General features: G+C 36.4%; 1 protein-coding gene across 9 annotated transcripts; it reads right to left on the bottom strand.

Annotated features, from left to right (window-relative positions):
- Nucleotides 1–33,820: 33,820 nt before the first annotated feature.
- RBM26 (RNA binding motif protein 26) lies at nt 33,821–110,779 on the bottom strand. 9 transcript variants are annotated; one of them, XM_082859767.1, is made up of 22 exons: nt 110,278–110,779; nt 83,595–83,713; nt 82,842–82,978; nt 79,092–79,180; nt 78,207–78,421; nt 76,056–76,316; nt 75,119–75,358; nt 74,532–74,702; nt 74,028–74,183; nt 70,173–70,284; nt 68,729–68,888; nt 66,088–66,252; nt 65,129–65,260; nt 63,832–63,903; nt 55,132–55,257; nt 54,706–54,780; nt 53,092–53,259; nt 51,113–51,217; nt 46,773–46,973; nt 43,985–44,071; nt 36,249–36,362; nt 33,821–34,627 (listed from the first exon to the last, which is right to left on the bottom strand). In XM_082859767.1, exons 1-22 carry the CDS (start codon nt 110,346–110,348, stop codon nt 34,538–34,540), a joined length of 3,066 nt encoding a protein of 1,021 aa, XP_082715893.1. In that variant the 5' UTR covers nt 110,349–110,779; the 3' UTR covers nt 33,821–34,537. The 9 variants fall into 9 exon arrangements, with proteins under 9 accessions (XP_082715893.1, XP_082715897.1, XP_082715896.1 ...); XM_082859771.1 differs by having other exon boundaries at nt 74,028–74,168; nt 74,532–74,672; nt 78,207–78,424; XM_082859770.1 differs by having other exon boundaries at nt 65,129–65,251; nt 74,532–74,672; nt 78,207–78,424.
- Nucleotides 110,780–144,179: the final 33,400 nt, after the last annotated feature.

A 144,179-nucleotide genomic window follows, 5' to 3' on the forward strand; every position in this document is an offset into this window, starting at 1 on the left:
TGGTGGGCCTCCCTCCATACTGTGTACAATCATTTTATTATTCTGAAGTGGTTTAATTACTGGCAGGTCCTTTATTACTGAGCTCAAGTGCTAATCTGAGCCCTGAATGCATCTGCTTTCTACCTCTTTGCTTTGTATGTTCTGCGCTCTCCGAAGCAAATGCATACATGGCCACAATTCTGGCTTGTCACATAAATTTCAAGGATAACAAATGATGCTTAAGCTCGAACAGAGGGAATGGAGATCATCTGGGAATCAGAGCGCTCAACAGCACAAGTGGTACGGATTTGAAAGCTGAAGCTGCGTCAATACATACACTTTAGGACATAAAGAGATGTAATAGAAATTTACCTAAAAGGGAAAAAAAAAATTTCAAAGTGGGAGGTGATAAAGGAAGGACTCAAGTTTTTGCAAATTATTTTCCAATTACTTGACTGTCCCACTTGTGATGTATGCCTTTTGTAAAACTGACATTTAAACACAATAAGCATATGCTCTTCATGGAAATTAAAGTCACAAGCATTTTAAGACTGTATAATAGATGGTTTTAGTGTTCTCTTGTAATCAGAGTTCTTCTCTATTACTTAGCTTGGAGGGGACACAAACTTGATTAGTACTTAACTGGAGTGTAATGGCTGATAAATTGGCCTTAATGTTTCAAAACTAGACAACTATGCTAAGGTTGCCTGGAATTTATTTCTTGACTACACAGATACATTCATTTTTCTCACTTAGTCACAGGAATCAACAATTTAAGAATTCATTGGCTCTCTTGAAGTGTATTTCTTATTTATCTTGGATTACTTAGAGGAAAGATTTAGCTGTTACCTCTAGCAAACCTGCAAACTAAAGAGAGGTAAGGACTGATGAATTAAGAATAAAGTCATGGTCGGCAGAGGCAAAACGGACTAGAAAAGCTTTCTGCTTTAGAATCTGGTTTGAAAAATGCAAGGTATTTTTTTAGTCACTCAGCAAATATTATTGAGCACCTACTAAGAGCCCAGACCTGTGTCAGGTGTTGGAAAGACAAAGTTAACTAACATCTCCTGTCCTCAGTGACAGAGCTAGTGAAGAAGATAGCCCTGTAAGCCTGTAATTCTACTTGATAAGGGGAATGATAGAAACATAAACTAAGAGTTTGGGAGCTCAAATAATCACTAAAGAAATGTTCCTGCCTCTCAAAATTGTATTTGTTCCAATGCTTACAGTCTAAATTACACTTGCTTTCATTGCATTCACGTGGGGAAAAAAAACACCAACAACTCCATTCTGCTGTTAATGTTAATGGAAACAATATTCACATATCTTAAATATGTACACTGTTACCTTCACTGTGAAACAGGTAAAACTCCGCATCACAGAAGAGCTTCTAAAAAGCTGGGTTTACACAGAATTAAATAAATATTCATTTCTAATAGCCCATTTAAGGAATATTTACTCTTAAAGAGCACCCTGCAATTAATCCTTTATTTAAGCAAAGAATCTTTTTGCAGTTTGAGCAATCCCCATATTTATTTGCAGTATAAGCCTGGATTTTCATATATTAGGTTTGAATCACAAAAATCTTAGTGATGGGTCCCCAGGCAACATATTGTATTATCTTCTTAGCCATGACACTGCCTGTGCTTGCAGTGAATAGAGCAAAAGGCATTAAAAGCACTGATCTCTTGCCCTCAGGATAAAGTCCAAATTCTTTAACCTTTCATGGATGGTCCCTGCTTAATCCTCCAGACTCCCATTGAGTGACATAAGCTAGTGGACCTAGGTTCCTGAGTGACTACCTGGAAAAGAGACACCTCCACACCCCCGACTGTCCCTTCCTGTCATGTTGGGTATATAATGTGAACCATAAATAAATAAGCCATTTTTCTTACACTCCTGAATTCAGGGCTTGTTTGTTACAGCAGCATAGCCTTTCCTGACCCTCAGCCCTCCTGCAGCCATACTAGTGTGGCCTAGAGCAATATTTTCAACACTTAAGCACTCAAGTGCTATCTTCACATTTTTTTTGCAAACCTAAATACTATTTTTCATTTAAATCAATTTAATTTTATCTACCTAAAAACATTTACTTTAAAATAAAACTATATATTCTTATTGTTTAGTAAGTAGAAAATTAACTGTAAAACCCTTAACTCTTCAAATAAGCTGCTTATTTTTGTACCACATTAAAATCTCTGATTTACCACCAGTATAGATCTAACACACCTTTAGAAATACTAGTAAAGAAGGGCATAGGCCTTGATGTCCAAGAAAATTCCATGTGAATCCCAGCTTTACCACCTACTGTGTATCCTCAGGTAAGTTACCTGACCTCCCTGAGCCATGGATATTTTATAATGTGGACAACTATTAAATAAGATTAATTTGGAGATTAAATAAGAAATGTATGTGAAATGCCTAGCACATATTTTTAAGTGCAAATTCAATGGTTTTTGGTATACTGGTGCATTTTTAATGCTCAGAGATATTGTTGTTATTATTATTGTTATCATTGATGTCACATACTCCCTAGTTGTGAGCTCCCTAAGCTATGTTTATCTGAATCTTCATCACCCCTAGTACTGTCCTTTGCACATCAGAAGTGCTAAATAAATGAAGTGATCTGCATAATCAAAGATTTCTCACCTTATCTGTGATGTTTGTTTTTCATGTATGTGTAGAATCAACTAATCAGTCAAATTACTTCTCAAGGTTTGCATGTAAATCATTTTGACTAGGCTTTGACTGATTTCCATCCATAGGTTAATCAAGGGTTCTCATTTTGTCAAACTGTTATAATTCTTCAAAATAATCTGTATCACGTCTTTTAGTTCAAAGATTTAGTTACTAATTAGTAGCAGAAAGGATCTCAAGTTTGAAATTCTGATGAATGTAATTATAGTAGAAGAAAAGGCTGGGTTTTATATTCAGACAACACAGGATTCAGGACATTCAGACATCAGTGTCAATTGCTGTGCACCTTTCACGCACACATCTGGAAGCACAAAGAACCTAAAAACAGACATATTGGGTTTGAACATTGAATTTGCCATGGAGAAGTTCCCAGACCTCTCTGTCCTTAGTTTTATTATTTGTAATATGGCCCTATTAATAAAAGTCTCCTCTTAGGATTGTCATGAGGGTTAAATGAGAGAATGTACAGAGCTTAGATGGGTTTAGAACAGGTCTTGGCATACAGAAAGAGCTTATTAAATGTTAGCTCTTATTACTACCCTGTTTATACCTATTGTTATAAAATTTTACATTCTAAGTATAAGGATTTATACTTGGAACCACTATAAACATTTCAGGTAAGTGAAGGGAGACCTGTAGGCATTCTGTAACTTGCCTTTTTTATACTTTTCAATTCAGTCATTTTATTTATCAGAATAAGCTAGATTAAGCTGCGGTTTAAAAAAAAAAAAAAGTTCAACAAAAGTTTCTCTCTCTCTCACTCTCCCAGACAACAGACAACAGACAGCACTCTGGGGCAGCTTACCTTCACATGTTGGCTTCATTATCACCTGCTTGAGTCTTACAGCATCTTCACATCAACATGCATGTCCGTGATCAATCACAATGGGAAGGACAAGCAGGTTGAAGAGTTGAGTCATTACTAACACATAGTACTTCCACTCACACGCCCTGGGAAAAGCAAATTGCATGCATACCTATCTTCAGGACAGCAGGGTGGGGAAAAGCTGCCCACCCATCTGCCTTCCCAAAGGTGAAGGAAAACCAGACATTGAAGAGGAGTGGTAATGCCTGCTGTGGTTGTGAATGATCACAATAATCACTTACTGTAGTCACTCACTACAATCACTTACTGTAGTCACTCACTACAGTGACTGGGTCTTGGCAGTTATAATTTCTCAAAGCTTTTAATAAAAAGCTATTATTATCTTACAACCCCAATAAAACATTTAACAAAATTCTAAAGCAGATATCAAAGGTCGTGAAAAAAGAATCCTACTAAAACATTTTTAATTCACACACAATTTCAGGAATTTATGGTAGTTTCCCACTCTGAACTCTGATCTTACCTCTTGCTACAAGAAAGGGAGTTCCCTTTCTTTGCTGTCCCCAGAGCAGCAAAAAAAAGGAACCTAATTCTTGAATCTAATCCAGTGTGGGATTTGGACTTTTATTGATATTGTTTACCTAAAACAGACTGCCAGTTACTTCTCCAGCAAAAATGGATTTATTCAGGATCAGCAAAGAATTGCAATTCGTGGTCTACAACCATTGTGAGCCGTGTACAAGTCCCCACTTTACAAGAGAAGGAAAACTCTATTATAGAGGGGAAAAGGAAGTTGAGAGGACTCTAGTAAACAAAGAGTCCAATGGCTTTTCATTGGTTGAGTTGTTACCAGGAAAGAAGAGGAATCATTCTTCTTCTGTTGGGCTCCAGTATCATTACAGAAGAGCCCCTCCACTTCTCTCTCGTTTCCCCAATCTATTTTAATTGAGGTTTATGTTTATTAATTTTTTACAATATGATCATGTGATTTGCTTTGGGCAGAGAAAGAGGTGTCCCTACTTTACTGGTCCCTCCCAATTTTCCTCCCTTTTCCTGAAAAATAATAACTTTCTTATAATTCTCCTACTTGCTCAAGCTATCTCTCTAGCTTTTCTTTCACTGTCAAAGTCCTGAAACAAGTTATATCCCCTGACTCTAGTTTATCATTTTTCATTTCCTCCTTCCATGTAACTTTCATATTTGATCTCCACACCTGCACTTCCAATCTCAATCACCACAACTACCTATACACGACATCACTTAAATATTTTACTTTATAAATCTAGAATCACACTCAGAACTTCCCCCCAAAGCCAGCTAGCTCTGTTTCATTAGTTAATATTCTGCCCGAGTTTGAAACATCAATGAACTTTGATTTCTTTATCTTTCTGAGCTCCAAATTTTATCTGGTCTCAAGACCTATTAATTCTTTTTATGAAACCTTCATTTTATGTGCTCTTCCGTTTCCATGTTTCACCACCTTTATACTTAGTACCTCGTACCTGGACCACTGAAATCATCTTCAAACTGGTCTCTTTTTCTCCAGGCTTTTCTCTGTCCCTTAATTTCAGCACACCACCTGCACAATCATCCTAAACCAAATATTACTTTCATTAGGTTAATCTCCAGGGGGGAGGGGAGGGGGAGGCATCCCCTTCTGCAATTTGCCCCTGCACACAGTATAAACATCAACTCCTTTTCACCACTGGAGCTTTTGTCTTGGGCATGAATTTCCTCTCAAATAAAATCAAAGCATTCACTCATCTTAGGAAAGATCATCTACTTTTTCTTTCTCTGCCTTTCCCCTTCCATCACTTCTACCTAGCATATGGCCTCCTATTTTCAAGTCCCACTTGTCATTTAAAGCTTAAAACCAATGTCTTCATAAACTCTTCCTGAACCATGGCTGGTTCTGTAAACATAATTTGCATGCAAGTAGTTAGAAAGCAGCATCCCACAGAATGTCACACAGATGTATTTTGTTTCGTCAACATGGTGTTGTTGTTGTTGCTACTGATTAAATTTTAATACTTTCAGGGACCACATACACTCTTCAGTTCCCATACTGCTGAAGTTTGAAAATCCTGGTCTACGCATGTCATGCTGGTGTTATTTCCTAATCTTTATCTGTGATTTTTAAAAATGTTTTGTTTATATTTCTAACCATCTTGTAAGTTTTCTAAGGTCAGGGAAATGTTTTTATACAATTAAAAATTTAAATAGGCCAAGATGAGTGGAAAGCACTTTGTAAATATAATTAGCCCAAGAGCTGTTGAGTCTCTTTTATCTCAAGTTCTGCTAGCTCCAAGACCAGGAGGATATATTAGAGCCATTCAGGAACCAACATGGTTTCACTCACTGGGGAAGAGAAGTGATTTCATAAAAGTCTTCTCTCCTCTTTTCTGCTTTCCCCACCCAAATGACAGCTTATATTTTCATATTAACTCATGGATTCCTTCAGTATTTTATCCCAATATAAGCTTAGTATTCAATAAAAAAAATTCTATATACTCTTCAAATCCCAAACAAGAGTAGTCATTGAAGCAGGTGAGTCTAATATGGAGAAATGAGTAAAGATGATTTCAAAGAAAAAAATACCAAAATTCAGCAGAGAGAATAAAGAATCTCAGCATTTGCAACGGTTTGGAAATGGGAGAGGAAAAATATTTCCAGGAAATATTCTGAGAAAAGAGCAAGAGTAGGAACATAGTAGTAATTGAAAGAGTAAATTAACTAATATTTATTGAGTGCCTAAAGCCAGCCAAGATTTCACATGCCTTAAATCACAATAACCAAACAAGTTTGGTATGGTTGCTCTTATCTTAAATGAGGAATTGAAGTTGACAGATTTCGCCTGAGGTTACCCAGCTTGGTAAATAATAACATCAGGATTTAAACCCGGATCTGTCTGACTTGAAGCCTGTATTCTTGGAACTAGGCTGTGCAGTTTCCTAATACAAAAAAAAAAAAATTTTAATGGTAGACTTAGTAGGCAATTGATTCAATGGTTTATTTTAACTAATAAAAACTTTTAACTTTATTCAAGAAGCCACAGAAGAATAATTCTAATGGTGCCAAAAGACAGACAATGGTTAAGAAGAATTATTCTAATGTGAAATGAATAAGGGGTAACTATGCAGTAGTTTCGAGCTGGGATGCGACTTTGAGGGGATGAACACACCAAAGCAGGAAATGCAAGCAAGACCAACACTAGTGAGGGCAGAGATTGCGGTTGACATTGTAAAGTGGTTCAACTTCTTAGATGACAATTTTGCAATATAGTTCAATATTCATAAAGAGTTCATGCCATATGAAACAGGAATCTCACTCTGGAAACTTAGCTCAGAGGAATAATACAAAAGGTGGGGGTAGTAGGGTAGGGGGCTTGAATGAACAGAGATACAGATAACAGTGTTTATTTATAAAAGTAAGAGGACTAGTAATAATATGAACATCCACTTGTTGGGGAAATATTGGGTAAACTATGGAATATTATATAAAACCATTAAAATACTAAACATGATTGCTCAGAAACCTTTAAAAGGTATTTAAAATAGGTCAAAGGCAAAAGTAAAGCATTAATTTTGTATGCACTACAATAATAGCTACTACTTTTGAGCACTTACTATGTGCCAAATTATAATCTAAAAGTATCACATGCATTAAGTCATTTAAACCTAATAACTAATCTGTGAGGATGGTGTTATTATCACCTCCAGTATGTCAAAGAGAAATCTGGAGATAACAGTGAGTTTCTCCCAAGGTCATACAGTTACTGAGAGCATGAGACAGGACTCCAACCCATGCCTGGTTCTAAAACCCAAATTATTAACCACAGTGTTAATGCTACCTCCATAATTAAATGATCCATAATTAAACTAATGCAAAATGAAAATATATGTGGATAAAGGAAAAATATTACTGAAGAGGAATCAGAACAACACGGAAGTAGAATGAAGGTAGACCATGGTTTAGACTTATTAATTTATTTTGTTTCTACTCTGTAAAAGGTCCTGTGCTAAATGCTATAATAAGAGAGTTCTCTGGTAAGAGTTTCATTCAACCCTTCCTAGAGTGTTAAATTAATTTTTGTGGTCTTTTCCAGATGTTTGGTTTACAGATATTAAAATATCTTATAATCAATATTGTTCATATGTGACTAGCCATATCTAGTTGAAATTTATACATCAGGGTCATAGAGACTTTCATCCACACAGTAAGAAATTACGATGACATAAAAATAGTGAAGTATAAACAAAATATAATAGGGATGAAATTATTCCTCTAGCTGTTAAAAAAAAAATTTAAGTTTATCATGTATGTGTTAAAGTGGTGAGCATTTCATACCATAATTTAACTCCTTTGAACTAAAATGGGATTAAACATTGTAAAGAGATTAGTGTGCATTCAAATTTTCACGTTAGATTTAACCACTCAGCATTTTAGGGGGTTGTAGCAAAAAGAAAGACCTTCTTTTCTTTAGGATAAGACTGTATAAAATTATACCATTCAAATATTTCTTTAATCCATTTCATATGACCTACTAAAAATAAATCCCAAAGGAATACTGCAATAAATGATGTTACATCCAACTTTTGCAAACCACAAACTGTCACTGTAATGTCACATTTCATTTTAACCCAATTTCAAGAATATAACCCTCCAATTCTTCAAGGTAATTTAAGCTGTATTCAACCCTAAAGGGTTTCAACTTTAGTTAATGCCATCTTCTTTGTTGCTTGAACATCACATACCTAAAATATTAGAAACAAATTAATGCAGTAAAGCAATGAGAGGTATTGTTATAAATGAAAGAGACATTTTCTCGTGCGACTCCTGGAAAACAAGGTTTTTGACTTTATAGAGATACCATTATGTATTGTTTTAATGAGCATCAAGAAATTACCAACTTAATGCCTGTAAAAACAAGTTAAAGCCTCTTTATAACAAATATTGAACGAGACTGTACATAGTACACATACAAATTTTCAAAACACTCATACTACCTACCATTTAAACAGCTCATGTGATTGAGTATTGTGAGCAAAGGAATTTTATCCATTGTTTCTAATACAATTTCAAATGGAATCATTTGAAACCTTGATTAAAAATGTATACTGGTATGGCAGGTAAAGTATTACGGAACAGAAATACGCTTTTTAAGACCCATTATACAAGTTTTGTTATTTGAGGAACAGAAAGGAGCAAAATAACACATAGGTTTTAAAATAACATAAAGGTTTCTACAACACCCATTCTTAATTTTCTCCTACCAAAAGCTTATATAAAGAAATAAAATTATCAAATGGAAGAACACACAGAGGCATCCATCAGCATTGTAAAAATCAATTTAAGAAGTGCAACTGCAGTTGTCTTTCCTGAGTTTTTAATTATGTGTTTGTTTGCCATGGTGGCCTAATTTAGTCAAGAAGATGAGCCAACATTAAAAGCTGGTAGGAGAGGTAAGTAATCCCCAGGGTGGGCTGCTTGTGCTCAAGAGTTTAAAAGCTACATGTACAGAGGCAGAAGCCAAGGCACATTTGAGAAGGGGGTCCACATGACAAACAGTGAAAGGCAAGCAAATCAAATTTTTCACAATTAGTTGAACAACAACTGTGACAGGTTTAGCGCTTAGCATTTTCATTTGTGTGCTCAAATTTGGTTATCTGTCCTCTTTTATGCAAATGCGATGTGACAGGAGAAGCTGGGAGCGCTGGAGCAGGCCAATCACTCACAACAGGGGCTAGGGCAGCTCGGCTGAGAGGCCGGGATTAAATGGACTGGATGCTGATGGATGAATGACAGGAAGCGCGCTGAAAGCCTCATGAACTGATTTAAAACTTCTAAGGGACGATGCCAAGAATATAATAATGCTTTATGCCCCAGCCTAAACTGTCAAAAATAAAAAGATAAAAGAAGAATATAAATTGTACCAAATGAATATTATCAGCTTTCATAATTTAACTAAACCCAACATGTTTATCCTACATTGGAAAATAGATAAGATTGGAAAGCTGTGTTCTTGTACCACAGGCTTTAGGACTGAAGCAAAGTTTAAAATTTTTAAAGCGAAGCACAATGGAAAGAAATCCGAGACATCGCAGCTTTTCTCTTAACAGGCTTCCATCTCCAAGGTAGAGGTCCTCTCTGTAGTTAATGTAGTCAGTTCATCTTCAAGTGTGTCTCTGCAAAGAGGTTCAGGTTCAGGGTGGCACCTCCTTTGTGCTCAGGACCTTGGAGAACAATCACCAGCAACCAGGAGATTCTGAGGGACAATTTCCATGAATGTGAGGGTGTTTGACCTCTGTCCCAACCAGCACAAACAGTCTATGATTCTATGAAGCCAGAAGGGTTAAAAAACACTAGAGCTTGTTACCTAGTTTGCTTCGCTGAGGCTTTATAATTCTGTAGTCTCTAAAAGTTCTCAATAAAATGCTTTACAACACCAAATTTCTCAGAGGGTAGTGTCTGCTGTCTGAAAACAGGAATATGAACTATTATCCTCAGCTCCTTTTAATATCTGATTTTACAATTTCTCTAATTATCACTACACACACACACACACACACACCTTTCTGGGAAGACATCACTGATTTTAGACAAAAAGACAGAAAATGGAGGACCTCCCTGGTGCCACAGTGGTTAAGAATCCGCCTGCAGGGGACATGGGTTCGATCCCTGGTCTGGGAAGATCCCACATGCCACAGAGCAACTAAGCCTGTGCACCACAACTACTGAGCCTGCACTCTAGAGCCCACATGCTGCAACTACTGAGCCAGCATGCCGCAACTACTGAAGCCCAGGTGCCTAGAGCCCATCCTCCACAACAAGACAAGCCACTGCAATGAGAAGCCTGCACACCACAATGAAGAGTAGCCCCCACTCGCCACAACTAGAGAAAGCCCGCGCACAGCAACGAAGACCCAATGCAGCCAAAACAAAAAAAAAGACAGAAAACACCCACACATATGTACTTTATGGCTAAATATATATATATATATATATATTTATTAAAATATATATATATAGGGGCAATGTAATCTTAAATCTTTTTATAAAAAGGGAGGATACCAAACAATACTTTATGAAGAGATGCAGAAAGTAAAGATAGTAACAAAGGCAAACCATGTTTAAATGAATTACATAGCATGAGTTACATAGACAAAGGATTAATCTCCAAAATTTACAAGCAGCACATGCAGCTCAGTATCATAAAAACAAGCAACCCAATCCAAAAATGGGCAGAAGACCTAAATAGACATTTATCCAAAGAAGATACACAGATTGCCAACAAACAAATGAAAGGATGCTCAACATCACTAATCAGAGTGATTAGAGAATTGCAAATCAAAACTACAATGACGTATTGCCTCACACCAGTCAGAATGGCCATCATCAAAAAATCTACAAACAATAAATGCTGGAGTGAGCATTTATTTGCACTGTTGGTGAGAATGTAAATTGATACAGCCACTATGGAGAGCAGTATGGAGGTTCCTTAAAAAACTCAAAATAGAACTACCATATGATCCAGCAATCCCTCTACTGGACATATACCCTGAGAAAACCATAATTCAAAAGGAGACATGAACCACAATGTTCACTGCAGCTCTCTTTGCAATAGCCAGGACATGGAAGCAACCTAAGTGTCCATCAGATGAATGGATAATGAAGATGTGGCACATATATAAAATGGGATATTACTCAGCCATAAAAACAAACAAAATTGAGTTATTTGTAGTGAGGTGGATGGACCTAGAGACTGTCATACGGAGTGAAGTAAGTCAGAAAGAGAAAAACAAACACCGTATGCTAACACGTAAATAGGGAACCTAAAAAAAAAAGTGGTTCTGAAGAACCTAGGGGCAGGACAGGAATAAAGACGCAGCCTTGAGGACATGGGGACAGGGAAGGGGAAGCTGGGACGAAGTGAGGGACTGGCATGGACATATATACATGACCAAATGTAAAATAGATAGCTAGTGGGAAGCAGCCGCATAGCACAGGGAGATCAGCTTGGTGCTTTGTGACCACCTAGAGGGGTGGGATAGGGAGGGTGGGAAGGAGACACAAGAGGGAGGAGATATGGGGATATATGTATATGTATAGCTGATTCACTTTGTTACAAAGCAGAAACACACCATTGTAAAGCAATTATACTCCAATAAAGATGTTTAAAAAAAAACGCCCACATGTATGTACTTTATGGATATATATATATAGGGGCTATATATATATATATATATATATATAAAGAGGCAATGTAATCTTAAATTCTTTTTATAAAAAGGGAGGATACCAAACAATACAATACTTTATGAAGAGATGCAGAAAGTAAAGATAGTAACAAAGGCAAACCATGTTTAAATGAGTTACATAGTACTCATATTCAAGTAAATAAATACACAAATGTTAAAATATACTTTGTTACAGGCAACTGATACTATTAGCTAATAGACATCTTTGGCTCTGCAAGAAACTTTGACATAATTTGCTACCTTAGTCCATCTCTTAAAATCATCATTGCTTACCGCAGGATTAACTACTACAGAGAATGTCATAAAATTCAGAAAATACTAACTGGTACACACATGTATTTAATGAAAAATAAAAATAAAAATACTGATTCCTGTGCAAAATACTTGAGCCTACTATGCTAATGAGAAAGAAATCTTTAAACCTAACTTTACAAGGCTAGAATATTACAAATGTAAATGCTTGTTACTAAAACCCGTTTAAATTTTTTATAGAAGTAAAAATACATATACAGAAAAGTGCACAAATCATAAGTGTATATATCAATGACATTTAACAAAGTAAACACACCTGTGTAACCACCATTCAGATTAAAAAAAAAATGCAGCATTAACAATGCCGCATAAGCCCCCGATATGCCTCTTCTCAGTGATTAACCCCTTCAAATATAACCACTCTTCCGAATTTCGTCAGCATAGCTCGGTTTTGCCTGTTTTTGAAACTCATATAAATTGAATCTTACAAAGTCTACTTTTTGTGGTCTGGCTTCTTTTTTGGGGAGGTGGGAGTGCCTGACTACTTTACTCAATATTGTTTGTGGCATTTATCTGTGTTGTGTAACAGTAGTTTATACTTTCTCACTGCATAGTATTCTGTTGTATGCACAGCATATTCTTACCGTTGGATTGCTGCTGGGAACATTCTTGTACATTTGCTTTGGTGCACATGTATTTTAATTTCTATGGAGTCTAATACCTAGAAGCAGGATTCCTGGGTCACTGGGTGTACACATATATTTGAATACGACTCTTCAGCTTTAGTAGATCCTGCCTAACAGTCTTCTAAAGCAGAACAAAGCCCTTTTTATATAGTAAGGAAATTTCACTATGTCCTACGAAATTTTCTTTTAGGTTACCAAAAAAAAAAAAAAAAACCCAAGAAAAAGAAATTGACTAAAATTAAATACACATGCCACACATGTAATTCTCAGCCAGAAAATAACGTGCCTGAGTTGAAATCTGAATGTTAATATTTGCTAACCCTGCCAATATCGTATATGACTTGCTGTGAAAAGAAAGAGTGGCAGTCCAAGCTGCAACTCTGATGCCGTCTGCTTAAGGAGTTCATTAAATGGACTGGAAAATGATCAGTTTGTTGAGTGACTTCCCAAAAGTGTGCTACGCAACTAAAGTTAGATATAGCTGCCCACAAATCCCAATTCTATGCTGCAGACACAGGACCCACTTTATTTCATTCAGAACATGAGCTACATTTTTTTGTTTTTATTTTTGGCTGCACTGGGTCTTAGGTGCTGTGTGCGGGCTTTCTCTAGTTGCAGCGAGCGGGGGCGACTCTTCGTTGCTGTGGGTGGGCTTCTCATTGCAGTGGCTTCTCTTGTTGCGGAACACGGGCTCCAGGTGCACAGGCTCAGTAGTTGTAGCTCGAGGGATCTAGAGTGCAGGCTCAGTAGTTGTGGCGCACGGGCTTAGTTGCTCTGCGGCATGTGGGATCTTCCCGGACCAGGGATCGAACCCGTGTCCCTTGCACTGGCAGGTGGATTCTTAACCACTGCGCCACCAGGGAAGTCCATGAGCCACATTTTTATTCATCTAACACATCTGATTTTATCCTTTTAAAACAACAAAAGACCTGTTGCACTTTCAATCTATAAATGTGCTTTTTTAGCGGGTAAATGGACAGAGTCCTCACAGTTCAGTGTCACAGCTCGTCTTGCACAGGAGAGGGCCTGGATAATACTATTAGCCAATCATTGCATGAGTAAGGCTCATCTGCTGCCCAAATGCGTACATGCAGCTTAAAAAGCAAATCCAATTGCTAACTCTACTTACCAGGCGTGCCAACACATAGTCACAACTCAGAGCATCAGCAACCAAACCCTCTGAGCAACATTTAAGTCTATTTCGGGGAAATTTACAGTCTGGTCCACTTTCACTTTTCCCCAACAGTTTTCAATAGCTCCAAGAGAGAGGGAGCTGAGATCTCGAACTACTCCCTCTAAGGAAGCACCTGGTCTGAGAATTTCCCCACTTTACCCTGGAAACCATCACAGTCTACAGAGTAAATTTTTTCTATCGTTTTTTGCAAGTATTAAAAATGAAGGCTTTGGGCTTCCCTGGTGGCGCAGTGGTTGAGAGTACGCCTGCCAGTGGACAGGGGACATGAGTTCGTGCCCCGGTCCGGGAAGATCCAAAATGCCGCGGAGCGGCTGGACCCGTAAGCCATGGCCGCTGAGCCTGTGCGTCCGGAGCCTGTGCTCTGCAACGGGAGAGGCCACAGCAGTGAGGGGCCCGCGTACCGCAAAAAAAATAAAATAAAATAAAAAATGAAGGCTTCACCCACTAATACACAGTCAGCATGTCCCTCCATGGGTTCTACATAACCTTTCTTCTGGTGACTGAGTTCTCTTGTTCACCTGACTTTTGATGGTCATTCTCATAACTTAATACTTTATTTCACTGTCATATTCCAGCATGAGATATTGCTTCCATCTCTGTATTCCTGGAGATGCTAAGTCCTTTCCTGGGAGGCCCTTGGTTTAGGACAATCCCTTTCCAAATCCTTACACAAATTCTCTGATGAACCCCTCCAACCCCCAAGCCCCTTCTCATCCAGTGTGCCCTCTACCCTTCTCTCTGAGTCTCCAGTTTTGATCAGAATGGTTCTGTCATCTCTCCTTCCAAATTGTTCCCTGCGGTTGTCATCCAGAGATATTTAAACTTCCACCTAAATGCTTCATCCCTACTCTCCCAGGCAGCCCAAATTGCATTTCCAGGCCTACATGATTTGACAATATTTTCTTAAACAAGCAAGAATAATCACTAACAATTACAGTTCAATTTTCTAGACTCTAACTTAACCAAAAAAACCCCCCAAAATACAAATAATTTGTAGGAAGGAATTCTTTTTCAACAGTGCCAAAATACCTAAGCTACCCTGCTCCACCAGACAGATTTTTATTCGCCCTTTAACATTCAGCTCAGATGTCATCTTCTGTGTGGAACCTGCAGGAACTCCTTCAGAAAAAGTTGGTCATTTCATTTTTTAAGCTTCACAAAACCATTATAGCATTTAACATATTGTATTGGAATTACCTGCTAGGATGTCTGCCTTCCCCACTGGGCCATGAACTCTACAAGAGCAAAGGCTGCGTCTATTCATCTTTCTATCCCCCAATTCAATTCAATTCAGCAAATATTCAACACCCACACTATGACAATTTCAAAGTTGGTACTTAATATTTCATGCGATAATGAAAGCGTGAAGGGAGATAAGTTTACATTATTTTAAAACGCTTTCAAAAAAGTTCTGGCAGAAACTTCCTTTTTTTTTTTTTTTTTTTTTCTGTTTTTTGGGTTTTTTTTGTGGTATGCAGGCCTCTCACTGTTGTGGCCTCTCCCGTTGCGGAGCACAGGCTCCGGACGCGCAGGCTCCGCGGCCATGGCTCACGGGCCCAGCCGCTCCGCGGCATGTGGGATCTTCCTGGACCGGGGCACGAACCTGCGTCCCCTGCATCGGCAGGCGGACTCCCAACCACTGCGCCACCAGGGAACCCAGAAACTTCCTTTTTTATTTCTACTTCCAAAAGGAAAAATTGTGTTTTTCCAAAATCCATGTTTAGGTCAGGAAACCTCAAGATTTGTTTTTCCAGTTTGCTTTATGTTTGTAAATTAAATTTAAATGATGAATAACTTGAATTATATGGCATAGCACAAGTGGCCTTGGAGGTAAGTTAGTCTAGGGAGACAGCTAGTATCTGGCACTTACATTGCCGCTCTCCATATCCTGCACTCACAGCAGACAGCACTAATCGATCGTGGCACTCCTCATTAAGCCCAGACTCAGCCTTAGAATTTTCAACTCAGCTCTTAACGGGCTACTTTCTGGAGTTGGTGGTCAGGATGTATCCTGCTTATTCCTAGTCTGATTCATTTTCTTTTATCACAGATAAGCAAAGTCAGGTCCAGAGAGGTTAAATGACTGCCTAGGTCACAGAGTTAATTAGTAGTAGAGCCTGAACTGGAATGGAACCCTGGTCACCAAAGGCTCTTTCCACTAGAATACACGTTTTATTGTTATAGTCAGTTAATAAAAATGAACACTTCATAGAACATGTTAGTTTTGCTCATTTTATGCACATGTGCATGTTATGTATGATACGTACTAGTTTAGAACCTTCACTTATTACTTCTTAGCCGATGGTGTTATTAGCAAACCAATGTATCATAAAGACTTCCTTGGGATGTTATATCAAGACAGTCTTCCCTTAAAGCCATAGAGGCATAATTTTTCAAAAACTGACTGCAGCTAGGTCTAGCTCTCTGAGACAAATATTCCATTTTTTAAGTCAAAAAGTGAGGTACCTCTAAAAGTTTCCATAAAAAGTTATAAAGCACAAAATGATGCAATGAAAAAGAAGCACTCATCAGTTTAACTGTTTGGTATCCTTCTTATAGCTTCTTAGCATATCAAAGATGTATTTGAAAAAAATAGCTATGAAAATTAGAATATAAGCAAGACTTGTCATCTATAGTTCATTTAGTAATTTTCATTAACTTTCTCTGTATATTCACATTATCCTCTTCCATCCTGGTGTCACTGCCACCAGTACAAGCAGGTATCAGGTAGGATCCCAGAACTGTCTTAACAGTATTTTTAAACCGCTCAAATGCTGTGGTTATCCATCTTTATCACACACAAATGCTTATGTGTAAATGAATGTATGTAAAAGAAAACAAGAAATATATTAAGAAGTATGTGCAAGCCTCTGTTTTCGTTTCCAGAGCATAAGCTTAAAATTCTCCAAAGGCATAGATTTGTTTCTTCCCAGTGGGTCAGGAGGGGTATAACAAAGAAACAAAGAAAGTTGAAATGAATTAAAATCTCAGATTCCTTAGCCTCTTTTTCTTTGAGTACCATACTGAAAAATCCTCTCAAAGAATGAACACCCAGGATACCTCATTACCAGAAATAGAGAGGCAAATGAGAAAGGGTGTAAAGAAAAAGCAAACCCACAGCCTGAGAATAGATAAAAGGCGGCCAGCAAAGTTCTTGGACATGGAATCACACAAAGGTTAGCCATTTGAGGATCAGAAATGAAATGAACTATTACCAAAAACAATGATAGCCTTTGGGAAAAAGTGTCTGATTTTTGTAGACCAAAAAAAAGTAGTTGTAACTGACCTGTGGTTGATATTTGGGCAAAAAGTGTCCGTTTATTTCAATGCATGACTTACAAGCGCTTGCAAACATATGACAGTGGCCCTGTGGACATGCCTCTTCAAAGATCTGAGGTGTCAAAGCAAGGCATTAGCAATCCTATTTTTCCAACAATCCCTGGGAGAAATGGTGATGGCAGCTATGCTGTTATTTACCTACTGCCTCTCAGACTCAATCCAACCCCTCTATACTTGGCTTTGTAACGCTGGGTGTCTGCGAGCTACATTTCCCAGACTAACTGCCAATGGGAGGCACTACTGGGAGACTACCAGGGAAAGAAAGGAAGAAAAGAAGCTCCCACTTCCACCTCTTGTGTGTATCCTTCCAGCATCTTTTATCACTTTCAGAATCAGCCGTGTATGAACTCCTCAGAAGTCCAAGCAGCCCCTGTGAGCCAGCCCCTCTTCCATGACAGTTAACTGTCCCCTTCTATTCTTCACTCTTGAGACAGCAAAGACCCTCTCCGCCATTTTAAAACTGCTGTAACTAGCACTTCATTACCCATTTTTGTAAACTGTTTCATGAGTCTATCACTGGGAGACAAGAAGGCAACACAACTACATGCTAATATACTGTGATAACTGATTTTTGAATCATGGCATTTGGGGACTGGCACTATTTAAGTAAACTGTGGTAACGGAAATTTGTCCACATCTTTTAACCTTGAATAATTTTGGAATTCCTCACCAAACTCTCAAGCCAGTTTCCCCCAAGACACAGAGCTCACAGGGAGTACCTGAAGCAGCCTTAACTCCTTGCAATACAAAAAGCTCAGCTATCACTATTCCACAGGCTCCATGCCCCTTTAATTTAGGGCTCCAGAGTATTTACAAGCAGCTGGAGTAAAGAAGGGGAAATACCGAGACTTTTCCCAGGATTCCCTACAACTAAACCAGAGCAGATGAGAAGGTAAATCCAATTCACCTTCCCAGATGAGGCACTGGGAGTGGATGATGGAACTATCCTGCATCCATTTTCATTGACCTTCCTCTGGGCCTTCCTTTCCCCCAGACAGGGAGCTCATAGGCGGTGTTTTCCAACCCCCAAGTCTTTATAAACAATTACTAATCCATTGAGTCATTGCTATGCCCCAAATAAATCCTTACTTTTTGCGGTTTCATCAGATTTTCTCAATAGTTCAGTGAGAAAGGTGCTGTTTTTAGCTCCACTTTCCATATGAGGAGACAGATCTTTACTCCAATCATTTGCTGGAGGTCACACAATTACTAAACCCAGGTGCTTCCTCTCTCTACTTACCTTACATTACTCATTTCTAGGAAGCAGTAGCAGGAGCCAAAGTTAACAACTCTTGCCCTGGGAAGATTTTCATTACTCCAGGCATCAAGACACAGCTTGAAAGAAAGAAACAGTTCAGAGTTAAAAAAAAAAAAAAAGAAAGAAAGAAAGAAAGAAAGAAAAGGAAAGAAAAACCCAAAATTTTCTTTTATTCCTGGAAAGCATAGACAAACACATTTTTCTTACACAGGGTCTTTTTAATTCTGGTGCCAGGCTTTGTTATTTCATCTTTCTTCCCTTGGTATTTTCCCTCTCCTCACTACCCCTTCCTACACGTTTATTATTAATAATTTCCCTTCTCTCTTTTCCAGAAAAGTCCAGAGCAGCCTAATCCATTTGGATGCTTATTATGAGCAAAGTACTTACATTTTGTAATGGACAATTACAATATTCCAGTTGTGTTTAGATTTGTGGGGATTGGTTGCAAATGACAACCAGCATCCCCCAGCACCTGACACCTGCCTCAGTAATGACCAAAAGCACTATCAAAACTGATTTAAAATACAGAATTTGGCTAGTTCCATGCATTTCTCTCTGCCACATTCCACTTGGGCCTTGGCGACCACATTCTAGCATACTCTCATCATTCTTCTCACAACTGCTCTGTCATCCCTTTCCACGGTGTACCCTGAAACACCTTATCAATTATAAACAAATTCCCTTACATTCTTAACCTCTTCCTTCCATTGACTCTTTTCCTTCAGTCTATAAAATGAGCTCATGTTTCTGCCATTCTAAAAAGAATCAACCACCACCTTTCCTTTACCCAGCAAGCTACCACACTGAATTTTGCCTTCCACTTTGAGTTTCCTACATTGTCTCCACCTAGCATCCCAGTTACTCTTCGTTCCACATCAGCATGTCTTTTCCTTCCATTAAGCTGCGTACAGACTTATGAATTGTCAATCTATCTTGACCTTACTTGACTTATTTGATTAAGCCCCCATTTGTGAAGTTCTCTCCTTCACTGGCTTTTGTGACATCACTTCAGTTTGGTCTTCTTCTAGCAACTTTTTTCATCTACTTCATGGTTACCTCCTCCTCCAGTCCTTGCAAATAATGGAGTTCACCATCCTGTCTTCCCTCTTTGAATGCTATGTGTCCTTCACTGGGAAATCTCATTCTTATATATGGTTCCCAGCCCTGTATCTGCATCCCAGACTTCTCTCCTGGGCTTCAGATAGCAGACATCTGCCCACAGGTTATTTCCATTTTGATATGCTACAGGCCCTGAAGCTCAACATGTCAGAAATGAATTCAACTTCTTTCCTTTTTTACAAGCCAGTTCCCAATCCCACAACCAGTCAGCTTTACTGCTCAGCCCAGAAACCTGGGGTTTCTCTGCCCTTGTTATGCTCACTGTCCTCCCTGCCTCCAATTCACCCTCCTTACCACTGCAAAAATGATCTTTCAAAACTGCAAATATAATCATTTAACACTACCCTGCCCTCATCCCTGTCTTCCTTTCATTCCATCACCTTCTTTCTTATAAACTTTCAAACCTTTCAGTGGCAACACCACAGTATGAAGTTCAAAGTTCTTACCATGCTCTAAACCTTGTTTCTTTTCAGACTCCTTCTATCCTTCTATTTTCCTTAAAACCCTTTACATTCTAATTACTTCATGCTTTTGCCACTCCTCTGACCGCTTATTTTCATTAATTGATATTTATGAAAACTACTTTTTCGCCTAAATATAAAAAAAGAGAGTAGAAAGGGCAAAAAAAGGATTCTGAGATAGCAAGATGTTTGTTTACCCACTGGCATGAGAGGTTTAGGGCAGGAAATAGAAGAGCTGTGTTCAAGAGAGACAGGCTCTGAGCAGATGCTATACACTGGATCCCAGGAACAAAGACTGACAGAGTTGGAGAAGGGTCATTGACTTTCTCACAGCTCAGTGCAGCTCTGGTGTCCTGGGTAGGGGAGAAGGACACTATGAGGGTTACCAGTAAAGCAGTGTTTTAACAGAGGCCACATAGTGATAGAGGCCTTCGTGAAGCGTCCAGATGATTCTGGTAAGGAAGAATGTGAGGGGACTAGTTAAGACTAGATATTTAGGAGATTCTCAGGTATAACTGAGAAAGATGGTAAAAGGGGGATGCTATACAGCAGTTACACAGGTGAGGGCTATGTAGCAAATGATATTCCTACTTGTAAAGAAAACTGAAGTCATTTGATGGGAACTCCTTTAATTCCATTACCAAACCTAAAATCATAATGAAATTTTCTTTCTCTCCTTGTCTCCAGTTAGTCCTCCAGTGGACGACTTGTGTGTATTACTACCTAGGAGCAGTCCTTCTAATTGTGCTTTGGATCTTTTCTCATCCCATCTTTTGGGCACCGTAAACTATCATTACTGTCTACTCTGTCTTCTAATTGGGACTCCTTTCTGCAGTGATTTAAACATGATTAGGCCTCTGGCCTCCCTTTATCTCATCTGCCTTGCAAACTACTAATCTCTCTTCTACCCTTAAAAATCTTCTCAAAAAACTTGTCTATACTCTGTCTCCATATCCTTACCCTCATTTCACTCCTTAGCCTATACATTTGTCTCCGATATCCATCATTAAAAAGCAAATAAGCAAAACAAAAAAAGACAAAAACACATTCCAGGGTTATCAATGACTTCCTTATCCTAAAATCCAATGGACATTTTCACATTTCATCTTACTTTACCTTGCAACATTTAAAACTGTTGATCATTTCCTTATAAAGCAAAGTGGGCTTTTTTTATTTTGGCCTCTATAACTCCCATTCCTGGGTTTTTTTCTACCTCTGTCATTGCCCCTTCTAATTTTCCTTTGCAGAATCTGTCCACATTATCTGGATTAAATGTAGAGTTCCTCACTCTATACTTGACCGACCTCTAGGAATTTCATGCTGACAGATTAAGATTTCTGTAATAAGTAATTCTCAAATTGTGTATCTCTGCCTTGTAGCCACACTGGGTTTCTCTCATTCTTCAAATGCACATCTGGTCCCTCTATAGTATTTCTGTACAAAACTGTTCACTCCCTCAAGAATATGCTCCCCCATAGTAGACTGCTTAGCTCTCATCTCAAATGAAAGATCACTTGTTACGGGAAGCCTTTCCTAAGTCAGATCCATTTGCTTTATACTTTCATGAAACTCTGTTCCTTCAGAGCATTTAAAATTTTGCTTTTGTTCTGTTTCCTTCCCCTTTTGGATGATTTCAACCCTCCTGAACTATAGTAAAGGGCAGGAAGAGTGAGATAAGAATCAATTGTTTTACTCCTCACCCACCTTTTCATAGGTAGGTGAGCTGTGCCATTTCTCAGTCTGAAGTCCCTTTCAGGCAGCAATGCTGATGGGAAGAATTAACACGCAACATATATATAGAACTACTTCATTTACTGGCACTGGCTGTGGTGTAACCAGTGAGAGAAATAAGTCTGCAGTAATTCCAAAAGTTCTCAAGTGTGCAAACTCAATTCATTGCTTTTATACACCTCAAATACTTGTTCTCAAGACCTTTTTCTTTTCTTTTGGCTGCGCCACACGGCATGCGGGATCTTAGTTCCCCGACCAGGGGACCTGTGCCCCCTGCAATGAAGTGCGAAGTCCTAACCATTGGACCACCAGGGAATTCCCAAAACCTCATTCTTTATGGGGGGCACACATCCAAGGCATTTCCCTAGATTGCACCCTAAAATGGGACTAGTTAGATGTTATTCTGCCTTTACTGTTTTTAAAATTAAACTTTTGATTTCGAGATAATTAAAATTCACATGCAGCTGTAAGAAATAACACAGAGGTCCCATTACCCTTTACCAAATTTCTGCTAATCCAATGGCAGTATCTTGCAAAACTATAGTACAATTATCACAACCAGTATGCTTACATTGATAGATGAGAACAGTTTCCATCACCATAAGGATCCCTCGTTTCCCTTTCACAGCCACATCTGCTTTCCTCCTACCGCCACCACCTCCATAATCCCTGGCAACTACTAGTCTGTTCATCTCTATAATTTTGTCATTTCAAGAATACTATATAAATGGAATTCACACAGTAGCTTTTTGGGGCTGGCTTATTTCATTCAGTGTAATCTCTGGAGATTCATCCTGGAGTGGCATGTATCAATAGTTTTTTTTTTTTTTTTACTGCTGAGTAGTATTTTCATGGAACGGATGTTATCAGTAACCATTCACCCATTGAATGCTGTGGATTATTTCCAGTTTTTTACTATTATGAATAAAGCTTCTATGAGAATGTGTACAGGTATTTGCGTGAAAATAAGTTAAATGCCCAGGAGTATAACTTCTAGTTCATATGATAGTTGTATGTTGGGCTATTTAAGAAACTGCCACAGTTTTCCAGAGTTGCTATCCAATTCTCACCAGCAATGTACTGAGTATTTGTGATCCAGTTTCTCTGCATCCTTGACAGCATTTAGTGTTGTCACTGTTTTACTTTGGCCATTCTGATAGGTATGTAGTGATGTCACATTGTGGTTTTAATTTTCTCATTTCCCTAATGGCAAAGAATGTTGAATATCTTTTCACAAGCTTATTTGTCATCTGAATGTCATCTTTGAGGAAATGTCTCTATGTCTTTTGCCTATATTCTAATTGGATTGCTGGCTTTTTTATTGTTTTGCTTTGAGTTAATGATACAATCTAGATACCAATCCTGACACATACTAGAAATGTGGTTTGCAAGTACTTTCTTCCACTTTGTAGCTTATCTCTTTGTCCTTTTAACAGATTCTTTCACAGAGCAGAAGTTTTAAATTTTGATGAAGTTCAATCTATCATACTTCTATGGATTAAGCTTTTGGTATCTAGTCTTAAGAACTTTTTTGCCTAGCCCTAGGTTCCAAAGATTTTTCCGGATGCTTTGTTCTTCCTAAAAGTTATAGCTTTATATTTAAGTCCATGATCCATTTTGAGTTGAGTAAGGTGTGAGATTTAGGTCAGGGTTCATTTTGTTTTTGCCGAGGGATGACCAATCGTTCCAGGATTGTTTGTTGAAAAGGCAATTATTTCCTCCATTCAACTGTTTTTGCACCTTGTTAAAAATCAGTTGGGCACACTCATGTGGGTCTACTTCTGTGATCTCTATATGTCTATCCCTCCCATCAAGAACACAGTCCTGATTACTATAGTTATAAGTCTTGAAATTGGATAATTTCACCCACTTGATTCTTCTTTTAAAAAAATCATTTTAGTTATTCTAGTTCTTTTTGGCCTTTCCATATAAATTCTTGTATGATCTTGTATCTACCAAAAAGAAAATTACTTATGTCAAACCTGTGTATCAGTCTGGGGAGAAGTGACACACTTACTACATTGGGTTCTCCGACCCATGAGTCTCTCCATTTACTTAGGTCTCCTTTTCTTTTTTTTTTAATCAGCATTTTGTAGTTTTCAGCATACAAGTCCTGTACACAGTTTTTTAGATTTACACACAAGTATGTCACTTTTTCGCTTATTATAATTGGCACTGTATTTTTAATTTCAGCCTCCAGGTGTTCAGAGCTAGTATATAGAAATGCAATTGATTTTTCTAAGTTTATAGTTTGCAGTATGCCATAGTTGGGACTGCACACAGGAAGGCCCTAATTGTTCACATTTGGAATGTTCCCAGGTCCAAGTGGGTAAGGGCAGTCACAGGTAGGTTACATACATAGCACAGTAAAAATCTTGGGACATTGAGTCTGGACATTAGGTCTGAGTGGCATGGCTTATGGCTTTATGTGATAAGTTGTGCTGAGGTGCTCTTGTGGCAGATAAGAGGGAGTTATTGGGGTGGGGGGCAATGTAACTCGCTCAGGTTGCTATCATCATCCCTTCCTTAAGTGGATCCCCATGAGAAACACAAGCAGGACCTTGAATAGATGTGCCCTGGATACATGTTTTTCTATGAAATTTTCATGTCTTTTGATGCTCCATAAAGCTTATCAGTCGAGGAGAAAAATAAAAAGTACTACTTGCTTCCAGGCTGCTTCAGTCAGAATTTTCACAAATGCAGGACTAAATCTATAATCCATCCTCCTCTTCCCATCCTTGGCACCTTATATGGCTCTATTCTTTTGTGAGCACTCCCAATCTGGGGATTCTCTCTTTTTTCACTGGAAACCTTGACAAAACAAAATTTTAACGACCTACTCCTTTTAGGTTGACCAAAAAATGGTTGGTTAGGATTATATTACATTAGTATATGCAGTTTTCATCCATTTAATATTATAAATATGATGTATGTGAGGGCTGTCATGACTAATAATCAGCTCAGTATTCAATATTTTTGTCAAAGAGTTACCTGTTTGGTTTCTATGTAAATTCTTACCTCATTCAGACATGACAATTGTTAAATGCCAGAGATCTTCCTTTTTATCATCATTCTTTAATTTCTGTTAACTCTGAATATCAACTTGATAAGAAAAAAAATATGAAGTTGGCATATTATCCAGTTATTTATCCCCCAAAAAACCCTAAACAACAACAAATACTGCATTAAACTTAGTACAAATTTGAAAGCTATCCAACTCCAAACTTGCAGACGGCTATAACTTCTAAGTATTTCTTCCTAACACTGACTTCTAATAAAAAATACAGGATTGTCTACGAAGTTTTAAATCACAGATGTTATTTTTTTTAAATAATGGGTTGGTAATGTCCCTGAAAATTCTGATTTAAATGAGATCTTAGGGACAAATGTCATTTTAAGATTAAAACACGGTTCAAAATGTGAAAGACTTTAAAGGCTTACATTTTTGTGTGTAATTTGTACTATATATAGGTATATATCTATATATATAATTCTTTTTAATAATTTTACCAAGTATCATTATTTATTAACCAAAGTCCTCTATTTTAAGCCAGAGACTTCTACTATTTCATAACCAGATCTCTTTAACTAGATTTTTATCAAAACTTATATACTGAGATGATAATGTATTTTCTTGTAGAAGCAGTGGAAGACAGGTTATTACCAAACTTATTTAACCCAAGTTATAGATGATGGAAGGGATATCTGCAATGAAAAACAAACACAAAAACAAATATTGCAATATTTATCATTCAATAAAAATAAATATGAAATGAACATGCTGAATGCTGGAAAAGTATATCAAATTAGATCAGGAGAAGAAATGTTCAGATGAAAACTGAAAATTATGGAGGGAAGTTCCAAAAACTTTCATTGGCCTTGGAAGTTGACAGTATAAGCACTTTATGTTTCTACTTGTGCAGTGCCCAAGGGCTGCAAGTTTTCCTTTCTATTCTATGTTACTATAATTGATGCAAAATGCAAGACAATTTTAAAAAGTTAACAACTGCTTTTAGTAAGACTATTTTATTTTAAAATTTTTCAAAATATAAAAATAATAAACATTATGGATATTTAACAAACAAAACATAATTCAACTATAAATAATAAAAATGTTGACAACCTCACATAAACACGTAATACTATAAACATTCTAAGCATACAAGAGTAGTTTTCTAGTTCAAGTTTTACCATTTTCAGTTCAAGTTTTATTATCACTTTAAAAAATAAACAAAAAAAGCTGCTACAGCTTAACCAATTACTTTCGCTCCACTCAAAGAGCAGGGAATTTTTCCCCCATGCCAACACACATTCGTGAAATGGGATACTTATGGGCACAGGTATTAAAAACTGGAACAATCCAGTCTCCAGACAAGAAAGAACTCCTTTGGTGTTTTTCGGTTCAACAATCCACAGAAATTGAGTTAGACTAAACCACTATTAAAGGAAATCTTGTGCCAGACATGTTGTGAAGTAACATCATACCCAAAACAGGTTCAGGATTCTGAGAATCAAAAGTAAACATCTATGAATGCTTTGCTGATACTTAAAAATTGTATCTTAAGAACATTCACTAAGGTGCTGGAATGAAGTCTTGCAGATGTAGAAAACAATCTGCACATCAACACAAAACTTGTACAATGTAAATAATACATCTCTTTAGAACTTATCAAATGTTCTATAAATATTTAAGAATTACCCTGCCTCCTGTTGAGTAAAAGACAGATGGGAATTTAAAGCAGAACAGGATTACACCATATTTTAGGACTAGAAAAGTTTTCCATTTGAAATGTGGGAAAACTGAGCCATGCTGAATGTATCATTTTCTTTATTCTAGTCATATTAACACACCACTCCTTTTATCAAAAGAGCTAATGAAAAACTGAAGAAACTATTTTCTTTTGGGGAAGCTGGACACAAATTAGTATAATGTCATTCTCCATCTTATCTTTAAATTATGGGATGTTTCTAATTGGCTGGGCTCTTTACCCGACTCACCGCAGACCACTTTTATAATTATGCTGCTAGATTAGATTAAGTTATAAGCAATCATAGATTTAAGCCTAGCAAAGTCTAGATAACAGGTTGAAAATGATATTGAAAGGTTTTGTAGCACCAATGACTTTTTCCTAAGACACTTGAGGGGCTGCATCACTTTAAAGTATTATTTATCTTGTAAACAAGACCAAAAATATTCAATTGATCTGTATTTTGAGCACAAATATTTATAAACTCTATTAAAAAAAAACAAATATAGCATGACTAGGGCAGCTGATAGTGTAAAATCTAAGTATATTGAAAAATATAAAGATATATAAAAGGCTTCCATAATGCAATCATGCAGAGGTAAACTGCTTCACTCAATTACACAAAAGTGATTCTGTACAGTTATCTACACATAGCTCCGTAAGAATCCTCTTCAGGAAAATGAAATAATGAAAATCCCTATTTTTAATTAATAAACATATGGGAACTCAAATATGTACCTGACCTACCAGATCTCACAGCAATTTTCGGAAAGTACAATGATCTCAATGAGAATTAAATCATCTCGACTTCTGATTCCCAATGGCATGTTCAATTTAGTTTGTTTTTAATTTAAAAGCAAGGGGGGGGGAGGAAGATGACAAAATAAAATTGAGAGCGGTGGGATATGATCCACATCTATTAACCAACCAAAACTGTTAACAGCAAGTATGGTCCCTTCAGAGAATGTTTTTTGGGTTTTTAGCCCAGCAGGTTAGAACTATTCTATTACACAGGCAGAGAATCTTTCCTTAAAAAGAAAAAACTACTGAACTAATCTGGGAAAATATTTGTGAACTCCCAGCAACTACATGTTTGTTCATAAATGTGAACTAAAAGAGAAGTCCAATTTTTAAAATGCCCTGTAGGCTATAAGGTCATAATTATGTTAACAAGACCTTCCTTTAAACCAAGCCTACATTAACCATGCTGTCTCCAACTAACGTGGATCAAAATAGATAACTTACATTACGTCTGACGGGTTCATTCTTTTTTTCATGAAGACAAATGCAATGCATACTCAAGAAAAAGTGCTTGCAGAATAGTTAACTTTGCACAAAAAGGTGAAAATATGAGCATGGCTGAATGAAACTAAAAAAAAACACAAAAAACAAGGGAGAAAAGAATCAAGTATAATTTGGACTTTTCTAAAGGAGTTGCTATCAAGTGTAACTTCCGACTTCTCAAATGCTAATGAGAATCTATGAAGGAATACTAAGAAATTAGTTTTCTGAAAACTTTATGGTGCCCATTATAAAGAGGGTATTTTGGGTGAATATTTAGAATAAAATTTAATCACACTCTTTATAAATAATTCCAAGCCATATTGCTTATAAATAAATGATACGGACATACACCTTTTAAGGCAGGGAAACTATAGTTTTAACAGTGCTAGACACACAACACTATTTCCCCTTGCTTTTAAAATTGTCTTTGATATCTTGGTTGCAACTGAGGAAAATAAGGAAAAACTGTGTAAATTAGACATTTAATAGATATTTCTCAATATCTACAATCCACAGATCATTTTATACTACTTTAAAAGAAAGAAAATTATTTTCCTTGTTTACTTTGAAGAGTTAAGAGTTTTTTAAAAATTATTTGGGTAAGTGGCCTTGGCAGTGACTTCAATAAGTATATTTAGAAGAAACAGGCAAGTTATCACCATGTGAAAAAAGTATTTTACTAATTGTTCAAAATTGTTTTAAGTGACTATCCTAACTCCAGAAATGTATCCTAAAAACCCAGGAAAATTAAAGCCAAACCAAGGTTTAACTTTTTAATCATTTTCATCATTCTAAGTTGTTCATGCTAATGAACATAGTATCATGGCTTTACAGACTTCCTAGACACAATTTCAATTTGGCTGAGACTGAAAACTTATCTCAGGTTAGGAAAACCAAGAGGATTTTCTTTTTTTTCCTTCTTAGACTGTTTAAAAATAAATGGCTATAAAGGGGAGAAAACATTTAAGAATAAGGTCAGACAAAGCACACAATCAGATTTACTTCTGGACTCAGATGTACCCTAAAAGAACTGTAAAGATAAAATGCTAATTATGGTACATGTAAACATCTATTCAAAATGATAAAGGGCAAACATAAAACGATAGTATCATATTATTATAACAGTCGTCTCCAGACAGGAACAGGTCTTGCTGTTGTAGTCACAAAGCTAAATTCAGGCAATGATGATCTCTCTCTGCTGGAAAAAGAGAAGACTATTAAAAAAAACTGTGAAAACAGTAAATAAATCTAAAAACTGAATCATACCATACACTGAACTCTAATTTTTTTTAACATTAAATAAAATCTGAGAAAGGAATCAAAATGAAAGTTCCAGACAAATTTCACAAAGATCAGCCTTGGGTTAAAATGATTTAACAAAACTTCTCTGCATCATGCTTCACTGAAACATTAAGCTGCAAAGATCACAGCTCTGCAACATGGTTACGATCTAAAATTTTTGACTAGGAAATGTCATAACTGACCACATAGTAAATTTTTATCAGTGTGGGTTGGCAAAGTAGTAATTTTAAGAAATCACGAACAAATTCCAAAATATTGATATAAAATAAAAGCAAGAACAATTGTCTTAAGTTTCCCAAGGACTTCATTTCCTTAAACTCCATGTGATAACCATTTCATTCTTCAATCACACTATATGACATAAAATACTATACTAAGCATAATGATTAACAACAAAAGTAAATAAAAAGGAACATATCAAAATGAGACACTGCTTCGTATACAAAGGAAGACTAACTTGGATGATTGGGAAGATGAGAGGATGGATGAAGTAAAGTGACAGGGAGGGAGGGATGAGGAAGAAGCAAATATAATAAATTGATACAAAAAAGTAAAATAAAAATGCTTTTAATTATACTAAGTAATGAGTACATAATACTGATAAACTGTAAGAAAGTTATTAACCAAATTAGGAATTTTTCTACTGAACAAGTATGAAATTTTTCTTTGAACAAGTTTTCATTAGAAATTACTGAGTATGTCAGTCATGTTCACCAAGGTTTCTTCCTTTCTTAGGTCTTTTAGATAGCTATTTTGGAAGATAATCTGCTGTCATCTGATAGGTATACAATGATCAGAGAGAAAAAATCTACTCTTCTCTAAAAGCCTGTATGCTGTATACATACCTCGGAGCAACTAGCCAGTTCAAGAAGTTAACAAGAACAAGGTAGTTCCTGAGATCTGGGAAAAGGAAATTTTCTTTCTGCCTTACAGATACTGTATGCTGACAATTTATTCCTAGATTACATTTCTGCTTTAATTATATGGTTTTGGAAGAATGAGAAAAGCCCTGCAAAAGACCAAAAGGTGAACTAACCTAATAAGCCAGAATTTTATGCAGGACATTTTTGTTTTAAAAGGCTAAAAGACTTCTTGTAAGGGAAGAAAAAAGAAAATCTTACAAATATTTACATAAATTCTGGAAGGATTAAAACTGATTTTCTATAATTAGTTCACACTATAGGTAAGGGGAAAAAAGAAAGAAAATATAGACTGATAAAGTTTGTATAATATTCTACAATAGCCATTGATATTTCAACATACCAAACAAGCAACTGTTTGCCTTCTTTTTGTAACCCTTAGAGCCAGTGATTAGTGTTCCAAGTAAGACTGAAAATACAGTCCCCATAAAACAGTTCTAGTAACAAGAAATTTCCTTCAATTAAGCTCAGCCATACTTTCTACAGGCAATCAGCTAAAACAGTGAAGTCTTATCTTTATAGTAAACTACTGCTTGATACATTTGATTATATTACAAAATAAAACAAGAGCTATGGAATACTCTCCCATTCATGCAACATGATTTCATTAAATGCTTGAGTACTGGTTAAATACTAAAATTAATTTTTAAATGTTACAATTATCCAATAACAGTTAAAGCAACACTGCTTACGTAGAGACATAAAATATTGAGTGAAGTATGTAAAATGACAACTCAACCATCCCTTGAGGTAATCCTAATCAATCTTTTAAACCAATGATACATAATTTCCTTCAATTTTTTCCTGGAAAAAGTCGCTACCTACGTCTCAATCCCTTTTTCACTCCCACCTCAGCCCAGATCTATACTACAGCAAAGAACTTGTTAGAACTGCAAAATTTAAAAGCGTGTATCAAGTTTTAGGTAGCATACTGTAATAAGAAAGAGTTTTAAACTTTAAGTTTGGAAGTGAAAGGAAAGTTACAAGCAAGAAGAAAAAGTGTGAATACAGAAGTTAATCTACACTTCCCAGGTTAAAAGGAATTTGGGTAGCAAAGGCAAACATTTGGGAACACTATATACAAAACTGTACCACGACACACTGTATGAATTATCATAACGAAATCTAAGTTGTTTCCACTGATAAGATGATAGAAACAGCAACAGCAACAACAGGTAGGGAGAATTGATATAGATATGTTAAATTGCTTTAGATCAAACACTAATATACTACCAGGGAAACTAAAGACGTGGAACGGACCTCAGAGATCATCTAGTCCAACCCCTTTCATTTTACAGACAAGGAAACAACCCTGGATAAGTTAAGAGACTTGTCTAAGGCCAGAGAGTCAAATCACAGAGCTAGGGACCAAAAGCTAAATCTCTTAATCCTTGTCCAGTACTCTACACTAGCTCATCTTTGGATATAAAAAATTAACCGGGATGGACTAGATTAGTGGCTCTTGACATTTCTATTCTTACACACTGATAGAAACCAAAAGGCGATTTTACTCCTGAATGGACAACATTTAAAACTCCAAAATTTTAATAGCCTACTAATTGTTATGGAAATTCCACTAAGACTACTTGTATATTCCTCCATCAGTATTTGTAACCCCCACTGGTGCAATACTTAACAGTATCAATTGTTTACTAAGACGGTCCCAATGACTGAGAAGACCTTCAAGAGAGATTTTTAGAAAATTGATAAGAATTAACAAGGGAGGTAATTGTCACTCCATTGTTGGAGATTTAAATATGCATTCATCCATTAATTCATCCAACAAACAACTGAATGCCCTCTATGAGCCAGGCTTTATGATAATCACTAGAGATAAAAAGATGAATAAGACATGGTCCCCTTCCTAGAGGAGCTTGTAAATCTAGTGGGGAAGACAGACATATAAACCAGATAAATTATATTACAACATAAGTACTGTAACAGAGATATGAACAAAGTGCTGTGTTAAAAGGGATGGTTAAGGTATGAACTGGCTAATGACCAAGAAGTCTACTAATTTTGTGTAACAACTACCACATTTATTGTGAACACAATCTCATGCCCAATCAATAATTAGGAAGGAGGTAGCAATGTAGAGGTTTAAAAAAAAGTTGGCACTGAAATCAGAATGCCTGCAATTCAAATTTAGTCCTTCTACTTACTAGCTGTCACTTTGGGCAAGTCATTTCATCTCTATTAGCCTAAGTTTCCTTATCTGTAAAATGGGAATTAACAACTACTTCAAAGGGATATTTTAAGTTTTAAATGAGAACACATGAAAGTACATGTAGAGTACTAGTATTTATAAACATATGCATTAATTTGAAAAAAATCCAATAGCAATTTCATACTACGTAATATTTATAATTAAAATCATATTAATGATAATAAAAATATAATTACGGACCTAATGATTGTTGCTAATATTTAATCCCCATACTGCAGGACCCTATCAAAACATACTTGTCTTCTGATTCATTCAAAGCAACATGGTGTAAAACCTTTTAATTTTAGGTTACTACAGAATTTAAGATTAGGGAAAGTGATTAGCTATTTATGGGTTTAAGTAAATAGTATGTGATTTCAGTTACATTATAAGGGAATTTTACAATAATTGCAAAACATCATGCTAAAATTTACTAATCATATTATAAAGCCAAAAATCAGCATGGAGATTTAACTGGCCTTTGCAAGATTTTCTTTCTTTATAATACCTGTTTGGTGTAAAGAGAAGAAACGTGAGCCTCTGCCAATTTGGCATCTTTCACGACTACTAAAAAGAAAAGAAAACAAACTTACCTAATGAATCAGAATAGCACATAGTCAACATACAAGAGACTACATCAAAATATATCACAGCTCTAAGTAGAGTAAAGAAGTTTCAAGTAAAGTCACTATTTTGACAAAAGAAATCTGATAGTGAAATTTTAAATATAAACATGTGCATCAACTGCAAGCCAAAACATTCCTATGAAATATAATACCATCAAGAATATATATACAACTTTAACCCTAAGTGTGGGAAGAAAAGGAAAAGAGGAACAGCATCCACTAGCTATCCACTGGCAAAAGACCATGGTGGTGAAATTACAGTCTGTGATTGTGAGGACCCCAGTATGGGAAGAAAGTAATTTTTTTTTATGTGACTTTTAATATAATCACTATATTCTCAGGAGGGGTAGAAACACTTGCAACCAAAAGGATAAACTGTAAAAGATAAATATGTAATCTTCCACCCTCCATTCTACAAAGAATGCATTTATTTCCTGGAAACTGCTGTATCAACTTTCAATGATCATGTTCACTTGTCAGAGAAAGCCACTTAAAAATCACAATATTGTTGCAAATGTCAAAGATTTTTTATACAAGTATAGGAAATGCACACTTAAAATATCAGACTGGAACACTTACCAAACAGTGTTTTCCTAAAGTAGTATCTATAGTACATTTCTTTATTCATACATCTTCAAATGGTCAAGTTTTCTTTCATACATCCAAAATGTAATGTGATGTTTTCTTATTCACCAAATGTTAGCTCTACTTGAAGTCTGGTTCCAAACTAATCAGCCTGCTTTTAATTTAAGACATCTGTTGAAAGTTTATAGGATCAAACCAAACTGAAGTGGTATAAATTTTAAACAATGGATTGAACATTATTGTAAAGGTACTGGTAACCATTATTATTATTATTAAGAATAAGTTAGTGATTATAGCTCCTTTTGTGATAATTGGGGGGAAGGGTAGATCACCATCTGGAATGGTCTATTTATTTTAACTTTTTTTTCTTTTTTTTTTTTCTTTTTTTAAATCAAGGAACATTGTCTTTTTTTTTTGTCATTGCTTTTTTCTTTTCGTTTCTTTTCAAGAGACCATTCCACTTTATTTTTAACATCTGAATGCATAAGGACTCAAATGCAAAGCAGTCATACACCGTTATCATTAAAACCCATATTGTAAAATACATACACAAGTCCAACAAAAGGCTAATACATAGTAAAGCCTAAGCATACTACTATGTAATATTATGAATACATAACTTGGAGACTTTAGTTAGAGTACTATGTTACCTACTCATTTTTGAAAACATTCATTAAGATCTTAAATGCAAATGCATTCCTTATTTGGAGTAAAACAAAATCCTCTAAGTTATAACAAGTATTGGTCATTAAGTCTTCAGACCTATTCATTAAATTACAAAGAACCCAAAGAATTCTGTAATGTTCAGTAGAAGTATGTAATAAAAACATTGCATATGTTTCTAGTGTGATGTCTTTACCAATTGTTTACTGAAATAAAACTCAAACATCAATCTTTCAAAATACGGGATTCAGAAGGTAGTTTTCTTCTCTTTTGTCTATTTGTGAAATCCATCTTCAGCACATTTTACCAAAAATTGTTTTTACAAATATGTAAAAGTACATTAGATAATACTAATGAAACACAGGTAGAGTTCTATCATATGCAGATCAATGATCAGTCAAATCATCTTCTCCAAGAGCGAGATTCATTGTCCTCTTCTTCTTCATCATCATCTTGAAGTAATGAGTCATCCACCAAAGACTCTTCCTGAAACTTTAGGTTAAAATGCATTTAGGAATTTACCCAAAAAAAAAAAAAAAGAAAAGAAAAAAGGTGACACTTTTAAACACTGATTACTCTCAACAGAGTTGAATACAAAAGGTATTTCTATAGCTAGAACATTCAAGAAACAAAGAAAAGCAATCTTTACTCAATGGTTTCTCAATACTATCTATTCTATTGCTTGCATCAAATAGACACTAAAAAAATATCAAAGTAAGCCTTTGTACATGCCGTTTCTCCTGCCTCTCTTTATCAAATTATGCCATCTTCTATACCTACAAAACATTGCTCCACACCTTTTTTTTGTTTTAAAGAAAACATCAATAAGTCTTCTCTGACACTAAATCAACCAACAACTTGAATAAAGTTTATCAATATTTATATTTCTTTTCTGCTATATGTAACAAACATTTTCTTTTATAGCATTCTTTTCTTTTCCCCATTCCCTTCATAAAAGCTTCTCAGTCTACTTTTCAAACTTTTCAAAATACCTAATACCAGGAGCTCTCCTGCTTTTCTCCCCATTCAATTCAAACTCATGGAAGGACAAAGGTATAATCTAAAATATAAAATGACAAATCATGTATATGAGTTTCAAAATACACATTTTATTCTTGCATTTGACTATGGATATGTATAACAGCCTTGAATGCTCTTCAAACAAAATGAAGTGCCATTATGAAAATCTAACCAATGTAAAACATGGAACCATTTAGTTTCCCCACCTTACCTTTCATTCCTTAACTTCCTCAACTTTTTCCTACAGCTTATTTCATGATTAAACAAAACAGAGTTGCTTATCTTTAGGTTTTTGGTTTCAAAGGGCTCTCCACTTCACTGTTCTTCATGCTCTCACCTCTCAGCCATCAGACTACCTGCTGTTACCCAAGAAAAAATATACTCTTCCACACCTATACTTCTGCCATTTAAAATGCCTCTCTCAACTATACTCCCAGTCCCAGCTCTTGGTTATGAAAAGTTTTTTTATCACTCAGGGTTCAGCTCCACTGCCACCACCTCCTTCAAGATTCTTCTGGAAAGAAACAATCACTCCTTCCTCTGGGTTCCCACAGCATATTGTTCAAATCTTTATTTACCATATCAGTCTGCCTTTTATTATAATTAGTTTCTTATGTGTCTGTCACCACCCCCTCTTCCATATTATAAGCTCCTTGATAACAGGGACCGTGTCTTATTCATTTTTGTGCCTATCACAGTATCTACCATATAGCAGGCATTCATTCTAATGAACTAAAATGGTATGAATTAAAATGAAACCTGAAATGTTAATAAAGCAACTGAATAGAGTATATACTCTAAAACTTAAAATATCACAAGATTTCCTGTGGATAAAAATCTAATGAATAATTAATGTTTTCTAAGAGTAAATGAAAACTGAGTATATATATGATTTTCATATATTCTTTTTGGATTAGCAATCCACAGTTCTCATTAATACATAAAATTTAAAGTTGTCTGCATTTATCTGATATCCCCTGCCTGGAAGATGGCTCAGGAATAAAAGTTTTATGTTAAAATCACAGCCATAAAATCACATTTTATATAAAAACGTAAACATTTAAGGGTAAAAACAAGTGGAAAAAAAACATACTTCCTCTTCATCAGGTTCAACTTCTTCTGCTTCAACAGCTGAAATATTAGTTATTGGTTTATTCCAAGCCAGTTTTAGATCCTGCCCTTTGAAACGAGCTCCATGAACTGCAGCCTAAAACAATTAAGAACATTGGAATATAGAATATTAATAATTTGTGAAGAAAAAAATGAAATGTTATAGTACCTAATATTTAAACTAAATTAGCTAAACACAAGTGAAAGACAGTTGTGTATTTTTGCTTTGTGGTTTACTTCTTTATTTACTATTTATTATTGCAATTTATAATGTACTTTATACTGTTATTTACTTCTAAAATCAGCCTAGTGATTGTAAATTCCTTTATAAAAAGAAAACAGGAACAATTTCTCATAATCGAGTAGAGCTATTTCACTACTGGCCAATATCTGACTAGAAGAACTATGTCTCCATGTCTACAGTAAAAGGATAACTGCTACTCAAGGCAACAATCTCAAAGCACTTCAAGATTCTGGCTGTAGATCTTAATTCTTGTTAATTCACAAATGGCTCATATAATAACTAGAAACTAGAAACCTTTAACAAATATAAGAATAATTTTGCATGTGTATTTATTTTTAAATTACATCAAAAAAATCAAAAAATACCATAAAATGTCTGACGTATCACTATTACAAAATATAAATATCTCAATGAAGAAGAAAAAAACAAACAAACAAAAACCCTGAACTTTTCTATTGAAAACTAAAGCACTTCCCTACAAAGCTTTCAGACCTGCATATGGTAAAACTGAGTAAACAGTCAAGTCTAAGTACTTGTTACATTAAATGGCTGGTTTAGAAAGAATGCTTTCAAATTAAAGTAATGTGAACTAACATAAATCAATGTTAGCAACATACCAAAATAACTCATAGTCACAAAAGATTTATAGCACAATCTCAAAGTACAGCATAATGTGATATGTAGAAACAATTACATGTTCAATGACATCTGACTATGAATTGTGTGATATTAAAGTCCCCAGGTATAAATTTTAAACCTGCACATGTAAATTTATGATAAATTTAAAATATTTCATGCCTATTAAAATGCAGCTCAGGAGTTTTTAGTCCATGACCCCATCATGTCATATAACTAAAAATTTTTAAATACTTATATATAATATTTAAGGCCAGAAACAAACTGTAATCTTTTTGAAGCTATAACTATTACATAAAAATATATTCCTGTAAGGAATTCCAATTGTCTCATGCAAAATGGCTACTCATAAAACTCATGTTTTCATCCAGCTAAAAAAGGCAAAAAATGTTAAGTGATGTTTTTTTATAGTAAGTTCTTCAAAAATTTCTTATGGGAACTTCCCTGGTGGTGCAGTGGTTAAGAATCCGCCTGACAATGCAGGGGACACAGGTTCGAGCCCTGGTCCAGGAAGAACCGACATGCCGCGGAGCAACGAACCCCATGCGCCACAACTACTGAGCCTGTGCTCTAGAGCCCACGAGCCACAGCTACTGAAGCCTGCGCACCTAGAGCCATGCTCTGCAACAAGAGAAGCCACCATAATGATAAGCCTGTGCACCACAACAAAGAGTAGCCCCTGCTCGCCGCAACTAGAGAAAGCCCGCGTACAGCAACAAAGACCCAACACAGCCATACATACATAAATTTATTTAATTTATTAAAAATTTCTTATGACCTAATTTTGTAAATCTCTATATTTAGTACATACTTCAAATTTGTAAGGTGAATCTACAACTCTCTAAAGTTTTAATTTTAAAATTATTTACTGGATGCTATCATCCAGGCTCTGTTGTTCCGTTTACAGAGCACAGGCAGAGTAGATTTAGCATAAATCTAAGGGTCCTAGGATTTTCAGAATGCTAAATGAGCTCTGGTTTCAACTTCAAGTCATCTGCTACATTAGCTCCTCACAAGAGAATCAGCCTGACCTTTGAAGCTTTGAAACCAGGCATTGACTTCTCCTCTCTAGCTATGAATGTCCTAGATGGCACCTTCTTCCAATATAAGGCTGTTTCATCTACACTGAAAATCTGTTGTTTACAGTAGCCACCTTCATTATCTTAGCAAGATCTTCTGGATAACGCACTGCAGCTTCTATATCGGCACTTCCATTTTTATATTATGGTGACAGCTTCTTTCCTTAAACCTCATGAACCAACCTCTGCTAGCTTCAAACTTTTCCTCTGAAGCTTCCTCATCTCTCTCAGCCTTCACAAAATTGAAGAGAGTTAAGGCTCTGCTCTGGATTAGACTTTGGCTTAAGGGGATGTTGTGGTTGGTTTGATATTCTATCCAGACCACTAAAATTTTCTCCATATCAGCAATAAGGCTATTTCATATTCTTATCATTCATGTGTTCACTGGAGTAGCACTTTCAATTTCCTTCAAGAACTTTTCCTTTGCATTCACAACTTGAATAACTGGTGCAAGAGGCCTAGCTTTCATCCTATCTTGGCTTTTGACATGCATTCCTCACTAAGCTTAATCATTTCTAGCTTTTGATTTAAAGTGAGAGATGTGTGACTCTTCCTTTCACTTGAACGCTTAGAGGCCACTGCAGGGTTATCAACTGGCCTCATTTCAATGTTGTTTTGTCTCAGGGAATAAGGAGGCCTGAGGAGAGGGAGAGAGATGGGGAATGACTGGTCAGTGGGAGCAGTCAGAACACACATTTATTGATTAAATTTGCTGTCTTACATGGGCATGGTTTGATGGTGCCCCTAAATAACCACAGATCACCAGAACAAATATAATGAAGAAGCAAGTTTGGAATACTGCAAAAATTACCAAAATGTGATACATACAGTGAGCAAATGCTATTGGAAAAATGGCGCTGACAGACTTGCATAATGCAGGGCTGCCACAAACCTTCAATTTGTTAAAACAAACAAACAATATCTGCAAATTGCAGTAAAGCAAAGCACAATAAAACAAGGTATACCTGTATACATGTGTGTATAAAAACTATATAGTACAGAATTAAATGGGAAATATCAGTAGGATATGTATGTATATGTACACGTGTCTATATGAACATATGCATTTTTTTCCCCACTCCCAGCTCTTACCACTGAAAAAGATTAGTTATAGTAACAAACTCAGTAGTAATGAGCATCCCTAGTACTCAGATTGTGGTCTTTAAATACCTTTCCCAGTAAAAAGAATCAGAGCTCCTTAGAGAAATGGCCAGTTCCTAGTCTGGAAGAGAAAATTTATAAGATGAACCTAGAACACCTTTTCATACCAGAAAGCAAAGAAAGTATCATAACCCACTAGAGTCCTGTCAAAAGAACTCAGGAACAAACCTATATACTAGCCACTAGCCAAAGATGGGACATCAATAACTGAGGACAATGGATCAATGCCCATGAAATGTTTAAATCTATGAATTTATAATTCCACAATACCAATCAAGTTAAATCAAAATATGAATCTTATTCTGAATCCTTAAAGGAAGTAAGTAAAATATTTATAAGCAAACCAGAGAAATGTAAACGCTGGTATTTGGTAATACTTAAGAAATATTAATCATTTTTAGGTACGATAATAGTATTGTTTTATTTTTTTAAGGCTCTAATATCAAGAGAACAGGTTCAGTATAAACACTGAAAGGTTTACAGCTGAAATGATATGATGACTGGGAATGGTTCCAAAATAAGGAGGCAGAGGGTTGTTAGTGGGTGGAATACAGACAAAATAAGATTGGCCATAAGTAGATAATTGCTAAAGCTTGATGATGAGTGTGTAGAAGTTCATTTTACAATTTTCTCTCATTTCTATGCTTTGAAGTGTAAATAAAAAGTATGTTTAAAAGCTGAAGCATTTTATTCATAGGCTTGCTTTAGACATTTGCCTATTTAGTCTTGCATAGTCATTCAAAGTTTGCACCATATTAGGACGTAAGGAAAGCAGGCACACCCAGTGACAGAAGAAAAAATTTTTAAAAAGGCTTTGAAGACCTGACAAATGAAGGAAGAAAAAAAAGTATGAAAAGTAGTTATGACGTAGGTTCCATATCTTACATGGAAAATGATTCTGGAAACAATTAACATCTGGAAAAGGCTGGATTAAGCAAAATTAAACAGGTGTGTTTGCCTTTTCAAGTCATTGAGATTATAATTCTAAATTGAATATACAAAATGCAGCTCTTCACAAATTTACTGACAAGAGAATCCTTTGCTAGAGGAGCTCCTATAGAACCAATGTTCTGTAAAAACAATGTGGGGAAATCTGACCTAAGGCCAGAAGAGCTAAAGCTGCAAGCCTAGTGTACCTAACTTTTTTTTAGTAACCATATCGATAAAGCTATCTATAAAAGAAGGTTAAAACCAAGCTTATTAATGTTTGTAATAACCACAGTATACAATGTTTAGGCAGAAGTTACATTAAAGGACCACAAAAACATGTAAATTCTGATTTTTAGAATTTATAGGGAAAGACTACATGGCTACTGTCTCACAAGCTTCAGACTTAGATTTACTAATTCTCATAGCACAGTGCCCATCACATAGCAACACTTAATAACTATTGAGTAAATCAGCAAGAACACACACACAAAGACTGTGAGATACATGATTTGATTTCTCTTGAATGAATCCACTTATACATTTACTTCTTGCTATAAATTTACTATTTACTCAGTCAGCCCCATCAACTTCTACTCTTCATGCTGCACTATCCTCTATGAATCCAATTTTGTGCTTCTATCTTCAGGTCTAAAGAATGAGAGTTTTGAAATCACTCTATCTTGTTTGTATTCAGTTTCACTGATTTACCAATCAATTCTCATTCTTAAACATACACACACACACAAATATTAAAAATAGCTAACATTAAGAGGGTTTACTATGTTCCAGGCACTGTTCTAAGTATACCTTACAAGTTCTGAGTCAGTGAATCCACACAACTACTGGGAATTGAGGCATGGGTGTCAAAAACGCACCAGTAGAACAAGATTCTCTTTCTTTGTGATATAAAAAGCTATATACCTTCTTTGAGTTTGGGACTGTAGAGTTTCATCTTTGGGACTGATTCTTATAAAACAGGAACTTAACTATTCCTATTCTAAAACTGGATCCTGGTTTCTTACAAAAGTATAGGAACAATTCAGAGTAGGAAAACTAACATTCTAACCAGTCATGGGAAGAGGTTACTTTTTTCTGTCCTGTTTGGGTACTTATGCACCTTTAGTACATTAGGGGTGGTGACAGACAAATTGGAAAACAGAAAATAAAGCAGTAGGATCCATCTTCTAACTAACCAGAATCAAACCTTAGCCATCTTAACCTAAAGCTAAAATGGTTCTGTTTATATTATTACTCCTTAAAATACTTCAATCTCTTTTCTGAGGAAAATTTCTTACTTTTCAGTCATATTTGAATGTCTTGATTATCTTATTCCTGTACTTTCCTTTGAAATATTATGCATCTATTGACTTAAGGAAATAGACATACATTCAGCCATCTAATACAATGATTCAGAAATTATGAACAATGAAATATTTGGAAATAAACATTAGCAAAGGTTTACAATTTTCTTTTCTTGGGAAGGACTATCCTTTACCTTGAGTTTATATACACCTACATTTGGTATTAAATTTTTCTTTATTTTATATAATGATGGTACAATTTTTTTTGTACTTTTTAAGCATTCTTCCTTGACAAAATTAAACACTGGAAACCTAATGTCAAACACACTAGTTTTTAAATTCCTAAACCTCACTGTTCCCTAAAATCCAGAAGTTTGAAAAACACTATTTTAGCCTATATTCTGCTTGTATAAGATTAGCTTCAACTTAATTTTCTATCCTCTTCTAAAATAGAATGTTACAAAATTTTAAGAAATTTTTTTGGCTTAAGGAAATGTTTAACAACTTCTATAACCTAATTCCAAATGTTTATCATAGCAATGGTAGATGTTCCTTTTAGTCTGTTACGTAAATCCAACTAAAATGGTATTTACCCTGAAAAACTAACTCTCATCAGATCTAACTTAAGCTAAGTTATTCTGCCACTTATTCAACCTTCATATAATTCACTGTTAAAATCTTTCTTTATACATTAATCCCAGGTCTTTGAAATAACTGCTATTCATTTGGAAGATATATACATAGTATAAAAATATATATTAGAATTTATATCTGAGATAGAAAAAAGCAAAACCCAAGAAGATATATGTCAACAGGTCCTACTTACCAAAAGCAAAACATCCAAAAATTATTTAAGAGGCAGGAGCGTTTTTGTATTTTTTTTCTCAGCCACATAAGTAAACAGGGACAAGTAGTAATATATATTTTTAAAGTAGTTACTAAATTCACAAACTTGGTAATACTGTAACCATTTGAACATAACAATTACCATTGTTTTATAATAAGACTACTTCCTAGAAAGTAAATAGAACATAAAAAGATGGTACTCAAGCAACGTATCCAACATTACACTGAAAACTGTCACTGAAGCTGTCATTTAAAGGAGGCTCATTCTTAACTTATATTCAATAATACCTCTCAGAGAAAACTTGATCAAAAATCTACTTTTTCAATATAACACATATACATATAAGCTTATAAGAAAGTTTTAAACTCTCATCAATTATAAATTACCTTTTATTTTCACAAAAGACCTTTAAATAGAAGATTTCTTAAAACTTAATAAAACTCTAGGATGAGGAATTCCTATTCTATAAAACTATCCACTACCCCACCCGCCTAACCCTGAAACTATGTTATTCTAGGGCCCAGTTAAACACTTTTCTGAGACTTATCAGACCAACAGTCTTTTTTATAGGCTGCAATGTGCCAAGAGCAACTCCTACCAGGTAAGTTCCCAGCAATGTACCAGCAGGGAGTATTCACTACAAAGAGAATAAATCAATTTAGAAGATTTTCAAAACTTATTTAGACCACAATCATCTTAAAACTTCTGAAAACCATCCTACTCTTTCATTCACATTAGGTTAACTGTTTGGAACGCTTAACGCGTTTTTCCAAGGTCAAAATGGTACATCTATTTCTCTACAACCTTGAACAAAGAATACATAGGGCTAAAAATGTTCCGATGAACCCGTTACACCTCGCACTCATTTTCCTTTTTTAAATCTTTTAAACCCAGAAGAAAGACAAGGCTGCATATACTTCTGGTCATTCTTTAGAAAGATAATTCAAGATATACATTTTAAGACAACTATACTAAAAGAACCCTAAAAGCTAGCGCTATATATTCCTGTCTTGGGCAAAAAGTTGTAGCGGCCTAGTTGTGGGTATGCTGAGCTACGGACACTGTAGGGTTCAGCCAACTGGGACTAGGAAGTAGCAGATGAGGGATGGTTAAGAAGAGCAGCCATCAGGATTCTATCTCCGCTTGTATCTTACCCCTCACCACTCATTCTGCCAAAGCAGACTTGTTCTGGGCCAGCTGAGAAAGGGATAATGGAAAGTGGAGTGGCCCTATCTCCTGTGAAAGAGAATGGAAGAATTCCTGATGTCTCAAGAGAGTACAACTTGACATTCAACTTGGTGATTAACTATATATTCTAAATATTCATGTTATATATAAAACTGCCTAACTGCTTTAGGACATTCTTTGTAGCCATGAATTCCACTTCCTATGGTCTATCTACTGTCACAGTGTAGTTCTTTAGTAAGTCAAAAAAAATTCATTTATATTAAAACTTAGAGGCAATATTTATAGAACATTTAAATCTGAATTTTAATAAATTAGAATATTTATAACACTTACTGCTTCAGCTTCTGCTCGTGTCTTGAATGTAATTACTGCATGAAGTGAAGAGTCATCAATCTGACAATCTTCAATTTCACCATATTGCTTTAAATTAAAAAAAAGTATTTCCTCCAAATAAATATTTTGAAACATCCAAAATCCTAATGGTTTTTAAAATATTAAGACACCAATAAATATAACCCAGAATGCATAACAATTCAGGGTGATTAGCAGAAAGAAATTATGAATAATTCATTTTAGGACGTAATATTGTATGATAAAGGGTGTTCCTATTTTCCAATATTATTTACAATTCTATACTTTCTAGAACCAGGGTAACTTACACTTGATTGAACTATTCTTTAAATAGGGAAACAATGGTGAAAGATTGAGCTTCCTTATTGCCATTCCTTCTATACTCATTATTCCAATTCCAGAGTATGTTAAATTCTTTCTAAAGCAGAATATTTAATCCTCAGAATATTGTGTGAGTTTTTTGTATCATTCCCAATTTAAAGATGGGGGGGAGGTTCAGAGAATTTAAGTAATTTTTCCAAAGTAACTAAGTTAATTACCAGGATGAGAGTCCAGTTTTTCATTCAAAAGTTTTCGATTCAAAACTTTAATTGACCCTGCTTTTACTCTTACTTTACCCTCCTCTAGACCACACTCTTTTAGGACATTTAAAAGCTAAACATATTAAATTATGCTTGTTTTGGGTGTGCTGGATTTTATTTTTCCCTGTGTAGGAAGATTTTTCTGCAAACAGCAGAAAACAGCACCTTTATCACATAAAACTTTAGTCCTTTATATATCATTACTAATACCTCCTTATTTCTTACCCCCAAATAAAATTATAACCACAATCTCATTAAATACACACACTCCACACAGAAAAATTCTGTAGGGCATAGTAAAGAAAACGACCACAGAATCAGTCAGATCCCAGCTCTGTTAGTACTAGCTGTGTAAACTTGAACAAGTTACTTAATCTCTTCATGCTTCATTTTCCCGATCTCTAAAATAAGAATAAAGGTACCTACCTCATAGAGTTGTCAAAATAACTCATAATATGGTGAGTTATATAAAAAGCATTCAGAAAAATACCTGCCACAAAATAAGTGCTCTGTAAGTTTTAGCTGTAATGTTTATTACTGCTACTGGTTCCAATGGATAAATTAAAGAAAGCATTTTGTTAATCACAATTTGTAACCGTCAATGATCCTTTAGTAATGTAGATTTTTTTTCTCTGATACCTGTCATATGTTCAAATCACGGGTTGAGATAGAGAAGCTATCTTATTTAAAGACTGGCAATTTTTTAAATGTGCATTACCACTACTAACTTTGAGAAGAGTTCGAATCTCCAAATACATCCAAGAATATCCATTTAGAGGCTCTGACTGTTTCTAAAACCAAAACCATTTCAGTCTCATCAAAACACATTCCTAAACTCACCTTGTTTGTCTGGATTATTTGAGCATATCCTTTGATAATTTCCTGATTAGCTGTATAACGATATGTAGTACACCTAAGTTATCTGGATCTTCTTCCCCTTGGGAAGGTGCAGAAACAGGGTGTGTAGTAGGGAAGAATCGAGCTACAGTTATTTCCAAGCTAGAAAGCTGATTCCTTATTTTCTCCCTTTGAAGCCATAAAGCAGAAGACTTTCCAGACTCACCATCCTTAAATATTAATCATTTTAGTTATTTCTTAAACATATACTATTTCTTTCAATACCTCTCTATGTCCTGAAAAAGTACAGTTTTACATTTGTAACTGCAGTTAACAGTCTGGAATATAACTGTCAAATATTTAAATCTGAATATTCAAAACGTTAAATTATTTGTGTACCTATCTATAAGCTTACCTATCCCTCAAGACCCAAGCTCCAGCTTTACTACCTCTTGAAACTTTCCTCTACTGTTCTTTCACCATCATATGTCTGTGTGAAAAATACTTCTCTAAGTTACTGAAGTATTTATAGTTTTTAATAAATTTAACTTGATTTTAAATTATTTGTAGTTTAACTGGTTTGTGTTAAACCATTATATGTAAAATCCTTGAGGGTAAAGAACTGGTTATTTACTTTTTATCTCCAGAGCAATTACTCTAATGCTGCAGGCAAGACCAATGGTTAGTAACTAACCTTTGGGATACCACTAAGAATCATAACATTTAAGTTGAAAGGGCTTTAGGCAGATATGATCTCCATTCTGCACATGAACCCAACAGATCCCAGGAAATCCAAGTAAAATAATGGATTAGCAGGGACTAGAATCTTATTCTCCTTCCTCATAGAAGGAAGTCCATTGCAATTAGACTGACTCCCTTTAATTATACCCTGGCACCAAATAAGGCAATGTCAAGATCGTATTCCAGAATTGTGTCTTGTGTCATTTCTAGGTTGGCTAGGTCAAGAATACAGTATTAACAAATAAAATTCCATCTTAATTTTTAAAAATCTGGATGGCCCATGCAATATGCTAAATTTTTCCTAAAAGTAAATATCAAATGAAACTAAACGATAGGACTTCCCTCTCTGAAACAATAAGGTCTAAATCATTCCTTTCATAAGCTGAAGGCTTACTAAGTGTAAGAATAGTAACATTTCTTCCAGACAATGATTAAACAAAAAACCACTAGAGCTTGTTTTTTAAGTAATTAACAAAGGATTATTATAGATTAATCAAAACCTTTGGTGAGATTAATGGGCTTATTCATTTCATTTTCATACTTTCCCTTTAATATCCATTATCCCCAACAATGATTATCAGTATTTGTTTTGTTGGACAGTAAGAAAGTACCGCAAAATGAGGAAGAAGATCTTCTCTATCACTCTCTGTAAATGCAGAAATCTCCAATGCCCTGGGACGGTGATCCACCACAGCATGACCAGGCACACCTCGACCTCGACCTCGACCCCTGCCTCGGCCGTGAGCTGCCCCTCGACCTCTTGAATGAATTCCTCTACCACGACCAGATGAGAGAATCCCCCGTTTCGCAGCCTAGAAGAGATTAGACAAATAGGTTAAACATCACAATTACTAACACGAGCCAAGTGTTATACTCAGTCAGATGAGTCATACAATCTGACATGAGTTATACAATTTGATACATATTTACATATTCAAATAATGTCCTACAAAAGGATTTCATAATTTAAGTTAGGGTTTTAGTTTCTAAAGTGAAAAAAAATTTAGACAGCTAATGAATTTAGAAAACAAAGTAACATTAATTTAAGCAATGTTTTGAAATTAATAAATGTGCCTTATCTACTAAGACATCAAACTATATCACAAAAAGACCAGCAATTCTTGAGTTCCAAATAAGGCCCAGAGCTGAATGTTACTTCAAAAGTTAGTATAGGGACTTCCCTGGTGGTGCAGTGGTTAAGAAACCTCCTGCTAATGCAGGGGACACAGGTGTGATCCCTGGTCCGGGAAGATCCTACATGCCACGGAGCAACTAAGCCCGTGCACCACAACTACTGAGCCTGCACTCTAGAGCCCGCGAGCAACAACTACTGAGCCCGTGTGCCAAAACTACTGAAGCCCACGTGCCTACAGCCTGTGCTCCACAACAAGAGAAGCCACCGCAATGAGAAGCCTGTGCACCACAACAAAGAGTAGCCCCTGCTCGCCGCAACTAGAGAAAGCCCGGGCGCAGCAACAAAGACCCAACGCAGCCAAAAATAAACAAATAAATAAATCTATTTTAAAAAAAGAAGTTAGCATAATGTAGACATACAAGATACCTATATATATAAGTGTATTTTTTCTAGTTATGGCTTTCAAATACAGTGTTTCCATTTGTTTGCCTGTTGACTTCAATATGTACAGTTATTTCAAATTCATCATTTTGATCATTTACACTAACACCATCATACAACCAAAGTAGCACAGTAACACATTCCACTTTATCGCTCTATATGAATAGCACACCATTCCTTCATTCCACAAATATTTAATGAGCACTTCCTGTGGTCTAGTCTTTACCCTCATGCAGCTCAAATCCTAGAAGGGTAGAGACATTAAGCAATCTAGTTATTTGATTATATTAATGAGAAGTGATTCAAAAAATGAGGAAATGCTCTACTTAAAGATTTGAATAGAATATTAAAGATCTGCAATGAATAAACTACTAGAATAAAAGTTCCATGAGGAATATTTTTCCTTGTTTTACTCTCTACTTTATCCCCAGCACCTAAAATAGCAGCTAGCAGATTGTAGAAACTTAATTATTTGTTCAATGCATCAAAGAAGGTACAAAGAACAAGCAAGGCAAGGGTGAGGGGTGGGGATTAGAGCATGAACAAAGGAACCAAGGCTGAAAGGAACTTGGTACTTCTAAGAAGGAATAAAATCCAGTACAGCTGGACCACATGTGATGAAGAGATGAGGCTAGAGAGACAGGCAGAGCCAGATAATGAACAACTTTAAGAACCACGTTAAAGATTTTGATTTTATCCCAAGAGCCATGAAAATCAATTAAAACATCTAAAGTTCAGATGTAGGGTGATGTAATCAAATCAGTGTTTAAAATATTATTCTGGTAAAAGGAAAAGAGAACAAGCTGGGAAACCAGTCAGGCTACTACAATAGTGCCAACAACTGAAGATAGAAGCTTAGTCTACAATGGTGGCCATGGAGATAGAGAGAAGTAAAATAAACACTTTTAAGACATACTGAGGAGGCTTCCCTGGTGGCGCAGTGGTTAAGAATCCACCTGCCAGTGCAGGGGACATGGGTTCAAGCCCTGGTCTGGGAAGAATCCACATGCCGCGGAGCAACTAAGCCCGTGTACCACAGCTACTGAGCCTGTGCTCTAGAGCCTGTGAGGCACAACTAATCAGCCTACGAGCCACAACTACTGAAGCCCGCGTGCCTAGAGCCCGTGCTCTGCAACAAGAGCCCGTGCTCTGCAACAAGAGAAGCCACTGAAATGAGAAGCCCACACACTGCAATGAAGAGTAGCCCCTGGTCACCGCAATTAGAGAAAGCCCGCGCATAGCAACGAAGACCCAACGCAGCCAAAAATTAATTAATTGATTAACTAAGGAAAAAAAGATACACTGGGGAGTAATATGTATAAAACTTGGTAATTAAATGTGTATGAATACTGAAGGAAAGGGAGAAATTAATGATGACTCCCAGATTTCTGGTTTGGGTAATTGTGTAGATGAGTTTAGGGACAAAATAAGCACAATTTTGAACATGTTGAGCCTGAGGATGTGAGACATCCAAGTGAAAATGTCAAGCAGGCACCACTGCCAAAATCTCTGCAAGTATAAATATTTTAGTTTATTCATCTCAAGACAGTTAATTTTAACATTAGCTAAAGTAATCATCTAAAATCCAAATAACAAACTTCAAAGGTCAAGGATTAATGTCAATAACAGCACAGCATATACAAAAGTATACTCTTAGGAACTTCAAAATGCTCCTTAAAAAAGGGGTCCCTGGACAAGTAAGTTTGAGCAATACTGAGTATTTAAACATGTGTTTCTGGAGATTCACAGATTACAAGCCTCTAGAAAACCATATACAAAACACATGTTTATACATACACTGCCAAATGTAAAATAGATAGCTAGTGGGAAGCAGCTGCATAGCACAGGGAGATCAGCTCGGTGCTTTGTGTCCACCTAGAGGGGTGGGATAGGGAGGGTAGGAGGGAGACGCAAGAGGGAGGAGATATGGGGATGTATGTATACGTATAGCTGATTCACTTCGTTATACAGCAGAAACTAACACACCACTGTAAAGCAATTATACTCCAATAAAGATGTTAAAAAAAATAAAAAATAGAATGTGGGGAAAAAAAAACACACGTTTACTATAACCTCTTCCAAACTTATTTGGCCTCAAAAGCTTTTTTCACTAATACCTATTAACAAAATATGGAATTGATGTGGTGAATGAACACACTCTGGCAAACACTGCATTACTGCATATACTAATATTAATTGCAAACTAAAGTTTGGCCATCATAAAAGAAAAACAGAAGATGTCATTCAGTGTTTAGCTATATCATGATAAGAATGAAAACATGGACCAATAATATAAAGGATATTAGTAATACTATTATTTATTTGCTAAAATTATGGGCCAAAATTTTAAAAATGATAATGTATTTTTTTAAAGTCGCATGAACACAGACACGAAATCTCCAGAATGGTGAAAACACAATTTCTATATTAACATAAAAGGAACCTATCTTTTCCAAAACTTGTTATCTTAGGCAAGACACGCAGACAACCATATCAGTTTTCCAGAGAACGCAAAATATATGCAGGTTTAATATACCATCCTATGGCTTCCTATGACAGACAAGAGCCTTAAGACAAGAACAATGGCTGCTAAATGTTAAAGTCTTTAATAGCCGGATACCAGTACTCAATACAGATTTCTACTATGTTGGAAAAAGAAAATCAAGTTGCTAACGAATTTGGAAAAAAAGCATTATTTTCAGATTAAGCAAAAGGAATAAGCTAAAATACAAAAAATTAAATTGTGGCAACGATAAATATAGGCAAGTACCGACTACACTAATGACATAAATGTCCCTGTACTTCAAAATGTAATTCTGATTCTTAAACATCTTTTTGCTAAATGTTAAAAATTCTCATGTATAGAGATCAATTTTACTAGATTTTTCTTATATAATCATATAACTAAATTATAAGAAGTTAGTTTTTTTTCTCTTTAACATCCACAGCACCATCTATAGGCAAAACTTAAGTAAGCATGTTCTTCAATATAATTCTACCACTAAAAGTCTGATCCTTATAGGAACTCAACGTAACATGCCTATACATGCACAGAATATCTCCCTAAGAATAAATGAAAAGCCTTTAATAGATTTTGGTCCTAAGAAGAAAAACAAACCGAAAATAGAAAAGGAACAAAATTCACTAGAAGTAGAGGGACTTGTGTACAAAAGTAGAATGGCTATCACCCCTCATTAAATACTAAGAGATTTTCTATTAGCTCTGAAAGATTTGCTAACCTCTTCCCTCTTTTCTACATCAACTCCCAACATGCCAACGACTGCTGACCAGAATGAGAGGAATGTATTTTCAAATAAACCATCAAGACTGTAACTACTCCTCTTTAGCGTACTGTGTGGCTATCATGAAACATACCTCCAGCTGTAATTCGGTATACTTTCTCCTAAGTTCAGTGACTTCTTCTCCAGCTTGCATCTTCTTATATAAATCCAGTTCTGTGTCAAGTAATTCTTTCTGCATCTAGAAAATAGTAATAAATATTTTAGGTGATGACAATCAATATCCTGCATTTATACCAAACTTCTTACAAAGAATTTTTTACACATTCTCATTTAATCCGTACATTTCTTCTCTATCTCCAGTCCTACCATCCTAGTTCAAGCCACCAGTCACCTCTGGTCTACACTACTGCAACAGCTTTCTAACTTGTTCCTACTTCCACTGATTTCCCTATAATTCATTTTCCAGACAGAAGCCAGAGTGAGATTTCTACGGACTGATATGGAGTAATTTTCAGGAAATAACTGAAAAGAAAAGCAAAACACCAAGGTGTTAATGAGGAATATACAGTACGCTTTTATGTAAGAAAGAATACATACACACACACCAAGAGGGAGGGAAGAGTGGGGAACAGAGTGTCAGGGCTCAAAGGGGAATGGTTGTTTATATAAACCTTTTTATATAGTATAACTTTTGAATCATGTTAATGTTTTACTTATTCAAAAAATAAAATTAAATCAGCAAGAATGACAGGGAGAGCGATCCAAAACTGAATACAGAGAGAAATAAACCTAACTTTATCAAATTAATAACATAACCACACGAACGGAAAAACACATGATCCTACACCACGGGTCTGACTCTATACTCTTAGTGGAGTATATTATGAGGTTGTAAAGAATGCAAACAAATTCTTAATTTTATATTTAGTTAGTTGTTGGAAGTGGTATTGTTTTAGCAATTCTGGAACTATTCGAATGGATTACAGGACTGTGCAAACGCATACTATATTGATGTTAGTGGGAACCAAGTTGTCATCATGGGAACAGGGAGATAGGGCATAAGAGAAAGAAAAGAAGAACGCTGTGGTATTAGATTAGAATGAGAAATATCAATATAAACTCATAATTTTATATATATACATATATATATACACACACACATATATACATACACACACACACAACAAATACACACATACACACACACTAAGTGTAAGTATTGTATAACTCCACGGTTTTTTTTTAAATCACTTATTGTCATCTGAAATTAACTTGCTCACTTTTTTGTATCTAATCAGTTAATCTACCTGAATTTTCTCCCTTTCAATCGTTCATTCTGGAGACTTCACTGGTGGCACAGTGGTTAAAGAATCTGCCTGCCAATGCAGGGGACATGGGTTCGGGACATGGTCCGGGAAGATCCCACATGCCGCATAGCAATGAAGCCCATGTGCCACAACTACTGAGCCTGTGCTCTAGAGCCCACGAGCCACAACTACTGAGCCCGTGTGCCACAACTACTGAAGCCTGTGCACCTAGAGCCCGTGCTCTGCAACAAGAGAAGCCACTGCAACGAGAAGCTCGCACACCACAACGAAGAGTATCTCCCGCTCGCCGCAACTAGAGAAAGCCCGTGTGCAGCAATGAAGACCCAATGCAGCCAAAAAATAAAAATAAATAAATAAATTTATTAAAAGAAAATATCATTCTGTACAGTGACATCAGATTGGTACTTCTCTGTTCATTAATATTTTATACCACCAATTACTTACAAAATAAATCTCAAACTCCTCAGTCAAGCATTCCAGTACCTATATTGTTTTGTCCTCTAGCTACCTTTTTAAGATTATCCATAACTATTTGTCTAATTACTGACTTTCTAACTAAAATTGACGTTCTAACTACAATGTGCAGGGTTCAAAAGATGAGTAGAGTTTGCTTGTTTGTGTTTATTTACTTATTAATTACTAGAGAAGGAGAAGAATGGTAGTATATAATGATCAAATTTTGAGCAAAGAATATTAGCTAAAGGAAAACTGAATCTTAAATAATGTAGTGTTTTAATGTTCTTTTAACAAGTAGTAATATGAATAACAATACAAATTGAAATACCTGAGTCTTGGTTTTTATACTTTTTGGAAGACAGCGTCCAGGAGAAGCAGCTTTGACCTCATCTTTCAACTTGGTAATATTTTTTGTCAAAATCTCTAAAGTTTTCATTATTTCTGCTTTATCTTCAGACTTCATTGCTTTGTTTTTCTCCAGTTTCGAAATTAACATCTGGCAAATTTTTAAAAACAAATATATGATACATTCCTACTATTATTTAAAAAGCAAACATGGCAAAGTAAATATAAATAACTGCTACTTTTAGTTTATGTATTCATGACAAGGCTTACAATCACTGAGATAGCAGAAGAGCAGATTGGTGATGCTAACTATCTCAATTCAAGTCTTAATCTTGGTTTACGTTGTGAAGAACTATATTACTACTTAAGTCTCTTAGAACATAAGTTCAAAGCATACAACCACAAGAAATTTAATTCAATCCCTGAAAAGTTGTCATTTTGAAATAGCAACAATCTTACTTTCTAATCCACTTGCTGATATTACTGATCCTAAGTATTCCCACTCCAAACATAGTCCGTAACCCAGAAAGAATCAGAGGAAAAGTTTTACGGTTTCCCTCCATATAAGATATTAGAAAAATGGCATATTTAGTTACCTACTTTCTTTGTCAGAGGGAACAGTAACTGGCTAGGCTAAGAACAATATGCCCAACATAGATAGGAAGTAAGAAGATAAACATGGTAATATGGAGAAGACATCACAAAGTATTATAGGTTCTCTGAGTCAAGATGGTTTCAGTTTTGGGTGTAAAGCATTGTGATGTCTCTTTATCAAGTACATACAAATTTAAATTAGAAAAGACATACATTTTAAACCAAAAGGTAAAAAGTTTGTGTATTTTCAATATTTTCAAGTGTCATAACTTTTATTACCAGACATAATCAAGAACTGACACTAATTAAATGCCATAACTAGAGCAACACTGTACAAAAGAAATACTGCAAGCCACATAATTTTTAATTTTCTAGCAGCCACCTTACAAAGATAAAAGAGATACATTAAAATTAATTAAATACATATTCTATTTAACTCATTTTATCAAAAGTAACATTTCAACAAAAACTACTGGGATGTTTTACCATTTTTCTTCATACTACGTGCTTGAAATCTGGTATGTATTTTACACTTACAGCACATCTCAATTTGGATTAGACACATTTCAAGTACCTGATAGTCAGATGTGGCTCTTAGCTGCTGTACCAGACAACATAGGACTAGAGGATCACAAGCCAATTAAAGAAAGGTACATATGTCAACAATGAGAAAAAGGTTCCATTTACTATCTATTGAACTACTGTGCAGCAACATACCTGGATAAATATTCCTTATTTTCATTTCAAGTTGATAGTCATAGCTCCATTTAAACTAATCCATTTCCCAGTCCGCTGTGCAATGTATATTACACAATGTAATACACTTCATCACCAACATTTTATCAATTAATATATACATTACTATTGATAAATATTTCAGTTTTACCATTATCAATTACAGTAAATATGTTTCTCAGGACTATCTATAGAGTGTAAGATTAAATTCACTAAAAATTATGACACTTATAAATATATTTTGCCAAATCTAACTTTAATATTTTACCTTCTGTGTTTCAATGTGCTTTTCTAAAATTTCTTGTTTTCTTTTCCTTACATCCTGCTGAAGTTTCAGTGCCTCCTAGAGAAGGGATCAAAAATATTATTAGAATATTTACCATGTACCTTTCCAATAAATGAAATTACCCAAGAAGACAGAACTGGTTGTAATTGAAGAAGCTTGGCAACAAAAATGAAATGCAAAGTTTTCCTATGTAAAGCTTAAATAAGTACACAAGTTTCAAAAATCAATCAGGAGAGCCTTTCATTCCAAGATGAAAATTAATATTTACTAATATACTAGGGAAAATAAAAGTTCAGTGGCAGCCAACATATACCTTTCTTTTAGCTCTATTTTATGATAAGCACTGAAAAAACACATACATGCAGAAAAGCTTCCCGACCTGCAAATTCTGTACACTACTATACTTACCTGTTTTTTTTTCTGTGCTTCATTATTATCAACTGCAGAGGTGGAAACAAGTAAGGTTTTTTGTGCAGCCTTCAAAGCAGCTGGATTATACACCGTTTTTGTTAGGCCAGTAGATGTAGACAACACCTACCAATACAAATTCAATTTCTCAAAAAATGTATCAAGCATTCATGATTTCCTGAGTACTATTTCCTTCAAAACTCTAAAGCACTCCTGTCAAAATCTACCACACTGAACTAAAAGTATTATATATTTGTAATAACTAAGTCACATTAGTGATTTGAAAGAAAGGGTATGAGTGAGGGATAAACTATAAAGTAAAAAAATTTTTAATTAACACCATATACCTTTAGAAGAAAAGCAAAAAGCAAACATACAGAAACTTCAAATCAATAAAAAACACTGCCATTACTGTATCACTGAGAAAATATTAGTTGTTGAATACATTACTAGTATTCCTAGTGACTAAAGCAAAAACTGTACACAAGAACACAGCACAGGAGGAAATCAGACACTGTCCTGCAAACAATTTAAAATGATCATTTGTAATTTACATTTCTGAAATTAACCTTATTGCTTTCTATTTCCATTCCTTTGCTAGCACTGCTCCTACTTTAAGTGACCTTATTCCCTTAAACTCAGCTCAGGTTCAGCACAACCACTCCAGACCTCCACAAAGCTCTAATCATTTATTTCTTCTACCTAGGTCCTTTGATGAAATATTATTCCTATTAAAATATTTAGTAAAAATGACCTGATGACATATTAATTTATTTTATATCTCTCTCCCTATCTTCACTGTAAGAGCCCTGAAACAAAAATAACATGTCTTTCTCCTCTTTGTGCTTCTTCTAGTACCTAAACCTTACTACCAACTAATTATGAGACAATGGGTAAATTCAGGTACCTTCTTGGGCCTCAGTTTGCTCATTAAATAAGAAGTTCAACCTGATGGTGCCTAATGTCCTCACAAACCCAAAAATTCATTCCATGAGGGTAGGGATTTTTTTGCTTGGTTCACTGCTTTACCTTCAGGGCCTAGAACAGCACCGGGGCACACAGCAAATACTCAATAAACACTTTTGCACCAAGTTAAAATGAAATGATGGTAGATCAGAGTGGATAATATTTTCCACACAAAGGTCAATTTAAGAAAATTAAAGTGTATAGGCTGCCTTTTTTATCCTCCGAAAGCAGAAAGTTGTAGGTTCCAAAGAGTGGTTTGTTACTGGTTCTTGGAAAGGAGTTTAGAGATCCCTTCAAAGAGAGCTATGAATGCTATAAAATCTAAACATGAAACCATGTGTGTGAAGAGTGTAACTTCCCAGAGGAAAAAACATAGTTTCCAAAGTCTTAAAGGAGTTCATGACCTAAAAGAGGTTAGAAGAACTACATAAATAGAAGAGTATCAATGAGAAAAAGAGCCCTACTTTCTCGGTACTAAAATGTAAATAACTGGGTATATCAGAGAAGTAGCAATCTGGACAATACTTTCTAATCTTTTATCATGAAATTAGATTAGGGAACATCACAAAGCTTAGGCAACTCATCACTATTCTAAGTATCCAAGAATGTCTTAGCCTCTAAATGAAATAAAAACCTAGAATACTGTAATTACACTAGTTCCATATAGCACAGCTGACGTTTAAAAATAAAGGTTCTTTACAACAGTTGATGTGTATCAAACTTTGATAATTTTCTTCAATAATGAAAATACTTAAGATATCACTAACAAGTATGAAATGGTTGCATTCAGTAAAATATAAAGTAGACACAGATTTAGTTCATAGTCTAACTTGTCACATTCTCTGTAACTCTAGAGGAAAAGTTATTCCATGCTACCTTACCACACCATACAATGTCAAACTGTATGATTATATAGGGTGAGATAATAACTTTATAAAGGGAGAAACGTAAGATAATCTGCATAAGAAAGTGACTGAGTGTTTATAAACTGTTTTCGTCATGATGGTTCCATAACAAGTTGAACAGTTGTGACCAAAACAGGATTTCTATACTCAAATAAAGTTGGAAACAATATCATAACCCTACTTTCTAGTTTCAAAATGTATATTATCGTAAGAGCTGTGAGAAAGCCAGAAGTAAAGAAACCTATATAATTTGTTTAATTCAGCATTTCTCCAATTTCAGTGAGTAGGGAACACTCCCTTTCCAAGTACTGTTATTAACACCAGATATCACACTAAGGATTGCTGTTGCAAGGTGAATAAAAGTATATGATAGGGCTTCCCTGGTGGCGCAGTGGTTGAGAGTCCGCCTGCCGATGCAGGGGACACGGGTTCGTGCCCCGGTCCAGGAAGATCCCACGTGCCGCGGGGTGGCTAGGCCCGTGAGCCATGGCCGCTAGGCCTGCGCGTCCGGAGCCTGTGCTCCGCAATGGGAAGGGCCACGGCGGTGAGAGGCCCACATACCACGCAAAAAAAAAAAAAAAAAAAAGTATATGATAACAGTAAGAAGACTCCTTTATTGCTACAAGCATCTTACTTCCTTGTTTTTTCCAGGAACTTCCTTCTGTAAAAACAGAACATCAGCTAATATATTTCACTGAGCTTAAGATATCACTGCCTAGGAGACACACTGTCATTTAATATAACCCTACTAAAGGAAAAGGCTGCCAATTATAATCATAAATACCAACAACTATAAGATGTAGCCCAATTTCAGAGGTGTAAAAATGTGAAAATAAAATTTCTTAGAAACAGTGAACTATATGATTACAAATATTGCTCACTATCTGAATCTATTAGGTTCCAGAGTTTAGACAGTAAGAGTTTGAATAACAAGAAATATCTGTATTTTTCGAAAGATGAGGATAGAGTTGTCACAAAAGAGAATAATGTAATGAACCCAAAAGAAAAGATGATGCTACGATTCTAAGAATATAATAAAAACATAGTGGTCTTTCTAAACAACCACACCTCTGTTTTCCAAAATGGTTTCTGCATGTGCTGTATTTTTACATATTGACCTTATTTCCAGTGACCTTACTGTATTCACTTATTAATTCCAATCGCCTGTGAATTCTTTTGGATTTTCTACATATACAATCATATATCATCTGTGAGTAAACACAGTTCTGTTTCTCCCTTTCCAATGTTTATGCCATTTATTTTATTTTATTTCCTTATTGTAGTGGTTAGGCCCTATACTACTGGAAAAAAGTGACAAGAGTGGACATCATTTGCTGTTCCTGATCTCAGGGGGAAAGTATTCAATATTTCACCATTGAATATGTTAACTGTAGGGGTTTGTTATTTTGCAAATATACTTTGTCAAAATTAAGGAAGTTTTTTTCTATTCCTAGTTTGCAGAATGCTTAATGTGACTAAATAATTTTACCACATTTCTTTTCTACTGAGATAATCACATGGGGTCCTTCTCCCTCCCTCCAACATCTACCACATACCTCCTCCCAACCCTTTATTTTGTTAATATGGTGAAATAAATGATTTTCAAATGTTAAATCAACCTTGCATTTCTGGAATAAACTCTACCTGGTCAGGATGTATTATCTTTCTCATATCACTGTACATTTGCTAACATTTTACTTAGGATTTTTGCGTTTATGTTCATGAGATATTGGCTTGTAATTTTCATTTCTTGTAGTACACTTGTCAGGTCGGGTATCAAAGCTCTCTTCAATTCGTAAGATGAGCTGAAAAGTATCACACGCTTTGTTGTGAAAATATGCATCACTAATACCTCTTACTTCCCAAGATAAAAGCCAATTCTCCAATAAAATAGAGGTTATAATCCATTAACACCTCCTTATCTTACTTCCTATATAAAATATTACAAGCCATGACTATTATTAGTACTTGTAAAAAAAAAAGAAAAATAGATGTTTCTCACGGATAAAAACGGAATAAAAGAAGTATTTTGTAAAAATTACCTACTGCAAAAGAAGGTTATTACAAATTAAGTCATCCAAGTATCATTTTTTAATAACCAGTGCCCAAGTTAAAATCAAATACAAAAGAAACATAGTTAGGATGCCCCAAAGCAACACTCCCAATAAGCTAGTTCTCACAGGTGTCTAAAGCAGAAGTGCCTTGCTTAAATGCAATAAAAAGACAGTATTCTGGCTTCCCTGGTGGCGCAGTGGTTGAGAGTCCGCCTGCCGATGCAGGGGACTCAGGTTCGTGCCCTGGTCCGGGAAGATTCCACATGCCGCGGAGTGGCTAGGCCCGTGAGCCGTGGCCACTGAGCCTGCGCGTCCGGAGCCTGTGCTCCGCAACGGGAGAGGCCACAACAGTGAGAGGCCCACGTACCACAAAAAAAAAGGCAGTATTCTGAGGAGTTATGTGTAGGAAACTTATTAATATATAATTACCATATAGTCAACTTTTATATTAAGTAAATAATCAGCCTTTCAATAAATCTCAATGTTCACTTATGACATTCCCTTAAAGCAGCATACAGATGTGTTTTCTGTAGCAAAACTTAACTGGGAATTCCAGTGAGGACGACAGGAGTTTACTTTAAAATTAAGTTTATCAAATATTTTCAGGAATTAACGATTTTATTTCTTACAAGAATACCAAGTAGCTTAAAAGAGACAAAGGGATTGAAGATCTTGCAGAGAAATATCTTAACATCAAAGAAAAACATGTTTAAGTCAGTAATCAATTTTTGCTACAACAGCTCGGTTCCCAGAAAATTCAGCATAGCAAATAATTTTATATAAATCATATTTCTCTGTAAGAAAAATAATCCTGGTAATAATACTGACTGAGTAATCCACAGAATAATCCTGACAGAGGCCAATCCATTTTTTAAAATTAAAATTAGTCAATAACAGTTATGAAAAGAAATGATCATACATTTCCTTAATCTTTATAATAACATAGCAAAATTACACAACAAATACAAATTTTAAAAATCAAAGGGTTACTTAAATGACTGTATTTTATCGTTAAGGAAACAGAAAGTAAGACTTATCCAGGATCATCCAGAATGTCAGCTGCTAAAACCTAACAGCCAAATTCTCTATATGACATGCAATGTTCCTTCAATTATGCCACACAATTTCCCTTTTAAAAGTTCCATGGTACAGATGTCAGCTTATCATCATGCAAGGGGACCAGGATATATTTTTAGATTACCAAAAAAAAACCCTGCTAAGGAACAATAACATCCTGTACCATAAGTATGATATACCTAAAACTGATATAAGAACATTAAATATTCAACTGATTAGTCAGTTTACCTTCTTAGAATTTAGAAGAGCTTTACGGGGATAATTTGGACAGTCTAAACCTTTTTTAAAAAACTAACCAGGATGGACTTCCCTGGTGGTGCAGTGGTTAAGAATCTGCCTGCCAATGCAGGGGACACGGGTTCGATCCCTGGTCTGGGAAGATCCCACATGCTGCAGAGCAACTAAGCCCGTGCGCCGCAATACTCTGAGCCTGTGCTCTAGAGCCTGCAAGTCACAACTATTGAGCTTGCATGCCACAACTACTGAAGCCTGTGCGCCTAAAGCCCATGCTCCACAACAAGAGAAGCCACCGCAATGAGAAGCCCGTGCACCACAATGAGAGTAGCCCCCGCTGGCCACAACTAGAGAAAGCCCGCGTGCAGCAAGAAAGACCCAATGCAGCCAAAAATAAATAAATAAATAAATTTATTTTTTGAAAAAACAAAACTAACCAGGATGGTATATGCAGGTGCCACCTTTATTCTTCATAAATCTCTCTAGAGTAAGCTGAGGCACTCAAACATCATTTTACTGATCACTCTACTCAAACAATACCTATTTAATAGCTATTACAGTATCTTAATATTTAGCAGTAAAAATTAGGTTTTAAGTTTCCTCTTTCTTAGCCCTCTCACATGCAATCTTAGAATAACAAAGAATCACTAGAGAGTTTAGTGGGTGCTATTTACAGGAAGGGGATAAAATTTTACATTTGTGTACTTGTTTGCTTTAACAATGACAAAAGGGCTTCCCCGGTGGCACAGTGGTTGAGAGTCCCCCTGCCGATGCAGGGGACACGGGTTCGCGCCCCAGTCCAGGAAGATCCCACATGCCACGGAGCGGCTGCGCCCGTAAGCCATGGCCGCTGAGCCTGCGCGTCCGGAGCCTGTGCTCCGCAACGGGAGAGGCCACAACAGTGAGAGGCCCGCGTACCGCAAAAACAATGACAAAAGGTATTGTTTGGATGCAAGGTTTGAGTTTTTCCCAGCCTTCAATTTAAAAAAAAATTGAAATAACATTTGATGATGGGGAACATTCTCCTACTCTTCCTAAGACTTCTCTGAATCACTGAGCTCTAAGGATTATGCAGTAAAAACCCCTATGGACTAGGGGAACAGAAATAACCAAGAATAAGCAAAAACAAAATGCTATTCTGTAAACACGTTCACTGAAGATGACAGGAAGTTACATACTTGTAAATAATTGCTTTCCTTAGAAGATTCTTTACAATATTTACTGAGTAGGTTTTTTTTCATAAATAGCCCACTACCATTAGTGATTTTTCACAAATATACTTAATGCTAACTATATTAGCAAATTTATACTATCAATTCCAAATTTGGACACTTTTCATCTAAAGCTATATAAAACACGTTAAAAAACAATAATGAGAACAAGTAGCAAAACACGCTAGAAAAGTTTTGTAAAAGCTATAATTAGTACACTTCAATTTCAGAATCCAAATCTTGACATAAACAGATCCTACACATAATCAGGGTTGTAGACCTCACCAGAATTGCTCAGCACTATACTAAGTAACAGCCCTTATATTGTTATTTTATTCCTTAGTTACTTATTATCAAGGAGGATAAAAATAATCAAAGTAAATATTTAGATGCTGCTAAATTTAGTGGCATAGACTAAGCCACACAAATTCGGGAGGGGGGCATATATGGAAAACTCTGGAGGTTTCATAGTAGAGGTTAGAGAGATTTTCAATCTTTAAAAGAATGACTAGAAATCTGTTAGGCAGAAGGAAATTACTCCAGAAAAACCACCATCAAAAAAAAAAAAAAAAGAGGCAGGAAATAGCAAGAGACAATGAACAGAAAAGGGCTCATTAGGGTAGAAAGGAACAACTAAAGCAGAGGTAACAGAACCACAATAATTGAGGTATGATGAGTTATGAATCAAGCAAATTCAGCTCAGGAAATGAAAGTTTCTGTACGAAGTTAACATTAAAATAAGTCTGGGGCTTCCCTGGTGGCGCAGTGGTTGAGAGTCCGCCTGCTGATGCAGGGGACGTGGGTTCTGTGCCCCGGTGTGGGAAGATCCCACATGCCGCGGAGCGGCTGGGCCTGTGAGCCATGGCCGCGAAGCCTGCGTGTCCAGAGCCTGTGCTCCGCAGCGGTAGAGGCCACGACAGTGAGGGGCCCACGTACCGCAAAAAAAAAAAAAAAAAAGTCTGAGAGTAGAATGGTGGCAGTGTAAACTAGAGGAGGGGGATGCCAGTCCAGAGGCCAGGGAACTGAAGGAGACAAATGGACTACAAACACAAGTGAATGACTCTAAGGCTTCTAGACTGTACAACAAGGAAAATGGTGGCATCACTTCCAGAGGTGGGTGGCTAGGAGGAGAAATTACTTTATAGGGGAAATAATGAATCATTTTAGGCATTTTATGCCTAAAGTAATGCTGAGGTACCCAAGAAGAAAATGTGATATACAAAATGAGATTCATACTCAAATTTCTAGAATTGCCAAAGTTTAACACAGTAAATAGGAAAATAATATACTGAAGAACCAGTGAAGAGAGCAGGTCAGCTATTTCATGGGATGCTCTAATTAACTATAATGTCAATTTCCCACGTAATCTTCATAATGGAAGGAGCCATGGACTAGAAAGAAATCAAAGACCCAGATTCCAGTCCTAGCTCAGTAACTCATAGTGTATAGGTCAATCATAAAACTATTTGGGGGTTACCTTCCTTAAGGTGAGGATAAAGAAATGAGAAAGATCATCTAATTCTAATATTCTGTGATTCGACATACCTCAAAAAAGACTAAAGATCAGGGCCATTCACTCATACCTAAACAGAAAAAAATAACACATCTACACAGAACTATAAGACAGGTCCAAAAATGTTCTCAATTTAATCAGCATTTGCTCCCCTCATTTAAAAAAAGAAATAACTAACTATATTGTCAGGCTATACACAATAGCTGTTTGTAATAAATAAAAAACTTATTTATATCATTCTAATTTACAAAATACTCTTTAAATAATTGATTTTATTTAATCATCATAAAACCCCATAAGACAAATATTACCATCACCATTTTACTGATGAGGAAAAGGGTTCAGAAAGGTTAAGAGCACTGCCCAAAGTCATGCAGTTAGTAAGTGAAGAGCCAGAGCTCAAACTCAGGTAAAATTCCTAATTCATGGCCCTCTCTATAAGGTTGTCAGAGCTTTCAAATTAAAATGTATGATATCTCTAAAGAAAAAATAGTAAATAAAAACAAAAAGAATGGAGCATAAGGAAATACAGTGAGCAGCAAGTATTAAAATGCTGATGCAAAAAGCAAAAAGAGGTAGGCAAATATTTTTCTTTTTCAGCAAATGGAAAGCAAAAAGGTAGGAATAAAAGATACAATTAAGAAGCAAGAGTTTGGAACTATGAAAAAAATTAAAAAATTAAGATGCCACCTGAAAACATTTATGAAGCCAAGACACACACATCATGCTATTCTTCTTACCTTTTCAGTTGCTGAAACAGATGGCTTTGATACAAAACCCAACCTGTCCTTCACAGATAACTTAGTTACATTCTAAAAAAATTAAAATGGACATATTCAGTGTTTCCCCAAACATATATAAGTCTGTAGGGATTTTGAACATTCTGATTTTACTAACATATACTGACTCTGTAAGTATACTGATGTTAATAACAAAACCTTGGGCCTTCTGCAAAGACAGAGACAGAAAGAAAATGTTTGGAAAAACAAACAGTATATAGTATTACTCAATCATGGAAAATTATGATGTAAAATAAGAGATTTGAACCAGGTGGTTGCTAAAGTCCCCTCCAGCGACACAGAACCATACATTCTTAGAATCCTATGTCGACAAGTAGAAAGTTTGTACATTCTAAATATTAGATCTGAGTAGTTAAAATACATGCCTGCTTTGTGAGCTTAAAACAAATGCCATTCTTTCCTAAATTACGTTTGTTTTATAGCCAAATACACTGTATTTGGTGATGATTTGGGATAGCAGGATTGGAGGAGTTTTTTTTTAGTACCTAATAATTTACTAATTTACATTCTGCATGTTTTTGTAAAATCTCAATATCTTACTCTTCAGGAATTATCTACAAAGACTTATTTTAACAAGGTGGCATCCATTAGCTAAGTAGGATACGACATCCTAACTATTTCACACAGCAAATATTGAAACATAAGAGACTGAGGGTGCAGAAACAAGAAAGTGCCACTCAAGTGTGGAAGGGAGGGAAGGGAATGGCATATGGAGAAGAGAATTTGAGAGTCAGGAATAAGTGATGCAAAGTTCTGAGAGAGCTGCATAAGTAACTTCAAGGTTTAAGCCTTCCCTTTCCAAAAGCTTTCAGTTTAGTCTACTGCATAATTATCTCTGGAACAACATTCTAGTTAAGTAAAAGATGATGGGAAAAATAAGATTTAATGTACTAAAACTTTACATTTTAGACAGTTTTGCTGGAAAATGTCTCCTCTACAAAGTGAAAAAGTATTTATTCTCATAAATAAGTATTAGCTATACGAAAGAATTTAAGATTCAAATACTATAGGAAAAGTAGACTGTGAAAACGTTATGGTAATGGTAAAAAAAATTTTACAAGTGGTGTTCAAATACGAATAGACAATCATATTTCTGCATAAAACGTATATATAATACATACATACACACACATATATATATATACAGACACACAATTAATTATAATTCAAATCACCAAGGGAAACTAATTGACTGAGAACCTATTACAGGACAGGCACAGTAAGACTTTTCATTTACCTGAGGAAGTTCTGAACTGGCACTCTGGGCTTCTGCTGGTTCAACAGTACTTGAAGGTACCGGACCCAACCGCTCTTTGACTGACTGCTTCACAACAGGCAAAATGGGCTGCTGGACTAAAGGCTGCATTACCTCAGAACAAGAAAAACATGTTAAACCAGTTGATTAGTTCATGAGCATGGAAGGTAACCTTTGTTATTTTGTTACTAAGTTGCCCATGCAGAGAAAGTTTTAAAAGTGCAGCTTATAATCAAAACCTAACCACCTCCCAAATTCCTTCATGCATGTATACAGATGCATAAAATATTTACAAAGTAGAGGAAAAAAATCAAAATCTGACCTTCACTATCTTGTCTCTTTTTTTAGTTAACAGAAGAAAGATAAACAGAAAAACAAACTGCTGTAGTACACATCTGCAAACAATTAAACTTTACATATTCATTGGCTCACTGATTGAAAGAGAGAAAAAGAGAGCGAAGGAAGGATTTCCAATATGAACCCACAGTCTGAGTTTCTAGAATACACACAGCTACCATGTACTGGAGTTATCTCCCATGTAACAGGGACTGTTCTATAGGCTTTACACATATCATCTTATAATTATCTAAACTAGGGATTAATGTCATAATAAAATGAGAGAACAGGTTAGAGAAGTTGCTTTTAAAAAACACTGTGCCAAGGGCTTCCCTGGTGGCGCGGTGGTTGAGAGTCCGCCTGCCGATGCAGGGGACACGGGTTCATGCCCCGGTCCGGGAGGATCCCACATGCCGCAGAGCGGCTGGGCCCGTGAGACATGGCCGCTGAGCCTGCGCGTCTGGAGCCTGTGCTCCGCAGCGGGAGAGGCCACAACAGTGAGAGGCCTGCGTACCGCAAAAAAACAAAAACAAAAAACAAAAAAAAACACTGTGCCAAGAGCGTTCCAAGAAAAGCATTTAATTTCACACAAATTTCTCTCTTACTTTTGGAGAAGTAGTTTGTAACTGCTGGGTGCTTCCTTCTCTGTGCCAATAAACCTTAATAAAGCGATTATTTAGCACTGCTTCTGTACTTGATATTGCTTTCTTTGCTTCTTCATATGTTGCAAACTGGATAAGGGCACCTTCAGGATCACCATTATAGGCAACCTAAAATTTAAAATATTAAGCACAGTGAATTTGCGAATGAATCTATTGCTTTATACAGTAAAATTCCCCAAGAAATGAAATATTGGTCCTCCAAGTAAGAGTCTACCTTTACACTTCCTTATATCTAGATTATTACCGTAGCCTACTTTCACTCCAGAAGAAATGGTAACTGAGGACCGTTCAGAGTGGAATCAGAGCCTCCTCTATATAACACTTAGTAGAGAATGCTCACTGCACAAATGTTAAATACAAGCATTAGAATGTTTCACTTTTTACCCCCAATATTAAGGCTATGAGAAATAATCCTTATGTCACTGAGTGACATGACTTAGATCCCCAGAGTCAGAAAAAGTCAGTAAACTACTTTGAAAGGAGTGATCTCTAATTGAAAATCACAGAAAAATCCATCTGTAAAATTTTCCAAATTGGTAACCCTCACAAAAATATTTCCAAGAGCGTAAGAAAATTTAAGGTGGGCAGGGGGAGTAAGATCTACAAAACAATAGCAACAATCACATTTTACACATAAGGAAACTAAGATTCAAAGAGTGCGTGATTCTGTAGATCCATACAATGAGTAAGTAGTAGATCCAGGGCTTTTTAGTGTTCAATTTCCTGTTCTTTCAATAATACCAGTACTTTCCGAAGTATGTTATATAAACTACTGGTGATGCAAAGCAATACAAAATAAGGATTAAGCACACAGACCCTGAATCAAGCAACCTCGCTCCAGATAACAATACCCACTCAGTAGTTGTTAAGAATTAAATAGTGATTCATGTAAAACAGAGGGGGGGGCAGTTATATTAGGATAAAGCTAAAGGGTTTTTTTAAACTAACTTTCAAATATATGTATTTTATAAATAATAATGCAGGTAGTATACAGATACAGCAGTAGGACCTGTACAGAGATAAGATACCAATCTCACCAGTAACTGAGGAAATACAAGTTGAAACAATGGTGAGATACCATGTTTTAACCCTCAGCTTTAAACTTCTTTAAATTTAATATTACTAATGTAGTTAACTGTGTAAGGAAAAGAACTTTTTAAAGTCTAGATCTAAACGTGCTAGATAAATCGAATTGCCATAAAAAGATATTTAGAGATATTCAAGATGCAGTAAATAACTACAGGGTAATATGTATACTAGAGACCCACATACTTTTAAATATGTACATATTTTTAAGTTTGCATACTGATTTATAGGTAGATACATACTCACAGAAATACAAAACAAAAAATCCAAAATAACACATGGTAAATTGTTACCAATAAAGTAATAATATTATGGGTATATATGAGAAGAAGAATGGAAGAGACAGAGAGCTGAACACATTTTCTTTAAATTCTATGTAAATCTCTACTGCCCCACCCTTTTTTGTTGAACTTTCTTTTCATTTTAGGGATTGACTGACTGACTGATTTGGCTGCGTTGGGTTTTCGTTGCTGCCTGAGGGCTTTCTCTAGCTGCGGTGAGCAAGGGCTACTCTTCGTTGCAGTGCGCAGGCTTCTCATTGCGGTGGCTTCTCTTGTTGCGGAGCACGTGCTCTAGGCACGCGGGCTCAGTAGTTGTGGCTCGTGGGCTCTAGAGCGCAGGCTCAGTAGTTGTGGCACACGGGCTTAGTTGCTCCGCGGCATGTGGGATCTTCCTGGACCAGGGATCAAACCCGTGTCCTATGCATTGGCAGGTGGATTCTTAACCACTGCACCACCAGAGAAGTCCCTCATCTATTACTTTTATAATATTATTTTTTAAATGGAAAGAAAACAAATTTTTCCAAATATCAAATTAAGCTGTACTCTCTAACATTTATTCTTATCCAATTATGGGAAATAATTTAGTTCAAAAGAATGCTGCACAAACTGGAGAAGAAGCCCAACATTATTTGAACTTTCAACATATTACATAATGTAAACTCAATAATAAATAACCTCACAAGTAACATATAGCTAAGCCAAGGTCTAATTTTAGGGGAAATCAAATACAAATTACACTGATATTTATCTTAAGAGATGTTCAAAAGTGGAAGAGTAAAAAGTAAATGTTTAAACTGATTATGGATTACCTGGTATCTGGGCCCCCAAAGTATCTATTAAATGTGTCCCACCATAGCGGCAGCAAAAATAAATCTGACTGAAGCATTCTGCTAATGTGAAACTAAGGAAATGAAAACTACTTTAAGATTAGATTTTACCACTGTGGTTATTTAACTTTGCTGTAATTTTATGATAATCTCTATTAGGTAAAAAGTGTATAATAAGATCAATCAAGTCTCCTGCCTTTTGAAAGTAAATAGTTATTCAAAATCACATTTTCCTAAAATAAAAAGTTTCACTTCATATCCAATTTTCTAAACTTAGAATATTACCAAAGTTTCCATAATATTTTCTTATAAAACTATTTTTCTTACTATATTAAGATTCCCTCTCTAGATAATTAAGCAGAGACAACAGAATCACTTCAAAGCTCTTACCTGTAAGTTAACCAAGGTTCCAAATCGACTAAAATGCTCATTAAGTTTGCTGATATTATTTAATTCTGGAGGAACTTTTCTAAGTTCAAGTTTGGTATTTTCATTTCCAAACTGAACCTTTTTCTGGAAGCCTGGGCTGTTTGTTCTATTAAAATTTGGCCTGTAACAAAAATCAAGTTAATTAATACATTCATTTATAAATCCTGATCCCTATCAAGTACAAAGGAATAAAGTTTTGCAACTTAAGTTCAATTTTTTTTTTCAAAATTGAAATTGCTAGTTGATAAAGGGAATTTTTTTTTCCCTCAAAAAATGAAGTTTCCAAATGAGTAGTGTTCATTATCTTTCATGGAAGCCAAATGAGAAGGTTTCTTCCTCATCATTTGTTCCTTTTCACTTCTATTCCACTCCTACTTAAAATTCTTAGCAGAAAAGTTCCTAGCACCCTCTTTCAGTCAATTTGCCTATATAACCTTTGCCATTTCTGCAAAGGCTAACTTATTGAGATATTTCCTACTTCAAAACATTGATTAAAAGCAAGAAATGACTGTCTCGACCTCCTTCCAATTAAAAAAAAAAAGTCAGGGCTTCCCTGGTGGCGCAGTGGTTGAGAGTCCGCCTGCTGATGCAGGGGACACAGGTTTGTGCCCCGGTCCGGGAGGATCCCACATGCCCCGGAGTGGCTGGGCCCGTGAGCCATGGCCGCTGAGCCTGCGCCTCCGGAGCCTGTGCTCCGCAACGGGAGGGGCCACAACAGTGAGAGGCCCGCGTACCACAAAAAAAAAAAAAAAAAATTAAAAAAAAAAAAAAAGTCAGAATTGTAGACCATACGTTTGACACTTGAAGAAAGGGGGTCAAAACTGTGGCCCAGGGAGGTTACATTGCTTGCCCTAAATCACAGAATTAAAGGCAGAAACAGAACTAGAAATTATCCATTATTAAACATATGTTAAAGCTCTAAAAGTGTGATCCCAGTCTTTCCTCAAACATGCAAATGAATCATCAAACACACAGCTTCCCCTACCCCCACAAAGGCTGCTTTCTAACTCCTAACAGGAACTGCCCACATGTAAAGTCTCCTCTCATACCTAACCCTTCCTTCCTTCCCTAAGAGTAGGCTCATGACTATCCTTTAAACAGCTAGTATTCAACAACATTGCTAAATTAAGGGGTGGGTTGTTGTTGTTTTTGTGAAGGTAGGGGGAGGTACAAATAGGAAAAATAATGTGCTCAACCACCACACCATTTCTATAAGAAAGTACCTTCCAAGTACCAGACTACTAACTTACATATTTTTAGAAAACAAATACTATACACTTTAGTTGGGGACTGCCTACAGAATAAATTTTATTTTGAAAGAGACCACTATACTGTCACAATAATACTGCAACGATCCTAAAGATCACTGCATAATAAAATTCCTCAATTTCCCCTGCCAGCTTACTTATCAAACCAAGTCTTCTTTGTAGGAACTCCAGGCTCCCCAGAACCAATGGTTCTTTTCCTTGATTCTGAATCCACTACTATCCTCATACTGCTTTTATTAGGAGGCTTTTCTGTTTGAAACAAAAGAAAAGAAAGCATAGATTAATATTTTCTGTTAATCGTAGCCACCTCCTTAAATCTGCATTAAAAACAAAGTTCTGGATTTTTGTCCAAATACACATTTTAGAAGAAATAGAAATATAAGTACATCTAAATACAGTCATCTAAGGGATTTTAACTTATTTTGAATTCCTTTCACGCTTAACTGAACAATAATCAGTAATTCTCATATGTCAAATTAATAATAAATAAATCATCTTGGGGCTGAGTTTATAGTTTTGAAATTAAATGCACAATCTACAAGATTTAAAATTTAACACTAGTCTAGTAATCCTAAGACTCAATAACTTGGAGTTGTGACTGAAATGAGTTGCTTATTTAAACATCAGCATATTAACAAAATAAAATCATGTTAAATTAAAAAAGGTAAATATTCAACATTGAAATGCAGTGCAAAAGAGCTGTAAATATGTGCTACTTTCAACATTTTACATACACTTAGATGGAGTTTGACAAACACAAAACTACATTTAACCTGTTATTCCCAAATGACGCCAAAGTTTAAAACATGCTAACATTAGTCCACACGGAAAAAATATATTTTAAAACTCCTTTCTTAAAAGATGGATAAATTGGTTATATAACTCCTATTCTGAGTATTTCTAAACATATAACTAACCAAAAGAACTTAGGATCTGTTTCAGCACAATCTCTCTTATGGCTACCACTATAGTCTCCATGCAGGAGATCCTCCTACCAAATCTGTTCTTCCTCTCAATGAATGATATTATCATCTGCCCAATTATTCGAAACAGAAACCTGGTGTCTTTCATTTCACCTTCTCCATTACCCCCATTCTAAGTCCCCAAATTCAATAAATTAAAGGTGTTGTCAACTCTTTCCACTAAACTTAAATCTCTTACTTCCCACTGTTACTACCCTAGTCTAGCTACTTATCATCTCTTTTCTAGAATTTTTCAAACGCCTTTAATTGGCCTCCTACCTCCCCGTTCCCATATCCCTTACTCCCTCTGTTCCTAATCAAAAAGATCTTCCAGTTTCACAAAAGTAGCACAGGATATATGTGCTTTATTGACCCCCTTTTTCCGGCTAACTCTGACTTATCCCACATCTCTACAGCAGATCAGGTGGAAACATCCAGTATCTGGCATTGCTGGCATTCACAGTGCAAGTTGTAGTTTCTTTGCCGAGTGGTATCTTCACAGGACCAGTTCTGCAACAGAATTTCTGGCCTATTCCTGCCTCCCAAACATGTTCACTAGCCCTTTTAAAGAGTCTTTGAGCTATCCAATATCCTTTTGTACTTTAATATATTCTTTATCTGAAGGTTCACCAAGAAAGGCAGTGATGTGTTTGCTCCAACTCATCTGTATTCTCTCACTCATATTCTCTTTCACTGTTATTTATTTAAAAGGAGTGCTAAACACACAGAAGCAAGTTCCTCTTGATATACAATTAGTAAATGTGTCTATTAGTTGTATTTACTGTGTTTTCCCCTGATATCTTTTTAATAAATTGTTTTTCTGCTTAACGTTTTCAGCACTGGTTTTGTTGATGGCAAATGAAAAACCACTTAGCCCTTCTTCCTACCTAACTATATCCAGTCAAGGGAGTGTCTATCAAGTTCTCCACTGCCTTAGAAATCTAGAAAGTACAATTATCACTTTTTTGATTCCAAGGCATCAAAAGGCCTAAATTTTTTTCATTTGTTTAATAACAATAATTTCCTATAAAGTTGAAAGTATGAAGCATAAAAATATAGTTATCACATAATAGTCTGTGACAAATGTAAATGAGGCCATCTATAGGCTATTAGAAATGTATAGTAATTATATAATGAACAATATTATAAACTTTTAATTATGTATATGTCCCAATCCAGGCCAGTAAATTTCAAACCAAATGGGCAATAGATGAGAAAATTTTAAGGGGAGGAGGACTGAAAAAAGATAAGGCAACCAGAAGTATAGGTAATCCTCAATTTAAATGGTTTGCTAAATCAGTTGTCTGGTACATAAAAACAATGTTATTAATGGAAAATATATTCCTAAACCAGCTTACAGAAATAGTACATGATGTACCTAAAGAAATTTAAAAAGTAATAAAATAATCATTATGTATAATGATTCTATAAGAAAAGGCATTCAAATTTCTAAGTAGGCATACCAGACATTTATATCTCAATAGAGCCATTTCCTATAACTTGTAACTACATGCATGTGGAGCTGAAATTACCACAATTCCAACTTCTATATGGTAAGATTTATGTGCAAGGGGTTTGATCCTTCTGTCTTCTCTCAATCACCAGCAAAAAACTGTCCTAGATTTGGGATGGATCTAATAAATGTTGATCTATAGTGGCATACATTTATGCCACTCCAAAGCAGCAAGGTAAGAATGAGATGATTTGATGGTTCCAGCAAGAGCAAGGAATACTGGTATAATGAAAAGAAAATGAGTGCTAAGTAGTGACCCAAAGAAGGAAGGGTTTTTCTCTGAACTAGTCAGGTAGGAGACACTCAAGGGATGAGTAAATACCATGAACAGCCATAATCTTAAGTGGCTACTTTTCAATTACAAACAATCTTATTTCCCTTACATAAAAATTGTTAAGAAACCTTTTTTCTATTGCTGTTATTAATGAAAGTCATTAGAATGCCTCAAAGAGACTTTAAAAGGTGTGGGGGGAAAGGGACATCCACATGAAATGTTGTCCTGTGATCTCACAGGATAGAAATTAAAATGTTCCTCAGTCCTCCACCACAGAAAGTTCTCTGAACACTCAAAGTAGATGCTCAGAATCTGACAGTTTCTAATGAACAAACAAAAAAAGTGCAAAGTGTAAGTAAACACAAGTTTACTAAACCACATTAGGTACAGACTGTTACTTATTTAAACAAGTTGGACTTTTATTCACAACTGACAATGCATGACTTTTTTTTTTTTTTTACTAGAAATAAAAGATGGCAAGGAAAGATTGGAAAGAAAATGGGATTTAAAAGTTAGTTGAAGTAGTTAGGAAAAAAGATATATTTTTATTGGCCTGTATAATATTTTCTATAATGTCTGACAACATTGCTCCACCTTTCAAATTAATGTGAACTCTCCCTCCTCTGAACCTTTGTATCAGTTTGCACCTCTGTATAGCACTTTTCCTGCCCTGGCTTGTGGACCAGTCTAAATTCTATATTCTTCTCCCATTTAGAAATTATACCAAAAAGTCTGTCTCCTCTAAGAAAATTTTAAAAGCTAACAAGTCACTTTCTAAAATATAATTCTTTTTGCTTAAAGTATTATAAGCAAACCAGTATCAAATTCTAACATGTCAAAAGCAAACAAAAATAAAATATGTATCAAGCATTAAATTTGTACAGCTAATTTCATGATCTAAACTACAAAAGAATTTATCTTTAGGAATTAAAGCATTATTCTTAAAGAGTTTAAATGAACCAATTAAGACTGCAAATGATAGCATATACCCCCAAAAAGCTAGAAAATAAGGACTTTGGGGAAATTCCTTTCCCCTTGGATGACAGAATAAAATGTCACCAATACCACAAATAGGGTACCACACATTACCTTCTCTCTCATGTGAGACCAAAGGATCCAAGGAACAAACATAAGCATCATCCCTTACTCAACTCCAATAAACACAGGACCGACTGTTCTTTTCAAATGCTTTGCCACTCTCGATATTATGAAAATGATAAGAAGAAAAGATTCATCATAGTACCTCTGGGTGGCAAATCCATATCCCCTGATGTTAGTCCTATCAAGTTAGGCCTTTGTGCATGCACTCTGTGTCGATACATTGGTCTGGAAGTGTTTGTTATGCTTGGGGCTTCAGGATTGTAGCCATCTGTGTCATATGTATCTGGTAATACAAAAACTGCAATTAAAAAACAATTATAAAACTCCTCTTGGTAATTTTTTTATACTGATAATAGAAAAAGTCAACTACGTAACATATTACTAATTCATAACTAACATGCATATGTATTTTTAAAAATAGTCTTATAAAAATTAAATGTTATTAAAAACTTAGTTTTTTAAAAAGTGTAACTGAGAACTTATATTTAATGTGCATTCACCATGTCTACATTTTATTCCATATAATTTTAGTAAGAAAAACAGACTTGATAGAGCAATTCACTCTCTAGACATTTTTAAATTCCTCACCTAAAACTCTTCTCTAAACTATACTACATTATTAATACAGAGAGGGCCAAAACCGCACCTGCAGTAAAAAGAGAGGGTGGAGCAGGAGGAGGCTGGTGATGGATGCCAGTTGTTACCACAGTAGGAACAGAGCTGGTCGCAGAGTTTGGGGGAGCATCCATGCCAGATGGTTGCAAAGGAGGAAGTGGAGGTGGTGGTCCTGTCAAAACCAAAGAATAAGAAATATCATCTGAAAGCAAACAAATAAAATAAGTTATTGTATATCCAAACGTGATATTCTCCTTTAGCAAATTATAATATCTACAAACACCAAGCTCTTACAACTATATGAGTTTTTCAGGGTAAAATATTCATTTAATGTATTCCAAAACAGGTTTGTCTTAAGCTATAAAGGACTACAGATAGCTGGGATTCATCAGTAACATGCATAATTCAGGGCCACCCTAAACCACAGTAAACCATAGGTTTGGCACAGCCTGAAAAATAAGGAGTATATTCCAGATGGGAGCATCTTACTCTTAGTTCCTAACAGGCATCTATAGGATTACTTTAGATACTTTTAACAAAATCAAGCATCAAACTATCAACTTTTATAAAAGACTATGAATGGATAGATAATAAGCATAGGCAAACATATTTACTTACCTGTGACAGGTGGTAGACTGGGTGGTAATGGGCCTGGCGGTGGCACTGGGGGTCTCAGATTCACAGGTGGGGGTGTAAGAATTGGTGGTGGTGGAGGGAGTCCAGGAGGAGGTGGTCCTTCAACAACAGGAGGCTGTGCTGGGAAAGGCAGCATACCAGGAAGATTGACATCTTCTACAACTACCGGGTCACTTCCATGATCAAAAGGGCACATGTCTCCTCTCATACAGAAACCCTTTTCTGTGAGGAAGAACAATTAGAAAGAAATATGAAAACCGCTGGACATATACATTTTCTCTAAGTTAAAAAAAGTGGAGATATTTAAAAATAGGAATATTTTTAATACTGGGCAAATATAAGTAACCATATCACAAGAGCTACCTACTCATTTCCAGTAATATAAAATATATATTAAGTGAAAATATAGCTAACATACCCACTAAAAAATATTACCAAATTAAAATGAGTATACCCAGCTAGCAACATGATACAGCTTTAATACAGTTTACAAAACTTTTACAGTAAAATCTTAAAGAGTCTTCAATTCATTTATAAAATGCTTATATAGGTGATATTCACATTTCTAGGTTTTACTAACATTCTAATAACCACTGATTTCTAAAGAAGTAAGTTTTGTCAAGAATGTTTCAGTAGCCAATTCCCTGGTAGGTTACTCAGTAGATATTACTCTTGTTTGGCAAATTCCAAAAATATGTTAAGACTTGGTGCAAATAAACACTATTTAAATTAATATTCAATAGTCAGTGGTGACTAATGAAGACTTCAGTAATATACTGAGGAATTCATGAAGTGCTTAAAACTAATTTCCCACTATTTCCAATAGGTTAAGTCTTTGAGTGTGTATAACCTAAATTTACAGAAGTTACTCAGCTGGAAATATTAATTCGATACCTCATGAAATAGTTGACAGGCTTACCATCATAGTCTCTACACCGTTTCTTTGGCATTGGTGGTCTTACATACGAGTTATGGTCCACTTGGTCTTCATGAAATTCAGACCAACTTTCGGTAGTATTATTACCATGATGAGTAGGAGCAATTACTGTAATAGTGCTGCTCAAAGTAGGTACAGGGTAGTGGCCAGATGAAATATTAGGTACCGAAGAGACTGGAGTATAATTGTTTTCTAATGCATCTGCTCTATCCAGGTCATATTTAGGTTTTACCAGATCCCTTTCTGCAATAAAATATAAATGACTTATAAAACTACACTCTATTAAACAAAAAAACAAAAAACACACATGTCCCCAAGCTAAGAAATAGATATTAGGTTCGCCAAAAGGTTCGTTTGGGTTTTTCCATAAGACGTTATGGAAAAACCCAAATGAACCTTTTGGCCAACCCAATATTTTTGCTAAACATAGAGAAAAAGTTCAAATTTTACACAATCCTCCTTTTAAAAACTATTCAATGTATATACAATGTTCCAAGATAAGCAATTTCTTTTCAATATGACCTAAACTAAAAAACCACACATAAACTTGTTGTACTTAATGAGATTTTTCTTTGAGCTTTACTTAGCAGAGAATTTTTAAATTTTCTTCATTGCAATCTTAGTATGCATAACTTTAGCCAACAAAACAAAATATACAAGTATGGTTATTTTTTCTGTGGTGAATATTTAGTTGTCATCCATTCAAAGGTCCTAGCATGGCTTTATACACTGAACACTATTTGTTGAAGATGAGAATGGATGTGTAAAGAGGAAGAAAAAGGAGTACATAATAAACACAAAGAAATTAACTGGGCCAAGAAAAGAAAATTTACCAAGGAAAGAGAAAAGACATTAAGGAGATCAGTTAAGTGAAGCAATGTGCAGAAAGGCCTAATACACCTAGATCACGGGGCGGGGAAAAACTCTAAGAGTAACAGAGAAATACAGGGCTTATACAAAAGCCATAAATATTATTTCCTAAAGACTAAAAGTAACTATACAATAAAGGTCGCAAGGGTAGTAAAAATCTAAGTTGAGTAAAGGTGTTTTACTCTTAAGGTGTTTAGTTGTTCTACTGCCTGCAATATATCCCTTTCAATAATACACATTGAAAGAAAAATATGCATGTTGGAAATGAGACACTCCTGTAAACTCACACACCTGAAATGAAAATTTTTAACTGTTTTCATAGTTTTGAGGTCTGATATATGATAAACTGAACATACTTAAAATGTACAATTTAATGAATTTTGATCGATGTATACACCTGTGAAACCAAACATCACAATCAAAATAAGGTATATACTGTACATACTCATCACCCCCCAAAAGTATCCTTGTTCCCTTTTATGATCCATCTCTCCTTTACTTTATCCCAGGCAACCACTGAGTTGTTTTCTGTCATCATAGATTAGTCTGCATTTTCTAAAATTCTATGTCTGTCTGTCTGTCTGTCTGTCTGTCTGTCTGTCTGTCTCTCTCTCTCACACACACACACACACACACACACACACACACACACTTTTTTGTGTGGCTTCTTTCAATCAGCATAATTATTTTGAGATTCATGCATTTTCCTGCATGTATCAATAGTTCTTTCCTTTTTATCCATTCTATGGATATACCATAATTTGTTCATCTATTCACCTGTTGATGGACGTTTGGATTGTTTCTAGCTTTTGGCTATAACAAATGAAGCTGCCATGACCATCTGTGTATGTCTTTGTGTGGAAATACACTTTCATTTCTTTTAAGTAAACACCTAGGAGTGGAATGACTGACTGGATCATTTGGTAGGTACAGGCTTAACATTTTTAAGATACTGTTCAAGTGTTTTCCAAAGAGTTCCAGCTTATCTCCATCCTCACCAACACTGGGTAAAGCAAGTCTTTTTAATTTCAATCATTCTGATGGGTGTACAGTGGTAATTCATTGTAGCTTTAATTTGTATAAAATAAAAATTTTTAAAGAAATTTTTAAAAAGTATTCACTTGGACCCACAAAATACATCAAAATAGAAAAAAATAAAGATAACACTGACAAAAATTAAAACAATTTTTAAAACCCTCAAATACAGAATTTTTTTCACAATGAAAGTGCCAACCAAAATACACATATATGTGGATTATTTACCCCTGCTTCGGGTCCTGCTTCTGCTTCTAGTCCTGCTTCTATCTCTATCCCTGTCACGAAGCCTCTCTTTACTCCAACTTCGACTCCGACTCCTGCTGTAACTGCGACTTCGCCCTCGTCTTCTATTGTACCGGTCTCTGTATGAATCTCTTCGAGGAGGGTTTCGATCATAATCTCTTTTGCGAGAACGATCATCTTTTTTCCTCTCATCACGACTTCTAAAGAAATATATGATCACTTTTATGAAAATATTTAAGTGGATACAGGAAAAACTCTAATTAAATGCAAAAGTTCTATTTTATTCTTGTACCATGATTCTTTATTCCATCATCAGAATACAAACATAGGAAACTCAAAAAACTGAAAACCTGAACATGACCTGCTAAAGTACTCTAAAACCTCTAAGGAAAAAAAGAACTCTTTTGAAGTCTTCATTTTATACACAAATGCATCTATACATTAAGGGATCTGTACATATGTCCTGTAGTATATACTGTCTTGTACACAGTCTCATACTTATAGGTATATATTACATGCACTGCACTCTAAATGCTTTTGAAGCCTTAATGGGAAAAATAATGTATTTACTCTAAAGGGAAACTTTGGGCAAAAAAGGTCTCACATTAAGACTTCACTGGAATTTGCAGTTAGGAATAAAAATAATAACAATAACCAACATATGCCAAGCACTGTTCTAAATCTCACTTCCAGGACCAACAAATCACACCTAGATATTCTTGGTAGAAAAGGAGTGAGTTATCACTTTCCTAGACCAATAAAAGAGTAGATATTACTTACCCCTATGTAAAAGAAAATCAAGTCTAAATATTCATATAAAATAAAAGTAATGTCTAAACATTGAACATGGTTCAAAGAATCAATCACCTATTTTCTCTGTATCGGGAGCTTGACTGAGGAGGACTGTGATTTAGCCTTCTAGAAAACTTCTTCTCTCGCTCTTCCTCTTTTGTGATCTGATACACAAAGAAAAATGTGTGCAAATTTAACAACAGTTATTCCTTGCCATGTTACTGTTTCAATGACTTAACTGATATTAAAATATGAGCAATAGAGTCTTCTTGTGAAAGCATTAAACAAAATAAATTTGTCTTCTAAGTACAATCATTTAATTTAACAATAAAAGACAGGCTTGCTGAAAGTTAAAGTGAATGGTAAAGAAACTCATAAATGTTTATCGTAGATAACAGTAGCAAGAAAAACATTTTAAGCAAGTGTCCTCATTTTACACATCATTAATGGAAAGCCAATTTTATTCCTTCTTTCAAAAGTCCATTCAAGTTTTGGTTTCATGGATTTGATCTGGCACCAAACACATTAGGGACTAAAGGAGAATGCATTAGAACTAACCAAGTCATAGAAAAAGAAAACATTTGAGAAAAAAATACCTGTGAAAATAAACAACTGAAAACAGTTCTCTAGTTTCTCACAGCAGTATGACAGCTATACATTCCTCTTTCCTACAATTCATATTATATAATTAATATAATGCAGCCCTGAAAAACATTCCCTTGATCAGTGCTACTTTCTCTAGACCAGTTTTCCATGCTGCCCAAAAAACTGGTTCCACAGGACATTAAGAGGTGTTATTAGAGAAAAAAGGATTCAGAGCATAAACAAATTCAGAAAATATTGAACATGAGCTTCTGTAAATATGATAGGGCTCAAGATTTTGCATGTTTAATAAAAACCCTAAGATATTCTTATGCACATAGTCTACAGATAGCATAAATATGTCCCAGTTTATGCCAGCTGTTTCAGCATTCCTTTGGGTAAAAGCCTCTCACTGTCAAGTGTCTCACACTGGATGATAAATTAAATGGAAATCCTATCAACAGACCAAACTCTGAGAAATAATACTTAAAAGCCTTCTTTTAACAGTTTGCCTTTTTCTTTCTTGTAAGTACTTTTTTTGTTCTACTCTTCCTATCCATTTCAACCTTCCCCCCTGCAAAAACAAAACAAAACAAAAAACCCTCCTGATGCACTTTTTCCCTTCAGTTTGCTTCCATGCACTCTTGTAAGTAAGTTAGGTTGACAGACTGTCACATTCCATGGTACCTGCCCAACTGCGAACTTTCACAACACCCACAGCATTTAAAATCCAGACTGCCATCTGACATTTCGGTTCTGAAAGATGAGGGATAAATATCCTTCACAACTGCTCAAGACAACTGTGGTGAAATATTATTATATCAACAGATGTAAGACTAAGGCTTCTCAAAGAGCCCATGATTTACTCAAGATTTCCAAGAATTAAAATATAATTTGCAATTATCTGGAAAAAATTCTGGAACCAATCCAGACTTCCATCAATGGGTAAAATTTAAATAAATTATTGTATATCTCTATGTTGCATAAGCAGTTGCCAAGACAATATCCACTATCCCATTCTTCCTTACTAACAGACCCCCTATACCGTTAGGTACAAAACATGCAGTTATAAAATTATTTCTGGTCTTCCTCTGAAGACAGAAGTGATGGGGGTGTCTTATGTATATGTGCATGTAACTATATATATATATATATATATATATATATATATATATACATATATATATACATGTGTGCAAATATGTTCAGATATACAGAGACAAAAATACATTTGAGAATTATATAATACATATGTAAATACATATGTAAATTACAATACATATCATACATATGTAAATATTATTATATAACACATATGTAAACATAACGAACATATATTACTTATATAATCTGGAAAAAAAACAGATTATCAGGTGAAAAAAAACCAAGGGCCACAACCACACCCAACACACAACAATGTCTCAACAATAATAGCAACTATCATTTACTGAGAACCTACTTTGTGCCACACACTCTGCCAAGTGCTTCACAGACCTTATTTTACTATTCCTCACAACAGTCCTATAATATTTCCATTTCACGGCTGAGTAAACTAAGGGTTGGAAAAGTAATAATTTCAAGGTCACAAAACGGTGGTAAAAATTTTTTTTAATTAATTTTATTTATTTTTATTTTTGGCTGCATTGGGTCTTTGTTGCTGTGCACAGGCTTTTCTCTAGTTGCAGCGAGCAGAGGCTACTCTTCGTTGCAGTGCGCAGGCTTCTCATTGGCTGGCTTCTCTTGTTGCAAAGCATGGGCTCTAGGCGTGCGGGCTTCAGCAGTGTGGCACTCAGGCTCAGTAGTTGTGGCTCGTGGGCTCTAGAGCGCAGGCTCAGTAGTTGTGGCACATGGGCTTCATTGCTCCGCGGCATGTGGGATCCTCCCGGACCAGGGCTTGAACCAATGTCCCCTGCATTGGCAGGCGGACTCTCAACCACTGCGCCACCAGGGAAGCCCCAAACAGTGGTAAAAATTTAACCAAGATTTGTTTGACCTAAAACTAGGCTAACCATGGATATATTATATTAATAGCTTAATTGTCAATGATTATTTTTGTTAAAATTACAATCTTTAAACATCAAACTGAGGAAATTTGAACTATTATATGATTATTAAACAAGAGGGTAATCTTGTATGAAAGGTAAACACCTCTTCAAGTATGAAGTCATTTACATTGCCCTGTGAAGGTCCTTTTATTTGACTACCTTAAAAATAGTCCCCTACAGGGCTTCCCTGGTGGTGCAGTGGTTAAGAATCTGCCTGCCAATGCAGGGGACATGGGTTCGAGCCCTGGTCTGGGAAGATCCCACGTGCCGTGGAGCAACTAAGCCCATGTGCCACAACTACTGAAGCCTGCGCACCGCAACAAGAGAAGCCACTGCAATGAGAAGCCCGTGCACTGCAACGAAGAGCAGCCCCCGCTCACCACAACTAGAGAATGCCCGTGTGCAACAAGGAAGACCCAACACAGCCAAAAATAAATAATAAATAAATAAATCTATTAAAAAAAAAAGTCCCCTACAAAATGCATGTAGGCAGAAGCAAACCGATCTACTGACAATCTAACTATTTTCATAGAACACAGATAATAAGAGTCCATACCTATAAATACTGTGCAGAAAAGAATTAAAAGCACTCCTGAGACTGTTATCTTTAGAAAGACCTGCTGATAAGGTAAGCCCTTAGCTGGCATCTGCAAACAACAATTTCTGGAAGGTTCACATCATTCCCTGATAACAATAGCTCACTATGCCTAAACTGTCTGGATAAACAATATGGTCTATGCTGAACATCTGCTTTCCTCCTCAGAGTCTGGAATTTTGGTACATATGAGGCTGAAGATGCCTATGTAACCAGCGCTAAATAAAAACCCTGGGCACTGTGTCTCTAATGAGCGCCCCTGGTTCACACATGTTGTCACTACTTGTTAAGTGCATCTTCTTTGACTCCACTGGAAGAAACCTCTGGAAATCTGTTCCTGTTTTTCCCCAGATTTTGCACCATATACGTTTTTCCCTTTGCTGATTTTGCTTTGTATCCTTTCACTGTAAGAAATCATAGCCATGAGTATGACTATACACTCTGAGTTCTGTGAGTACTCCTAGTGAAATAATCAAACCTGGAGGTGGTCTTGAGGACTCCCGACACAGATAAAAATAAACAAAACTAAAAAAAAATAAAACTCAGTTTAATCACTCCAAATATGTTTTTAAAGAACATGTAAAGTTTAACACAAATTTTTACCTCTTCTTTTTTTATATCTTTTTCTTGGTGCTGAAAAAATTCTACCTTTAAGCTTCCTGATGATGGCTGCTCTGGAGGAGGTAGATAACTCTTTGTATTCACAGCATCAAAAAGTTTTTCCACAAATATCTGTGTCTCTAAAAATAAAACCAAAACCAGCACAGATTAAAAATCATTTGCTAAGATATTTATTCTCTACTTCTCCACATCAGTATGATGAAATATGCCTTGATTTTTATAAATCTAAAAATTATACTAAGACCAACAGCTTCCCAACCAGTGTACTATGGCACAAGTCCCATGGTAATACTGATCCATTCAATTCTCAGGATGCTGAGGGCTAGAATGGCTAGAGCCTCTGGGTCAGTCGCTCCCAGCCATCACTAGTCTCCATGTATCCTGCCTAGTGTGCCAAACAGAAATATTATCATTACCTAAATGCTGGCAAGGTGAAAAAATTTGAGAAGCACTGTGCTAGACAACATCCAAAGTAGGTTCCTAAGCAGTACTATCTTTCAGTCATTTTCTTAATCTCTCAAGAAAAAAATAACAGCATTCTTTAAGAATAAGCATATGGACGTTAATGAAAGAAAAGATTTCCATTATAAATAAGCTATGGATATAATCAGTAATAATACTATTTGTTCAACTTTGTTACAGTTAGAGTCTGTCTCTTACTGAATTCCTTTAACACTCTCTGAATCTTATTTTAAATAACTTTTTAAATTAGTATTTTTAAACCAAAGATCTTACCTTTTTGAAGAAATACATCCAGTTGATCAATACATAATGCCTTTAATTCTTTTTCACTTTTGTCTTTCTTTACCAAAGCGAGAACATATTTTGCTAGGGCTGATGGATCTGCATCACAGCTGAAGAAAAAAGCAATGTTGAAGGAAATTTAACCATAAACAATTGCACATTCTACGAATTCCAGTTACAAACTAATAGCATGATAGTTAAATGAGTTAATATATGTAAAAAAAGCATCTGGTTCATAGAAAGCAATGAAGAAATATAAGTTTCTCTCCCTTATCTTAATATGCTTTACGTGGTATATGTAGTATTCAGTATTCTGCCAAATACACACTAATACATGTATTAAAGATTCAGTAGGCTCTATTATTAAAAAAAGAAGTTATGACAAATTATAAACAACACCAAAACATCAAAAACTAATAATTAGTGTGGTACCAATAAAAATACCAAGAGGCGGGCTTCCCTGGTGGCACAGTGGTTGAGAGTCCGCCTGCTGATGCAGAGGACACGGGTTTGTGCCCCGATCCGGGAAGATCCCACATGCCGCAGAGCAGCTGGGCCCATGAGCCATGGCCGCTGAGCCTGCGCGTCCGGAGCCCGTGCTCCACAACGGGAGAGGCCACAACAGTGAGAGGCCCGCATACCGCAAAAACAAAAACAAAAACAAAAACAAAAAAAACCAAGAGGCTATTCTCCCCCAGAACAAGGTAAATAATGGTCAGAAAAACCCTGAAGAAGAGGACAATAAAGGGAAACTTGAAAACATACCACACAATACAGAATTTTAACGAAAGAAAAGCAAATTTAGAAATAGACCCAAATATATATAGAAACATAAATTTTATAAAGGTGACATCCAAGTCAAGGAAGAAGGGATGAACTACAAAATAAATGGTACTGAGAAAACTTGGCAGCTGTCTTTCTAAAAAATTAAGTTGGACCCATAACTTATTCCATATACCACAGTAAAAACATGAAACCATTAAAGTATTAGAAGAAAACAAGAAAAAGTTATTTTACAACTCTGGAGTAATGAAGACCTTTTGAATTATGAGAGAAAATCCATATATTGCACAAGAGTAATTTGATTATACAAAAGAAGCAAAAACTTAAGAATGTAAAAAAGACTTAAAAGTCAAATGAAATACTAAACAGAAAAAGAAATAAAAATGATTCTTAAATATGAGTAAAAATATAACATCATCCATAAGAGAAATTCAAACTTAAGCTATACTGAAATATCATTTTTCTGTTATAAAGTTGATAAAATCTAAATATATGGAAACATATTCTGGAGGCAAGACAGAAACAATGTTTTCATACATTATTGCTGCTGAGAGTAAACTGGTAGCTCCTAGGGTATGGCAGTAAAAAGATCACAAATACAACTGACCCAGCAATTCTACTTCAATGAATTAACTTTACAGATATACTTACATGTTCAAAATGATATGTGTACAAGTCATTCAGTGTCACACTGATTGTAAAATCAAAAATCTGCAACTGTCCATTTACAGAGGACTGGAAAAAGAAAGTATACTAAATCTACACAAGGGAATGGGATACAGCAAAAGGACAAAAAAGAATGAGGAAGTTTTCATATCATGGAGAAATTTTCCTATCAATTTGTTAAGTTTAAAAAGCGAGATAGAGAAAAAACTTGTATAGCGTATTACCATTTGTGTGGGAAGAAAAGGAGATTATATATTTGGGTTGGCTTATGTCTGAATAATGAATAGCTATAAGTATAAACAAGTAACTATGGTTATTTGTTGATGGGGGTAGGGAGTAGGAAGTGAAAAAGAAACAGGGTCAGGAGGGAAGAGGGAAAGTTTTTGATGCCCAAACCATGCCCATCCAATTGCTAAAAAGCAGATAATTGTTTTTCAACTAAGCTAAAGTTGCTACCTATTTAATTAAAGATCATTTTACAAGTTAGGGTAAATAATAATAAAATAATAGCAATAGCTAAGCACTAACATTTACTGAACCCTCATTTGCGCCATGAACAGTGCTCCACACTTTACATTCTATATTTAGTTCTCATTTTACTGATGAAACTGAGGCTCAGGAAAAAGTTAAGCAAACTGCCCAAGACTACATGTAAATTAGTAACAGAACCAAGATTTAAACCTAAATTTCTTACTCTAAAGTCTGCTCTCTTAACCACTACACCAAATTGCTCTTACAACAAGCTACCCAAAAACCAGACCTCCAATTTACTTACTGCTACAAACATCTAGTTACAGCCACCAACTCCCTATCCATCCTAGTAAAAGCCCCCTACAATACCTCCCTTAGTTGCTGTCCAAGGCACAGTTCCTCTAATTTACTTCCTCTTGTACTCTCCCCTCAGAGTCCACTATTTCAAACAACCTCTAAATTCCTCAGCCACGTTTGCCTCACTTTCTTTCTACTCTTCTTCTATGCCACCAACTTGGCAAAATCCCAAGTTAGAATCCACCCCCAGCTTAGATTTAACTTCCTAGCTTCTCTTAGTTTCATGCCAGTAACATAAATAATGCTCAGTAAATTAAATTTTCAAAGGACACTGATGACACAAAAAGACTTACCAATTACAGTTTTAAAAAAAAGACAAATACATTAGGGAATTACAGTAGGGAGAGATGAATACAAATGAGGGGGAGAGACAGGATAACCTAATAGTTCATTTGAGGAAAAACAGATACATACATGATACATGACATCCTTCAATTCATTTTTATCGCTCTTTATTGTAACAACTATTAGCAATTTTAACTCTAACAATACTAAACACAAAATAGAAATTCCACATGTTCTACCAAAAGTTCAAATGCTAGAATATTAATAAGGAACTTATACACATTAAAGCTAGAAAATACTTTAATACATATACCAAAAAGTCTTAATTCCTATACATATCTGGAATGTAACAGTTTTACAGAATTATAGCAGTAACATGTCACTGAATCAAAAAGTACATCTTAAAGACACTGGACAGCTTTGGCTGCACAGGCTGCACCTACGGAAAATCTGACTGCAAGTGAATCAACAGGTCTAATACAACCATCTGCATTTTGCTTTGTTTGTTTTTTAAGGGCTGTACAGATAAGTCTGATACAGTATCAGAGTTGAGAATTACTCTATTAAGGAACTAGTACAGCATTTATTATATAATGTTAAGACTCCTTAGTGTACATCTTTGTGGTGACTGTGACTTCAAACTCTTCAATCTTCCCTTCAAAAGGCAGAGCCCAATTCCCCATTCTTTGAGAGTAGGCTCAATTTAGTGCCTTGCTTCTAAACAAACAGAATATGGCAGAAGTGATGGTGTCTGATGTTTATGGTCAGACACCATCTAGGTCATTTGCAATTATATATATATTCTAGAGAAATCAGCTGCTATGTTTCAAGGACACTCAAGTAGCCTTACAGAGAGCACCATGTGGCTATGAAATGAGGGCTCCAGGGAGGACTAAGGTCTCTTGCCAAGACCCATACATGAATGAACATGGAAGCCAATTCTACAGACCCAGTGGAACCTTGAAACGACTGCAGCACTGACCAAAAGCTTGACCACAATCTCATGAAAGACTCAGAGCCAGAAATACCTAGCTAACCTGCTCCAAATTTCTGACCCACAGGAATGATATATGTCATGAGATGATAAAGGTCTGCTGTGCTACTAAGTTAAGTTTCAGGGTAATCTGTTAGTAATTATATATCAACTTTTCTCATAGATCTATTTCCATTTATTTACAAAGACTTGAAGTGGGTTATAACCTAAACAGGAAAAAAAAAAAAATCATTTCAATGGTACATGAGATTTTTAAACACTTTCTCTTTGAAATTTATTTCAATATATTTATTTATGCCAACAATTTTTTAAATGCAGACAAAGTGATTTGTGGTAAGTTAATTTTTTCATGTTTATCACAATGAGCATTATTAAATAATGCTAATATTAATAATGCTAACGTTAATATTGTGCATTAATATTAAATGCACAATATTAAAGATAATATTCATGTTGGTAATTTTGTGAGAAAAATTTTAGAGCCTGCTTTTCACTTAATTGCTAGTGAAGGTGATGATATGACTCCAGAGACAATGGGCCAGGAATTTTCCCATTTTTCTGAAACACCAATTAAACAAGGAATTTCCTTTAGCAAAAAGTCCACAGATAAGGATATAGGAAAGAGCTGGACAACGAATTCAAAGAAACTGGAGAGGCTGGGGTCAGCCTCTGTGATGAAATAAGCATGAAGAAATGGGACAATAACCTCATGATGTATCTATAGATACACTTATATCTGGCAATCTGGTAACACTGCATGAGAGACCATGAAACAGTACTTTCTCATGTTAGGTAACCTGAATAAGCACAATCAACTAAACATTAACCTAACTAGACACCAAGCTGAACATACTTCAGTTTACTGGAAATCACTGTGATACATAATACTATCACTGTGTTATACAGTTTTATTGCAACTGTTAATGAACAAATTCAGAATCTCTACATTGAGTCCAAATGCTATAGTCTGATTGAGTATTGGTTTGATTGTTGTAGTGAATTTTCAACTTAATAACAGCCTTTCTAATAACTGTCACTTTACATTTCTCTTAGCTAAACACCAAATCTATTCCATTCCCTCCATTATTTTTTAAACAGGACACTTTAAAAGTGAATTAAAATGTTAGCAGCTAAAAATGTGGAGAAAGACTTTTGCGATTTTTAAAAAATTATTGTGGCCTAGAATACAGTTTTATAAAACAGCAAGATAAACTCCTGAACAATCTTTGCTCAACATCTTCTATTAGAAGCAATTCAAACCAAATCAAGAACCAAAAAAAGCCACAACAATCATAATGAATTAACTACCATACAAAAAAATGTTAAATACTTAAAACAGTCTGAAAGGTAGATTACTTTTTAAAATTTGTTAGACTGCAAATTACATAGTAGAAGCAAGGTTTACAATTTCACATTTAACAACAGAACAGGTAAATATGCATTTGGGAGGTAATTTTTCTTAAGTCCTATAGGAAGCCACTTCATTTTTATTTTAATAACTTTTGAAAATAAAAAAAGGTATGTAGTTACAAATTATAGCTAAGTAAAAAATAATTTGAACCACAGAAGTTTAATAATATACCAAAATGTTATGGATCAGGGACAAAAGGCAAACTGTGTGTTCTCTTTTCTATTTATCTTAATTAAAAGTACCAATGCTACTTCATCTGAACATCTAGCGATAATAATCTGCTATGCAAAATTAATGAAGTAAAAATGTTTAAATTACTGAATCAAAAGAAAACTATATTCTGATAGTAAGGGGTTACTTTTAAAAACTGTCTCCATGGTAAGCAAGATTGTTCACGAGGTACTTTACTATACCAGTTGGTACTGCTGATGATAGGTTTGTGATTTGAATGACACATTATCTTGTCAAAGCTAGTCTTTACCCTCTGCTACACTGCCAGCATTCTAGAAACATGTGAAAGAAAAGTGGGGCTGAAATCTTCTTTCAGATCAGGTAAAGAGAAAAAAAGAATCAGATTTTGAAAATGTTAAGGACAAAAAAATAATACTGAAACAGTGACAAACTTCACTCCTACCTTAGAAAACAGGCTGAATTCCCACTAAGTCTCTGTTCCATAAGTACTTCTAAGCCCAGCAAAAACATAATCTGCCAATAAAGTACAATTCTGACCACAGAGTGCTCCAACTTCAATTACCCTTCTGTGTGTGTGTTGGGGGTAGGAGGGTGGGAGCAGTAAGGGGATAGAAGGAGGGGAGCAGGGAAAACACAACAAAAACCAGAAACTACAAAATAAAGAAGACATGGCTTACCAATAGCACTGTGGAAGGTGGGGTGAAGGGGAAGCAACTAAGTATTTCAACTTACAAAAGTCAAATGAGATAAAGCATTAAAATGGAGGAAAACAAATCATAACCAGAGAGGAAACAGTGCAGCTCTCCCATGCAGTGGAGTGCCACTGCTTTCACTTCTAGGTGCCACCTTTTATAAATATATAAACAAAGTCAAACATTCTTAGAAAATGACCAGAATGGTAAATGGATATCATTATCAGATAACTTGCTAGGGATTCTTGTGTAGCCAGACAATACACACACAGAAGGCATTCTCATATAAACAAGTGCTCCGAAGAGAAAAAAATGCCAGGTAATGGGATAAAGTATAGAAGAAGAGGAATGAAGGGAAAAAAAGAGGAAGAAAGAAAACGGAGGGAGGAGAAGGAATGAATGAGGAGATCCTAGATAAGATTATCAGGTAAGGATATTTAAACAGGGTCAGAATTTAAATAGGGAACAGAATGTAGTGCAAGCAAGCTTTTTGGCTTTCTGGAAAAAGGTCAGCCCAGGCAGAGGGAACCAACAGGAAAGGGCTGAGGTGGGTATCTACTGATACTTGACTCATGAGGGATAGGAGTCCAGTGCTCCATTCCATCCAAATGTGTCATGCACATTTGGATTTCTAATCTCTCACCTTTGTTAAGGATTTAAAATTTACATCAGATCACTATGAAGTCATTCAAACCAATGATTTTAAAGGCATAAAAATAAAATTGTATCAATCTCTGAATATATTCAGTTAAGGATACAACTAATAATAATACCCCTGAAAAGCATGGGTGAATATCTAAGAGGGTCTTTCTCCTCCAGCTGTATCTGGGAAGGAGAGCACATGCACTAAATAAGTTAGAAAAGCCAAAGCAATGCAGAAAATCAAATGTTTTAATAAAATCTCCGAAAAGAACTTAATTTTCTTAAGAAAGACTTCAAAAAACATGAATCAAATAACTGAGTCACTTTGCTGTACAGCAGAGATCAGCACAACACTGTAAATCAACTATACCTCAATTAAAAAAAGAATCACCCCTAGATATAAAGGTTCTAATTAATCTTCCTAACACACTCATCATATTAGTTTTTACTTTTTAATTTAGTACTTTCAAAATAGTAACGAGACAGTGAAGCAAAAAACAAAAAGCTAACACACCAGTACAATATTTCAAAAAGAAGTTTGTTTTGTTTTGCCCAAGTTTTTTGGAGGCTTTAGATTCAGTGGAAGATAACTGATGAAATTTTACCCAAGCTTCCATTTTCAGTAATCTTGAGAAGGAGGAGCTGGAGGTGGCAGTGGGAATTAAAAATTAAATTTAAATATGTTAACTCAGTCACTTTAGAACACGGATATACACCCACGTCTGTTCCTACCAAATTTTCACTTTATATTCAAGAAAAATATCTAATTTACATCAAAGTCATGCAATTATATTCTGTACACAGAATTACTCTTTTAAAAACCAAAATTCCATTGCAACAAACATACTATATACATTGAAAAATTCAATTACCATAGTTTATTATACGGTTTCATCCAATTCAAAAAAAGAGTAAAACATAGATTATTTGTATGTAGTAATTAGTTACAGCAAAGGTTACTCATAAAGAATTATTACATACCCACTTTATTCTACAAAATAAAATGACCACCACAAAATAAGCATATGTAAACGTGATACATCCATGAGCATCACATGAACCACTTATCACTGCACAAACTTAGTACAAAACATGTAATTATAATGCTGAATACTATTCAGTTAGTTCCTTCATTCCCTTATATTACCCCCAAGAAATGGCAGGAATTCCTCCTTACCTTGAGAGCAGTGGTTCTCAAACTTTTTGGTCTCAGAATCTTTTTACACTTTAAAAATGACAGAGGACCCGGAAAAGCTTTTATTTAAAAGCCAGTATTTACCATATTAAAATTTAAAAATGAGAAAATTCTAAATTATTTAGTTTAAAATAACTAAATAAATCCATTATGATTTAACTATAAATACCTGGGGGTGGGGGGTAGGAGGAGTAATCAAAAGGAGGAACTTATTGATATAAATAAATGGGAAGTCCAAGAGTAGGATTGACTTTAGGCAGAGCTGGATCCAGGAGTTCAAATGATGTTACCAGGACACTCCCTTTCTATTCTGCTTTCCTTTGAACTTGCTTTATTTTGAGGCAGGCACATGTGGCAACAAAAATAGCCCTGAGCAGTTCTGGGCTTACATTATTCTGACAGCTAGTGAAGCCAGAGAAAATAGCCTCCCCTCTCTCCCAGAGCATCATATTGGTCCTTGAAAATGACTGACCTTCTCCCAGTTTGAGCTATACCCCCACTGCAATGCAGGGATGGGCAGAGCTCGATAACTAATAGCGTCACCTGAAACTAAACACAGGAATCCCCTGCTTTTCAAAAGTTTGCTTTATGCCCCTTTGTGAAGCTTTTACAGAAGACCTACATTGGTAACTACTAACCACAAGAAATTCAGAAAGAATTTTCACTTTTATGAGAAAAGGTGAAAAATATAAATAGTGTCCAGCATTTGTTTTGCAGCAAGTTGTATAGAGGTAGCCCGTATCATAAGCAGCCAGAGTGGCACTGCCCAGATCCTTCCCCAAGAACTACACTGGGCATCTCAGCATCAAGCTGCCATAGCTTTGAACTGTATCTGTGAGCAGCTATGTTTTATCTCAATTTATTTTGTGCATCCATTGACAAGATGTGTCCTAAAGTAACTACTTCTTCACTTTACGCCATTTCAGCTTACGAAAAGTTTCACAGGAACACTCTATTTCAGATATCAGGGGAAACCTGTACCCTATATTTTTTTGTGAATAAAGTTACATTCCCACACCAAAATAAAAATTTAGTAAGAAGATTGACAATGGTTCTTTTTTTTTCTTTTTTTTTGCAAATACTATTAATGTCTGCCTTAAATAATAGACTGATACTTACATCTACTTTTATATTCAATCTGTTGTGATACCCTGTTTTGGTTGAAATATAAAATCTGGCCTCACACAGGTATACAGTTGGGAAAGTGGGGACCTCACAGACTCCATGAAAGAGTCTCAGGAAGCTCTAGGAGTCCTCACACCACATTTGAGAATCGCTGCTTTAGAAGTGATTCAGAAAGTATGTGTTAAGCGTCTAATTCAAAGACAAAGTCAGTCTTCACACTCCCAAAGACCCAATAATCAGACTGTATACTGCTCAGTGCAAAAAGCAGTAGCCCAAAGAGCAAATTGAGCACAGATAGGTGTGGTTATAGAATCATGTCACAGAATTCTCTCTTAAAAGAAAAGTGGAACTGCAGATGAAATGCTGATATGGCAGCCCACAACAAAACTCCATTATTTCTTGTACGTTTTACATTCTAATTCACAGCTGAGGAAGAATCAAATTCTCTGGGAAAGGGCTCTGGGGCTTCCAAAGGCCACCTCTTCAGTTACTTATATGTGGATTCACATTTACCTAGTTACAAAACAGATTTGAAGCGCTTATTCCCTTCAGTTACTAAGAGACAGGAGAGGCTAAGGAACATTTTCTCTCTTGACCAAGAAGGGGCAGAATTATCCAAAAGAAATAGCACTAAGACTAGAAATGTGAAAAACCTAGTTCTGTCATTCTGTTTTCAACTAAATTCTTACAAACTGTTTCCTCATATATTAAAAAAAAAAAAAATTCGGGCTAATGCTGTGTGGCTGTATGGTATACTTCTGGATTTTTTCCAATATTGCCACAACAGTTTTCTAATACTGCTATCAAATCACGCGAAATTTTTTCATTAAAAAGGGGATACTTTTCACCTCACAAATCTCAGGACTAAAGAAACTAAGCTTCAGTTTCCTTATCTGAGAGAACAGCTGCTCTGCCAAATTAGAAATAATTACAAATAAATATGACTGCAAATAAGAAAGCATTTTATTAACCTGCCAAACACCGGAACAAATGGACCACTAAAGAATGAAATAAAATAAAAATTTGAAGTAATAAGATGCCTATTATTGCCACCCCCTTAGAATAGGTGTTAAAATCTAGCTACTATATTTTAAGCACTATTCCCTTTCAAATCTATGTTGTCTTCTAAGCCAAACTAACAGCTTTTCCTTGAAGCAGTCTGGTATTATAAAAAAAAAAAAAAAAGCACAGAAATGAACTCCAAAAGCCCAGGGGTTTTCAGATTTCTAGTCTGATATCATCTTACTTTATTCACTAGTTATATAATTCTGGGTTAGCATTTTATTTCTCTAGGCTTCAGTTTTCTCATTTTTAAAACAAAGGTGCTGAACCATACAATCTGACAAAGTGGGGCATTTTTTAGGAATAAGATGCAAAGCTTTCATCGTCATTGCACTCCCCTACTCTCATTCCCAGGAACTTTAACTGAACTTAAAAATAATTCAGTATGTAATCTGAAAAAAAATTTTTTTCCTCTAGGTCTTTTTCAAAAGCCATATAATTCCCTTTTCTGAACACTCATGAGCAAAGTTTGAGCCTCTGGGAAGGATAAAGAATAACTAAATTCTACTAGGTAGAAACACTTTACATAATTTTTCTGAATTGCCAGACCTTAAGATCTGCACATATTTCTACCACTGTTCAAATGTTACTACTGGTGTGCTCGTCTGTTTCAGACTAGGTAACTATGTCTACCTTTTCCCTAGAACCAATCACACTGGTTGAGAAGTATCTACTAATTATCACAGTATGTAATAGCATACTAAGTCAGGGGCATATCAACCAAAACTCACAAAAAAAAAATTCTCAGTTTAGGTCAAACCCAATTATTACAAATACAAAGGTATGCCAACAGTTTAAAAAGCTGTCACAGATACCAAAAAAGGTCAATAAAAAAGCTCACAAGCATTCTGACAAGTCCTTCCTAGTTGCTTTTTCTTCCATATTCTGACTGCTTCAATGGCCCTCATATATATCCAGTACATATGTTCTAAGTATATTACCTCTCTCTTCCTACCTCCTGCCAAAGCCCAAATTTAGGCATTTTACAACTCACTCTTAAAACTAGAATTAAAAAACGATTTAATCTTCCTTGTCTCCAAAATGTTACAACTTAATCAAATCTCTAAACACCATAGTTTCATTCTTAAAAAGAGATGTGACCAAGTTACTCTGCTACTTTAATTAACCTTCCCAGTATCCCATAATCTAGTCCCCAAAATGTCCAAACACTTCAACATGGTAATAAAATCTTTTTAATTTGAAACCAACAAAGGCTAGCTGGAGTCAAAAACCTTTTCCTACCCATAATGAACGGTCATAATTCCTCATAGAACATAACTATTCATCCAATTTGGGGCACTCAATGTCATCAGGAGCTTCAAAACTTTAACACAGGGACTTCCCCGGTGGCATAGTGGTTAAGAATTCACCTGCCAATGCAGGGGACACAGGTTCAAGCCCTGGTCTGGGAAGATCCCACATGCCGCGGAGCAACTAAGCCCGTGCGCCACAACTACTGAGCCTGTGCTCTAGAGCCCGTGAGCCACAACTACTGAGCCCATGTGCCACAACTACTGAAACCCATGCGCCTAGAGCCCATGCTCCGCAACAAGAGAAACCACTGCAATAAGAAGCCCTCACACCGCAGCGAAGAGTAGCCCCCACTCAATTAGAGGAAGCCCACCCCCAGCAACAAAGACCCAACACAGTCATAAATTAATTAATTAATTAAAAAAAAAAAACTTTAACACAATCCAATTTGAGAAAGTTCTTGAAAAACTTTCACAGCCTGGTAAGTACAAGTTTATAAAACAGTTTTCAAAATAAGATATATCTCTTTCACAGTCTGTTATTATAAAAAATTAAACGTTTTGAAAATGTAAAATAAGTACTTCAGCTATCATTAAAGAAAATATATAAAAATAACAAGAGTCACACTGATAATTTCTTTTTAAAATGCCCTAAAAAGGTTAAGTTATAGGTTTCAAAATACTTCTTGCACTTAAACTATATTAAAAAGAGCAACAAATGATCTGCTGAACTGCTATTAGTGCTTATATGCAGGACTTGACATCATTCAAATGTTTTTTATTTATAATAACCGACTTCAAGATTTGGGGTTTTTTTTCCCGTATCAACTTTTAAACTGCCAGTAAGCAGTGGAAAATTAATAAATGGAGAATACAAGCAAAGCAGTTGTTTTGTTGCTCCTTCCCTTTTCTTTTGTAGGGTAACCACCCAGTTCTCTGTGAAGGCCTGGAATGCCTAAGAGGAGTTTTGCTCAGCCCTCCTGTTCTACTCTCAGACTTTGCTAGCTGAAAGCTGGGAGTGCCTTGGTAGATCTCTTCTACTTCTCCTTCCTTGCTTGCAGAACTACTCTTGTGTTTTTAGTTGGTAAGTGTTGAGTGGTTGTACACTTAGTTGTTTTATGATATTGTTCTATTGCCACTGTCCTCCAATGATTATGAAGAGAAATTAGCGACCATTTAAGTCTTTGTTTTCCTGTATCTGTCTTTTTTTCTCCCTTTGGCTACTTTTAAGATTCTTTTTATTTGGTCAGCAGTTTGACTACAATATGCTTAAGGCTGTGTGTGTGTGTGTGTGTGTGTGTGTGTGTGTGTGTGTGTGTGTGTGTGTATTTTATCCTGTTTGGTTTTGCCAATTTGGATCTATGTTCTGATGTCTTTCATCAGTTTTGGAAAGTCCTTGGTCATTATGTCTTCCAACATTTTTTCTGCCTCATTTTTCTTTCCTTTTTCTAAGACTTCAGTAACTTGTATTTTAGATTACTTGATACTATCCTACAGATCTCAGATGTATCTTTTAAAATTACTTTTGTCCCTTTGTTTCCGGTTTGGATATTTTCTATTTTCCTACATTCAAGTTCACTGCTGTTTTTTTCCTCTATGGTGTCCAGTCTGTTGCAAAGCAGAATTCTTTATTTCTGTTACAGTTTTCATTTCTAGGTTTTTCCATTAAGCTCTTTTTAATAGCTTCCGTGTATTAGCTGAAGTTCCCTATATCTTTATGCATGCTGTCCACATGTTCAAATAAATTCTTTAGCATTTTTATCATAGTTATTTTAAAGTCCTTGACTAATAATTCTATTATTTGAGTCATCTCTGGGTATGTTTCCATTGACTATTTCTTCTCATGTGGATCTTATTTTCTTACTATTTTGTGTTCCTTGTTATTTGATCTTATGTTGAACGTTTTGTGTAAAAGAACACTGAGGTGAATGGAGACTGAAGTAAATAAGATTTACCTTCAGTAAATGCCATGCCCTTTCGTCAGGCCACTAGAGTGGAGTCACTTGTTCTGTAATTGACATGGTTTGGGCTTTGTAAGAAGCTTTAGTTTGATTCAGTTCACCACTGGCTTCAAATGTTTTGAGGGCATGATCAGGATTTTCCCTTTCATAAAAACTGGAATCTCAGCATTAACAAGATTCTGGATACTTGCCTGTGCTTTACCTCCAGGCTCCAAGCTTTTGAAACTAAAAGAAAAATATAAAACCAATGACATAAAGAGGGAAAGGCCAGCAAACTAAATTCAAAGTAGGAAAAAAGGAAATAATAAAAATATAATATTGAAACAGAAAACAATCAACAAAGCTAATACTGCTCTTGGAAATGATGAATAAAATTGATAAACTTAGCAAAACTGGTCAATAAAAGAGTAATATTACCAACGTCAGGTATAATTTTTAAAAGGGGAGGGGGAGCATCACAATAGATTCTAGTCATTATATGAATATTAAGGCAACAACAGAAACAACTCTATGTCAATAAATCTGGCAACTTAAAAGGAAAATCCTTGAAAAACATAAATTACCAAAAGTGACACAAGAAGAAACAGAATACCTAAACAGACCTACACCTATTAAAGAAACTGATTTCGTAATAAAAAGTCCATTTCACAACAAAATCTTCAGTTTCAGATGGCTTCATCAGTGAAGTCTACCAAACATTTTAAAGAAAAAATAAAATGCAGATAGCCCTCATAAACAAAACCAAAACCTCTTAACAAAATATTAGCAAATCAAATCCGGTAATATGTATAAAAACGATAATACATCATGACCAAGCAGGGTTTATCTCCCGAATGCAAGGCTGGCTTAACATTTGAAAACCAATCCATGTAATACACGATATTAACAGAAAAAGAGAGAAAACCCCTATGATCATCTCAATAAATGTAGACAAAAGAATTTGACAAATTCAATACCTTTTCATGACAAAAACACTCTGCAAAGTAAGAATAAAAGAGAATTTCCTCAATCTGGTATTTAAAAGGCAGTTATAAAAAACATCTAGGGATTCCCTGCTGGCGCTGTGGTTGAGAGTCCACCTGCCAATGCAAGGGACACGGGTTCGTGCCCCGGTCCGGGAAGATCCCACATGCCACGGAGCAGCTAGGCCCGTAAGCCATGCCCGCTAAGCCTGCGCGTCCGGAGCCTGTGCTCCGCAACGGAAGAGGCCACAACAGTGAGAGGCCTGCGTACCGCAAAAAAAAAAAAAAAAAAAATCTAGCACTGAGGACCTCCCTGGTAGTCCAGTGGTAAAGAATCTGCCTTCCAATGCAGGGGACACAGGTTCGATCCCTGGTCGGGGAACTAAGACCCCACATGCTGCAGGGCAACTAAGCCCGCACACCACAACGACTGAGCTCGCACACCACAACTAAAGAGCCCATGCACCCTGGAGCCCGCACAACACAACTAGAGAGAGAAAACCCGCAGGCCACAACTAGAGAGAAGCCTGCACGCCAAAACAAAAGATCCCGCATGCCTCAACAAAGATCCTGCGTGCTGCAACTAAGACCTGACACGGCCAAAAAAAACAATCTAGCACTAACATCACTTAATACTGAAACATTAAGTCTCTCTCCTCTAAGACTGAGACAAAACAAGAATGTCCACTCTTACCACATCAATTTAACTTGTACTGTCTGTCATTCCTAACCAGTTCAGTAAGAAATGAAGGCATAAAAAATCAGAAAGTAAAACTGTCATTAATCACAGATGACATGACTGGTAAAAGAAATTCCAAAGAATCTATAAAATAGCTACTATAACTAATAAGTGTACTTAGAAAGTTGCAGAATAAGGTCAATATGCAAAAATCAATCATATTTCTATAAATAACAAAGAAAATTGAAAAATTAAATTTTAAAATGATTTTATAAAACATCACATACCCAGCGAAAAAAAATCTAACAAAAGATTTACAAGGACTCCACACGGAGAGCTACAAAACATTGCCAGGAGAAATTAAGCTTGAATAAATGGAGAGATTACCACATTCATCAACTGGAAGACTAAATATTATGAAGATGTTCTTTCTTCTAAAATTGATCTCTACATTCAACACATCCCTATCAACAATCACACAGGCTTTCTTGCAGAAACTGAAAGGCTGATTCTCATCTTTATAGGGAAATGCCAAGAAGCCAGCATAACTCAATCTTTTAAAAGGACAAACTAGGAGGACTTATATAACCTGATTTTAAAACTTATTATAAAGGCAGTTGGCTTTAGACAGTGTGGTATAAGCATCATAATAAATAAATATCACTGGACGAAGACAGAGTCCAGAAATAGACTCATATATAGTTAATCATCAACCAACATGCCAAATATCATTGGACCAAGACAGAATCCAGAAATAGACTTATACATAACTTAATTATCAACCAACGTGCCAAGTCACCCAATGGGAAAAGGAATGTCTTTTTAGGAACCATTTCTGGAAAACTTAATATACTTATTAAAGGAAAAAAAGGAGCCATTTAGCCCTATCTCATTCCACATCCATTTTTGTTTGTTTGTTTTTCGTTTCTCGACTCCAAACAGCCTTGAGCCAGGGCAGCCAGTGCTTGTCTGGGAGTCCTTCTGAGTGCCTCTGAACGAAATGAGCTTTGGCAGCTGCTGGGGACTCAGGGAAGAGGCTGCTCCTGGCCAGGGTCAACCTGCCACAGGAATAGATTACTGGGCTGGCTCACCAAAACTGATACCAAACGCAAGTTCGTTTGCCTGAGAGACACACAGTTAGGCCAAACTAACCAAAATGTCGGAGTCTGGCACTGAGAAACGATTACTGCAGGGCCAAGTAAGAACAGGTGGCTTGTGCTCAAAAAACCCAAACTCCTCCATATGCATTTTTTTTAATTCATTTGAGATGAACAGACCTAAACATAAAACCAAGAGGCAGAAAATTTCTAGAACATAGAATATCTTTATGATGTTGGAGGAGATAAAGCCTTCTTAGACACAAAGGGCACTAACCATAAAAGAAAAATAAATTGGACTTAATAAAAATTAAAAATTTCTGCTCACGAAATGACATCATTATACAATAGTCCCCCCTTATCCATGGGGGAAATATGTTTCAAGACACCCACTGGGAGGGGGGGTGTGAAACCAGTGAAACCACAAATACACCCTATATACACTACATTTTTTCCCACACAGATATACCTATGATAAAGTTTAATATGTAAATTAGTCACAGTAAGAGATTAACAACAATAATAAAATAGAACAATTATAACAATATACTGGAATAAAAGTTATGTAAGTGTAGTCTCTCTCTCCTCCTTTCAAAATACTTTAGTACAAATTGAATGCCTTTTCCATCTTAAGCATTTATCACACACTGTTGCTGCAACTTTTTTGCAGTTTGAAGTGTGACAGCAAAACCAGAAAGAATTTTTTTCCTTCTTCACAATTTCACAGAAGATTCATTCTTACTGTAAATCTCAGTAACTTCAGTACTGAATTTTTTCTTTCCTTATCAAGTCGAGAATTTTCACCTTTTCGCTTAAAGGAAGCACTTTATGGCTTCTCTTTGGTATATCCACACTGCCAGCGTCACTGCTCTCGCGTGTTGTGGTCATTGTTAAGTAAAATAAGGGTTACTTGAGCACAAGCGCTGCAATACCATGAGAGCTGACCTGATAACCAGGACAGCTACTAAGTGACTAACAGGTGGGATATGCTGGACAAAGGATTAATTCACATCTCGGGCAGGACAGTGCAAGATTTCATCATGCTACTCAGAACAGCATGCAATTTAAAACTTATAAATTGTTTACTTCTGGAATTTTCCATTTAATATTTTCAAACAGCAGCTCATCACAGGTAACTGAAACCACAGAAAGCAAAAGCACAGGTAAGGGGGGACTACTGTATAAAAGTCACAGAGTGGGGAAAAAATCTGCAGTACATGTATTGTATATGAATAAAGAGCTCCTATAAGTCAACAATAAAAGACAGCCCAATTTTAAAAATAAGCAAGACTTAGATACTTTACAAAAGATATGACAGTCAATAAGCACATGGAAAGGTCCTCTATAGCATTAGTCATCAGGAAAATGCAAATTAAAACCATAAAGAGAATTAAACTGTCAGTCCAAAAAAGGAAAGATGCCATTTTATACTCACTCTAAAGGTTTAAAAACAAACAACAACAAAAAAACCCTTGACAATACTAAATATTGCTGCGGATATGGAGCAACTGGAACTCTCATAAATCACAGGTAGCAACAATTAGGCAGTTTCTTATAATAGAAAACATACATCTATCTACCCTATGATCTAGCAAATATCCTCCTAGGTATTTACCCAAAAAAAATATTTCCACAAAGACTTGAATAAGAATATTCATAGCAGCCACATTCATAATGCCAAAGTTAGAAAGTAGATGCCTTTGTTGGAGAGGGAAAGAAAAACCCAGAAAGAGGCACAAGAGAATGTTCCAGAGAATGTTCTAGATCCTGTTTTATACGGTGATTACATAGGCATATATAACTGTCAAAACTTATGCAACTGAGCTTCCCTGGTGGTGCAGTGGTTGAGAATCTGCCTGCCAATGCAGGGGACACAGGTTCGAGCCCTGGTCTGGGAAGATGCCACATGCCGCGGAGCAACTAGGCCCATGAGCCACAACTACTGAGCCTGCACGTCTGGAGCCTGTGCTCCCAACAAGAGAGGCCGCGATAGTGAGAGGCCCAAGCACTGCGATGAAGAGTGGCCCCTGCTTGCCGCAACTAGAGAAAGCCCTTGCACAGAAATGAAGACCCAACACAGCCAAAACTAAATAAAATTAATAAATAAATTAAAATTTTAAAAAATAAAAAAGAATCTGCCAAAAAAAAACCTTATGCAACTAATGTTTATGTTAAGTATAAATTGACACATGATAGATATATACACCATAGTACTATTTTTTCAGTAAATCAATAAAGGCTGGTTAAATAAATTATGGTACACACGTTACATTAAAATGCCATGCAACCGTTAAAAAGGGGGCAAGTCTCTTATGTACTATATTGAATGACCTCCAAGTATGAAACCAGTTATATAAAAAAAGAGAAAAATAAAAAAAAAAGAGAAAAATATATATAAACATATTTGCTTGTACATAAGCAAAATATCGCAGTGAGAACCAATGAGTAACATATCTCCAACATACTCCATTGTTTCATATACACACAAAATACTAAATATAACCCTAAGTTAAAAATAAACTTTTACCTATTTCAGAAGTTACAATCTGTAAACTGAAAAGGATTTTCCCACAGAAACAAGGTGGTAGGAGGGTAGTGAGTAAGTCTAGTAGGAAGCATTTACCATCCACTCGTTTCACTCATTCTCTATTCTCTGGGACTAAGGAAGCAGGAGGAAGAAAAAAAATTCCTAGAAGCCTACATTTAGCTCAAGTTTGAGTTATTCATTCTCAATATGTACACACCCAACACTGTAATATCTTATTTTCCATTTTGTTCATAATACTATCCCTATATCTTGATTTATGCATGTAAAATAATTCATTTGAAAAGAACTGTAAGCCAAAGAAAAAGAATTGCTAAAATAGACAGAAAATGCTAAATGCATTTTAACTACTCATCACTCAGATGGAAAACCCAACTAAGGTTGCAGCAGTAAAATGTGGTAATGAAGGTCATGAAAAATATTTTAGCCAATAATTAATTACAGAAAAACTCTTCTACCAGCTGTAAAATTCATCAGACTAGAATTACCATACATAATTTTTTGTGCAGCTCCATGGAGGTGCGCAATCTAGCATACAGCAGCATTCACTAATACTTTAATGAGTAAATGTTAATACTCTTCAGTGTCCTTTCCCCCTTAAAAAAATCACTTAAGCTTTAGTAAATTTGAAACTGCTGAAAGGTAAAAATAAAGCAAAACAGGCCCTGAGATTAGTAAATCTTCAAATTGCTCACTTATCTGCTTCTCTGAAATAAAAGTTTTACACAAATGCCTCTTCTCTCTTAAGTCATGGGTGCACAAAATAGAAATTTCAACTAATGCATTTGAAACACAGATGCACACCCCACACATGGCATTGTGCTGGGTGCTCACACAGAACAGGAGAACACTTAACCTTAAGATTTGGAGTTTATTTTCAAGGACCTTAGACTCTTAACAGTACCCTTAAAACAAGTAAGAATTAACTACTGAACAAGTTTGCAAGTGATGAGTACAAACTAGAGCTAGGAGAGGAGAGTCATGGAGGAGAGTCACTGCTTCCAACTGGATAGATGATAAATGGCTTTCTGGAAGAACTGGAATCACACTTGACCTTTGATTTCAACATATAAAAAAGAAACGGAGAAAGGCAGTACATGATAATGCACAACAAAGCTCTGGAATATAAGTGTCTTGTTTTTAATCCTGTCTCTATCATTTATAAGCTATGAATGAAGTGTATTACTTAATCTTCCTAAGAGTCAACTTCTTCATCCTTAAAATTGGTATAACAGAACCTAGCTCACATACAATGAATGCACAAGCATTAGCAAATAGCACTCAATGAAGTAGAAGCACTTACCTTCTACTTAAAGTTGAGGGGAAAAGGACAGTATGACCAATGTGATAAAGAATCAGAATGTAAAGTTCAGTTTTGCTGAAATTAAGACTTACATAAAAAGTAGGAAGATATAAACTGGAAAGATAATTTGAAACAGACATTAGAGTCCTGAAAACCAAGTTAAAAAGTATGCAATTAATTACTTAGGAGTCCTGAAGATTTTGATCTAACAATAGGATATAAACAAGTTGGGCATCCAGGCCAGAAGAACTGGAAGAGAGAAAAAGACTGGAGATAGGGAGGTCTGTTAGGAAACAAACTGCAATGGTTTAGATAAGGAGTGAAGAGTCCCCTACTGAGCACTGTCATTAGTAAGAATTATTAAAAGAAAGAGACAGAACCCAATGACCAACTCGAATGGGAGAAAAGAAATGAAGGGAGGAGAAGCCAAAAAAATGAAACTTCAAGCCCAGATAATTTGGAGAAATGAAATGGAAATAAGTCAACTTTTTATTTTCAGAAGCATACAATAGTTTGAAGTTCAGATGAGAGGATCAGGTACAGAGCTAGCAATCGGAGTTAAGAGCTTAAAACTTTGAAGTGGTTAAGCCTAAACATAATTGTGTGAAAAATAAATGCATACAGGTATGTGTTGGAAAAGCTCTAAAATTCAAATGCAAATGTGTATATGCAATATCCTGGGGAAAACAGTCTTTAATCAAACTTTCAAAGCATCTACAACACACACACAAAGTTTTTAAAAACCACAGGCACGTATTACAATGGAAACCATCCATAGGAATGAATGTGAATGAGGGAGCAGGAGTAGAATGATTAAGAAAAAAAAGTCTTGGGAACAGAACTAAGAATAATACAATTCAAAGGCAAGAAAAAGAACTTAAGGAGATAGGAATGATTTGAGAAGAGAACCAAAATATTATGGATCCAAGGCATGAGAAGTTTAAAAAAAAGAAAAAGGCAGCTATCAACACTGTCTAATGTTATATACAGAGGTCAAAGAATTAAAATTTATACAAAGTATTTACATTTAATAAACAAATTCATTGGTAACATTGAGGTAAGCAATTTTGGTTGAATACAAGTAGCAAGAAACTATATTACAGGCATTAAGAAGTAAATGGCTGGGGCAAATGAGTGAAAAATTAAAGGCTGACTACTGTTTCAAGATTTAACACTGACAGGAAAAGAAAGCTAGCAAAGTGACTAGAAGTATGACTTAACTTTTTGTTTTATTTTTTGCTATTGTTGCTAAGCTTTTCTTCCTTAAGGAATGGGAGACTGACTCTGTGCCCAAAGGAGTCTGTAGAAAAAAAAAGATCAAGGGAGGGAAACAGGTATAAAGTTCAGAAATAACAAGATCACCTTTCAGCTCTTCTTGTAAAACTGGAACAAAAATAAATTTTAATGTGGTAAGAAAGGTTTAATAACAAGCGTGGGTGAAGAGGAAAAGACTACAAAAACTCTAGGTTTCTTTCTTAAACTCTAAAGCACTGATAACCATGATGCTTTAGAACTTTGTTCCTTTACAATAGCAGCTACTACTCCAAAAATGTAATAGTAAAAAAGTGTATAGGGCTTCCCTGGTGGCGCAGTAGTTGAGAGTCTGCCTGCCGATGCAGGGGACACGCGTTCGTGCCCCGGTCCGGGAGGATCCCACATGCCGCGGAGCGGCTGCGCCCGTGAGCCACGGCCACTGAGCCTGCGCACCCGGAGCCTGTGCTCCGCAACGGGAGAGGCCACAGCAGTGAGAGGCCCACGTACCGCAAAAAAAAAAAAAAAAAAAAAAGTGTATATACACACACACAGAGTAATAGGAAACAATACATTGTATTGTGTTGTAGTAAATTAAGAACAAGGCTCCAGAGTCAAAAACTTGAGTTTAAATCACTGTTTAGTCACATGTAAAAGCTGTGACTCTGGGCAAGTATCTCAACTTCATGCTCTAGTGCCTCGGGGTCATCACTTGCAAAATGGAGGTACAGTATTTACCTCACAGAACTTGAAATACAAAACTTTAACAATGTGTTGAAATGTTAATGGTAGCAATAATAGTAATGTAACCTATTTGTGTTTATTTATCTTTTTTTTTTTTTTGCGTCACGCGGGCCTCTCACTGTTGTGGCCCCTCCCGCTGCGGAGCAGAGGCTCCGGACGCGCAGGTTCAGCGGCCATGGCTCATGGGCCCAGCCGCTCCGCGGCACATGGGATCTTCCCGGACCGGGGCACGAACCCGTGTCCCCTGCATCGGCAGGCGGACTCGCAACCACTGCGCCACCAGGGAAGCCCCCTATTTGTGTTTAATCAATCTGGTATTTAAGAAAGGAGGGAAGGGCTAGGCTCTTTAAAATGTCTCATTTAATCCTTTCAACTACAGAAAGAAACAAGTATAATTCTCCCTATCACACCAACAAGGAGAAGGGAGGTTCATTTGCCTAGATTACTCAGTTAATAAGTGGCAGAGCTGAGATGTGAACACTGGTCTATGTGGACACAAAAATGTTTTCTTTCCACTACACAATGCTACCTCCACAGCACTACATAGTAGCAAGAGCACAAAACTAGGCGTTTTGTTCTTTACTACTAAACTCAACAAAATCTGGGCACATCATTAAGTCCATCTGTCTCTCAATTTTATTTTCTGAAAAATTAAGGGGTTTGATTAGATTTTGAGGTTTCCCCTAAACTAAAAATAATCCATGATTTTATTAAATCACCACATTCAGTGATGTGTAAACTCAGAAAAAGTTTTAAAATACAGCAGAAAACCTCTTCTGTTTAAAAAAACAAAAAAAACATCGAAAGAAGATAGCTTAATTCTTTTCCAGGACTGCACATTATGAAAAAGAAATCAATGTAAAAGGGAAGACCAACATCTAATTTTATTATTAGCATGCATGACTAAGCAAATGTTTGGGAGAACAAAAACATCAAGTATTTCAAGATGACAATTTTAACACCTATATTTTCAATAAATTATGAAAAAAACTCAGAATCTTGATATACCTACAGACCTTATAATCAAATAAAATACAGATTTACCAACTTTTATTTCATGTTGAAACTGCAACCAGGTTGACTTTTTTTTTTTTCTTAATGTCCGTATGAAAACTTTCCTCCCCTAAAACCCTTCACTGGCTTCCCACTACCCTTCAATGACATCCCAAATCCTTAAAATGACTCAAGAGTCTCGTGCAATCTGGCTCCTCTCTCTGGAGCTATCCACTGGCTCTTTTTTCAATTCCTCCAAGACACCTCTTTTTCCCTTTATTTTAGGGCCTTCATACCATCTGCCCTCTAAAACCTTGCTGTCACAGCTCTCCATTCCCATCCTTTTGCCCCAGCAAACTGCTCTTCATCCATCCCGGTTGAGATGAAATATTATCATGCCAGGAAAGCCTTTCTTGACCTCCCAGACATATATTTTGACAGCATTCTGGATTTATAACACTCACTAGTCTTATGGCTACTTGTTCACCATCGGTCTTCCGTGCTAAGCGGTAAACAATATGAAGATGGTCATTTCATGTCATGTTTCCTACTATTTCCCCAATATCTAACACAGTGCTTAGCACAGAGTAGATTAAGTGCTCAATAAATATGTGCTGAATTAATACATTTAAACTACGAGGCAAGTCCAAAACCATCAGATACTTTAGTAGCACAAATAGCTAAAAAAGTTCTATACACGTTTCGAGTTCTGTCTTATCCTTTGTGCTTCATATGGTCCTGCCTCAAATAGGTGCTATATGGCAATTACGAAGTAAAGCAAAAAAATCTCTTTAGATAACAAATACATCTTCAAGTTTCACAAAACCAAGGTTAGAAACCATAGATCTTAAATAACTGTAATCAGCGTTAAAAGTCATCTAAAAGAATGCACCTGAGGGGCTTCCCTGGTGGCGCAGTGATTGAGAGTCTGCCTGCTAATGCAGGGGACACAGGTTCGAGCCCTGGTCTGGGAGGATTCCACATGCCGTGGAGCAACTGGGCCCGTGAGCCACAACTACTGAGCCTGCGTGTTCGGAGCCTGTGCTCCGCAACAAAAGAGGCCGCGATAGTGAGAGGCCCAAGCACTGTGATGAATAGTGGCCCCCACTTGCCGCAACTAGAGAAAGCCCTTACACAGAAACGAAGACCCAACACAGCAAAAATAAATAAATTAACGTCAGATGCAGGCTTGTTAAAAAAAAAAAAAGTATTCACCTGAAATGCAATTAAAGGGACAGGAACTTGGATAAGGGCTCATTTTTACCACAGTAGTGTACATTATAAAAGGACCAATCCCAGCTCCTATCACTGTCTAGGTTCTACAAGTAGTGCTTTATTCCAGCAGTAATGACTGCACTGCTACAGTCATCTGAGTAGGCTATATGATACCCGAAGATGCTTTATTAAAACTCAAGAAAAATTACAAGCAAAGTAGCTATAATCTTCAATTAGTGGAAAAAAAAAAGGAAATGGTAATAAAGCTGATAAGTAATTTGAGAATTGAATGCTTAAAAAAGGGAATGCTAATTTTTTTTTTTTTTTTTTTTTTTTGCGGTACGCGGGCCTCTCACTGTTGTGGCCTCTCCCACTGCGGAGCACAGGCTCCGGACGCGCAGGCTCAGCGGCCATGGCTCATGGGCCCAGCCGCTCCGCGGCATGTGGGATCTTCCCGGACCGGGGCACGACCCCGTGTCCCCTGCATCGGCAGGCGGACTCTCAACCACTGCGCCACCAGGGAAGCCCCGGGAATGCTATTTTAACTCAAAACATTCTTCTAAGTTTTCTGTTCACCGAACACTTATTGAGTGCTAATTACAAACCAGGCAGTGTTCAAAGATTTTCTTAACACATACTCATTATTTTCCCCATTTTAGACATGAGGAAGGAGGCACTGAGCTAAGTAACTTATCTAGTATCATACAGCTGGTTAAGTGGCAGAGGCAGAATTCAAAGGCAGCCATTCTGGCTCCAGGGTTCTCCCTCTCAACCACTATTACTACACTCCTGCCTACTCCCTCTCTCCAATCCACTTAAACAAGGCTTCTATCCATACCACCCTACTCCAGTGAAACTTTTCACTTAGTTCACCAATGACTTCTACCTTGACAAACCTAAGGGCCACTAATCTGCCTCCACCTTTTTCATCCATTATGCAGTATCACATCAAGTTGACAACCCTCCTCTTTTGTCATACATTTGTTTCATTAGTGACATGTATCCCAATTTTCTTCCTACCTCAGACCTGGACTCTCTTCGCTTCCCTATCTACACATTCTTCCTCAGAAACTTCCCAGTCTCACGGCTTTAAACACTATCTGCATGACTCCAAATATTTCTAGTCCTGGCCTGAGTTCTAGACTCATAACCAACTACTTATTTGACATCTCACTTAGGTATATAATACCTTACACTTAATGATCAAAACCAACCAACCTACTCTTCTCCCCTCAACCTGTTCTCTCCAACACGGATTCAGTTGCTTAGGCTAACTTCTTAGTTATCACCCTTGACTTCCCTTTCCCTTATCTCTCACACCCAATCGATCAGCAAGTTCTACCAGATCTATTCATTAAACATATTTAGTTCTGTCTCCACTATCACTCTAATGCAAACTATCTACAGCTCTGCCTACAACGTCCTTCAGAATGGTCTCCTTACTTCTCATCTTGACCCCTTAACCTCCACAAAGCAGGCAGAGTTAAAACAAAATCAAATCAATCCCTGCCTGCTTTAAATCATCTAATGTCTTCCCATTATAGTTTAAATTAAATCCTAGCTCTTGACCACAGCCTAGAAGATCCTACATGATTTGGCCCCTGCATACTTCTCAAACTTCACAACCTTCCATCCTCTCCCCCATCACAAGGTTCCCTGCAGCCACAACTGCCTGCTTTCTCTTCCCAGATCACACCGTGATCATTTCCACTACAGAGGCTTTGCACTCGCTGTTCCTTCTGTAAGGAGCATTCTCTCTCCAGACTTTTACACAGATAGTTCCTTCTGTTCCTTAGGTGTTGCTCAAATGTCACCTCCTCTGAGAGGCCTTCTAATCACTCTTTTACATGATTCTCTACTGTTACAATCATCATTACTCTTATTACCTGAAATTACCTTATTTACTTGTTTATTATGTCTTACTGATTTTGGAATTTAAAAACTTTAGCCCTGACCCTCCCACAGTACATAGAAGGAGCCTAATAAATTTATTAAATAAATGGATATTCCCCATTGTATTTTAAGCTGTTTATTGTAAATCAACCAATTTTGATAAAACACTTGGCCCATATTTTGCGTGTATTAAAAGATAAATCCTTAAAACACTCAATTTTTCCAATCTAATGCATTTCAGCACTCTGAACCCCCTCAAACACACACATGCACAGAGTCCACCTATAGAAACCTACTTAAAACTGCTAAATAGTCCATATGGATAGATTGCATTTTCTTCCTCCAAGCTAAGAAACGTGTAGGTGGGAAAGGGGAATTTTACTGGGCACCTTAGCACCTGTTACATCTTCAGTTAACAGAGGTGCTGATGAGCCAGACAGCACATGGGAGACATGGCCTTTCTTTCAGGGATTGTATGTAGGTAAAACGTGAGTGGCTGAGACAAGAACTGTTCTAATCCGTAATAAGGGCTATTCACCTCATTTAAAGAAACAAAAATAGTCTAGTGAACAGCGGATTATGCTCGGATTCACCAGAAGAAATTGATCTGGGGGCCCTGGGCAAATACGAGTTGTGTGTGTAGGTTGTTGGGGTCGGTCTACAAATAACGGGAAAACAAGAGGAAGAGACATTGGTTTAAGAACCAACTCAGCGATAAGGTAAAGGTCAGCTCAGGCTCCCAGGCGTATTCTGAACCTGGGAACGAGGGTGGTAGAGGACGAGAAAACACAGAGCCCTGGGACCTGCGTTCACCGCTTCGGCCTCCACGGAAGGCACTTGAGGCAACCGTGAGGCCACCTATCTCCCACTTCCACCCCTGCAAGGAAATAGCCCCCGGATACTCACATGGGCTCGAGAGTCTTGCTGAGCCAGGACTTGAGGGCCTCGAAGTTTTCAATGATCATTTTAGAAACCATCCACAGCGGCCCAGAGGCCCGTCACACTAGTCCGCCCGCCCAGGTCGCGGTCGCTACAGCCGCCGCTGCCCCCGCCCCCTCCTCCGCGCGCCGCCCGCGTGGGCCGCGGTGGGAGGTGCCGGTGGCAGGCTCCCGCGAGCCCCGATGGGCCAACAGCTCCGGGGGGACGGCCGCAGGCCGCGAGTCCACGGGGTGCCAGGAACTTCCCCTCCCCGGACCCCGGCCCCGGCTGAGGCAGCGACTGTTTGCCCGGGCCCTCCCCCTTCTCTCCACCCCAGCGAATCTTCCTGGACCAGAGCGCGACACGCTCCTAGACCCGGGCTTTCTCTCAGCTTTGAGACCAGGTGCTGGCTGGCAACGCAGAAGAGGCAAAAGTGAAGAAAGCGAAGACGAAGGGCAGCTGAATGGGAACGGTTCGGGGGGTCTTCCCGGCTCCCAGCACCCCCAAGAAGATGGCTGCCGATAAATCTCGCGAGAATTGTTGAAGTGTCGCGGTGACTCCCGGAGCCTGCTGGGAAGAGACGTAAGATCAGCGGAGAGCGCGCTAGGCAAGTTCGGCGAGATTTGCGTCTTTGCGTGGTTTGTGGGCCCTTTGCTTTTTCACGCCTTGATTCTCTTAAGAAATAAAGGCTTTATTTTTTTTTGCAAGGAGGGAAAGGCCGCTGATTTCAGAATCAGCGGGAACCCCAGCCCGTCCTCTGTAACTGACGGCGTGGCGCATCGGCTGGAACGACCGACGGGAGCGCTCCTCTGAGAGCGTCCACTCGGATGTGGCGGGATGCAGGCGACCTGGGGATTACAGGTGTGCTGCGCTGTGCTGCCTCCTCCGTTTACCTCAGGGTCCTGCAGTACTATATTCTGCATGTGCTGTGGACAAGATTGGGAAGAACGGGCTGGTCTAATATAACGCACTGAGACTGCCAGAGGCTTAGTTAAGTCTTGTCCAGAATTACTCGACTTCATGCATGGGCAGAGCACTAATGACCTAGGGATTCCTTCAACCCTTGACAGTTCTGAAATAGTTTCCAAACATCTGAAACTTTCGGACTTTTCCCCAGCCAGAAAGGAGATGAGTGTTTGTGGTTTTGGGGGGGGTTTTGTGTTTTTTTAGTGTTAGTGTTTTTAATTCCCTCCGTTTAGAGCCGATTCAGCCCCAGATAGGGAAATTACATAATATCAAAAGAGAGCCTTCATATCAGCATCCTAAATAAAGTAACTTCCTTTCTCCTGGGTGGTCAAATAAGTTTGATTCCTGCCTCAGTTGTTCTATTTGCTATTATTTACTTCCATTAAGGTACTAGGTGGAATTTTACAAAAAGTCTAGTGCCTGTTAACTGTAATGAAAATAATTCACAATATAGACATTTAAAGTAGAACAATAAAAAGCTTTTTATGGCAGACACAGTGGTAGACTAAATTGTTAAGAACTCTGAGTTTATAATTTGCTAGAGTGAAGTGTCCTTAAGCACTAAGTGGAAAAGATTTGATAAAGTCAGAAAAGCTTGACATTTGTTTTAAAATATAGCATATAAAGTAGTATGCAAATTAGAAGGCTGCTACTGATTAACCAGGTGTTAATTAACAAGTGATTTAGCTAAGTGAAATAAGCTGGATGCAAAAGGGCAGCTATTCTGTGTTTCCACTTACGTGAGGTACCTAGAGTGGCCAAACCCCTAGAGACAGAAAAATAGAATTTTTATCAACTTGTTATCACTTAGTTGCCAGGGGCAAGAGGGGTAGGGGAGAATGGGGAGCTATTTTTTAATGAGTAAAGAATTTCAGTTTGGGATGTTGAGAAAGTTCTAGAGATAGGCGGTGTTGATGGTTGCACAATAATGTGAGTGTTGTGAACTGTACACTTAAAAATGGTTAAAGTGAGGGCTTCCCTGGTGGCTCAGTGGTTGAGAGTCCGCCTGCCGATGCAGGGGACACGAGTTTGTGCCCCAGTCTGGGAAGATCCCACATGCCGCGGAGCGGCTGGGCCCATGAGCCATGGCCGCTGGGCCTGCGCGTCCGGAGCCTCTGCTCCGCAACAGGAGAGGCCGCAACAGTGAGAGGCCCGTGTACCGCAAAAAAAAGAAAAAAAAGGTTAAAATGGTAAATTTTTGTATATTTTGCCACAATAAAAAAAGATTTATAAATTTAATATTGCTAGGGAAAATGTAAAATCCTAATTGTTTAGCCTGCCTGTTTAATAGCCTTGCCGCGGACTGACTCCACCAGTTTTCAACCTCATCACCAACTGTTGGGTAACTCTGGCTCTGCACTCCAGCTAATCATCATTCTTCTGTTAAATGCTATATAATCCATGGAAACAGATTTGCTCACCTTTCTCTCCTCCAAACATTTATTCACATCATTTCCACAGGGAATGCTTCCACTTACTTCTTTCTCTGGCTATTCAAACCTTGCCCATCCTTCTCTCTCAGTACCACTACTACTGTATTTTTGAATCCTTCCTTATTTTTCCTAAACAATAGTAACAGGCTTTTAATTTCTCTGCCTCTTAGCTGCTTTCTTATCAGTTCATCTTCAGTTGCCTTCATCATCATTGCCTTTAATAGCAGTTATTGTAAAACTTGGATCTAATCATGTTAGTTCCCTGCTTAAAATCTTCATCAACTTCCACGTTGTCTTCAGGATAAAAAATCTACATTCTTTAACATCTATAAAGGACCTTTTAAAATCAAACTCTTCCTATATGCCTTAGAAACTTCTTTCACTGCCTTTCAGCATTCGCTTCAGCCACCCTGAACTATTTCATGCTCCTTGAAAGAGGTGTGTTCTCTCACTAAACTGATCCATTGCAAAATGTGTTTCCCTCCCTTACACTTGAATCCTACCCGTCCATTAAATTCAGTGCATACAGCATCACCTTTAGAAAACCATCCTTGACTTCCCTGCTCTAAAGCAGGAGTCCCTCTGAGGTTTTATGACATCAGCCTGTGCTTGCATCTATTGTAACACTCATTGCTTTATTTTTGCAATTATCTGATTATCTGTTCATTAGTAGACTATGGTTTTGAATCTCCTGTTCCATGCACAGCCCCTGATATATACAGTCATTTCTCAATTTTTTGAATGATCAAATGAAGCCCTGCCACTCCAGGAAATCTTCCCTGAACAATGTAGCTGATAGCAATCTCTTCCACCTCTAAATCCTTAGTTACAGTGCTTGTTATCACTCCACGACTAGTCATCAGTGCTTCCTAGCATGATTCTCTTTCTTAACTATTATCATTTATCCCTCATCACTTCAGTGCTTCATCTTCTTTGGCTTTGTCTTCAGAGGTGATAATTAGCTAATGTGATAAGCAGTGCAACTAAGAAAAGACTAAAACAACCCCCATAGATTACTTTATGTATTCAGTAACAAACATTTCAGAATGTCCATTATTAGGTTACCTCCTTAACATTTTCCAACATACCATGTTCCTTCAAAGCCCTGTGACTTTGTTAGCGCTGTTCCTTTTGCCTGGAATGACTTTCCTTATAGCTCAAATACCAGATGCCCTAGGCAAAGGTTGTTGCCTCTTGGTTCTTACCTGTAGAATAGGAGTTAAAACATCTTATTTAGTTTTTCATCTGTCTGTCTAACTAGATTATGAGCTCTTTAAGGACTAGGACTCAAGTTGATTCCTGTTTGTTCTTTCTGCACGTAGCACAGTGTGTGGAACTCAGAAATGTTTGTTGAAGGGTATAAGAAGGAAGTAGAGGCAGGGGAAATATTTTCGATAGGCAAGTCATAATGATATACCTCCCAGTAGGCCTCCATCTCCTTATAGTTTACTTAGCTGCCCTGATCCTAGGAATATTCTCTAGAGTATACTTAACTCCTCCTTAGGTTCTTACAGTTCTCTCACCTAGCTGGTGGAGACAGTCTTATTACTCTCAGTGGTGCTTTGGGGGTCTTGATTAAACACTTAGCCTGTATTTCAACATCACAAACATATTCTATATTTTTTCTTCTATTGTATAGTCAGTACTCTGTCCCGAGAATCACGTTTAGGTCTTTATTCTCTCTGGAATACATGCCTTTATTTGGTGTAAGGTGGGGATCTAGCCTATTTTTTCTCCAAACAGCAAGCCAATTCTTCTCTATAATTCTACTGAACAGTCTCTCCCTTCCCCATTGATTTTCAATGCCACCTTTATCATATATTCATATTTCCATTTATGTATGGCTCTGGTTCTGACCTCTTTTTCAGTTGGTCTCTTTGTCCATGATGACGCCAGTACCATGTTGTTTTTATTAACCATTGTCTTATAGACTGTCTTAATATGTAATAGTGAAAAATCCCTCCCCTTTGCTCTTGTCTTTCAAATTTGACTTAGCTAACTGTGAACCCTTGGTCTACTGAATACTTCCTAGAACAAGATTGTTGAGCTTAGCAAAAAAAAAAAAGGATCCTTTATTGAATTTATAGATTAATTTGGGTTGAATTGGCATCCTGTGTCGCAGTCACAGGTACTTTGCTCAGATCTACTTTCGAGAAAGGACTCACTGCCGAAGGCATGTAGTTAGCTGACAGCCTTCAGTCATTAACTTCTTCTGGGTTCACCTCAGCTTCCAAGCTGAAGTTACACTATTTTCAGGGCTACCCCTCTCTCCCATGCCCATCCTCAACTAAAGATTGAGTAAGGCATAGTATAAGGACCTAATGTCAACATTAGGATGACAGAGGCTTTTTCAGGCCCGCATGGCAGTCTGATGGCTCCCCCTGCCTAATCCTACTTTCTCCCTTTCTCTTTCACAAATGCTGTCCTCCAGTAAACCTTTTGTACTTCTAACTCCACCTCAACATCTACGTCCTAGAGAACCTAACCTATGACACAAGTCATCTGATTCATTCTATTTTTATAAATATTTTTTAAATTATAGTTAATAAAATCTAACCATCCCTTCTGGCCCAATTACTTCTTTGAAACCATCCTTAGCCACCTTCATTTAATATGATGTCTCTCAGGACATACATTCTAACAAACCTTTGACTTTCTATGGCCATCATTGATTTAGCCCCTATCGTTTTATTTTTTAATGCACATATACTTTATCCCCTGTGGCCTCTTTAGTACCTTGTTTCATCAGTTACTTCCTTTTCTCATGTTTGCAACTCTTGTACTCTGTTGGGTCTTTCCAATTCATCACTCAACGAATGTTTACTGAAGGTCGGCTCTGTTTCAGATATACTGCTACTTGCTGAGAATACAGTATGGACAAACAAGGCATGGTATCTGCCCTATGGAGCTTATAGCCTAATTTAGAAAGGGAGACATTTAACGGAAAATCACATAGGAAAATTTTTTTTAATTTTTGTAATTAAATTTTAATACAAATTATATTAGGTATTATGAAAGAAAATAGAGAGAAATATGAACCATGATAACAATTTAGACTGGAAAGACTCAAGCATGGCTTCTCTTAGAATATAGTGTTTAAATGGTTAAGAAAGGGAGTAATGAGTAGAAGTTAGCCATGTGAAACAAAATAGAGACAGGAATATTCAAGGCAGACATAATAGCTTGTGGGGTGTTCCAGAGGTAAGGAAGAGCTAGGCTCTTAAAGAAAGCCAGAGAGGTAGGAGGGTATCAAGTTAGGGGGAAACATGGCTGTAGGTCAAATTAGGTAAACAAGAGCCACATTAAGATTTTTGAACTAGATTTTATTTAAAATATGATACACAACCATTGAAAAGTTTTTCAGTATGACAGGATGAATTGAAAACATGAACATATGTACATACTTCTTTTAAAAGAAAAAGCTTAATTAAATTTGGGAATTTTTAAATAAAAACAGAAGGGAGGCAAATCACTTTTAACATAATAATGCCAGGATTTTTATTTCGCTAGAAGTGAATCAAGAGCTGGACTTCCCTGGTGGCGCAGTGGTTAAGAATCCGCCCGCCAATGCAGGGGACATGGGTTCGAGCCCTGGTCCGCGAAGATCCGACATGCCCCAGAGCGACTAAGCCCGTGCACTACAACTACTGAGGCTGCGCTCTAGAGCCCGTGAGCCACAAGGAGAAGCATGCACACTGCAACGGAGAGTAGCCCCCACTTGCCGCAGCTAGAGAAAGCCTGCACGCAGCAAAGAAGACCCAAAGCAGCCAAAAATAAATAAATTTATTTTAAAAAAAAAGTGAATCAAGAGCATGTTAATAAAGGGAATACAGTTTTCTCATCTGAGACTAGGCACTGATGACTTGGAAAGAAAAATAATGCTTGCTGTGGTAAGGTATATCTTTAGGTAATTTAAGAGGAAACACTTCAGCAATTGCTGATAGTGTAAATTGGGATCAGAGGACATTCTATCATTTCCCCCTTAATAAGTTCAGAGCACTTCTAGTAAAAAAAGAGTTTGTGGGACAATCACCAGTTCTTCAGTGGGCACTCCATTTATACCTATAATTGCTTATAACGACTCCTATAGCAGTACTTTTATAGAAGGGACCCAAAACAGTATAGAGAAAGAAGACTAGGAGTTGTGCTATTAATACCCTGAGCTCTTTATTTTATTCCACGTAAGGAGAGGAAAATTACTAAACAAACCAAAAAAAAATGCTGTGCAATAAAAATATAGTGTGAACCACATATGTAATTTTAAGTTTTCTAGTGGTTACTTTTTCAAAAAGTAAAAAGAAGTGAAATTACTTTTAATGATATATTTTCTGTAACTTATCCACAATATTTTCACTTCACTGTGCAATTAATATAAAAATAATTGAGATATTTTACTATGTTGTTGTTACTAAGTCTTTGAAATCTGGCGTGTATTTTTACACTTACAGGTCATCTCAATTCAGACAAGCTGCATCACAAATGCTCAGTAGCCACACATTGCTAGTGGCTATGGTACTGAACAGTGCAGCTTTAAAACTTTAGAGGGTGCCTCATGTGGGCATTTAATTGTACTTGATGTCTGTTGTTTCAGTGTTATTGGTCGTTTTCCTCTGCTCAGGTTCTGCCCCCCCATAATAGTGGGCTTGAATTTCAAAAACCCTAATTAAGGTTCTACATCATTACTTTTGTAATAGACAGTTTTGTCCTAAGGCTACTAAGGAAATAAGAACAAAATGTAGAGGTGAACCTTCTTCCAAAGACTGTTTATTCCTTCCGTCTCTTCTATTAGCCATAGTAGTATTAGCCATAAGAGAGGGAAGGTGAGGATAGGGTATACATAGTTTTCTTCTAATTCTTGGCTTGAAGACAAGACAAAGACATCTCCACAATAAATCTTTGTTTTTTAAAAAGCAATGGCATGGAATGATATGACAGAGTCCCCAGAGAAGCTTTCTAGGGATCAAATGCATATTACCATTGTAAATACCTACTTCTCATGGAATACCAAAGTGAAGTTTGTGAATCTGCTCTGCTCTCTCTTGGGATGGTTTTCTCGAGCTCTTTTTCCTTACAGTAGCTAGGGAGATATCATATGTAGCATAAAAGATGATCCCCAGGAATCTTGGCTCTCAGTCTAAGCTGTCAGACTCACTTAGGTTATGGTTTTTGTTCTCCAGCATTCATTCCTTCAACAAATACACACTGAGAGCCTACTGTGTGGGTATGAACTGCTCTAGGCCCTGGAGATACAGATGTAAACAAGACGGGCAAGGTCTTTGCTTTCATGGAATTTGTATTCTAGCCAGTCTATTAGGCCCCCCAGGGATCTTTTTGTTTTCTGGGTCTCCCTACCTTAGTATATTTTTTTAAATGTTTTTTGTTATGGAAAAAATTTTAATGTATCCAAAAGCAGAAAAAAGTATAATCTTTCCTGTCATCCAGGTTTTGCTTTTGTTTTTGTTTTTGTTTTTTGTGGTACGCGGGCCTCACTGTTGTGGCCTCTCCCGTGGCGGAGCACAGGCTTCGGACGCACAGGCTCAGCGGCCATGGCTCACGGGCCCAGCCGCTCGGCGGCATGTGGGATCTTCCCGGACCGGGGCACGAACCCGTGTCCCCTGCATCGGCAGGCGGACTCTCAACCACTGCCCCACCATGGAAGTCCTGTCATCCAGTTTTAACAGTAATCAACTCCTGGTCAATTTTATTTCATTGACACTCCATCTTCTCTCCTTAGCCCATTTTAAATTATTTTGACAGATTATCACATCATTTCACTGACAGATGATTTTAATAATGTTACATATTTGATTCTTCTGGAAACTGAGATTTACACCTATCATCATCTGTGGCAGTTTATATAGGAGACTTTGTAAATGTGTGTGTATGTATAAATATGTAATATATGTATACATGCAACATATAGATATATGCATATATATCTTCAAACTCCATCCAATCATTATTTTTTTTATAACTTTATTTGTTTGTTTTTGGCTGCATTGGGTGTTCGTTGCTGCACGTGGGCTTTCTCTGGTTGCGGCGAGCGGGAGCTACTTTTCATTGCGGTGTGCGGGCTTCTCATTACAGTGGCTTCTCTTGTTGTGGAGCACGGGCTCTAGGCACGCGGGCTTCAGTAGCTGTGGCACGTGGGCTCAGTAGTTGTGGCTCGGGGACTCTAGAGCTCAGGCTCAGTGGTTGTGGCGCACGGGCTTAGTTGCTCTGCGGCATGTGGGATCTCCCAGGACCAGGGCTCGAACGTGTGTCCCCTGCATTGACAGGCAGATTCTTAACCACTGCGCCACCAGGGAAGCCCCATTATTATTTGAGTCTTCCTCTTAAGTACACCTAGAATCTACTCATTGTCATTCAACCTAGACTATACACTGCAGCAAAGAAATCCATAAAATCCCATTCTAATCATCTCACTACTTAAAACTCTTTATTGACTCCCCATTTCTCAGGCTGAAGAACAAATTTATTTAAAAAAATACCGAACTGAAATTTAGTGTGTTTTATATTAAGCACTGTGCTAAGCACTTTATATTTATTATGTTAATCATCACAGCTTAGCATTTCCATTTTACTGCTGAGGAAATTAAGGCTTTGATTTGCCCATCATATACAGTGAGTGCCCAAGCATGGCAGAGATTGAACCCAGGTCAGTAGACAACAAAGACCACATCTTTTAACTACATCTTTACTAGATCTTTCATTAACTGGTGCTTGCCTAGTTCTCCAGCTTTATCTCTTACCTTTCACACTCTACAGTGCTGCCACACTAAAGTATTTGTAGTTCCCTAAAGAAACAGTAGTGCATGATGCAATAGACAAACTCATGTATGCTGAAGTGCCAAAGCAGGAACATGAGTATATTTTTCAGAGAATTCAAGATTTCTTTTAAAGTATTAAACTACACATGATGAGAAAAACCAGAAGGACTTTCCTACATGTATTTTATTTATTTATTTATTTATTTTTAAAACATCTTTATTGGAGTACAATTGCTTTACAATGGTGTGTTAGTTTCTGCTTTATATCAAAGTGAATCAGCTATACATACACATATATCCCCATATCTCCTCCCTCTTGCGTCTCCCTCCCACCCTCCCTATCCCACCCCTCTAGGTGGACACAAAGTACCAAACTGATCTCCCTGTGCTATGTGGCTGCTTCCCACTATCTACCTATTTTACATTTGATAGTGTATATATGTCCATGCCACTCCCTCACTTCGTCCCAGCTTACCCTTCCAATTCCCTGTGTCCTCAAGTCCATTCTCTACGTCTGTATCTTTATTCCTGTCCAGCCCCTAGGTTTTTCAGAGGCATTTTTTCTTTTAGATTCCATATATGTGTGTCAGCATATGGTATATGCATTTTTCTTTCTGACTTATTTCACTCTGTATGACACACTCTAGGTCCATCCACCTCACTACAAATAACTCAATTTTGTTTCTTTTTATGGCTGAGTAATATTCCATTGTATATATGTACCACATCTTCTTTATCCATTCATCTGTCGATGGACACTTAGGGTGCTTCCATGTCCTGGCTATTGTAAATAGTGCTGCAATGAACATTGGGGTGCATGTAGCTTTTTAAATAATGGTTTTCTCAGGGTATATGCCCAGGAGTGGGACTGCTAGGTGGTATGGTAGGTCTATTTTTAGTTTTTTAAAGACCTCCATACTGTTCTCCATAGTGGATGTATCAATTTACATTCCACCAACAGTGCAAGAGGATTCCCTTTTCTCCACACCCTCTCCAGCATTTATTGTTTGTAGATTTTTTGATGATGGCCATTCTGACCGGTGTGAGGTGATACCTCATTAGTTTTGATTTGCATTTCTCTAATGATTAGTGAAGTTGCGCATTCTTTCATGTGTTTGTTGGCAATCTGTATATCTTCTTTGGAGAAATGTCTGTGTAGGTCTGCCCATTTTTGGATTGGGTGTTTTGTTTTTTTGATATTGAGCTGCATGAGCTGCTTGTAAATTTTGGAGATTAATCCTTTGTCAGTTGCTTTGTTTGCAAATATTTTCTCCCATTCTGAGGGTTATCTTTTAGTCTTGTTTATGGTTTCCTTTGCTTTGCAAAAGCTTTTAAGTTTCACTAGATCCCATTTGTTTATTTTTGTTTTTATTTCCATTTCTCTAGTAGGTGGGGCAAAAAGGACCTTGCTGTGATTTATGTCATAGAGGGTTCTGCCTATGTTTTCCTCTAAGAATTTTATAGTGTCTGGCCTTACATTTAGGTCTTTAATCCATCTTGAGTTTATTTTTTCTATGGTGTTAGGGAGTGTTCTAATTTCATCCTTTTACATGTAGCTGTCCACTTTTCCCAGCATCACTTATTGAACAGGCTCTCTTTTCTCCATTGTATATTCTTGCCTCCTTTATCAAAGATAAGGTGACCATATGTGTGTGGGTTTATCTCTGGGCTTTATATTCTGTCCCATTGATCTATATTTCTATTTTTGTTCCAATACCATACTGTCTTGATTACTGTAGCATCATAGTATTGAAGTCCGGGAACCTGATTCCTCCAGCTCTGTTTTTCTTTCTCAAGATTGCTTTGGCTATTCGGGGTCTTTTGTGTTTCCATACAAATTGTGAAATTTTTTGTTCTAGTTCTGTGAAAAATGCCATTGGTAGTTTCATAGGGATTGCATTGAATCTGTAGATTGCTTTGGGTAGCATGGTCATTTTCACAATGTTGATTCTTCCAATCCAAGAACATGGTATATCTCTCCATCTGTTTGTATCATCTTTAATTTCTTTCAACAGTGTCTTATAGTTTTCTGCATACAGGTCTTTTGTCTCCTTAGGTAGGTTGCAATGGTAAATGGGAGTGTTTCCTTAATTTCTGTGTCAGATTTTTCATCATTAGTGTATAGGAATGCAAGAGATTTCTGTGCATTAATTTTGTATCCTGCTACTTTACCAAATTCATTGATTAACTCTAGTAGTTTTCTGGTAGCATCTTTAGGATTCTCTATGTATAGGATCATGTCATCTGCAAACAGTGACAGCTTTACTTCTTCTTTTCTGATTTGGATTCCTTTTATTTCTTTTTCTTCTCTGATTGCTGTGACTAAAACTTCCAAAACTGTGTTGAATAATAGTGGTGAGGGTGGGCAACTTTGTCTTGTTCCTGATCTTAGAGGAAATGGTTTCAGTTTTTCACCATTGAGAATGATGTTGGCTGTGGGTTTGTCATATATGGCCTTTATTATGTTGAGGTAGGTTCCCTCTACGCCTACTTTCTGGAGGGTTTTTATCATAAATCGGTGTTGAATTTTGTTGAAAGCTTTCTCTGCATCTATTGAGATGACCATATGGTTTTTCTCCTTCAATTTGTTAATATGGTGTATCACATTGATTGATTTGCATATATTGAAGAATCCTTGCATCCCTGGGATAAACCCCACTTGATCATGGTGTATGATCCTTTTAATGTGCTGTTGGATTCTGTTTGCTAGTATTTTGTTGAGGATTTTTGCATCTATGTTCATCACTGATATTAGCCTGTAGTTTTCTTTCTTTGTGACATCTTTGTCTGGTTTTGGTATCAGGGTGATGGTGGCCTCATAGAATAAGTTTGGGAGTGTTCCTCCCTCTGCTATATTTTGAAAGAGTTTGAGAAGGAAAGGTGTTAGCTCGTCTCAAAATGTTTGATAGAATTTACCTGTGAAGCCATCTGGTCCTGGGTTTTTGTTTGTTGGAAGAATTTTAGTCAGTGTTTCAATTTCAGTGCTTGTGATGGTCTGTCTCTATTTTCTGTTTCTTCCTGGTTCAGTCTCAGAAGGTTGTGCTCTTCTAAGAATTTGTCCATTTCTTCCAGGTTGTCCATTTTATTGGTATAGGGTTGCTTGTAGTAATCTCTCATGTTCTTTTGTATTTCTGCAGTGTCAGTTGTAACTTCTCCTGTTTCATTTCTAATTCTATTGATTTGAGTCTTCTCCCTTTTTTTCTTGATAAGTCTGCCTAATGGTTTATTGATTTTATCTTCTCAAAGAACCAGCTTTTAGTTTTATTGATCTTTGCTATTGTTTCCCTCATTTCTTTTTCATTTATTTGTGATCTGATCTTTATGATTTCTTTCCTTCTGCTAACTTTGGGGTTTTTTTGTTCTTTTTTCTCTAATTGCTTTATGTGTAAGGTTAGGTTATTTAGTTGAGATGTTTCTTGTTTCTTGGGGTAGGATTGTATTGCTATAAACTTACCTCATAGAACTGCTTTTGCTGCATCCCATAGGTTTTGAATAATTGTGTTTTCATTGTCATTTGTTTCTAGGTATTTTTGATTTCCTCTTTGATTTCTTCAGTGATCTCTTGGTTATTAAGTAGTGTATTGTTTAGCCTCCCTGTGTTTTTATTTTTTACAGATTTCTTCCTGTAATTGATATCTAGTCTCGTAGCGTTGTGGTCGGAAAAGATACTTGATATGATTTCAATTTTCTTAAATTTACCAAGGCTTGAGTTGTGATCCAAGATATGATCTATCCTGGAGAATGTTCCATGAGCATTTGAGAAGAAAGTGTATTCTGTTGTTTTTGGATGCAGTGTCCTATAAATATCAATTAAGTCCATCTTGTTTAATGTATCATTTATAGCTTGTGTTTCCTTATTATTTTCATTTTGGATGCTCTGTCCATTGGTGAAAGTGGGGTGTTGAAGTCCCCTACTATGAATGTGTTACTGTCGATTTCCCCTTTTATGGCTGTTAGCATTTGCCTTATGTATTGAGGTGCTCCTCTGTTGGGTGCATAAATATTTATAATTGTTATATCTTCTTCTTGGATTGATCCACCACCCCATTATGTGGTGTCCTTCTTTGTCTCTTCTTATAGTCTTTATTTTAAAGTCCATTTTGTCTGATATGAGAATTGGTACTCCAGCTTTCTTTTGATTTCCATTTGCATGGAATATCTTTTTCCATCCCCTCACCTTCAGTCTGTATGTGTCCCTAGGTCTGAAGTGGGTCTCTTGTAGACAGCATATACAAGGGTCTTGTTTTTGTATACATTCAGCCAGTCTGTGTCTTTTTGGCTGGAGCATTTAATCCTTTTACATTTAAGGTAGTTATCAATATGTATGTTCCTATTACCATTTTCTTAATTGTTTTCGGTTTGTTATTGTAGGTCTTTTCCTTCTCTTGTGTTTCATGCCTAGAGAAGTTCCTTTAGCAATTGTTGTAAAGCTGGTTTGGTGGTGCTGAACTCTCTCAGCTTTTGCTTGTCTGTAAAGGTTTTAATTTCTCCATCAAATCTGAATGAGATCCTTGCTGGGTAGAGTAATCTTGGTTGTAGGTTTTTCCCTTTCATCACTTTAAACATGTCCTGCCACTCTCTTCTGGCTTGTAGGGTTTCTGCTGAGAGATCAGTGTTAACCTTATGGGGATTCCTTTGTATGTTTTTTGTTGTTTTTCCCTTGCTGCTTTTAATATTTTTTCTTTGTATTTAATTTTTGATAGTTTGATTAATATGTGTGTTGGCGTGTTTCTCCTTGCATTTATCCTGTATGGGACTCTCTGTGCTTCCTGGACTTGATTGACTATATCCTTTCCCATATTAGGGAAGTTTTCAACTGTAATCTCTTCAAATATTTTCTCAGTCCCTTTCTTTTTCTCTTCTTCTTCTGGAACCCCTATAATTCGAATGTTGGTGCGTTTAATGTTGTCCCAGAGGTCTCTGAGACTGTCCTCAGTTCTTTTCATTCTTTTTTCTTTATTCTGCTCTGTGGTAGTTATTTCCACTATTTTATCTTCCAGATCACTTATCCATTCTTCTGCCTCAGTTATTCTGCTTTTGATTCCTTCTAGAGAATTTTTATTTTCATTTATTGTGTTGTTCATCATTATTTGTTTGCTCTTTAATTCTTCTAGGTCCTTGTTAAACATTTCTTGTATTTTTTCCATTCTATTTCCAAGATTTGGGGTCATCTTTACTATCATTACCCTGAAATCTTTTTCAGGTAGACTGCCTATTTCCTCTTCATCTGTTTGGTCTGCTGGGTTTTTACCTTGCTCCTTCATCTGTTGCATATTTCTCTGTCTTCCCATTTTGCTTAATTTACTCAGTTTGGGGTCTCCTTTTCGCCAGCTGCAGGTTCATAGTTCCCGTTGTTTTTGGTGTCTGCCCCCAGGGGCTAAGGTTGGTTCAGTGGGTTGGGTAGCCTTCCTGGTGGAGGGAACTGGTGCCTGTGTTCTGGTGGATGAGGCTGAATCTTTTCTTTCTGGTGGGCAGGGCTGTGTCTGGTGTGTTTTGAGGTGTCTGTGAACTTAGAACGATTTTAGGCAGCCTCTCTGCTAATGGGTAGGGTTGAGTTCTTGTCTTGCTAGTTGTTTGGCATAGGGCGTCCAGCACTGTAACTTGCTGGCCGTCGAGTGGAGCTGGGTCTTAGCGTTGAGATGGAGATCTCTGGGAGAGCTTTCGCTGTTTGATATTAAGCAGAGGCAGGAGGTCTCTGGTGGACCAATATCCTGAACTCAGCTCTCCCACCTCAGAGGCACAGGCCTGACACCCGACGGGAGCACCAAGACCCTGTCAGCCACTCGGCTCTGATATTTTAAGTGCCAGAAGCCTCTTACCAGTGGTCTCAGCCACAGAGTATCCTCTTACTGACATTCTTTGCACCTTTGTAGGAGCTGCGACCCCCCGCCTGGCTGCGTGCTCTTCCAGCTCTGCACTGACCCTCCTTCCTCCAAATGCCTGGAGGTGGTGCCCTGGGTCTTGTGTGCCTTTTTCCCTGCATGTGTTTTATAATTAGCATTAATTTTTATTTTGAATTTCAAATGGAAGAACTTAGCAGTATTCTTGATGCATGGGGCCTATAAAGTCCTTAATCTATTCCTAGCTGTCCTTTATTCTATTCCAAGCATGCTGTCCTTTATTCTCTTCTTCGAACAAGGAGCCCTTGCTGTTTAGAATGTTTACCATGCCCAACCCTATTCTTTACCTAACTCCTAATCACCCTTCAGGATTTATCCTAAAAATCACTTCCTCCAGAAAGACTTCCCTGACTAGGCCAAGTGTTCACAGTGCTTACCTTGCTTATAATTATATCACACTGTATTGTTAATATTTGTCTGTTACCACATTAAAAGATTAGGTTCCTTGAAGGCAAAAGCTTTTTCCATTCACGGTTTTATTCCCAGTGTCCAGCGTACAATAGGTAGTATTTTTTTTTTCAAACAAAGGTTTATTAGCTTGCTGCAGCAAGGAGGTGCACACATAATGGAGAGTTCAACATTTTAATAGGTGGAAGTTAAGGAAGATTATCTACAGAGTTTGCAGGACTGTAGTTAGTCATTGGATGGCCTTGGCAGAGACAGGTCAGAATTTGTAAACTAGGAAGTTGTTGTAATAATCAGAGGTCTTATCTTTAGAAGACATGCCTTTGTGTGGACTTATTGTTAGATTAGTTTGTTGTCTTATTTAGAACACCATGAGATGTCGTTAAGGGTCTGAACTTAGTTTGTCTTGCATATCATGGTTTTGTACAGTTTTTCTATTTTGTGACTCATTATATAGTTTTTGCAAGTTGTGGTTTCTGTTTCAGTTCCCCCCTCACATCCTAGCTGCCAGCTGAACTGGTTTTCCCTTTATCAGAAGATTAATGACAAACTTCCTGTCCTCAAGGAGTTCCCAGTCTAGGCTATTACAATATAATCTGATATGTGCTGTAATAGGTATATGAGTAAGGCGTTACAGAGTTCAGGAAAAATAACTAACTTTTTTTTAAAACTACCATTTTGTTTAAATCCTGCCATATGCAAAGATCTATATACAATTATGTAGTAGGCAAGTTACATATATTATTTTATTTAATCCTCAACAATCCTATGAAATTGGTGCTATTTTTCTTATCCTCATTTTAAAGTCAAGAAATTGAGATACAGAAAGGTTAAATAAACCATTGAAGGTCACCCAGCTAAGAAGTGATAGATTGAGGACTTTATTAGACAAACATTTGGTGGGTACTATTCTAGGTGCTTTATCTCATCTCCAAAATAGACTTTTGAAGTAACCACCATTCTTTATCTTATTTAACTATTGAGGAAACTGAGACATGGGGACATAAAGTAACTCATCTAAGATCACAGAGCTCATGACCACATTGTAGAGGCAGGATTCAGACCCAGGCAGCCTGGCTTCGTGGTCCATGCACATCACCACCTTTTCTGAAGCTTCTCCTGAGCACTGTTATTGGGCTCTTACATTTGTTCTTAACTGCTGTGCCATTATGCCTCCCTGGCAGAGAAGAAGCTTTACAGAAGGGTTGAGTGGGCTGGTGTGGTGGATAAGTAGGATATTTCTGAATGGGTCAGAGAAACAAGGCTGTGCCGTTCTATTCAGAGGAGGAGCCCTGTGAGAAGCCCTGGGAGCAGGAAAGTCTCTGCTCACTTGGGGAATGGTGAGGTTTGAGGAACTCTGAATGCATAGGATGGGGAGTGGTGACAGCTGATAGACTTGTGTATTGGGACCAGATTTGGACTTCACAGTCACCCCTCACATTTGACTAAAAGGATGCTCCTCTTCTCAGTACCACTGTTGGCTCTGAAAAACAGTTCTGGTCATAATGCATCCCCAAAGGAAAGAGATATGTCATTACCAAAGGTACTCATGCTGGAGGCAGTTACAAAAGAGAAGGTCCAGAAGTGTGTTAAGCAAAGAGACCTTTAGGGGAAAAGTGCTACTTAGAGATATTCTTATGTCACCGCTTTCAGTCAATCCAGATTCTTGAATAGTAGCTTTTATTTATGGAGTTCTGGGATCTGACATGCATTTACTCTTTACGTCAATCCCATAAGGTAGGTATCGTTCATGACCCAACTGTATAGATGAGAGAACTGAGGCTCAGAGGACTCAGGAGTTTGGGCAGGTCACATAGTGGGAGCTGGTAGAGCCAAGATTTCAACCTGGTTTGTCCAATTCCAGAGCCTGTTCTGCCATACAGCCCCAAGAAGTGTGTGTTCTTTTAGCTTGTGAAAGTGCAGAATATTCCAAACACAGCAGGCAGTCAAATGCCATGGAGAGCTAGTAGTCAGGAGAGGCAAGAGCAGTGGTGGGACCAAGAGGAGGGGACTTGTTGGACCTTAATCCATGCACATTCTGTATCAGACCCACCCCTCTTTGCATACATCATTGGCGTTTACTGGTATCGATTAAATAGTGTCCAGTAAAATAGTAACCCAGTGTTACTCCTTGGACAGCAAGAAATAGTCCAAAAAACTAAGGCATAAAATTCTGATCCCCCTTGGGCAATGGAGCTTCCCTCAGATTTTCTGGGACATGGGCTCATTAGACAATTAGCAGATGTGTTAGTGTTGACCTTTCTGTTACCAATCTAGTGATTTTCTTATTTGACTAATGACAGGGAGCCTCATTAGGAGCTGTGGGCACAGAGAAATCTTCGTTGTCTCTGGACAAGTGATGATCTTTGTTAATTTGGGGTATGGCATTCTACTTCTTCACAGAGTCGGGGAAAAGGTAATGGCAGCAGCTAGTGAGCCCTAACTGTACATTCTGGAAATGAAGGAAATTATTTATTATTATTTTTTTCTGTAGAGTATGCTCGTGGATTAATTGCATTAACTGGTTAACTTAACCTAAGATTGACTTGTTCCTTTGGCCCTGTGGTTGTCCCTACCAGGGGCAATGGTAGGCATGTGGCGAGCCTAAGCTGTAGTTAGGCCAGCAGGGTCTGAATCCTGATGCCTTGATTTATCTTGGACAAGTCATTTAAACTTTCTGCACATTAATTTTTTCATTTCTAAAATGGGAATAATAAGATAATACATTTTTTTAAATTGTCATTTGTCATTGGCGGGGGTTGGGGGGGCGTTTCTGTATAGTAATTGTGATGGTATTGTGCTCATGATGGTAATTGACACTTGGTCTATCTCTCAGCGTACCAGAAAGTGAAACATTAGTCACAAGAGAGATTGTTGTTTTTTTTTTAATGGCCTTTCTTTGATATTTGTCATTCTCCCAGAGAAAGGGGAAAAAATAAAATGAACTGGTTTAAAAAAGAATTAACAAAGGTTTTTTGGGTTTGTCTTCTATTTTAAGGAGCTAGAAAGTCAAAGGAGTTTAAAGGCTATCTCTACTCATACTTTCAAGCCCATGGTAAATTACTACAGTAATGGCCCTGCAATTTGTTCACACTTTCCATATCCACTTCACAGTTTCCTCCCACAGCAATTTTGGACTTGGCCATGTGATTTGCTTTGACTAAATGAGATTAAAGCAAATATGCTGAGATAAATGTGATACAAGTCAATAACTTGAAAAGTACTTGCACATCCTTTTGAACCCTGAGAATCCCAGACCACCATGTGAAGAAGTCCCAACTAGATCCAGCCTGTGAACCACCAGACGTGTGAGAAAGACCATCCTAAACCACTCAGCTTCTGCCCAGCCAGCCCAAACTATAATGTCCCAGCAACTCACAGAATGATAAGAAATAATAAATGCTTTTAAGCCATTAATTTGAGGTGGTTAGTTATGTAGTGAACACTAACTGACACAGAGCCCAACAAACACATGCTCAGGCTTGTGGTCTCTATCAACATGTATTTTTCTTATGACACAGCTCTAACTTTCCTTCTATCATTCATTCAGCCAATATTCGTAGCTGATTTACTTTTATAAAAGGGGATTCAGGGCTTCCCTGGTGGCACAGTGGTTGAGAGTCCGCCTGCCGATGCAGGGGACACGGGTTCGTGGCCCGGTCCGGGAAGATCCCACGTGCCGCGGAGCGGCTGGGCCCGTGAGCCATGGCCACTGAGCCTGCGCGCCCGGAGCCTGTGCTCCACACGGGAGAGGCCACAGCAGTGAGAGGCCCGCTTACTGAAAAAAAAAAAAAAAAGGAGATTCATGTTTTGAATGAAATTAAGGTAACTTATGGCATCAAAGAGTGCTGAACAGCAAGCCTAGGCAATAGGAACCAGCACACCTCTAAGAATCAGAGCAGCCAATATTTGTTCTTTCATGGACTTTTTCTATAGGGTGCTCCTGCATTCCAATGACACAATAGCAACCACCTAACCTGGGCTTCTCTATTCAAGATACAAATGATCAGGATAAAGAAGCTAATCGATTGAGCTTGAGTCTATGTCTGTCTCTTCACCAAGGAAGAGGGATTTACTACCAGCGTAAATTGGAGGACAGGGCATGTAATCACAGATAACACTTTAACAGGAATCAAATTCTGATTCTTTTTCTTCAATAATTACCTTATTTGCATGTAATTTTCCAGAAGATGGATATTAATTTAATTTGGGAATTGTATGTCCAAAAGGCAAATTCAAATCACAAGTAAAACACACAAGCACCCGTATAGGCCAAACAAAACCAGTGGAAATTATCATTGCGAAAGACTTACTGGGAATTGAAGAAACAATAATGATCTATGAGAGCTGCTTAGCTGAGAGGTTCTGGATCAGGGTCTCTCGTGAAGTTGCAGTAAAGATGTCTGCTGGGGCCACAGTCTTCGAAGATTTGTCTGGGGCTAGAGAATCTTCTTCCAAAATAGCTGTTGGCAGGAGTCCTTCGTTCCACACCATGTGGGCCTCTTCATGAGGATGTTTGTGCCTCATGACATTGCAGCTGGCATCCCCCAAAGCAAGCAATCCAAGAGAGAGCAAGTAGGAAACCACAATATCTTTTATGAATTAGCTTTGGAAGTCTAATACTTTCAATTTCACCACATTTTACTCATTAGAGTCAAATACAGCCCACATTCAAGGGGGAAGGAATTAGTACTCACCTTTAGAAATGAGATGTATGAAAGAATTTGTGGACGTATTTTAAAGCTATGGCACTACCCTTGAGGCTGTGTGAATACCACATCAGTGATTCCTTCAGCAGCCTCAGCAGAGAATTGGCTGTTTGCCTGCCTATACTACCTTTTGGGATAGAGACTTTAATGATATGTTGGTTAATGTTTATCAACTGCCTTTCTAGAAAACAAAATGTATAGATACATATGTATGTATATAAGTTGTACTGATGTAAAAGATGTGTAGCACACAATTTACAAATAATGAAATATACAATACTCTTTATTATAAATTCCATACAACAAATTGGTTCTCACAAAATGTTTTAGTTGATTTTTGCCAAGTGCTTATATGTGTAACATTTTCTGCATCACTTTCTTACATCTAGACAATCAACAAAACAATAAATCAAGCCCAGCTCTGTAGCACTTGCCATTTCCAAATGCTCCCACCATAGCCAATTTCAAGTTACTGACATGATGTCACTGAATGCAGAGTTGGAAAGAAATTTGCAGTAACACACCATTATACAGTATTTTCACTATACATATACAATAGATGTAAATAACCTGAGTGGCATAAATAATAATAAAATAAAGTAGAATAATTAGGAAATCAGTTTTGAGTACTTTTTTGCCTTTTTAATAGAATTAATGTTATTTTAAGTTTAGATAATTTCATTTTTAATAGAAGCTGTTTTTAACAACTAGCTTGCAAAATTCTTGAAAAATTAACAGTCACGTTTCATAAGCTGCTAACAGCTGACATCAGCACACCATTGACTAGAAACACCTTTATCTTCCACCACATGGGGAATTCCCAATATTTCAACAATCAGAATTGAACCCATGAACCAACCAACAAAAACAACATCTTACGTAAGAAGCATGAGTAGTTTGAAAGAGGAATGTCAGTAGAACAACTGGAAAATACAACTGATAAAACAGAAAGATGAAAACCTGAATTGCTTTTTTAAGGCATCGTTAAAGAAATTTAAGTAAAGCAGAAAATAATTAAATAATTTAGCAGATAAATAGAAGGATAAGTTGGTCACGACTGAGACACTAATCAATGGTCTGGAATATAGAAATAAAAAGAGAAGAGAAGTAGCTAGTAGTTTTGCATGGCACATCGTAATCATAGATTATGCTATCATGACAAAGAACAAAACAATATTTACAGTTACTCTAAATTGTCATGTTAATCATTGTTTATGCAAATATTTTATATTCCTTCTAACTTCAAAATATGCATATATTTTAAATCAATTAAATGTTAATATGCTAACCCAACAGGTAGGTTTTATGATTACTGTAGCTTGAAAGCCCTAATAAATTTAAAAACTAAAGTTCTTCTTTACGTATTGTAGTGTATGTAGAATTCATTCCTGTACAACCCAATTATGTGGTACCATATTTAAGGATGTATTAAAGGCACATACTGAATAACGTTTTAAGATTTGTATTGAAATGCTCATCTTACTTGGCAATATTAGTGACATATTAGCAAAACTTAACATTTATAAAATTTTGGAAAACACAGTTTAGAATTACTCTCTTAAATACTGGCAAATGAATTAATGGCATTAATCATGTGCAAGTTTGTTTCTAAATAAAACCAAAATTTACTCTGATATGCTACTACAGATCCAGCAGAGGGAGCTCAAACATTTTTGTTTTGTTTTTTAACTAAAGAAACTTATTTTCTCTTTTAAAGCTGCTGGATTCTGAAAAATGATATAGCTATTATTTAAATAATATAAATGTATTACTAAAAAGAATATCCTATTTCTTGTTAAAATAATAAATATATTCCCAATCAAAAAGAGATATCATTATCATTTATTTTACTTAGAAATGGCAGGCAATTAAAATTAATTCTGTTCATTTATTTTTCCAATAGCCTTTACTTAAAAAAATTTTTTTTCTTACCAAGATTTATGGTTCTGGTAAGGTAGACTGAACTAAAATGAAAACCTTCCAGTTGCAAATATAGAACATGATAGGTAAAATATGACACATTTTATTTTATTTTTTTTTCTCTATTTTTCTTGACCAATATGGATAGAGGCTTATCAATTGTATTTTTTTTAATTTCACAGTTTTTATTTAATCTTTTCTAAATATGGCGCTAGATAAATCCATATTTAGCGCCATATGGAGCTAAATATGGTGCTAGATAAATAACAAGAGTTCCCAACAAAGGAGCCAGGTTGGTATTAGCACTATCCCCTTTTGGCTACCTCCCCAACCTTTTGGGTTTTATTCTTTGAAATATGACACATTTTAAATGTAATTCTTTCATATGTAATAAAACATAAACATGTTTCCCTCAGCTCAATGCTCAGCCCCTCCACATTCATGGGTAAACATTCATTATTAATTTCTTATGTATCCTTCCAGAATTTCTTTATGAATATACAGATATATATGTGTCTCATTCTAATCTTTTTTTTTCTTATGCAAAAAGCACCATATCATATACCCTATTCTGTATCTTGCTTTTATTACTAATATATCTTGGAAATCTTTCCATAAATCTATTGTAGATTACTCCTTTTTTTCTTCGACATTTGTATAGTAGATAGCAAGTACATTTTAGGAATATATCACAATTTATTTACCAGTCCCCAGTTGATAAACTTTTGAGTTGTTTTCAGTCTTTTTCTATTGCAAATAATGCTTCAATAATAATCTTGTATACATGTGCCATGTTATACATATGAAAATTATGTCTGAAGGATAAAGTCCCAAAAGTGGGATTGCTAGGTAAAAGGACATGTGAGTGTGTAATGTTGATGGATATTGACATCATGAAGGTTATACCAATTTATATTCCCTCAGGAGCAATGGAGCCATTTTGTTATAGTATTGCCAACTGAGTGTTACCAAACTTTTGAATATTGCCGATCTAATAGATGAAAAATGTATCTAGTTGCAGATGTATTATATATTTGTCTTATTATGAGTGAGCTATCACTGTCGGAGTTATTTGTATTTCCTTTCCATGAGCTTACTGTTCATAATCCTTTGCTCGTTTTCTTTTGAGTTGTCAGTCCTTTTCTAATTTTGTAGGCTGTCTCTCTTTATTAGGGAAATTAACCCTTTGTGATGTGTGTCACCACTTAGTTGTCTTTGGACTTATGGTATTTATTTGGCATGCGGAAAGATACAAACTTCCAGTTATAAAGTAAGTCAGTCATGCGGATGTAATGTATAGATGTAATACTGTATTACATGTTTGGGAGTTGCTAAGAAAGTGCATGGTAAAAGTTCTCATCACAAGCAAAAAAAACTTCTTTAACTATGTATGGTGGTGGATGTCAGCTAGACTAATTGTGGTGATAATTTCACAATACAAAGATTGAATCACCTGAAACTAATATAATGTATGTCAATTTCGTCAATTAAAAAAAAAAGATCAGTTGACTATATTTATGTGGGTCTATTTCTGGGCTCTCTGTTCTGTTCCACTGATCTATTTGTCTAGTCTTTTACCGATACCACGCTGTCTTTTTTTTTTTTTTTTACCATTTAGTCTTTTTTTTTTTTTTTTGTCGCACTGGTGGCATGCAAGATCTTAGTTCCCCGACCAAGGACTGAACCCCCAGAGTCTTAACCACTGGACCACCAGGGAAGTCCCTACTCATTTATCTTTTATTTATTTATTTTTTTGGCCACGAGGCATGTGGGATCTTAGTTCCCTGACCAGGGATCAAACCTGAGCCCCCTCTGCCGTGGAAGCACAGAGTCCTAACCACTGGAACACCAGGTAAGTCCCAATACCACACTGTCTTAATTACTGTAATTTTATAGTAAGTCTCGAAGCATATCAGGTAGTGTCAGTTCTCCAACTTTGTTCATTTTTTTCAGTGTTGAATTGGTTATTTTGGGGCTTAGTCTATATAAACGTTAGAATCACAAAATAACTTGCTGGGATTTTGATTGGGATTGCACTGAATCTATAGATCAAAGTGGGAAGAAATGGCATTTTGATGATGTTGAGTCTTCCTACTCATGAATATTGAATACCTCTCTATTCATGTTGTTCTTCTTTATGTCTTTCCTCAGAGTTTGGAGTTTTCCTTATATAGCTCTTGTACATATTTCGTTAGATTTATACATAAGTATTTCATTAAGGGGGATGCTAATGTAAATGATACTGTGTTTTTAATTTCAAATTCCACTTGTTCATTGCCAGTATATAGGCAATTGACTTTTGTATATTAACCTTGTATCCTGCAACCTTGATATAATAACTTATTAATTGCAGGTTATTTTTTTGTTGTTGATTTGTTTGGGTTTTCTACATGGGCAATCATGTCATCTGCAAGCAACCAGTTTCATTTCTTCCTTTCCAATCTGTATAACTTTTATTTCCTTTTCTTGTCTTACTACATTAGCTAGGATTTCCAGTATGATGTTGAAAAGCAGTGGTGAGGAGGGATATCCTTGCCTGGTATCTGATGTTATCAGGAAAGCTTTAAGTTTCTCACCATATTAGCTGTAGGTTCTTTATCAAGTTGAAGAATTTTCTCTCTATTCCTAGTTTTCTAATAGTGGTGTTTGCTCGTTTGTTTTTTAATATGTAGTTAACATAGCTGGACTCACACTCCAAAATCTGTTTTCCCCGTAGAGGGCAGCAGCTACATTTCTGTTCAAATCTTTTGGCCTTATCTGGGCCCCTTTAATCTGTCATGTGCAAGTAGAGTTCAGGTTTCAACTATGATCTGAGCAGAGAATTTGGAACTCTCCCTTTCTGGATCTCTCTTTTAAGAGATTTTTTCTCTTTCTTTCCAGCTGCAGTGATCACCCTAAACTTGGTGCTTTGTTTCTTGTTTCTTTAAGCCAGTATGACTGTGGGTTTCCATCCAAGTTTTAGCTCCTTTACTGGAGACTGCCTGTTAAAAATCACCTGATAAAATAACCTGTTACTACCTCCTTCAAGTTCTGACTTCTCTCCAGCTTCTACCTGACTTTTGTCACTCTCCAGCTTATTTAGGTCGTTGTTTTTTTTAAGCAGTTTTTAAAATCATGATGTATATTTGAATGATAACGTTGATGCTAGTGCAGAGAATTGGGCTTAGCAAACAAAAGATTGGATGCAGGAAGCCCCAAGTAACAGACTGATGATTTCCTGAAATGGGACAATAATCATAAGAATGGAGAAGGCCAAAAAAATGAGAACATCTACAAGCTCATATTGGCGAGCTTTGTGACTCTGAGCTACCACATTTGACCCATCTAAAATTTTCTTCGTTGTATAGAAAGGATCAGAAAAAGAGGTTGAAGAAGTAGCAGCCATTATTATTAATTGCTTGTCACCTAACATTCATAAATGATGCAAAAGTAAAGAGAATTACCTGTAACTTTAAGCAAAAATACTCTTGTCTCGTTTCTCTTCATTTCACAGAAAATAAATTCAGGCATCTCCTGAAGTACCATTGATGTTCAATTGCAGAGTTGTATTATATCAAGTAGGAATTTTATCAGCTACTGGCAATAAAAGCCTGACTACAGTGGCTTAAATACCTAAGAGTTTATCATTTTACGTGTAAGAAACACAAAAGTGGGCTATCCACACTGGTACGAAGTTCTACGACAACGGGAATCCTTTCTTAATACATGGTTTCCATCCTCAAGAGCACAAGATGGCCACTAGAATTGCAACTGTCATATGTTATTAATTCAGGAAGGAATAAGTAGAAGGGCGAGGAGCAGAAAAACTCATCCAAGCTTTCTGTTAATAAGAGTCTTCTAATAAATCCCAGCCTATGACTTCTGCCTATATCTCTTTGACCAGTTACATGGTCATTCCTACCTATAAAGGAGGCTGGGAAGTACTTTTTTTTAAAGCTAGGACAATTGGTACCCTGAATCAAATTGAGATTATGTTACTAAGGATAAAGAGGAAAGTGGATATTGAATAAGCAACCAGCTGTCTCTGCCACATGTACAAAATGATTTTGTTGGAGCTCCCTCAACCAACTTAAGTCAAAAAAAAAAAAAAAAAAAAGCATTGACCCAGATTAGCAAACTGTTATCTCTGGACAGGCATACCCAATCTAGGTACTCAAATGATCTTTGGGAAATTTTACTTCCTTTTACCTCTCACCTTTGCTTTTATCTGGATTGGAAACAGGCTTAGATGTGCTCTCCCCTCATAATGACAAGATAGCTACTAGAAAGACTAAGCTTACATTTTCTCAGTTAAGCAATCCCAGATGAAGGAGATCACCTGTTTCTTAATAATTTTAGAATGAGTCATAAGAGGGACTCATGGTCCTTGGTATCACTTGCCTATTCCTACAATCATTGTAGACAGGGCGTGTGCTCTCTGATTGGCCAGATCTGCATCAAGGACCCCATCTTCCTGGGTCAGTCCCGACTAAACCATATGAACTGAGTTGGAGGAGGTATGTTTCCCTAACTTAAACTCAATTCCAGCGAAAAGGTGATTGGGTACCATGCAAGCAAATACAGCAGACCTTGTGCAGAGGGCAAAAACTTTGAAGGAAAAAAATTAATTTATGCATTTCCAATCTAGAAATGAAAAGATAAAATAGGCAAAACAATGGTAATCTATAAATCCCTTGTATAATTCCTATTGTCTTCAATAATATTCAATAATACAATGTCTATAGGGTGAAAGTTTACCACAAGCCAAGGCTGGTAATATTTTGAGCATTATGAAAAGCTTTTATAATTCTAAAGTAACTATGAAAATACCAAGGAGAAGATTTTCATAAGTATGCTATTTATAGGAATATTTAATTGTGGTAACTCCCTTAATACCTAAATCATGGCGATTCAAAGTGATGTACAATCATAAATTAATCCTTTCAACACTCCATAATGAAAAAGATTATGAGGAGAATAAGGCACAAAGGAATGACGGGTTTTTTCCCAAGTTCACGAATTGAATCAGCAGCCAACCAAAGCTGCTGACTCGCAAAATATATGACTCATTCTGCTCAACATTTCCACACCTTATTTTAGCTTAGCACAACTATTGGTCTTTAGGGGCATTTGTTTGTAAGTGATTGGCAGAAAATGAAAATGGCCGTATGTTTGCAGCTTAGCATCATCTGCCCTAGGGAAATAATAAACAAAAGAGGAGAGCACGAATACTCAAATGAAAAAAGCAAATAGGGCACAGTGAAAAATCTATGGACAAAATTTGCCAGTAGCTAAAAATAACTGAGTGGAGTATAAATTGGGGTATCAGAACTCTCAGTATTTGGTATGACAGTGAGTACACTTAGAAAGGTTTTTTATTTTGTTTTCTTTTAACATAATATCATACTTATAGAAAAGTTTCAAAAGTAGTACAGAGAATTCTGGAATACACGCCACCCAGATTCCTCAAATGTTAACTTTTATTGTACTCACAACCTTCTTCATTCTCTCTCTCTCTCTCTCTCTCTCTCTCTCTCTCTCTCTCCCTCTCTCTCTGTCTCTCGTGTGTGTGCACGCGTGCATCCAAGCATGCTTGCACATACCCACCCACAACCATACCCCCAACACACAAACCTCTGAATCCTTTAAGAGTAAGTTTCAGATACAATGCTTCTTTCCTGCTATATACTTCAGTGTGTATTTCCTAAAACCAAGAACATCTTATATAGCCACAGTACAATTTTCAAAACTAGGAAATTAATACTGATATAACACTATTATTTACTATACACTCCTTATTCAGATTTCACTAATTGTCCAGTAATGTCAATTATAGCAAAAGAAATTTAAGATCATGCATCACATTCAGTTGTCATATCTTTTTACTTTCCTTCAGCATGGAAGTCCCGGATGTTCTTTGTATTTTATGAAGCAGATATTTTTGAAGAGTACAGGACAAGGATTTTGTAGAGTGCCCTTCAAATTAAGGTTTGTCTGATGTTTTCTCATGATTAGATTCAAGTTATGCACTTTTGGTAGGAATATCATAGAAATGAGGCTGTGTTCCTCTCAGTGTACCACATTAGGAGGCATATGCTGTTTATTTGTCCCATTATTGTTGAAGTTAACATTGATCATTTGGCTAAGGTGGTATCTTTCATGTTTCTCCACTGTAACATTATTATCTCTTATAATTAATAAATGCTTTATGGAAACATACTTTGAGATTATGTAACTATCTTACTACTCCTCAAAAATTTACACACCAGTGTTAGCATCTATTGATGACTACTGCCTGAATTAATTAGAATGAATATCTTTTCATTAAACCTGTTTTTAAAATGTATACCAGTCATGCCATGCTAAGTGTTAACATAGTCATAGGACTTTCATTATAGGTGAATTCTTATAATCTAGAAAACACTATAATCAATGAGGAGGAGGTGAGATACAATTTCAATATGCCTAATAATGATCTAAGAACCATCAATAACCATGAGTGATCTTATTAGGGGGATGAAAATGTTCTAAAACTGACTCAATAAAGCTACTAATTGCATGACTGAATTATACACCTGAAATGAGCAATTTTATGGTATGTGAAATATATCTCATTAAAGGTAAAAAATATAGGAAGAAATATGAGTTAAGGAAATAATAAAAATGATTTAAATCAGAACACAGAAGCGAAGGCCAGTGAGAGCAACCATTCAGAGTCATGATTTGCATAAATAACAACTTGCACCTAAATCAAAGGTTCTTAACCTTCTTTTATAACATGGACCCCTTTGGCAGTCTGATAAAGCCTATGGATTCCTACTAGTAATAATGTTTTTAAATTCAAATGCAGTCAGCACTTCTTATATAGTTTGTATTTTTTAATTGTAAAATCCATTCCCCCTTTAATCTGATATGTACTCTGTGTCTAACTAGGAATGAATAAGTGCCGGTGTGTAGCCAAGTAGGACCATTAAAGCTGCCCTGATGTTAAGAACCTAGGTAAGCTTAAGAGCAATTCAAGGGACAACAGTGGTTGAAAAAAAATGTAGATTGATTGATTTTCATCTTAGTGGTTATGTGGACATTTGTATTAGTACTAAATAAGTTATGCATGTTAAAAATTTATTGCTGTTATATATGAGATAGATATACTCATCATGTGGTCCCTAGCAACGGCTGGCTTGTTATGTTTCAGTAAATATTTTTTTTATTAAATGAAAATAAATGGTTTGAATATATAGGATTACAAAGAAAATCATTGAAAAAATGTTGAAAATTTTTTCAATATTTCAAAATATTTTAAAATTTTTCAATATTTCAAAATATTGAAAAACTCAATATTATTTTTGTACTATAAAAATATATGAGCTTTAAAAAATACACTAAATAACAATAGATTTAAAATATAGGCAACTCAAATTTAAATTTTATTTTTCCCAACTCTTAGTGTGAAGGCTGTTGTTACTTAAAATGAATAAGAATGATAAACTTTCTTTGACAGAGCAATATACATGTCGTATGACATCCAGTTGACTTCCACTTTTTGTTTTTTGGCTTCAAGTTCTGACAATCCAGATTCTCAAAAACATATTATCGTAAATTTAATTAAAGTTTCCATAGCTTGCTTAAACAAGGAATGGGTAGATTCTCTCAAGGAATATCAAAAATCTCTAAAGCTATTTGAGTTAAATTTCTATTATGAGGTTATATAGCTTCACCATATGGAGGCCCAGAGTTGCTCTGCATTTGGCCAGCTCCACTGCAAGGGTGTCTGTGGACAGGGAGGCTGAGAGCTAACACTGCAGTACTTTTGAGGGAGTGATGAGCATAAGTGGTATTTTGAGAGATATTCAACAACTTCACTGTGATTTGAAAGTCTCGGTGATTCCTATTGGTTTATAAGGTCACAGAGACTAAGATTTTTGCCAACATTCATACTTGGAGGACTTTCTAAATTTCAGTTAAATATTACTGAAAATAAAGATGTAAATGTTTTTACCCATCAAGTTCAACTACCCACTGAATTCTATCCGTGGACAGTTTGGGCATCCAAGGACTCCAGGTTAAGAACTCCTGATATAAACAGATACAGTAAATAGAATTTATAATCCTCATATTTTGACTATTTGGTACAGTTACATAACTCCTAAAGACAGCATAAATATATATATAAAGCCAAGATATTTTAAGAGAAAAGGAAAATTCCTGGTTTTGTCAAGTCTAAAGACTCAAAAATAGAATCCTAACTCGCAGTTTCTTTCAAGATTCTTCCTCATAAAATGTGATCAAAATACTTAGCTCTGTTAAAAAAAAAAAAATCCGGTGATGAGGCATCTCTTTCTGCTTTTTATTTCTAGCATTATTCCAGCCTGGGGTTTTTCTGCCTCATCACTTGTGATAGGAAGAAATTGATTTTTGTCTCTTATTTTTATTGCCAGTTTGGGGCTGCCTTTTTATTTTTTTGTTCTCATCTAAATTTAGATGTTGAATTCTTAAACTCATTGCAAGAAGGAGAAGTCCAGTAATTTGACCTTGAGCAGTTAATTCTTTCCCATTACAAAGTTAATTTTGTCCCAAAATATGTTATCAAGTCCTTTTGCTCTCTGAAAGAAAAAGATTAGAGGTGAGTTTTCTGCTACCTATATACTAATCAAAAGAAAAATTTCTGGAATTAGGAATTGGGATATAATAAAAGTTAAATTGCTGGAAGTCGGATTTGTGCTTTAATCCGTATTATGCCAAATCGGGCGCTTCTAAGACTGTCTTTGAACCTCGGTTCTCCTTATATGGAAAACGAGTGGTAATTTGTTATGTAATCTCTAAGGTACTTTCCACCTCTAAATTTTCAAAAATTTAAAAATTTAACAAGTCAGTACCGTATCTGCTGGACTATTTTAGTGCCCACCCTGCTTGATCTGGCTGGTCTGTCCATCATCCCCTAGCACTTATGAGTATCTCTTGTTAGCAACTCACAGCTGTCCCTAACCCAGGAGAACTGCTCTCTTCCCTTCAGCGGAACGGGAGACTGGAGCAGCCACACCCTGAGGGATATAGCCCCCATCAAATAATTGACTGACAAGAGACACAAAAGCTGGCTGCCTTCCCGCAAGATGAGAAAAGAATTTCCCATGGGACTGGACTGAAGCTAGCATCCCAGTGAGATTACATCTCTGCTAAGCTTTTATCCCCTGTACTAACCTGCCTCTCTCACCCCCATTCTCCTGAGATCACGCTCTCAACTAATCATTTCAACGAGAATCTCCATCTCAGGCTTTGCTTCCAGGGAACTTGACATAAGATAGCATCTTATAGTAGGCATTCAGCAAATCTCTGTAGACTGACTGAATGAATGGAATTAATCTGTTTAATATTAATCATAAAAGTTATAGACCAAGCCTAAGAAAGCTTCATATAGTTTTTAGCAATAACTATGTGTTGAAAATCTTTCCTAGGAAGTACTATGAACATGTCTGTCTGTGAATTTGCCTCTGCCCCTTTCTGATAAAATTAATTCATTTCCAGAAGGAGCTTCCCCCAAATACTGATTCAATGTTCAGCAGTATGAGCTATCCTTAACCCTAACCACTGGCCCAAGTGATCAAAGTAATGAACTCAATATTAGTGAGGAAAGGAAAGCTGACAGCTCATATTCCCAGAGTTCAGTGCCTTTGATTATTCATTTCTAATCCAAGGGGGTACATTATCAACTTATTAGCAATACAGTATTAAGAATGTATGAGAAGACAATGCAGTAAGTGCCTAAATGCAAGGCTAACTTTCAATTATTCAGTGATAGAGTTGAGTAATGTAGATGTGTGGGATGGGAATGGATTATACAGCTTGTACCAAACCACAGAGAACAGACAACACTCTCATTTATCAACATATCTTCTTTTAACTAATAGCACAGTTGTCGTTGTTGTTGTTGTTTTTTCAGTGCAAAAAGCAGTGTGTAAGTTTTGAAACTTTTTACTGGAAAGAAATTTCCTGTAATTACTCCTCGGAACAATCACAAATACAAGAGTAGCTCCTGTTTTGTAAGAAGAGTAAAATCCCAGATACAACTGTTTGGATTCTAGCTCCATTGGTGCATGGACCCTGTCTCTACTCAGCTCTAGTTGTCAGTCCCCTGGCCTCAGATTGTTATCTTTCAGTGGGTATTCAGTGTTAATGAGCATCTGTTTGGAGATCCTAAATACATTCTTAGTTAAATGTAGTATAAAGTTTACTATTTGCACTTGTACTTCTTGTGAAAGTGCAGTTGAGCAGAAAAAAATGCTCTTCATTAATAATTTGTCCATGATTAAACTGCATTTACATGTTATTATGGGGCTTTATATATTACAGTGCAAGAAAATAAAAAACACTCTAGGATTTGTTTTATCCATCATGAAGAGAAAACTCAGCGTTCTGTTTACTTTTAAAGGCTATAAGAGAATGTATATATGTATATATATGTGTATATATATATATATATCTTTCTGCTTATTACAGAATATAAGATCTGCCACAGTCTTCAACCCACTTAAGTCTGAATATTCTAAACTTCTTGAGTGAAACAACTGTTTCTTAAAATGTTTGTATTCCCCACGGAGCCTAGCATACTGCAGACATTTTTCAACACGTGGGAAAAAATATTGAATATCCTTGCGTCCATTTGCTAGGGCTGTTGTAACAAAGTAACACGGTCTCAGTGGCTTAAACAACAGAAATTTATTTCTCACAGTTCTGGAGGCTAGGAAGCCCAAGATCAAGTTGTCAGCCAGTTTGGTTTCTTTGGAGGCCCCTCTCCTTGCCTTGCAGATATCCACCTTCCCACTGTGTCCTCACATGGTCTTTCCTCTGTTACTATGTCTATGTCCTAATCTCTTCTTATAAGGACACCAGTCATGTTGGATCAGTGCCCACCCATATGACCTCATTGTACCTTAATGACCTCTTTGAAAGGCACTATCTCCAAATATTCTATGGTACTGGAGGTTAGGACTTCAACATAAGAATTTGGGGGGGACACAATTCAGCCTATAACACTCCTTTATATCGGTCTTATAAATTTATAATTCTAGTTTATATACTAAGAGAAAGCAAAAAAAAGTACTTAAATTATTTTAAAATAAGAGTTATGAATTATAGAATCACTCTTTTTCTAGCCATTTGTTTGGAAAATTATGTGTACTAATTAACGTTTAGTAGTTGTCATAAGCTATATTAACATTCCATCTGAGTAGAAGCAACTATTAATGAAGCTGATGAGATAAGTTGTTTCCATTCCCCAAACTAGAATATAGAGCTCTAGTTCTACATAAATAGAATATAGAATATAGAACTCATAGAAATAGAACTCATTGATTATAATAAACATGGGCCTTTTCATTGATACACTTTTTCTAAAGGGAACATTTAACAATGTTTGAAGCAGGCATTTGGAATTGCAATACGTCATCATGTGTTGTGTTTCGTAAACAAGATAATTATATTGCCTTTCACCATACAAACTAAGTTATAAAATTACTTTGAATGTCAGTTAAGTGAGGAAAAACCTGGGGGTGTTTTTCAGCAGGATTACTTTTCTTTGTTCTAACTATAATTAAATCCATTTTATTTATATGGAGGAACTTCTGTCTTGTAAAAAATAAAATATTAAAACAAACTGCACTTTGGAATTCTAGCTTTTTTTAACCAAAATAGGTTGGGATCATCAGAAGATAATGTTATAATATCCTGGGAAAATGGAAAGAAGGGAAAGATTTCTTTATGTTTTCAAGTAACTGTTCTTTTCATCTTATGTGCATAAGAGTTATTAAATTT

The sequence above is a fragment of the Leucopleurus acutus genome (genome assembly GCF_964270905.1).
Source record: "Leucopleurus acutus genome assembly, chromosome: 18".
Lineage (NCBI taxonomy): Eukaryota > Metazoa > Chordata > Mammalia > Artiodactyla > Delphinidae > Leucopleurus > Leucopleurus acutus.

What these genes read in the sequence shown, in the direction of transcription:
- RBM26 (XM_082859766.1), bottom strand. Translation starts at nt 110,348, where the DNA reads ATGGTTTCTAAAATGATCATTGAAAACTTCGAGGCCCTCAAGTCCTGG. An exon ending in ATACCGAATTACAGCTGGAG is followed by an intron (nt 46,974 to 51,112) that starts GTATGTTTCATG and finishes AATCTCTTCTAG; the next exon opens with GCTGCGAAACGGGGGATTCT. An exon ending in CACGAGCAGAAGCTGAAGCA is followed by an intron (nt 36,363 to 43,984) that starts GTAAGTGTTATA and finishes TAATTGTTTTAG; the next exon opens with GCTGCAGTTCATGGAGCTCG.